General features: G+C 35.8%; 2 long non-coding RNA genes across 2 annotated transcripts; both read right to left on the bottom strand.

Moving 5' to 3' along the window:
- Positions 1-6831: 6831 nt before the first annotated feature.
- On the bottom strand, positions 6832-91883 carry LOC311602597. Its single transcript, XR_014780799.1, has 3 exons — positions 91789-91883; positions 90781-90840; positions 6832-6848 (listed from the first exon to the last, which is right to left on the bottom strand). It is a non-coding gene; the product is annotated as an uncharacterized lncRNA (long non-coding RNA).
- On the bottom strand, positions 83572-89934 carry LOC311602596. The gene is made up of 5 exons (XR_014780798.1): positions 89863-89934; positions 89205-89357; positions 88901-89003; positions 84493-84569; positions 83572-84064 (listed from the first exon to the last, which is right to left on the bottom strand). It is a non-coding gene; the product is annotated as an uncharacterized lncRNA (long non-coding RNA).
- Positions 91884-115811: the final 23928 nt, after the last annotated feature.

Raw genomic sequence — 115811 nt, 5'->3', positions numbered from 1 at the left:
CCCTCAGCTTACAGGTGCCCATCCTTTTACCCCAGCTACATTCACAGGAGACGTCAACTATTGGTTAAGACCCAGGATTCTTAGGTTTTTCATCCTTGTATCTCCAGATAATTCTTTGCCTTACAGTACTTTGCAGAATTTCCTCTTCCCACCACACATGCAACTCTCTAGAGAACATCCCTCTAGGTGTGAACACGATCTCCTTGGCTCTTTCCTGAAGCATCTCTCGGCCTCTATTCCTTGCCTACTTCTATCCCTCTTGGCCAGCCACTGACCTTCAGAAGCACTTTCTACCAGGCAAGCAATAGCCAGTACACTACACTAAGATTCAGAGAGGTCAACAGAAAGTAAGGGAACACTCATTCAAAAAAAAGACAATATCAACACACAGAATCACCTCAATAATCCTAAGACCAGATGCCTAGACACCAGAAAAATAACACAAACATCACACAAAACAAGAATATCAAAAATATGACTATGTTCAAGGACCTAAAAGAAGATATGAATAAATCTCTTAATAAAAACACTATAAATAAATAATAAAAACAATTTAAAATATGAGAGTAGAAACAGATCACTAAAAAAAAAACAAATTAGAGATGAAAACTTTAGGAAGTCAAACAAAAACCCGAGGCAAGCCTCACCAACACAGTATGAGACATTGAAGAGAGAATCTCAAGAATTGAAGACAAGGCAGAAGAAATGAATACTTCAGCCAAAAATGTTAAATCTAAAATAATCTGTGCATAAAACATTGCAGAAATCCGAGACAATATGAAATAAATTCTTAAGACTATATCTACGAATAATAGGAATAGAGAAAGGAAATGAAACTCAAGTCAAAGGCACAAAAATGTTTTCAAAATCATAGAAGAAACTTAAATGCCTAACAAAACACCAAACAAAAAGGACAAGAAAAGAAATTCCCATGACATGGAGGAAACAAATAAAGAATATTTAAAAGCTGTAAGGCAAAAAGACTATCCTACAAAAGCAGACACATTAAAATATCAATTGACATCTAAATGGGTATTCTAAAAGGCAGAATGGCCTAGATGTATGTTCTATGACCACAAATGTCAGTCTAGCATACTGTAGCCACAAAACTATCAATCACAATAGACAATGAATGAAAAACATTTCATGATAAAATAAAATGTAAGTAGTATCGATCTAAAAATTGGTTTCTACTGAAGGTGGTAGAAAGAAAACTTCAACCTGAAGAAGTTAGGCATACATAAAAAAACACAATAAATAAATAATCCCATAATAGCCAATCAAAAGTAACAAGAATCAATAAACACTGCTCATTGAAAACTCCCAGCATCAATGTTCTCAATTCAGAAAAAAGAGACACACTAACAGATATTATAAAACAAGATCTGTTTCTGCTGTATTCAAGAAATATACCTTATTGTCAAGTATAGATACTACCTTAACATGAAAAGATGGAAAAAATATTCCAAATAAATGGAAAAATAAATATAAAAAAACAAGCCAGCATAGCCATTTTGATATATGACAATTCAAACCCAAAATTAATCAGAAGAAATAGGGAAAGATACTATATACTCAAAGAAAAAATTCCAAGAGGCTGTTGCAATTCTAAATGCAGCAAACACAAGGGCAAATTTCACAGAAGCACAACTATAGCTAAAATCCAATTTAGTGTTCTTATGTCCTTATCCGTATCTGTGTGTGTCCATGTATGTCTTGGACATTTTTAAATTATTCTGAATTTATTTATTTATTTATTTATTTAGCTACTTTTTAAAATAAAGACAGAGAAAGAAATTTAGAAGTGGAGCTGGAGATCTCAGAGATGTAGGAAGTGGAAATTGTGATCAGAATATCTTATGATTTTCAGTAACAGAGAAACAAATGTTGAAGTGCTGACTATATCAACTCTCTAACTTCCAACAATATTCATCACTTTTCCAAGTGATGACATCAAGAAGAATGCCTGAACCCTGAACATAAGGAATGCAAAATTCATTGTGCATCACCTTGCAAATGTAATTCAGCATCTTCTTTAAGAAGACGAATAACTCTGAGTACCAGTAAATACATCATTCTTCTCAAGTTTAATATACTTTTCTTCATTCTTGCCAAGTTGTGTCAAACTCAGGGCCTTAACCATGCAATCTCATAATTCTAAAGACTCTACTTTAGGTTCTTGAAGGTTGATTTTTTTAACATAGAAATCATTTAAATTTCTTTCTATGGCTTACCTGACCTATGTGATTTTTGTAAGAAAAGAATAGAACAAACCTCAAATGTGTCATAGGCCCTGGAAACATCTAAAGAAACTATAATCAGGCATGTTGATGCTTGGATATTTGCAGTTACACAAAAATCACTAAGTAACAGGTGATGAGACAACTGGTTAGGACTTACTCTGCTCATATAGATGAACTGGTCACAGTCTAACCAAATCACTATCAATGGAGTTATGGCTCTGCACAGACCCTTAACCTAAAGGGTAAGCCCTAATTATGTCCTCAGTGTCCCATTTTAACAATCTGCATTAATGGGCATGAAACCTGAACATAGACCATATTTATTCCTGCTTTAGGAAATATTCCTTGTACTTACAACATACTATGTCTTGATCCCTATGAACATGGTTGGTTGCCAAAAACCAAAAGGAATAAAGTGCTCATTTCATTACTTCATATTAATAATGAGCTTAATTTCTTTTTATACTAATTCTCCAATCTATATGTGGCTATAAAGTGAACACTGATCATCTAAAATTATGTTTAGGTAACAGATCAGTACTGGAGTCATAAATGTACAACTAACATCAGGTGTTTACAACTGGTGTAACTCTATTTAAAATACCCTGACCACATTAAGACCATTCATAATGAAGAACACAATGAGCCAAAATCTGCTCAGCTTGGTGTCCTTTGTTCATATATAACATGGCAGGCACCAGTCTGAACAGACAAGAGCTTTAATGTGGAAGGTCTACCCCAGATCCTTCACCTAGGAGTAAAACTAATCATTCTGTCTCATTCAATGAGAAAACTCTCTCCTTTTCATGTTCACATCTTAGAAACCATTCCCACAGTAGGCACTGTCTTTCTAGCTCCTCATAGAATACTCTATCATGGTCTTTATTTACAGCATTGATTCTCAAAAATCACATAGATAAAAGATGTCCATAATAGTGGATTCAGTTTCTTCTATGTATTTTTTGTTTAACCTACATGTCATAATGAGGTAAAAGTTGAACATCTAAAACTATACTCAAAAGACATATTAATTCTGAAGTTACATATGACTAATTACAATGAGGAATCCATATCAAGTGTAACTGCACTGCACCACTTTGACTATTCAAGACACAATGAACGAAGAATACCATGAGCCTTACTCTATTCAGCATAGTGTCTCTCACAAATATTTTACGTGATGGACACCAGTCTGAACACAGCACTGCACACAATACAATTAATACGATTCAAATGGATTCATAGACTTTCACTCTTCATTGTAGCATCAATAACGCAGAAAACTTGAAGTTTTTGATAAAAACTATCTACCATTGTGCATCATACATTCTACATATACACTGTCCTCTCCCACTCCTGTTTCTCTGACCTATAGAGTATGACTGAAGCTTATTCTGCATCACCTTTATCGCCCTACCCTTTAGTAATTAAAGTATTTGAGGATCCTCCTCTAAATACATCTTGAGGACTTATTCTGTGAAGATGGCTACAATACAAACTGATTTTCCAAGGCTTTTCTCAAACTTGTAAAACCACTTTGGAAATCAATCTGGTGCTTTCTCAGAAAACTGGGTGAAGTTTTACCTCAAGACCCAGCTATACCATTTCTGGGCATATACCTGAAAGATGCTCCACCATACAACAAGATTTGTTCAACTATGTTCATAGCAGCTTTGTTTGTAATAGTTAGAATTTGGAAACAACTTAGATGTGCCTTACCTGAAGAATGGATAAAGACACTGTGGTATATTTACACAATAGAATATTACTCAGCTATCAAAAAGAAGGAAAATTTGAAATTTGCAGGCAAATGGATGAAACTAGAAAAGATCATCCTGAGTAAAGTAACCCAGACCCAGAAAGACACATATGCTATGTACTCACTTGTAAGTGGATTTTAGCCATATAGTAGAGGACAGCCATTGTACAACTCACAGACCCAAAAAAGATAAAAGGAGGATCCAAAGGAGGATGCTTAAATGTCATTCAGAAGGAGATATAGATTAGGCTGAGGTAGCAGTGGAAGAGAGGTAACAAAGTAGTAGGAGAGGTGACAAGAGCCCCACAAAAGACCAACAGGAATAACTACCAGGGCCTAGATGGGCCTGAGGAGATTAAAGCACCAACCAAGGACCATGTATGGACTTGATCTAGGTCCTCTACACAGATGTATCCAGTGGGCAGCTCAGGCTATATGTGGGTTCACTAGTGAGGAGAGTGGGGCTATCTCTGACATGGATTCTGTTGCTTGCTTTTTGATCACTTCCTCCTGACTGAACAGACCAGAGAAGAGAACAAACTCAGTCCTGATACAACTTGATGAAGTGAGGTGGGTGGGTAGGGGGCTCTCCTTTTCTGGGGAATAGGGGAGGGGGATAGGAGAGAGAGGGTAGGCCTGGGGGAAAGAGAAGGGGATACAACCAGGATATAAAATGAATAAATTAAAAAAGATCAGTATGCATGTATCTACCTAAAATGACATATGTATATATATATATACACATATATACACATTCATACATACATAAACATATATCTATATATACACACACATACATACATGCATACATGTATACATAAAGTTGAAATGAAAATATTTCCCATGTGATTTGACAATGTTTCCCTCCAAGAGCAATAGGTTTTCTAAAAAAAAAAACAAAAACAAAAAAACAAAAAACAACAACAACATCATGCATCAAAAAATTTCTTTTGAGTTACTGGTCAGAGCTAAGTCTAAACCGCTGAAGACATCATCCTGATTCATGATCTAGAGTATCTGAGCTGGATATGACCTGAAAACCTCTTCTCTAAGGACTACCTTTTATTGTACCAGAAAGTACCACAAAAGTTTCTGAGAGAAGATACTCTGATGCTTATGAACTACAATAATGACCAGAATGACAACAGATACCTAAAGGTGCAACAGTGGGGCACAATCCATGGGGGAAATCAATAGCTCTCTAGTTGGACTTACAGTCTACTCAACAAGAAAAATATCATGCTTGGTATTAGAAACTAATCCAGTTATCCTGGGGTTAAGTAAGGGATATTAGACAACTTATAATGGCCTGTTAACTGAAAGATGGTCATTTCCAACTATAATATAAATGTCCTTAAACTCACAGATAAGTAGAAGTCTAATCCCTCATCAAAGAAAAGCTCTAACAGACTAAAGCCATACAGGAATAATTCATAAAACTGCAGATGAAAAGTGACCATGTGGTATCCAGCCCCAGTTTTGTAGTTCATAGACATCTATAAGACAGCTCTTATACCTCAGGCATAAGGATCATAACCAGAAGAGGTGCCTGGAAGATTTTAAGTGCCAAAGGAACAAGAAGTTTGCTGTGAAATATTATCTCCTAGAAAGCCAACAGAGGCTACATACATGAAGTCTCAATAACATGGCTGCCTAAACAAGACCAACACAAGGATGAACACCAATAGCCATGATAATATAAAAGAGGGCAAGCTCATGGAGCACCAGCCGTAGAGAAAGAACTATATGCAACCTAGGAATGTTAAGAGCAGGATAAATCATGTTTAGCAAAGAGGGGACCACCAACTGGTTATCAAGTTGGCCAGCTCTGAAATTGCATACATACAATTTATATAATATGGACTGAGCAGGGCATGAATGTAAGAGAGCAAGGGTGTTACTTGATTAGAGTGGATGAAGGGAGGAAAGGGAAGAAAGAATTACAATATTTTAATTTCACAAAGTATTTTATAATAGTTAAAAACTCAAATGAAAATAAACTGATTATCAATTTTATTTTTCATAGTGTCATGTTCTCAAGAGTTCTTAGTATTTCTCATCTTTGACAAGTAGGAAATAGATGTAAGGTTCCTCCTCCATCTCCATCTAAAGGATGTCCTATGAAGGTAGCTACAATACATCTTAGGATCAGAAAAGAATTTCTGTGTGTGCATCTATGTTCTTACATTTACAATGACAGTATTTTATCAGCCTCAGCATAATGAGAGGTTGTAGTTATTCATAGTAGAAGGTGACTGGTACCTGTTTATGCACCACATTGCACACACCATATTGAATCCTTGTATTGCCAAGAACTTTCAGAAATCTTCCTAAATACATGATATATGAACAATAAATTTCCTCATTCAACTCCTAGGGAACAAATATACTGTCCTTCATTTTCCATCTCTACTAATTCTGGATCCAATGAAATAAAAGTCCTTTAAGTATTAAATCTAACCACTAGGACGAAAATTACTCTTTTCCTTTTTTACATTATCTTTAACTTGTGAGCTAAAACATGGACAACCTATAACATCTTAAGAAAGCCAAGACATGAGTCAAAAAAGGCTAATACATATATAAGACTCAAACCATTTGCCCCATTTAATCTTTTATGCAGAAGACAACACTGTGTACTTCACTGCCTTTTTCTGAAAGCATCAATCTTATTTTAACATCTCATCCTCCTTGTCCTAAAACATATGCATGAATACTGTCACATGAAAACGATAAAAAATGAATAGTACATACAATTATATGACAAAGCTTTGTATTCATAAGTACTCACACTTAATACTTTACCTTGAAGAAAGATCTGTAGTTGGTCCAATTGTCTAACAACTCTGTGAATGAGACATTACAGAAAGCTTTAAGATATGGAGATATTCATGTAGCCTAATCATCCCAAGCAGTTTTCATCACTTCAATTTGAGCATGACATATTAGCACTGATATATTTATTCTTAACTGTAAGGAAATGAAAAATGCATTTTTAAACCTTACATGACAAATGAAGCATTCTCAACCTATACCCAGATAGCTAAGGCAGGGAGGGAGTGTGGGACTGGGAAGAAATGAGGGAGGGGGTTATAATTGGGATGCAAAGTGAACAAATTAAAAATATAAAAAAACTGATTAATTTTGCAAATTACCTGTTACATAAGTTATGTGTTTAATCCCTTTCATTCTTGTTACACAAACTACGTCAGCTATGAACAATAATGAAAATATTCTAAAAGAATCAGAATATGGAAAGCATGGTATGAGAATATAAATGTATGTCACCATCCAAATACTAGTGAAACTTAACAGAATATTAAGGTGTTAACTTGCTCTATTTAATTCAAATAATTAGGACAATCATAATATAGTATTACAAAAAAGAACTATTCTAGTTATATCCTAGCTAGTATATCACATTGCAGTTTTTATCATTTATACCAAAAGGTATGAAACCTGAACCTTTATTGAGTTTATCTATACTTTCTAGTAAATACAACCACAACTGTCATTTAACTTACATTTTCTATCCCCACACTGTAATGTGTTGTTTATATTATTGTTAATACTATAGAAAATCATGGAATACTTTTTTATTTATATAAAGGATAAATTTTTCTCTTACTTATATATTCCTATATCTCTATGTGTTCCTGAAGTGAATGCTGGAGAAAATAAATTTTCCTGAGAGACCATGGTTTATTCAGATATGAGCAAGCAGATTGATTGTAGTTTCTTCAACTTTACTTTCCAAGGCCACAAGTGAGGAACCTGATGAGCTTTACTCTACTCAACATGGAGGCTTTCACTTGTATTTCACGTGATTAGCCCCCAGTTGAGTAAAGCACAGCCCAGACACTCCAGAAACTGGAACATTGTGCTAAATTCTTAAGAAGTCCTAGAAAATAACTAATTCCCATTAACACAGCCTCCTCTCAACAGGCTTTATATTTTCTTTTGGAGTGTGCTTCTAAAGGCTCTCCAACTTTTTCTTGAAGCCATCTTGAAGAAGTCAGATATGAAGACGGATGAAGTATATTCTGGAATATGGAAATTCATCTTCTGTACGGAGGCATACTATGACGATTCCCACGTGGCTACCACCCGTGCATTTGTTGAACATTACAATACTGAGAGAGGTTGCAGTTACTCTAAGTACAAAGTAACAGCAACGGCTCTCAGCATTATACTGCACACAAATTATTAGATGTGGGCTTTCTCAGTTGACTCTAAAAAAAAACAGATTTGATAATTCCTTGCAGTATAACATGATACAATGCATAATTTCTGAGGAAAGATAGCCATATTTTCTACTACTTTCCACTTCCATTTCAAAGTATCAGATTTGCTGCTTCTTTCTTTATACTCTACAATCAGTATGTATTCACAAGGTAAATAATTAATAAGCCAAATTTCCTTATGAGAATGTAAGTCAAGTGACACCAAAGATTAACAAATGAGCAAGGCAAGAACTCAAGATACCTGTAATGATTTAATAATCATCAATGTCCAGAAGAATTTATTGTTTTAATTTACACTATGAGATAGTATAGATCGATCCCTTACATTTGATATTATCAGCAACAATTTCATTCAGAATTGCTATCTAACAACTTTTCTGGATGCATGGTATCATATCTTCACTAAACTATGTCCGCAAATATATGGTTTTACAATGAAGATCATGATATTAAACTACGGATGTGCATTGCATACAATGTTTCCACCTTGACTTAAATGGACTATTAGTCACAATGAAGAAAAATTCATTTTAACATACCTGATTATAAATATGACCAAAATATACTGTATATTTTTTAAAGCATTAATAAAAACATTACTAAAAAATAGAAAGAAAAATAATCCACGATAAAAAACAAATTTAAGCATTATTTAACTACTAGCCAATCTCTACAGAAAGTGCTAGAATGAAAACTACAACTGGAAGACTATCTTCAGAAGTGAGAGTTATAGTATCCTTCAACCTTGCATACCTGCTTCCTATTTGCCCATTGTGCTGGTCCATCCTGACCATCCAATGCAACAATAAATGAAGACTATGTAGAGCCTAATCTATCCAGCATGACATCTTACACTTGTAGTTCATGTGAAGCATGCCATTCTGAATAGATTATTTTCTACAAGATATATACTTGTGTTCTGCTGGATCCTCAGTTTCCATAACATCTTTAGTACTTATTTCAGTATCAGGAAGGAAGACTTGCACTATAATTTGGTTAGTTCTTACTGTCACCTTGACATAACACAGAATTACAGAAGAAAAGAGCTTCAATGAGGGAATTTCTACATTGGGTTGGACTACAGGAAAGCCTGTGTGGGATTGTCTCAATTGTCAATTGAGGTAGGAAGATCTACCCTGAACATGGGTGGCACCATTAGTCGGGCTGGAGAAAGAGCTTAATGGACAAGAGCACCTGCTTTTCTTGAAGAAGACCCAGGTTTAGTTCCTAGCACCTATACCTGACAGCTCACTATTGCCTGTAGCTTAAAGATTTAGGGGATTCACCATCTTTTCTGGCCTCTGAAGGCACCATCATGCATGTGGTACATACAAATATATACATAAACACACATATTCATAAAATAAAAGCAAATGAAGTCATTTTTAAAAAGAATAAATAACCTGACTATTAAGCAATCAAGTATATATTTATTCTATATTCTCGACAGTGGACGTGATGTGACAAATTGCTTGAGTTCATGCCTTAAAGTCTCCACTACGCTGAACTAGAACCTAGAATCATGAGCTAAGACAAATACTTTGCCTGCTAAATTTCTTTTTGTCAGGATATTTTATCATAACAAAATTCAACTAAAACACACTTTAATCTTATTTCCTAAGTCTTAGACAAGAACTATTTATTGTCTTTCATAACACATTCCTCTCATAGGATACCACCTCATATTCCCTTTTAACTTTGAAAATAGTATTCATTAACAAGACTGTAAGTTTATTACTATTTTTCTTTTTCATATTAATGTTCCTTTTAAGATGTTTCATATTATTCTAACACATTGGAATTAAAATTATGAATGCTGCACCAAGTCTATCATGGGAATGTTATTTGTTTTAAAGTGACTGCAAAGTGTTTTGAAATCAAGAAACTCATCACTTGTGTGAAGACCATGTCCATATTGTTACCACTCTTGCATTTGTTGAACCTTACAATACCGAGAGATGTTGCAGTTACTTATAGTACAAATAAGCTGCTACCTCTCTCAGTACTGCAGAGCACACAGATTATTAAGAGAGGACATTCTGTCTCCAAGCATTAAACAACAGCTTTTACAAATTCTTTTGGTGTATCACCATACATACGCATCAAATTTCTTTCTTCTTAATTCCTAGGTAAGAGCAATTACACTGTTCTTTACCTTCCATTATCTCGCTGAAGTACATGTTTACAATCCACTCACATGACTTTACATTTCATTACATTGTTACTATCTCTTATATTTTGTTTCCACTGTTCATTATACTCTTATACTGTGAACAAATGAAAACCCAAATCACAGATTGTCTCTATCACCGGACACAAAACACTAACCTATGGAAAAGTTAGGATCTCAACATTACCTAGAGAGGTGTAATCATCATCATCCCAGAGACAGATAAAGGTGAAGAATGTGTTTTTCTTGACTCTAAAGTGATATTGGTTAAATGTACTTAATCTCACTAGCAACAATTTATTATAATACCTGCAAGTTATAAAGATCCTAAGAGTTAACCACTCCACTTTCTTTCTCTAAGCGTTTTTTCTTAAGATGGCAATTATTACTTACCCTTTGTTAAATGGAACAATTGCCACAACCAAGACAATAGGATTCTTACCATACATGTCTGTATTAAATCCTTAATGTCCTAAATATTCTACTTATCTCATTTAAGAATTCTTACAAAGTATATGTAAATATAATGATTTGTCTTGTTGCATGTACCATCTAAACAGTACTGGCATCACTTTTTATATCTTGATCAATTTGACTACAGCTATACCAGTATCAGTAAAGTTACCTCAACAAGCAGGTGACTTCTCTCTACAGAAACATTTATACCAGTACAATCTACAAAGTCTGAAATCTGATCTTATTTATACATCATCTTGAGACAACTGGCCTGCATCTTTTATCCTGTATTTCTATTGTAAAAATTAATCTAAATAATCTGCTGTTACTCTGACTTTTTGTCAAAACCAGGTAAGATTGATTTCATTTTATTTTTTCACATTAAATATACATATCTTATACTCAATGATTAGTGCACCTCTCAGCTCTCATGAAAAAGTTCTGGTAGCAGATAACTTGTCAAAGTATAAGTAATAAGTAACTGTGGAGTACCCAATCACAAAAGGGACACCTAGAAATAAAAACTTGGTATCTAAGCCTTTGGTAACATTGTGTGAGAAAGAGGAAATATTTTAAGAGCAAGAGGGCCAGAAGACAGCTGTGAAATACTGTCTCTTGTATATAATAAGACTGTTTTACCAACACACTTTCAACACTTAACAGTTCCTTGTACAATACTTGCAAAAGACTGATGGGAAATAGCTCAGAAGTCCACCCCTACATAGTTCAGGAGGAGCAGGCTATTGATGGCTGTTGAGGGAGAGTTAGTGTTTTTCAAGGACAAGCCCCTTGATCAGTTACTTGGCTATGCTCAAGTAGTAGATATGGTCAAAATTATTTGGACACAGCCACCTGCAAACACACACACACACACACACACACACACACACACACACACACACGACATCAATATAAGAATGGGCTTGGGGAAAGATAGATATGATCAAAATGACAGACAGACAGATAAGCTTGGTCTACTACTCAAACAGATGGTAGATTCTGAAGTTACATGATATGCAAAAATGCCAATGGTACTCAGTTTAGATGTCATATAAAAAGATGCCTACCCTGAGTACTCCAGTACCTGCTCATGATTTTGAAAGCAGTTTTGAGCTCAGAGGGAGCATAAACTTCACCTTGCCCATTAGTGCCTCAGTACTCATGCACACCAAGGCTCCTGAAGTCAGAGACTGCATTAAATCTCACTACTTGCTACTGGGCATCTACACAGATTCTCACTCTAGACTTTGGAACATAAAACCCGAATATCATGGTGCTCATAGTACTATGCTAACCATGAACCCTGAATTTAGGGATCACCAGGAAGAGAGACATCTGGTGCTCACTGCTCATGTGGATGATGCTGAGGTTAGAGGCATGAGAAACTACATGCCAAGCAGCTGACACTGTACCACTGACACACTCTATTGACCTTGTTTCTTAAAGTGAAATGCCACATGAAACTACCTGCCCAGCTATTGGAGTCCATGAACCAATTCTTCCTGAGATCAGAGGCTGATATTGACAAAGCATGACTTAGCTCATGGAGCTTGGCACTAAGCTACCCGACTGCCTCAGCCATCTCACCTAAGAATCAGTAAAAAGTATCTTTATGACTAAATTTCACACGGTCTCTAGCTGAAACAAAATAAGCTTAACTGAGAGAACACTAAATACAATCCAAATGCCCAGTTAATGAAGAGAATTTAAAAATATTCTATTTATCCGAAAGAGAAATACCAGATGGAGACGTCTCAATGGAAGAACACAAGCAATATGAAAAACCAAGACAGCATGGCTACACTTATGCACATTTTATTTCCTTTAAGTCCACTAATTATGAAAAGAATAAAGTAAAATATCTTGATCAAGCATGCATATATATTAGAAGCACTCAAAGCATAACTCCAAGAATTACATCTTTAAATGCAAGAAGTTACACTACATAGGAATGTGGTGTGCTGTTCTTCATCTAGAGAAGTAGCACTCACATATATTTCACATGAAGTACTCCAAGACAGATGGAATGCCAATGTTAAATAGCAGAAATCTCATTTTTTATCATAGACTTCAGAATCCATGTCATTATTTATAAAATAAGATTTTTCAACCTTGATGTGATTTAATTTTAACTTCTAGAGAAAATCAATCTACATTCCTTAACTATTCCTGTTTCTGACAGGAGGACTTTTCACCTGCCCAATCTTCAGAAGAATGTTTGTCAATACCAAGAATAAAAGTTTGATCACATTTTCTCTTCTGGAATTAGAAATATGATTATGTCATTTGCATTGTTTTCCCACTGCCAGGATACCCCTTTCTCTGAGGACTTGGGGAGGGGTTGAGGGAGTGAGAAGAGGGAAGCAGAGTGGGACTAGAAGGAAATGAGGGAGGAGGCTATGATTGAGATTACAGTGAATGCATTTTTAAAAATAAATTTAAATTAAAAATTAAAATTAAAATTAAATTAAATTAAAATTAATTTAAATTTAAATTTAAATTAAAAATTTAACATTAACATTAACAGACCAATATAGACTACTGAATTTTTTTTCCCAAGGCTTGAAGTAAAACCGCATTCTAGAAAAAACCATAATAAAGTACAATAAAAAAAAGAAATGTCAAATTCTTAACCATTGAGCCATCTCTTCAGGCCAGTGGTAGCCTAGAGAATGGAAAAAAATATTTTTAACAAGTCCACATCTGATAAAGGACTAACATGCAAAATATATAAATAAAGAAGCTAAATATAAAAACAAATAATCCAATTAAAAATGAGGTACAGATCTAAAGAAAGTTCATGATAAAGGAAACTCAAATGGCCTTGACACACTTAAAGAAATGTTCAATATCTTTGCCCATAAGTGAAAAACACATCAAAAGTATTTTGAGATTCCACCTTACAACACCTGTCAGAATGGCTAAGATCAGTAACACAAGTGACAGAACATGCTGGTGAAGATGTAGAGAAAGAAAAACAATCCTCCATTGGTGGTGGAGTGCAAATTTGTGCAACCACTGTGAAAATCAACCTGTTTGTTTTTCAGAAAATTGGGAATAGTGATATCTCAAGACCCAGTTATATAACTCCTGGACATATACCTAAAAGATAATCTACCATCTCACAAGGACACTTGCTTAATCATATTCATTGCTATTCTAGTCGTGATAGGCGAAATTTGGCTATCAAGATGTCCTTCAAGAAATGAATAGATAAAGAAGAAATTGTGGTATATTTACACAAAATGAGTTTTATTACTCAGCTGCTTAAAAAATGACATCATAAAATTTGTAGGCAAATGAATGGAACTGGAAAAAAAAAGTCATCCTAAGTGGGGTAACTCAGACCCAGAAAGAAAAATATGGTATAAATGAATATTATTAGCCTTTATGCAAATGATAACCAAGCTAGACTCTGTTTACCATGATAGTTTATATATAAAGGAAGAGACTAGGGAATGACACATGGATCTCCCTAGGAGGGGGAAATAGAATAGATTTTACTGGTGGACAGAAGGTAGGTTGGGATGTGAGTAGGAGGATCAGGAGGGGAAAAGTGGAGGGCAGAAATGTTCAATGAGGAAATTCTGGGAGGAGGTGAGATGGAAAGAACTGATAAGCACTTGAGCAATGGTATGGAAACCTAGTGTAGTAGAAATTTCCTGAAATAAATAAAGGCGATCCTAATGAGGTCTAATAATGGGGTTAATGGGGTCCTAACTGGCCATCTCTTGTTGCCAAGTAAGTCTTCCAGTCCCAGAACTGGGACGCTTTTAATTTAGTTGTTAGCCAAGGGGGTTCCATGAAAATCCCCAAACATCCCAGGCTGTTGTTGCTCTCTACAAACAGACTACAGGGCCCCATAGCATAGAACAGCACCTCTACAACTTATTGAACATAAAGAACTTGAGGTGGGGCCTTCATGGAACCTTTACCCTTAGTGTCTTTGGTATGGGAATGTATTCTGTAAGCCACCAAAACAGAAATGTAAGCACCAACCTAGGCACAAAATCTTCGACCTAGAATATGTTCTGCCTGCAAGATATACTAGGACAATGGTGGCACAGAACTTGTGGGAATAGCCAACCAACATCTGACTTGTTTGTGTGACTAAGTACCAGGGAACTAGGGGGTAAAGAAAATATTACTGGTCTAAAAAACGAAAAGTAACAATAAAATGACTCCAGTTGACATTCTGCTATACTCAAAGATCAGTGCCTTATCCTCCTACAAAAGATGGGAACAAATACACAGACCCATAGCTATATACTATGTAGAGTGAGAGACCTAGAAATACACAGCTCTCTTCAGAACTCAGAGCATCCCATGGAAAAGGAGACAGAAAGAATGTAATAGCCAGAGGGGATGGAGTATACCACAGAAACTCAGAATCAACTAAGTAAGGCACTTATGAGCTCACAGAAACTGAAGCAGCAAGCACAGGGCCTACAGGAGCTAGCAACAGGTGTAATAGTTTCCAGCTTATTTTTTGGGACTAATGACTGTGTGAATGATGGGTCTCTGATTCTTGTGCCTACTCTTGGAAGATTGTTGAAGGATGAAAAAAATAAAAGAACAAAAAGAAAGGACACTTTTTTCCTAAGGCAAAAGAATCCCAAAATTCAGGGTCTTTTGTCCTATGTATGGCATAGTGTGCTTTTTTAACATAATCTACCCCATATTGTTATTCTCTAACTTTATTGTGACTTGAATAATTGTCAAACACAATTAATCTAAAGTAAACACTTCCTAGATGCATTAAACACTCACTCAGGATCTTAAGAACACTGAAAGCATTAATCTGGATATACAATCGTCATGTTTATAAGGAGACAGCAAGTAAGGAATATGGTAAACCTCCCTCTACCTAAAGATACCACTATATTTATTGTACTTCAATAACATCTACTCAGAATACTATTCATGAGGAATTTCATATTGGTATGAAATACCATTCTCAATCTTCACCTTTTCCTCTTATCAAAAATACACCTGTAAAATGATGCTTATAAATATTGTTATTTGTAACAAATTCACTTCTTGGCAGAATAACCAGATTCACTAGTAAATTTTACAGAATAACCACTACAACCTTTCTTCATAGTCATTTCTTATGTGTCTACTTTTTGGAAGAATATTTATTGAATTTTCAGCTTTTCCAGCTTTGGAACTGTCTTTTCCTCTTTATTCTAATCAAAGATATATTTACAAAGAATAAAGTAAACTAAATATACGAAATGAAAATAGCACATACATGTGATGGATTGTTATTCAGCTACTAATGAAAATGAGATTATACCATTTTTAGGAAGATTAGGTGGGTTCCAAACATAGATTGAGGTAAAGAATGAAAAATACAACATGTTCTCTCCTAATTGCAGATAATGAATTTAACATTAATATTTGAAAATGGTATAATAACGTATAACACACTGTATGTTAACTAAAACTGAAAATAAAATACTAAAAAAAAGATAACAGGAACAAAAAAGAATCATCATGAAAGTTATCATAAGCTAAAACACTGAACATTATTTGAAAATTAATGATAATGTCATAGAAACTACATGTACAACAGGTACAGGTACAGTCAGGTTCTCTAGAGAAACAGAACCAACAGAGTATTAATAAGAATTAATATTAGTGACTTACATGATACGGTAGGGGAAGTCCCACAGTGGTTGTCACACTGGCGAGGATGAGAGTCCAGTAGTTGTTGAGTTCATGAGGCTAGAAGCCTTAACATTCCTAGTGTGATACAGGCCCAGAAAATTGTAAGAACGACAATTGTCTTTAGCTGTTAAAGCACAAGGCTGGGTCCTAAGACCAGTGAAACAATGCAACAGCAGCAGCAATATCATAGTTGAACTTATCAGCTATGTGAAGGCAAACATATAAACAGAAAAAAATATACATATAGACATACTCAAACATGTTTGTAACAACTATTAATAAAAACTATAAATTTGGAAAAAACAAGAATGGGTGTATGGAAAGGTTTGTAGGAAAGAACAAGATGTAATTATATAATAATTTTAAAACTTAAAAAATATTTCTTCTATTTATCTAGGCTGCCATCGAAAGGTGCTGCCCATATTTAGGATCATCACACCTCCACTACCCAGAAGTGATCAAAATCACTGGGCTTCTTGAGCCTTTTACCCCTAGACAAAAAATGTAAGGAAAAATACTAAACTACAACAGGCAGCTAAGCAATGTTGAGTGTAAAAAGCAGCTTTGCTCAGGGCTGAGGTTGCAAATTAGTTATTCAGAACCAAGTAGTCAGCCATGAAATTGTGTGTGTGTGTGTGTGTGTGTGTGTGTGTGTGTGTGTAACACTAATCAGACTGAATAGGTTGAACTTACATATTTGTGTGTGTGTGTGTGTGTGTGTGTGTGTGCGCGCGCGCATGCGTGCGTATAAAACAACAGCTAAGGATAAAAAAATTTAAAAATGAGAGGAGGGTTATATAAGTGATTGGTGGGTGGTAAAGAAAAGAAATAATACTGTAATTATATTTTAATTCAAAACATTAAAATAAAAAAGCAAGACTACAAATGCTAACATTATATCTTCTGTAATAATTTAAGGAACAGGTAATCTTATGGAAGACCACACAAGAGCATCTATAATGAACAAAAGCATGACCATCCAAAGGCTAATGAGATACATGTTGAAATTTACCATACATGTAGAACTGTAACTGCTCCCATTTAATTCAAGCCACCATCATCATCAAAGCACAAGAACCACACAAGAACCTTATGCAGCATCTTCTCCTGCAAGATGTCATGTCCTTCTGCTTATCTTTAAGTTTGGTAAAAACCAAATATACAAGACTATATTAATTTTGGTTGATCATATTAAAAATGAAATTATATTACCACATCTAAATGTGTTCCTAAAAGTTAAAATGACGTCCTTACAGAACATAGTTTATGAAGCCACAAAGCTTCAATAAGTTCAGGAAGCATGTCAGATATAACTGTACTTACAGCAACATGACATTCTGAAGCCACAAAAAAAATGAGGAATGTGATGCGCCTTTATCAACACAGTAAAGCATCTTTCACACATATTTTACATGATAGTTACCAATCTGTGTAAATCAATGCGCAAGATATAAAAAGCCAGTATCTTTCACAATTTCACTCTTCATTAGAAATCGTAATTGCAGGACTCTTGCATACTTAACCTCCTTTAGCCATAAATCTTATAGAATACCTACCAGTTTTATTTTAACATGAATACTTTTCATATAATATCCTTTAACATTCAACATTTCTGAAAACAGTTTCCTCTATCAACAGAAAAGTCTACAAAAATATGACAGACTCATTACATTTCATTATTTCTCCTCTAAATTGGTAGGAATTACAAAGAAAGATTCTCTACTGATTCCATCTGGAGGCTGTTTGTGGTGAAGGAAACTACAATGCATATTGGAATTAGGAAACATTCCTGTGTTGTTATGTCTATAAAAACTTGTACAAGTTACCACCACAGCAATGCATGAAACACATACTATTTGTAAAACACTAAGGATAATAAAAACCACAGACTTTTACCTTACACATCTTATTCCCTAGCCTACATCCTATTTTATGATTAACACGATGGTGGGAAAGATCTGCATTCAAAAATTACTTAGGTTTATTTTTATTATTAAATATGTTAATAGCCTCCATTCACATATTCTTTAAGCTCAGTGTTTGTGAACTACATAGTAGTAAAATGTCTTGTAAAAGGTTAATATTTAATATTCCCTAGAAGCATCTGATGCCCATCTACTATCCTGGAAGCACAAAAATCTTTAAGTTTAGGAACAATATTTTCATATGCATGAGGTCACAATGAGCCATATGGTAAGCTTTCTTCCACCTAGAGGTGAAACTCACATTTATTTTCAATGAAATTATATACCAGTTATAAATATTAAAAACTTTGTAAGAATGAATCTAGATTAACTTAAGGTTAAAAATAAAACCAAAAATGTGAAAGACTGTTTAAAACTATCACTCAGAATTTATCAATCCACCGTAGAACATGATATGTATTTATGTATACTTACTATAAAATATATCTACAATACTATTTGGCACATATTTCCATCTAAAAATTTTAAGCAGTTGTTTGCATAGATGATTGTAAAAACTAAGATGACATAAATTAACAATTAAGATCAGACAAGGAAAACCACATGATGCCCCAAACATACCAAAGAACTATAGGTAATTAATTGGGGAAAAGATGGGAGGAGGAAATTTCTATCCAATTTCAACTAATGGAAGAGCACAACAACTGGTTGTCTAGTGCCAAATAGTTGTCCCTGAAGACTCACAAAAAAGTGACACTAAACAGACTCATCAGTATATATTTAGGAATATCTATTTATACATACATATATAGATTCAATAACGATTATTGAAAGAAGTCAAATATTGTGTTTTAAAAATTTTTACTACATATACATTTATATTATTACATAAATATACAATAAACTACCTATACCAAGAAGAACCACGAAACAGTCAGGAATTATATAAATGTTACATTCGTAATGTTTTGGCTATTTGTATTTGGCAACCTTGAAGAAAACATCTTTCCTCTCTTGGTGCATCTAAAATTCTGAATATAAATCAGTACTATCATATATGATCTTCATCAACTATCTATCTAGACCTAAAAACATTTTAACGACTAAATAACTAAGCTTAATTGTAAAACTAAACTACATGATCTTCAACCCCATCAGAGACTTGAGAAGGAATAAAATTATCTGAGTAGACAGAAAGTACAGCCTAATGGTCCAATATATTTAACAAATATTTGAGAGGCAGGAACTAAGGAGGACTTGCTTACCCTGTCTTGGCAGAGTTTTGCCATCGACTCTGCTTGCATCCAAGCTTGCCTATTTTTAGATAGAATTCTGTCTGTGGTAGAAATGAGGACATTTTGCCCAGTGGCTGCTTTGTTGAATGTAAAGCCATCTCCATAAGGAGGTTCTTGGATGCTCATCATCTTCTTTGAGGTAGGCTGGGTGTTGCTAGGAGTTAACCTGTCTTATTGTCAAAGAATATTTAAAACGATAAAAACATCTTTAAATGCCCTAATCTGAATGTTTTTGAAGACTGTATCTAATTATTTTACCTTACCTATAGAATCATATCTATATGATAAACCTAGGGTGCATATTTTTGAGAGAAAAATAAAGTATACCAATGTATCAAAGTTAAATTTATTTTACATCAATACACAAAATTATGTACCAGAGAATTAAAAGTAACCTTATTTGCGAGTAACAATTAAGGCCTTAAGTTGAGGAGTAGATTCAATAATTTATTTTTTGTCTCACCATCTCTATATATTTCTTCATTTCCCTTTCTTTCTTTTCAACTCCTATCTCCAAATCTAAGAAAGAAAGATATAGGAAAAGACATAGACATTCCTGAGTCCAGCCTTATTTTCATTCTGAATAATCACTTATGACCAATTCCCAGTGAAAATAATCATCTATAGCCCAAGAAAAAAATAAAAATCCTACCCAACCCCTCTTGAGAGAGATAGGGTGTTGTTCTCTTAGGGATTCTTCTGGTTGAGTTGGGATGAATAATACCTTTATAGGGGCACAAATAAAATTAGGGAAAATGGCTAAAAATCTAGGAAAAGCATGTGTGGTCCAGTTTCTAAATGTTGAGAAATTTCAGGCTTTGAAGCCCTTTGTGTGACAGTCTAAAATGCTGGACCAATTTGAATTGGAAGCTGTCCTGTTTTGATGAGGAACAGCAACTTAAGCACTTGGTGCTGGAATATGAAGGATGCAGGATGTCAAAGTGCCTAACATACTTAGAGGAATGAACCCTGTCAGGTCTGATCCAACATCAGCATCCAGTTCTTTTCTTCTGAAAACATACAATTTCTCACAAGCATTATACAATCCTAAAATTATAAATGTATGAGGTGTGCATGATGCACAGAACATTTAAGGCTGGTTCTCTGCTCTTTGTATGAACAGAAGAAAGATATCTGTAAAACTTTATTCATGCCATACCAAGAATGGCATCTAATAATAAATCACAGTGATTCAGTAATCAACAAGAAGCACTGTCTATGCATAGAAATTCATGTTTCAGCCAGTCTCAGATAGATGTCTATTCATATTTCATCCAGTTTCAGAGGTATTCCCATGTAGTGGGATTAGTAATATAAGTTACCTGCTTGTTCTGCAGTTTGAATTCTTCACATCCCAACTGTAGCTGCCTCCCTCATCACCTCCCAATTCCACCTCCCCCCTTCCCCTAGTGAGGTCATATATTTGAAAGACAGCAGAAGGGGAATTTGTAAAGGAGTTCGGAGGGAGAAAATAGAAGGGATAAATGTTATAATTAAATTAAAAATTTAAAAATAAACTAACTGTAATCTATAAGACCAAGAACAAATAAAGTTTTGTGCATCTGCATATTTATAATTCTGTATGTGTCTGTAAGTTAAACACTTAAATATTCACCTTTCAAAAATGTGGTCCTTTAAATACATATCCAAATTAAAACCATCAAGACCTATCAAGGGTAAAGGCTCCTATAACACAATGAAGTTCTAAATGATAAACATAGTGAGCCTTCCTCTACCCAATATGGCATCATCACTTATATTTCACATGATGGACAACAAATTAAGTAAAGCAGGGTACACCATTTATTTAATATGGAAATAAAAGGTAGCTTCTACAACCCTCTTTGTTGGGTTTGACCCTCTTTGTTTGACAAAAGATAACTTTTGTCAAAGTAACAATTATACATGATAATCCAATCCTGGCCTACTTTGTATGCCATACAGATTGAATATTCACAATTCTTTATCATAAATCCCTCCAAAAGCACATACTCTTGTGTCTTTTGCTTCAAAAATGGTCTTTTCTACCAAGACAATAAGACGGACTGTATTTTACTTATGTAGGTTAGATTTTCTCATCACAGTTAATTTTTTTCCTCCTGTAACATATAAGAATCAAAAAGAATTATCTTGAGGTTATCTGTTAAAAAGTTAGTTACAATGAAGCAATAAATTGAAAAATATATCTAAAATATGTGTATATACATCACCATGTTCATACATGAAATACATATGGCTAGCAAAACAAAGTGATGTTTAGTGAACCTTACTCTACTCAGAGAGGATGTAGTAACAAGTAATACAAAGTGACTCATACCAATCTGAGTATTGCAGGGCACACAGCATGTTAAATGGTGTCCTGTATTTGTGATAGATTCCTTATTAAATGGAATCACTCATCTCATTATCACATGACACATGAGCAATGAATTTATGAATTTAACTAGGTGAAGACCAACTATATTGTATTTATGTTTGCATTTATACACATTTTCTTTTGCATATATTACTGGGTGATTTTAAAGGAACTCATTTTTCCTTTTCTTTGCATTCTTTAACCTATACCACCTTCTATGAGGCAAAGAGTGAATAAATCAAAATATTTTTGTGTGGCAGAGTAATTCTTTGCAGCCATGGCTGTCGTGGAACTCTCTATATAGACCAGGCTGACCTTAAGCTCACAGAGATACATCTGCCTCTGCCTCTGGAGTGCCTGGATGGTCTTCCTGAGAATGTTGGAAAAGCTTGTCTTATTTCACTATTGTTCCCATTGTATAAGGGTAAGTGACAGGAAATGTTTGATGAGAAATGCCTGGAGAACTTCAATGTACTTGATATTTTCAAGATTCTTAGCCTGAATTATATGAAGTGCAAACTTATTTTTTCTCCTGGGTATGATAAAGTATGCAGGGCATGTGGAAAGCTTCAGTAGCAGTATCTTTATAAAAGAGATCATGTGTTAGGACTTCCTTAAATTAGGGCTGGTAAGATGATCTCATAAAGTAATGTGCAACAAGAAGGTCCAGCTTAAAACTAAATAATTTTTAAATGTCTAAGTCATAAGAAACCAACAGGTCCTGTAAGAATTGGAACCTCAAGTGGATGGACCTTAGGTACATCATCACTACCACGGAAAGTCAATATCACAAGCCTTTCCAAAATTTTCAGGAAGAGCATTAATGGCCATTATGTTTTTTTCCTAACACAAACATAATAACATGAACTATTACTTAGAAACTATCCTTAGACTAATTCTAAGAATCCAATAGTTTATTGAACCTGCATCTAGACCGTGAATGAGATATATCTGACAATATATTTTAGTTTATAAATTATTACTCTTGCTAAAGAACCCATCTGAATTGCACCCATTTGATTAGAATATGTATAACATACTAAATGTAGATATTTCACCTTAGTGTACTCTGTTCAGTCCTGTATCTTTCATTACTCTCTTGCTTGCCACAGGATGGAAGGGATGGTGTCAGCTCTCCTGTGCTCATGCTCTCAGGGATGTCTCTCCCAAGCCCTTCCCTCTAGGGACAACTCTAATGTGCTACCATGAATAAACACCTTAATTTCCTTCATAATGACTACCACTGTTAACTGAAATAAATGATTTATTCCCCAGTCTGTTTTTGGTCATGGTGTTTTATCATAGCAATGGAAATATAACCAAGACACTATGAGTTTGATAGAGTAAGAAAAGAAATGTGCCCCAACAGAAAATTGCCCAGTGCCAGACAGACTCACTACAGAATTATACCAGACCTTCAAAGAACTAAAATCAATACTACTCATTTTACTTTGTGATATAGAAAAGGAAGAAATGCTTTCAAACTTTTCATACAGCCAGTATTACCATAATAAACTCAGAGATTCCTGGATTCTCAAAGTGCTAAGAACAAGGGACTATTGATCCCTAAATGGGATATGAACATCGTTTACTCATTCCAAGTGTCTGGCAACATAGTGAAAGAGGAGTACGATGAAGACCATTAGATGCTATTTTTATGAGCATGGTATGAACATTATAGTCATGAACTCACAGTACTAGTGGCTGCCTATATACTGAATGTATAAGACTAACCCCATAAAGATTCAGTCATAAACTTGGGAGGGTTTCATGGGCCAGAAGACCACTCATAGAGTAAAAGGTTATAGAAGAACACAAAATCACTGTCTTCAGTAACATACCCGTGGATGAATTACTCATATTCTAGTACATAACTCCACATACAGATGGTTACAAATAAAGCAAAAAGTTATGAAGCTGAAATGGGGACGTGATGGTGACAAGGAGAAAAGCACTAGTAGGGAGATACATGTGCCTAGAATAGACAAGATATGTGAGTAATTCAGAGGGAAAGGGAAAGGAGAATGACATGAGTCAAATAACAAAAACAATATTTTAAAAAGTAATAGGGTAAATGTGTCTTACTTTAAAAAAAAAAATATATATATATATATATATATATATATATATATATATATATATATATATATATATAGTTTTATGTGTCTATTTTCAATGGGGTTACATTATATGGGATAATAATGTTTCCTATAAGAGTCCCAGACTCACCACATCTAAAAAAAAAAAAACCCCCAGTGCCAGGCAAGGGCCAGCTCCCTTTGAAGTATTCTTCAGGGATTAAAGAGACCCACAACCAAAACAGTGCAAGTTGCCTAATGTGGTAATTATTTAGATATGCTCATCATTCTTTTTCAATTATCCTTTTCAGGTCAGGTTTCATCACATTTATGAAACAAGGTACATGCACTCCAACTTAATTTAATCTGAGAAAAATAAAATAGAATATGTAGCCCAGTATCATTAAGTATCCATTTATCTTAAAAGGATATTCTCTCACTGCTCCCTTCCATATGGATGGCTACCAATATAAAGAAAGAATTCAGTCTTGGTCTTGACAATAAGAGCCTATGTCTGCAGAAACCACATACTTGCGTCACGAGAAATCAAGTTAGTCTTTATCCAGAAGCTTCAATCCTACTGGCTATCCTTCATAGTTCTCTAAGGTGCGATGCATGGTAAAAATGCAGCTCTGAAGCCCAAGAGCTGAAATAATGAGTAGCCTTGCTACTGGTGCAACACCGCCATAAATATTATATAAATAACCATATAATTTCTGTTGAATTTATTGCCCACTAACCTGTAGTAACTGTCAAAAACCCCCACCTTTTCTTTCTTGACTATACTCAATGTACAATGAACTCCTAGAAATACAGAACATATATCCTATTGAATAAGCAACTACTATTTGTCATGAATACATGGATGCCAATAAAACAAAATATTTGTTATTTGTCTGAATAAGACAGTGCACACAGCATGATGTTATTTAAAATGACTCTATTGTATTCTTCAGCCTTTATCAAAATTGCCCATATAATATGACATACAATTGTTGCACTAATTTATTCTTAAATTCTGGGCAACCATAGTTATAAAGAACTTCACCCTGCATTTTTTACTATAGATTCTCCAAATTTCTTTCCATTTCCCTAGTTTTATTGTTTTTTAAAGGGAAGGAGTATAATCTCCCTTATGTTTACCTATAAAGACTCATGGAGAACCAAAATCCTTTTTAAAAAAGTCTAGGTCTTGGAAACATCACCAAAATACCTAAGGCTAGAGAAAATGCTTCATGGACATTTGTCACTACACTATCAACATCCAGATCCCTTATCTTATGAAAATTATGCAAGTATCTCACCAGCACCAATATGAGAAGGGCACTGCCCAGGACATCTTTAATGATGAGGTCATTTCCCAGACTTCTCTAAGATATCCAATAACAATGCATGGTATATCTGATTCTTATTATAATTTATTTTCTTTCTGGATGCTCTGGACTCCTGTTTATCTGTCTAGTTGTCAAAAGCAAATGTATGAAGTTGTGCTCAATTTGTTTTTACCTATAAGGATGGTACTTTAGTGTCTTCCAATTTTATCTTCTACGTTCTGTAAGTGCTCCTGAGGTATGATTTCTAGAAAAGAAATCATCTTATTTAATTATAGATTCTACAGGCTCAAATGACAAACTGAAATCAGGAAAGGCATGTAACATGGACCTTCACTTACACTTCCATGAACATCCAGAGCTAAATCAAATGAAGAATATAGTGAGCATTACACTATCCAGCATGGTACCAGTCATATGTGTTTCATGTGACAGGCATCAATCTGAATAGGGCACTGCACACAACTCATAGAAGACAGGATTATTGAAACCCCAGCCTTATTCATATTTTCCCATTTCTTTAACTTAGTAATAATCTCCATGCTATTTTACTGAGAGCCATACACAAGAACCCCACAGTCTCTCACCTTGAGTTCTCAGTGAATTCTCTCATGGATCCTATTTTTTCTTTGAAGATTTGATAAAGTCACAAAGGTAAGCATGTTGTAGCTTTCCATTTTTTGTACTAGAATGAATAATTTGATTCTTTGCACATTAATTTCTGGGCCATAGAGCCTGTTTTTTAAAAGAATACTACTAAGCTAATGGTAAATAAGAATAACCAAAAATTTAAACATATAAGAGTAAACAAGAAAAGACTTAAATTTGAGGAGCTAAGGTTAGGTTTTTTAAGGCTATAAGTATAAAGACGGAAGAAGAGATAACAAGACCAAAACTAATCTAAGACATTATAGTTCTCATTTTCTTTGAAAAAATTTGTTTCATTTGTTTCTCATAAAATAAATCTTGACCCCAGGCTATTGTTATGCCACTCCTCGCAGTCCCTTCCTTCATTCACTCTCCCCCAAATCCATTGTTACTTCATTTAATTTCAGGAAATAACAGCTGAATCTGTATGCTGTGTTTTGCTGTCCTCCACTCCTCTGGCTCCTACAATCCTTCCTCCCATTTTCCTTGGGCATTCTCTGAGCTTCTTCTAGTTTCTGGCTGTGGGTCTCTGTTCCCATAAACTGCTGCAAAGGACCCTGTCAAGAGAACAAAGCAACAGCCTACAGATTAGGAAAAGAGCTTCACTAACCCTACATCCGACAAAGGGCTAATATCCAAAATATATAAAGAGCTCAATAAATTAAACACCACCAAGCCAAGTATCCCAATTTATAAATGTGGTATAGAGATAAACAAAGAACTCTGATTAGAGGAATATCGAATGGATGAAAAACACTTAAAGAAATGGTCAGGGGAAAAAAAAAGAAGTGGTCAGCATCCCTAGTCATCAGGAAAATGCAAATCAAAATTACTCTGAGTTCTACCTCACACTTATCCGGATGGCTAGCACATGCTAGTGAGGTTGTGGAGAAAGGATGAATACTCCTCCATTGCTGGCAGGAGTGCAAACTTGTACATCCACTTTGGAAATCAACTTGGCACTATCTCAGGAAATTGGGAATAAGCCTACTTGAAGACCCAACCATACCACTCCTGGGCATATGCCCTAAAGATGTTTCAACATACAACAAGGACATTTGCTCAACCATGTTAATAGCAGCCTTATTCATAAAAGCTAGAATCTGGAAACAACCTAGATGTCCCTCAGTCACAGAATGGATAAAGGAACTATGGGACACAACAAAATACTATTCAGGTATCAAAAACAAGGAAATCTTGAAACTTGCAGGCAAATGGATAGAACTAGAGAAAATCATCCTGAGTGAAGTAACCCAGACCCAGAAAGACTAACAGGGTATATACTCACTCATGAGCTCATATTAGCCATGCAACACAGGATAACCATATTACATTCAGAATTATAAACTCATCAAGATACAAAAGATGTTTTCTTCAAGGTTGCCAAATACAAATAACCAAAACACTGTAAATGTAACATTTATGTAATTCCTGCTTCATGGTTCTTTCTTACTTTATATAGTGTATTGTCTTTATGTGTAAAAATAAAAAAGCTGTAAAAAATAAAAATAAATACCTCATTTACTATATATTGTATATGCTCAAACGTTCTTCTTGTGCATGATTGCTTCACAAAGTTTCTCCTCCCATCACTGTATGAATTGTGTGTTTTATATATCTTTATCTATCTTCATGAACATAGTTCTATATATGGGCATGGCAGGATTTATATTGTACAGACTTGCAAAAAGATTAAAGGATATTAATTGAATCAAATTCCGCTTAGCTATAATGCAAATACATCTGATAACTGTTAACAAAACACAAATACGTTATGACATGTCAATAATATCAAAGTAACTTTGACTTATGGTTGTGAGAGTTTTTCTCATATAATCCCTTAGCAATACCATAAAAATTTTGAAAATAGAAGCATCACTGTGTGGAAAGGGATAGGGGGCTCAGCTCTCACTAATGTAGCTTTACTGTAACTGAGATAGGAGGAAACAGAAAATGCAAAATATACCCCTACAGACAACTTTGACCTTTTCAAATATTATTTCTAAGCACCTATTTTCACGGCATCAAAATGCATTTTTTCTCACTTTTATTAGTTCACACATATGAATGCACAACAGTCACAAGATCTGCACAGGCTCAATCAAGACAAATTCTAGCATAAAAAGGAAAGACGGGAACTAATTCCCACTTTCTAGTTAAGTAGTTTATAGCTTCTGGAAAAGGAGAGTCATTTTTTTTTTACAGGTATGGCCCCTAATGGGATCACCCTCTAGTGAAGACCATACATCCAAGAGTATATAGACAACACAAATTGTATATAATGGATTTAAAATAAAGAGGATAGAAAGACAGGTTCACAGAGAACAGGGATTGGATATTGTAGAAGTTGGGGAAGAGGAAGAATATGTCAAACTGCATTATAGCATGTCTTTTTAACATTATTAATTATTTTCTCTTTTAACAAGTGGAAATTATAGTAAGAATCCTCATGTGATTCCCTTTCACTTGTATATTGTCAAGGTTGCTTATATTGTGCTATCAGAATTCAGAAAATTATTTCTAGTATATATCAAGTTTTTGAAATATGCCTGTCATTACTACCAAAAATGTTATATTTAGAGTACCCAGCTATGCATAGTAACAAAATATAGTACCTGTATAAGGACAGTTTATACAACAAGAAAAATGTAAATTAAGTCCCAGATGACTCTCCGCCACTTTCATTAGTTATCCTCACACACCATAATTCATGGGTAATAAGTGTTTAATACAATAGTCTTAAGTATTACCAAACTCTATTTTCTTTCATTTTAAAATTCGCCCTTTGGATTCTATGGCCTATATTCCACTTATAATATTTTATAATTTTTCTATCGATTGGGAACAAAATTTCTTCCATATGTATTCTCTGTTAACTTATAAGGATGAATGAAATGAAAAATGAAATCTTATGGAACCTTAGGTTAGAGATGACTTATCATTCTACTAACACTTACGGTAAGGGAATCAAAGCTACCTGTGACTATACTGTCACAAGTATCCAGAGGAAATACCAATTAAACAACAAAGTGGGAAGGCATGGTCTACCTAGAGAGGTCCAGGTCACATGTATTTAATCTAAACAGAACTTAGCTGAGAAAAGCACTGCCCATGGTATCCTTAAGGAAGAGGTCCTTTCACTGAAGTCTCCCACCATGCCTTTTGGTTTTCCTTATACCTAAATAACACATATTTCTATTCTGAAATAATTTATTATAAAGGCCACAAGAAAAAAACACATCATGGTCTCTCATTATGCATTTTTATACTTTCACTTTATGTATTAAATATGCAATTGTCACTAACTTGAAAGTAAAATTTTGTCCTTTTCTCTTTTTTTATCTAGGAAGTACTTTACTATCTTTCATGTATTACTCACGTCTTCAAGATATTCATGTTAAGAATAAGCCACATAGGTGATTTTCTAAGAATTCTAATTTACAAATGTCTAACAAAGCCTTCTTGGGATGAGAGAGTACAAACCTAATGCATTGTAGCCATACTAACACTAACCATCTATATTTCTCTAAAACATAAAACATAAAGTTCAGTCGCATGTGGTAAAAACAACTTGAACCTAGCTGAATTGTGTCATGTTACACATATGACACATAGCCATGGAGGTGCTGACCCAGATCAGATGCTTTACACTGAAGCTCTTACTGGTCCTTTCAGTAAATCATGACATTTGATTTCTGAAATAATTTCTTCCACAGTATTATGTAAAGCCAACATCTTGTTCTTTACCTTGCAGGCTAAATCCGATTTTCTGACCTATACTCCAGATATAATCTAATCGTTTAAAAATTTAAAATAATAAAAGGTATATAATCTCACCTTTATATCTTAAAACATGCAATTTACAAAAGAGAACATAAGCACTGAAATGAAAATGAGAAAGTCTACATTCTAGAAGCATCAACAGTGAATACAAGATGAGAGAAACAACTCCAAGTTATTTTCACCTACACAAATACACAATCTAGATGCAAGAAGTAATGTAACACATAAGGACCCTTACTATCAATATAGAGGGAAAATGTATATTTAATTCATGTCCTTAGCACTATTAAAATAAATACTAAAAACAAAAAACCCTATTCATTTATATCAACTTGTAGCTTTTACTAAACCTTCCAGCACCTGAGTACTGATCACACTCACTCATTAATCCTAGATAATATGCCTAAATTGACTTTACCTTGCACTACCTATTTCTATACTGTGACCCACTTTTCTCTTTACATGAATGGTTGCCTAATTCTCACAGATATATCTATGCATATTTAAATTTTTCATCTTAAGAAGGGACTTCGAATCTGCCATCCTTATGTATTTTAGCTTTTGTGTGTTGACTAAAATATTAAACAAACTAAATCATTCTTAGGAAACAATTCTTTCGGAGGTCATAAATCCTAGCTAAAATAATAAGAGCTAGAAACCCTAAAAAATCTATACAAGCAATTACATCAAAACAAATTAAAATGCTGTGATAAATAGCATGGAGGAAAGCATTTATTTCAGGTTACAGGTTACAGTCTATCATTAAGCAAAGCCAATACAAGAGTCTTAAGCAGATAACACAGAAAATCTGTGGCTTTATCCAACACTCACATTCATCTATGATTTGGTTACAAATTGGGAATACCAACCCAGTGGGCAAGGCCTCTTACCCATCAATTGACAATCAAGAAAACACCACTCAACACAACTACAGGCCAAACTGATGGGAGACATTTCTCAATTTAGACTTCCTCAGGTAACTGACAGTTGAAATTCACTAGAATTCCCAACCAAAAAGAGTTCAAGCTGAGATGGTTTTACCATAGAATTGTAGTAGACATTTAAAAATGAATTGAAAGCAACACTTTTCATAATCTGGGAACCTCACCAAAAGAAGAATATAATGAGCATTACTCTACTCAGAATGGCACTGGTTGTATGTAGTTTAACTCACCAGGGCCAGTCCAAGAACAGCACTGCACACCACAGGCTATTTCAATATAGAGTCACTACTCCAGCATTTTCCATCATGATGTCCAGGTTTTGCAACACTCTAAATAGAGGATGGCAATAATATTGGAGTTATAGGTGGTTGGAAGATACAATGTGGAATAGATTTTGAATGAAATTCACACTAAAACAAAATTTATTTTTATTATAAGGTGATAATATAGATAAATGACCCCAAATACTCTACCAGGGAAAACATGCAGCTGATAAATACCTTCACAAATAATATATTTATATAAATACGAATATAAAATATCTCACAACAACTCCATCCAAGCAAGAGAAAGTCTTATATGATAAATACCTTCACAAATAATATATTTATATAAATATAATATCTAAAATATCTCAGAATAACTCCAATCAAGCAAGAGAAAGTCTTGTATGATAAAAAGTTCTCAGAGAAGTCTCAACATAGGAATCTCTAATGGTCAAGAAGCACTTAAAAGGGGTTAAGATGTTTTTAGGTCTAGATAGATGTTTGAAATTGATAATAGATACTGATTTTCATTCAGAATTTTAGACTCACTAAGATAGGAAAGATGTTTTCTTCAAGGTTGCCAAATACAAATAGCCAAAACACTATGAATGTAACATTTATGTAATTCCTAATCATGTTATGGTTCTTCTTGCTGTAGGTAGTTTATTATATGTATGTGTAATATAAATGTATATGTAAAAATTTTAAATCCCCCCAAAATGTTCAACAATATCCTTAGCCATCAGGGAAATGCAAATCAAAACTACTTTGAGATCACATCTTATATCTGACAAAATGGCTAATATCAGAAACACAAATTACAGCTCCTGCTGCTAAGGGTGTAGATCAATGGGAAGACTCATGCATTCTTGATGGAAGTATAAACTTGTACAACGACTTTAGGATTCAATATGGCAGCTACTCAGAAAAAATGGGAATCATTCCATTCATCTACCTCAAACCAAGCATATAGCCAAAGGGTGTTCTATCTTACAAGGGCACATGTTCAACTATGTTCACAGCAGCTTTTTTCATAATAGACAGAAATGGGAAACAACCTAGATGCTCCTCAACTGAAGAATGGATAAATGAAATGTGGTGCACTTACCTAATAGTTAACAAGTTAATTACTTGTTAAAAAATCATGAAATTTGCAGGCAAATGCTTGGAACTAGCAAGAACTAAGGTTACCAACTTAGTCAGGTAACTGAGACCCAGGAAGGCAAACATGGTGTGGAACCTGAACTAGCCATCTCCTCTATCCAGGCAAGAATTCCAATGAACAGACTTGGATAACAACCTAGACATATAAGCTTTGACCTACAATTTGTCCTGCCAAAAAGATGTGTTTAGGTAAAGATGGAGCAGAAATGTTGGGAATTAAAATTAAGTATGTTCCATTGAAGTTGTCCTGGTATCTATATAGAGGTCACTGACATAGCACTTCTGGTCTAAGGGATCATCTCTAGGATTAACTATAGGTACACTAATATCAGTTTTGACACGTTTTCACAAATATTTTATTATCATAGTCTTATCTCAATATAGAAATCAAATATATTTAGTTCAATGAATCACTGTGTGATGGTATTAATGAAAATAGGCCAAAACCTCTTGAATATAAGGCTTCAACATACCCAGCTCATCATTGCCTGAAATGTTCATCATTTCTGAAAGGACAGTATGACCCTAAACAACTCAGAACACACACACACACACACACACACACACACACACACACACACACACACACACACACACACTCACTCTCTCTCTCTCTCTCTCTTTCTCTCTCTCTCTCTCTCTCATGTATGTGTGTGTGTTTACACTTGTGTACATGTGCATACGTAATCAGGCACAAACTAGACTTAAATGTAGTCCACAGAGTTTATCATTGGCCTGCAAATCACCAATTAGATGATATCCAGACACCCACCTTTTGGTCTACACACTGTTGGAATTACAAGTTTACCTGAGTACTAGGTAAGGATCAATCTGAGACCCACATGCTTGCATGGCAAATACTTTTATCCACCAAACCATCTCTATAGGGCACTGTATTTACACTTTATACATCCTACAGAATATCAGCTACAATGGTTTTCACGTAGCAAACCTGCTTACAGATCAGAAGACCTACATTGTTTACCTAGATGACTTTCTAACTTATGAGGTAGTGAACAGTACTAAAATACAGTATCAAAGGCCCATGTAAATTAGTGTGTAATTTAAAACTATGTGTAGTCACATAACCATTACAATGAAGAGATCAATTAATGAGCAACTTTGTGATCTTTATTTCACACAGAGTGGTTCTAGTCACATAGTTCGCATTATGATCACAAGCTGAACATAATGCATAAGAACTTAGTATTGGAAGCGTCAAAACATCACTCTTTGTAACTCCTAAATCACATGCAACATGACTCAAACTGGAGGTTTCTTAGATGGTATATAAGAGCATGGACACTAAGTTACATGTCTACCTTGGTTTACTTTTTCTTTTGAAAAAGTCTGCACACATTGTTAATGGTGTCTTTAAATTTGCTTTCTAGGCCAGGCTCTCTTGACACAGTGTCCCAAGAAGTTGGGATGCCATCACTGTGCTATCAGGCCTGTACTTAACTTTCTAACTCAAGTCTTGGTCTGCTCTTCAATCTGTTTGTCTGAACTATATAAACCTCAGATGGACTGCATTATAGATTTTCAGTTTATATCATTTGGAAAGTTAGCCTCTTCTATTTCACCTGCAACTGTACATGACATAAAGGTTTCACAACAGAATTATCAACAAAGAAACAGATCCTGTATATAGTAGTGCACAAAATAACCACAGAAAGCTGTCAAGGTTGACTGCATCAATAGCATCCAGAGGTCTTATCAAATTGGGAATATGGTGAACCTTATTCTAGTTAGAGGAGTGCCATACACATTTATTTATTGGAGTGACACTAATCTGAGTTAAGCACCACACACAAAATATGTAATACAAATTTTCTGGAATAAAAGTCTTCACCACACATTACCTTTTCATCTCAGTATTGAAAATGCATGACCTTTGTTAAGTGACATAACTTATACTTAGTGATCTTAGATGGTAACTTGTATTCTTTCAGACCAAGACCTTTCACCTGACTTCTATTCCATTTCAAATCTGATTTTATTAATTTATGTCATATATTGAGTCAAGAATGTTGTCCTAAATGATGCTTTGTTAATTCACTAACATCCTGGCAAGTTCTTCACACATCCATTTCAAGACACCCAGCTATAATACCAGACCTTGTTTCACATTTGAAATGGTCTCCATGAAAATTTTAAGGATATATTTGAACTTTCTTGTGGCCAAAGCTGGCCTTGAAAATGTGATACACTTGCTGGTTCCCAATAACTGGAATTACCACCCTGTGCTACCATATCCTGCCTATCCTTCAGCCTAATAACTCACTCTGTCTGCTGTAAATTGTCCTGAAGAATTATAAAAGCAAAACATAGAGTTTTATTACAATTAATTAATATGAAATAGAAAGTTATTTTTTGTGTTGTTTCACCTGTCATAAGATAAAGATTTCAAAAAAGAAATCACAAGGAATCATAAGTCCTAAATGCACCAAATGCACAAAAGAATCAGAAAAGGCCTCTCAAGGAATGTATGCCAATAGTCACATCAAACTGAGAACATGGTGCTCCTTATTCTACTGAGGAGTGCCATACATATTTATTTACCAAAGTGACATTAATCTGAGTAATGCACGACACACAACACATTTGATATTAATTCTCTGGAAAACAAGTCTTCATCATACATTTACTTTCCATCTCACCATTAAAAGTGCCTGAATACTAGCATTATGGTTTAGAAGGTAAAGGCTCTTATCACCAATCTTTTTTTAAGCTTTTAAAGACTTTTTATTTATTTTTTAGTATGTGCATTACAGGAAACAAAACACAAGAATCCAAGAACTAAGTCACCCAGTCACAAGCAGCTCAGCTGGTGTGTCCTTCTAGATTCTGCAACTTGTACATGCACTTGGGTAATTGAGATTATACAGCATGTACCATGCTTTCCTCCACATCATGAATATCCACCAACTAAAAACTCCACACAACATGAGTATTTTGATTCCCAAGAATAAACCATGCCATCTCAATCTGTCAGACAAAATTGCAATCCTGTCTTCCTTGGCAAAAATTTCATAGAAGACAAAATCTTGATGACCAAGTTTGATCCCCAGAAACCTTCCAGTAGAAAAACTAAAACTGACTCAAATCAAGCAAGTTGTCCTCTCACACACATACATGCATAATGGGATGTACACACATGCATGTATACATTCATTCCATACAATGATATGCAAAAATATAGACTTAGCTATATCAACCTTAAATGCATCTGTTACAATGGGGCTTACAGTGAATTTTAGCTTTAGTGGCATACCCACTGTAACTTTACTTAAAACAAAATGCTGAGATGTATGCTACAAAAAATATTATAGTGAGCATTTTTCTCTATATAGAGTAACTCTGGTCACATGCACTTCATCTTACCAGCATGTTGATGCAGAGAGCTTGGTAGACCCTTAGTAAAGCACCCTTAGAAAAGAGGTGCTGTCTTTGTATCCTCTATTAGAGATGTAAACTTTCATGACAGCCACAATAGGTGATGCAACTCCTTCATATAATTTATCCAAAAGACCAGAAAAATAACATACTGATTTTTCTCATCATTTGATTCTTTCACTTGTACTGTTTAAACTAATGATTACCACCACACAGCTAGCATTTTGCTATATTTTCAAGTTATCAAGAAGTATATCTCTTTGCTTTTGCTGTGACAGCCTAATAGTTTCTATATTGAAAGTATACCTTTCTCATGATTTTTGAGGGTATATTATTGACAGATTCCTAACAAGTCCTGCTAGGTTCAAAGAACACATGTCAAAAGTACATGTAGCCATATCACAATTGCTATCACAAGTATTTTACCTTTGGAAACTTAAATCTCCCAGAGAAGACTGAGAAACAGTTACAAAATACTTGAAATTATATGAGTAGTAGATTATAGATAGCATGTTCAAAGTGATTTTGCTCTCACTGGCAACATAATATTCTCTACAATTAATCATTCCTTCTAAAAATTTATGGCACCTAAACTATGAGTTTGTTGATAAATTCTGGAAAATGTCAACTACAGTATACCTTAGCTTCCATCTTCTACACCTCTATTAATATATGTTAAAGTGTTTTATTGCCTTATTCTCTTGCAATGAAAACATGTACCTTTGTGATTAATAAAATAAACAAAATTACTAATCTCGTGAACTCCTTAAACTTAGAAGATTTTGAAAACCTCTTCAGAAAGCAATTTAAGCAGTAGCAATGACTGGGAAGAGGAAATTATCTGACCTTCCAGCTATCTCCAATCATGTAGGGAGATCCAAGATAAAGTTCTCGTGAGTCTTCATGCATGCTTAGGAGGAACTTTCAGTGACACCGCTGCCTTTGAGCCACCCATTAATGTGTAAATATTTCCTAACCCTTATTTCTGTAAGTCCTAGCAGGAACTCACTGTTTTGCTAAGCAAAACTTGGTTACAATCGTTTCTTGGTTTGCTGTGTGCTCCCTGTATGGGGTGATTAGACATATTCTCATGTATCACCAGGAAAAGCTATGTAATATGCAGACAAAACCTATACTACAATCAGGTTCTTATTTATTTCCCCAAAACAAATTAATGGAACCAGCAAAAATGTTCAACAAAATGAACAGATAATGAAAAGATGGCAGCTACATACAAGCTAATTTTATTGAACTGTAAAAAATGAAAATAGAAGGAAAATGTATAGGTATAGAAATTACACTATTAAGTGACAGATTTGAAAAAAAGGTCAAAAGCTTTATGTTCTCTCATAGATAGACGCTTCATAAATTGTATATATCTGACTAAGTGGGCAGACATGCATCTAATTTTAGTAAGGCCTAAAAATTTAAAACAGAAACAAAAGAGGACAAAAAAGATAATGAGGAAGGAAGGACAGGGTTTTAAAAAATGAACATATGTTATAAAAGATGAAAAACTACATTAATAGTAGGGTGATGAGAGAAACCCACTTTATTCAGAATGACATGATATGTAATATCTGTATGTCAATTTAAATATACAATAAACTGAGATTACTTAAGGCCTGTGAGTGGTATCTGCACCTGTATCATACTGACAATCTTGATGCTGAAACTTCGTCGAACAAGGTGAACCTTAATCTACTCAAAGAGACGCCTTATACATACAGATCACATGCTTGACGCCACTTTGGGCAGAGCACTGCACACCACTTACTTAGCTGGGAACTGATGCAGGTGTAGCCTTTACCTTCCTGTCCAACATTAGTCATTACACTAAAATTGATGCATGCACTCTGACCTAATTCCTTCCTATGAACTAACTGATAGCCTTTTACCAGAAATTTCCGTCAGTGGAGATCCTATTCGGTGGCCTGTTTCTCTGTGGATGGTTGAAGTGGTGATAAAAATAACTTTGTATTTTCTCTTTTCTTCTGTAGTAGGAGGTATCTTAACATTGTTGAACCCTTTTCTAACCTGTAGGATTACAATTAAAATTTCTCTTCACCCCCTCCCCAAAGCAGCTTATTTTGTAGCACAGCGAGATCATTTCAGAAATCCCCACCTGGGCAAAATGTAGAGAACAAATGGCTATGGGATATTCAGCATCAGGAAAAATCATTAAGGAAGTGGGGAAAATGACTGTGAGAACCAAAGGACCAGGGGATTTGCAGGGTATTAGTGATATGACAGGAAGCTGCTTACATAAAATCTCAACAATATAGTTGCCTTTAAATAGGCATGCATAATAAAAACATTAGTTAACATGACAACATGGCTGGGGGAATTTCACAGGGGCCTTTAGATAAATAAAGTGATAAAGGAAGAAAGGTACTGAATTTTTTTTCCTAGAAAATCCACTGATAAGTCATCCTATCCCATGTAATGAGTAATATACACATGTATATCTAAGTAGCACTAAATGAACTCATTAGGTGATAATGTTTGTGAATAAATGAAACAATAACTAAAGCTATTTCATGAATTAGAGAGGAGAAAGGCGGGATATAAATGGTGTAAACACAGTACTTATGTATATCATTGAAGAAAAAATTTTAAATTAATAAAAAGTAATTATCTAAAGAGATCATCTTTGTGTGTATGGAATTTTATGAGAATGACCAATCGTGGAGATGTTTACTCTTCCCAGATAGAACCGTTAATGTAGCAGGGTGTGTACTCCATCTGACTAAGAAGTTAAGAGTACACATATTTGAAAATGTGGAGTTGCTGCCCCTATCTTCTCATTTCATCTCCTACAGCTTTAATCATCCTCCAAGGGCACTATGATAGCAAAGTTCTAAAACTGTTTCATCCTATCTTTGAGAGCTAACAGCAACACTGAACTGTGCCTTGCATGACTCCCTCAAGATACTATGAACTACATGGTTTACCTTTTATATGATTTCCTCAGATGCGGGTCACTTAAATCTCTTTAAATACATATAGATGAAATGAAGAAGAGACAACATAAATCACTATATAAATGACTTTACCAGCCTCAACAGCACATAATAATAATGGAAAGCATCTCATTGTTAACCTAAGCTGTACAATTATCACCATTTGAAGGCCACGTCAAACAAGAATCTCAGGAGATATACTCTATCAAGAAGACCCTAGTCACATATACTAACTTAGATCGTTTCTGATTTGAGTGTATCACTGGCCACAACAATGTTAATGTGAATGCTGTACATGCTAGCCCCAGTGACAATTTCATCTTTTATCATTCTTCTACATACAATGAAAAAAAGCTTAAGGACACAAATTTAATTTATTTCTAAAATTTAAGAGAATTCTGCTATGCTGTCTTCCACCCAATTACTTCTTGTGGATTTTATTGTTATGTTTCTGTTTCTTTGAATAATTGTTAAAATACACTGGAAAAGAAGACATTCGTTTATTTACTATTATATAAAACTTTACTATCCTTCTTTAATGCCTCTGACTTATACTTGTTTGTGAGGTAGAGAAAGGATAATATCATCCTTAGGAAGCCTAAGTAACCATAGGTCATCAAATTCAGGAAAACAACCACTATCACCACCCAGAGACAGATAAATGAAGAATTTGGTGAGCATTATTCTACACATACTACCCTAGTCACAGATATTTCATGTCACTAGAATTAGTATGAGCAGAGCACTGCACACCATCACTGTAATGAGAAAAATCCCACCTCACCACCTCCATTATTTCCAATTTTGAACATACAGCAAAACTATCACAACTGCTTCTTGAATAAGTTATTAGAAAATCATGAAAATAATCGTATCACTGTCCATTATACTTTTATTCAGTTTTACTCAAAGAATTTCTATTGGCATTATCTTTTAATGATTGACCAAGATGACAACAACCTTTTGCAGTTTTGCTTTCTTGGATTACCTTGATGTTTCCTTTGTATTTTTTTTTATTTTTGAGATTAAAATATAATCATGTAATTTTTCTCTTTCATTTCCTATTAGCCCTCCAACGTGCCTTCAAATGTATATACTTTAAGCATAGAATTTAAAGATTTCTATATTCATAGCATAACAATGAAGGATATGTAGATCCAAAGAACATGGCCAAGTTCTCCTGGAACATACTAAGTAACATATAAAGACAGACCTATCAGAATTACACCTACTTTTTTAGCATACTCTAAAAGTTAGAAGGGCCTGTTGTAGGTGTCTTGCAGCCTTTAAGAGACCACAGATGTCAGCCTAGACTATTATATCCAGAAAAACACTCAGTCATAGATGGAGAAAACAATGTATTCCAAAACGAAACCGATTTTAAACAATATCTATCGATATACCCAGCCCTACATAAAATAGTACAAGGAGAACTCCTACCCAAGAAGTTTAACTATGACCAAGAAGTCACTGGAAATAAATAATTCCTCACCATCAAAAACAAAAGAAGAGAAACACACACACACAGTCTGTCTCTCTCTCTCTCTATATATATATCAATCAACATCAATAGACTCAACTCCCAATTAAAAAAAAAAATAGGTTAACAGAAGAGATGCATAAACAGGATCCATCATTCTGCTGCAAACAAGAAACACACCTCAGCAAACAAAACAAAACAAACAAACAACAACAACAAAAACATTGCCTCAGGGTGAAGGGCTGGAAAAATCATTTCCAAGTAAACAGACAAAAGCAGCAAACTGTAATAGCCATTCTCTTATGTAACAGACTTTCAATCAAAACTAATCAAAAGAGAAGGGGAAGGACACTTCATACTCAAAGGAAAAATTCACCAAGATGATATTCCAATTCTAAACATATGTGACCCCAAATCAAGGACAACATTCTTAAAAGAAAGATTACTAAAGCTTAAATCACATGTTGAAGCCCACAAAAATATTAATGGGAGACTTCAATACCACACTCTCACCAATGGACAAATCAAGACAGACAATAAACAGAAATGGTGAAACTAACATATGTCATGAATCAAATGAGCCTAACAATATTTCACCCAAACACAAAAGAATGAAACCTTTTCCCAAACTGTCCATATACTCAGAAGCAAAGCAAAACTCAATGGATACAAGAAAACTGAAATAACCCTCTATATCTTAATATACAACCATGGACTAAAACTGGACCTCAGCAACAAGAGAAACAACTCAAAGCATGGAAAAATGCAAATTCATGGAAATAGAACAACTCTCAACTCAATATCCACTGGATCAAAGAGGAAATAAAAATCCATGAAAATGAAAGCAAAATATACTTAGTTATAAGACACAATGGAAGTAGGGCAGAGGTAAAGTTTCTACCACTAAGTGGCTTCATAAAGAAATTGGAGACATTTCATACTACAAACTTAGCAATACACCTTAAAGATCTAAATAAAAAAGAGGTAAACACACTCAAGAGGAATAAAAAGACAGGAAATAATGAACTCAGGGATAAAAATCAATAAATTAAAACAAGAAGAACAATTATACTAGGCTCTTTTCTGCAACATTAGAATAGTATCATTAGTAATGAGAGGGTTTGGCTGTTTCTCATGGGGTAGATCTCAAGTTGGGACAGTTATTTGCCATTCCCTCAATCTATTCTCATATGCAAGAAAAAGTTTGAATAGTAGGTTTTATGAGTAGGTTGGTGTCCTCCTCTTTCTACTGGAAGTCCCAAGATCTACAGGAGAAAGGAAATTTCAGCCTTCTCAACAGTCACCCCTATAGATTCCCAGGAGCCTACTATGTCAAAAAGATGCCCCTACCCGAGTGATTTCTATCCTCTCCCAGTCCTCATGCCCCTACCTCCCAATCTCTCCACAGCCAATCTCTACGTAACCATAGGTCATCAAATCCAGGAAAACAACTACTATCACTACCCAAAGACAGATAAATGAAGAATTTCGTAAGCATTATTCTACACATACTACCCTAGTCACACATACTGCATGTCACCAGAATTAGTATGAGCAGAGCACTGCACACCACTGCTTTAATGAGAAAAATTCCACCTCAACATTTCCATTATTTCCAATTTTGAACATACAGCAAAACTCCACCCCTTTCCTACCTAGTTTCCTTCTTCCATCTACTTCAGAAGTTATTTTATTTCCTGTTCTGGATGAAATTCAAGAATTTTCCCTTGGGCCTTCCTTGGCTTCTTTGGGTCAGTAGGATGATTATCCTGCCCTTTATGTCTAATATCCACCTATAAATGAGTGCATAACATGTATGTCTTTCTCAGTATAGGTTACCACAAGCGGAATGATCTTTCTAGTTCCATTGAGTTGCTTGCTAATTGTATGATGTTTTCGTTTTTAATAGCTGAGAAGTACTCCAATGTATAAATGTACCATATGCTTTTTATCAATTCTTCATGGACATTTAGGTTGTTTCCAGTTTCTGCCTATTACAAATAAAGATACTCTGAACATGGTTGAGCAAGTGTCCCTGTGGTATGGTAGAGCAGTAACACAACTAAAAAAGGAGGACAAAAATTGGAAAGGAAGAAGTCAAAGTATAGTTATGCAGATCATATATATCCCTAAAAATGTTACAAGAGAACTCCTATACCTGAAAATCACCTTCAGCAAAGTGGCTGGATACAAAATTAACTAAAAATTCAGTAGGCCTCTTTATGCAAACAATAAAATAGGCTGTGCAAGAAATTATGGAAACAGATTTCACAATAGCCATAAATAATAAAGAAAAAACCCTGGTGTTAATCTAGCCAAGCAAGTGAAAGTATTGAATGAAAAGAAATTCAAGTCTTTGAAGAAATATATCAGAAGATGGAAATATCTCCCATGCTTATGGAAAGTTAGAATTAACATATTAAAAATGACGACCTATCCAAAAGCAATTTACAGATTCAATGTAATTCCCAACAAAATTCCAATACAATTAATTATAGACCTTGAAAGAACAATCATTATTAATGATACGAGTCTAATGTTGCAGAAAAGAGACTAGTATAATTGTTCTGTAGCTGATGTGCTGCTTTGTCCTCATGTGGGCCTATAACAATGGAAGTGGCAGCTGTGTCTGACTCCATTACTTGCCGCTGGATCTCTTTCCCATAGCTGGACTGCCTTGTCTGGCCTCAGTAAGTGATAATGCGTTTAGTCCTGGGGCAACTTGAGGTACCACGGAGGGTTGGTAACCCTTAGTGGCCTCTTCTTCTCTGAAAAGAACAGGAGATGGGGAAGACGAGGATATGAGGGCGAGAATAAGAGGAGTTGGGGAAGAGCTATAAAGTCATTAAATAAATAAATTAATAAACAAGTATATGAAAAAAGAAGTTCACTTAATCATCTTCATCTGTATGCTCTCTAAAATGAAACAAGACAACTGAAACCAAGTAAAGAAAACTAAATCACGAAAGCAAAGTATTTCACTTAAACTAGGGAAAGCATTTCCGGGGTTATCAACAACTATATCACCATCACCATTCACTTACCAGATTGTAGAAATCTCATGAGCCTCACTCTCTCTACAGAGGACTAGTCACATGTTCATCCCCATGTTAGCAACAACCAAAGAACATACTACCTTCTTAAGAGGTCAAACCTCAGTAGTCACTGACTGCTCCCACACCTTACCAAATCAGCTTCTTTTTTGCAACACATGGTCAAAATGTAACTGACTGTGAGATATCAAGACTCAATTGACATAACTGAAATGCAATCCTTACGCTTAAGGCTCAGGAAAAAATAAATCAGCAGTGGATAATTTTAAGAGAAGACCAGAATTCTGGTGCTATAAAGTATCTTTCAGACATGGCAGGGAAATTGCACCCATGAAATATCAAAAATATGGTTTCCTAAGGAAGAAAGGAATAATGGTAATAGTGGATATGCCATTGTGGATTGGAGAAGACTTCACAAGGTCCCATACTTAGATCAAGTGGTATGTGCAAATCAATATGGTGAAGAAAGAGGGAGAATCAGATTTTTTTAAAGGGACAAGCCTCCTTATAGGTTATCTTACATTATATTGTCAGTCCTAAAACAAATGGGAACACAAGCAAATCTAAATAGATTCAATAGATTGTATTCACACATACACGTATGTACATATATTAAAGATGATTCATGAACTTGAGAAAATATGAGGGACACAGAGTTGAAGGGTATAGGGTGGAGTTTAGAAATGATTTAATTATAAAATTCTCAAAAAATTCAGTGTAAAATTCTTAAAAACATAAAAATAAATTTTAAAAATTCAACACTGTTTAAAAATCAGATAATTGAAATAAATTACTTAGTATACATTTTAGGACCTTGGAAAAACAAGAAAAAGCCAAATTGAAGATCAGTATATGAGATCAAGACATATATTCATGAAGTTTGAAAGAAATACAAGAATCAGTATCAATGAAATTTACATGGTCCTATGACAAGACAAAGAGTATTCAGAAAACTTTAATCAAACTAACCAAAAAGTTCAAACTTATCAAATTAAGATATGAAAAGGGAGCCATTACAAGAGGTATTATTGCTTAAATTGGAAATCTCAGGAAATGAATTGATTTCTAGATGAATATGGTCTTCCTAAGTAAAGCACAAACAATAAAGTCTGTTCCTTTTCTGAAGGGAAATGGAGAAGTGCATGTGGAGGAGATGGGAGGTGAGGAGGTGGTACTGGGAGGAGTGTAGGGATGGGGAAACAAACTCTAGGTAACTGAGGATATACTGGCTTTTCATAGTTTCTAGGAGAGGGGATAGAGATGGTCAGTTATTTTTAATAGGACACACTAGAGAGAAGGGCCCTTCTCCAAAGAGTAGTGAGACAAAACAAACTGGATTCTATGGAGGAAAAAAGAAAAAAGTTTGGTATATGTAAGGCTATACCATGCAACCTGCGGAGCCAGTGCAGACCAAGAGTGAGGTCAGGCCATACGCTCTGGGCATACCTGAGCATATTCCAGCACAGGTATTTTTGTGGCACCCTCTTCTGCCACCATTCAGGTAGTCATACAGCCTGGTGGCCAGATTTCAGGTTAAACTTCCTCTTCTTTCCTTATAAAGACATGTCCAGCAAGCATCTGGAATTCCTCTTCATGCAAATGAAGCATTCTCAGTACCTCAGGCCCAGCCAGTGAGGTACACCTACCTCCAAAACCCATACCCACTTTACAAAGATTATCTAGCCCTATCACTCCCAATACAGAGGACTGTTTCACTGAAAACAGTATCTAGAGAAGGCTGTTTCTCCCACATTTAAAGCTGAGAAAGATGCAGACAAACCCACCTGCCCACCTAAGCTTTATTCCCTCAAGTCAGTACCCATGTGCAAAGGTTCCTGCATACCACAAAGGGACAAGTAGACCGTGGTGGCAGCTTTCTGACCCCATAGGTGATTATAGAGGTGAGGATGGAAAGGATGGATGAAGTGGGGGAGGTAGGGGAATCACTGCAATCAGAATATATTGTAAGCAGTTCTCAAAAAAGAAAAAAAGATTAAAGTTGGAGGTTATAAGAAGAGGTTATTAGGGCTAGTAGGAAGATAGAAGGATAAGTAAAGAGAATCTACTAAAATACACTATATCTAAAATTCAATAATGATATGTAATAATGTTTATGCTGTTTTGGAAAATATAAGAGATTTAAAAAGTAAAAAACCAGGAACGTGGATATGTGAAAGTTCATCTATGATTACAGAAGGCACTTCTGTGGTACCTACCTACAGCAACTAATCCATCCACAAGTCTAATTAAATGTAGAAGGTGGTAAGCTTTACTCTACTCAGAACAGCACTGATCAAAATGATGCCCAAATCATCAGCACCATTCTAAATAGGGCACTGCATCAGCATGCTTGTCTCCAGATGTCTTCTCTACCTTTTTATATCACCTCTAATCATGTCTTCCCTAATATAATTTATGCAAAAGAATTTATAGGTATGAAAAATGGGTGTGAGCTAGAGGATTAAACAGTGAGGGGAGAAAAGAGGGGAGGGGAACTACAGGGAATGACAACATTACTGGCCAATTAAGGGGTCATATGTAAATCCACTACTGTTCTTAAAATACCTATACACATAAGAAATAAATCTAAATGAATGTCGCAACTAGGTGTTTTTCATCCCCAAGTGAAACATCCAGTGTCAGGAATGATTTACATCTATTTGAGTCACTGACCAACTGAAGGGCTCACCCAAATAACTTACGCTATTGCAAAGGCTTATTAGTTGCAGAAACTATTGAAGACAACACTTACATATTTCATTCAACAAGGAAAAGTCAGACTAGTACCCACCTACAGCCTTGACCCGTACTTACTAGCACTCATGGTACTGTTATTCTGCATAATATCAGAGGAGAAAGGTAACCATCAACTCAATTAAAAACTACGTATTTTCAAAATGGATCCAAGATGGCAGCGAGCATCGCGGATCGTGTTCAGAAGCTCCAGTAAACGATTCAGGGAATTGGCACGGAATTCTACCAGGAACACCAAGCTCCCCACCCCACTACAGCAGGAGTACTGCACAGTTCGAAAGGACCAAAATACAGAAAACATGTGTGCTTCTGCACACGGGAGGAGTGCGGATTTTCTTGGACCAGAGTGGCAGCGACGGCAGCTACAGTTTGCAGCGGGGAGCCCTCCAGCAGAGGCGACTGGCGTGGTGACCAGTAGGAATTGCTGCAGGAGAGGGGGCTCAGTGCAAGATTTGGGCCCTATGACCCTAGCTGAATTCACTGTATGGTTTGGGCCCAAGCTCAATTTGGCACGCGGATCGTGCCCTGAGACCCAAACTGGACTGAGCGCCCGGTTCGGCCCCTGAGACCCTAGCTGGACTTGGTGGGCAGAGTCTCTGGAGACTCTAGCTAAGCTTGGTGCCAGGCCTGGTCCTGAGACTTTGGCTGGACTTGGCCCGCACTTGGGTCCAGAGACTCTAGCTGAGCTTGGTGCCGGGTCTGGTCCTGAGACTTTAGCTGGACTTGGTGCACAGATTGGGCCTAGCATCCTTAGCTAAACTCGGCGCACAGATTGGGCCCAGAGTCCCTGGCTGAACTTGGGGGGGTAGTCCCAGCCCTGAGACTCTGATGAATTCGACAGACATTTTGGGTCCAGAGACTCTAGCTGAGTTCGGCATGTAGTCCGGGCACGAGATTATGGCTTAATTTGGCAAGCTCAGTGTGTGGCTTGGGCCCAAGTCCCTGGCTGGACCCAGTGCTAACTGGATTAAGTGCATGGATTAGGCCCAGAGACTCGTTTGGGTCCAGAGATGTGAACTGGACTCAGTATGTGTGTGCAGTTTGGGCCCTGTGACACTAACCTGGACTCTGCAAGCAGTCTGGATGCCAAAACGCTACAGAGAACCACAGACCAGCAGAGCATCAAATCTCCGGGACTAAGGAAATCTTGGGGAGACAGTGAGTAGAGTGGCCACAAGAGCCCCTATGCATGTCCTGCTTCAGTCCCTGGAGAGATCCAGTGCTACAAGGGGACCCAAAAGGCTGTGGACACTTTGGTCTGAACCAACTCACACCCAGAGACCCAGTATGATTACAGAACCCACAGTACAGGGGAGCTGGGGATCACTGGCTGTGAGAGACCCAAACTACAGGGCTAGCCTCCTGCCATCCAGACAGTGAAGCCAAACAGGTGGAAGACATAAACGAGGCCTATAGAGAGGCACTGGAAAGAACTCAAGAAAATACAAACAACCAGATGAAGAAAATCAATAAAACTGTTCAAGCTCTGAAGGTCTATAAAGAGGCAATGGAAGAAACTTAGGAATATGCAATCAGATGAAAGAAATCAATAAAACAGTTCAAGATCTGAAGAAAATGGATTCAATGATAAACACAGAGACAGAAGAAAAAGGGGAACGTTAAAGCTCAGAGAGGCAAGCCTGTCTAATAGAATCCAAGAGACGGAGGAACTAATGTCAGGTGTAGAAGATACAATCATAGATCTTGAAGCAACCATTAAAGAAAATGGTAAATCTGGAAAAATCCTGACACAAAATATCCAAGAAATCAAGGACACCATTAAAAGAAGAAATCTGAAGATAATAGGCATTGAGGAGAGAGAAGATACAAAACTCCAAGGCCCAGAAAATATTATCAACAAAATCATAGAAGAAAACTTCTCCAATTTAAAGAAAGAGATGCCTATAAACATACAAGAGGCCTGCAGAATACCAAATAGAATAGACCATAAAAGAAAAACTTCTCGTCACATAATAATCAAAACACAAAATATACAGAACAAAGAAAAAAATATTAAAAGCTGCAAGGGAAAAGGACCAAATAACATTTAATGGCAAACCTATCAGAATTACACCTGACTTCTCAGCAGAGACCATAAAAGCCATAAGGGCCTGGACAGAGATTCTGCAAACCCTAAGAGATCACAGATGCCAGGCCAGACTACTTTACCCAGCAAAACTATCAATAACCATTGATGGAGAAAACAAAATATTCCATGACAAAACCAAATTCAAACAGTATCTATCCACCAATTCAGCTTTACAGAAGGTACTAGAAGGAAAACTCCATCCCAAAGGGAAAAGCTACAACCAAAACAACATAGGAAATAGATAATGGCACTGTTGCAAAAACACAACCACATAAACACTCTACTGGAACCAACATCAAAATTAAGACTTAACAGTCACTGGTCATTAGTATCTCTCAACATCAATGGTCTCAATTCTCCAATAAAAAGACACAGACTAACTTAATTAGCACATAAACAAGATCCAACATTCTTCTGCATTCAAGAATGTACCTTGACAATCTTTACCTTTTTCTCTTTGATTTTTCTATTAAAAACATACTATTGAAATTATTGAAGGGTGTCTGATTTACAGGTTCCTAGAAAGATATTTCTGAGTTCTGAGAACACATATACAGGATATTAGTAGTTATACTACCAGCACCATTTGTTCTTCACCACAAACATTGCATTTTTTGAACATTACTATCCCAAAGAGGATGCAAAGAGAGTGGTAGTAATAAATGACCTACAGTTGTTTAAGTAGAAGAATAGATAACTTGGGAATGTACAAGTCCTTTTCTATGATGATATGATAAGCCTCTTAAATTTTCAAAATGCCAACTATAATGTTCTTTGCTTACCTCTTTCCTTCTTTTCCCTAGTTTCTGTTAATTTGAACAATGGTTTGAACCTACAGCATAAGCTTTCTCTCATTCCTTTTTTTCCTGGATCAAGAACTTAATCTCCATTTTCATTTTGTCTTTAATAGTAATTAAAAAATGCATATCTTAAGAAGGTAACCTAGGGATTTCAAATGTGCAGAAACCTATTCAAGGGAAACTTCAAGTATACTGGCATTGATCACCCAGAGCTCACTAAAATGAAGAAAGAAAATGTGACTTATTCAGAGAGGTCTGAGATATATGGTGTTTAAATGATAGGCCACAAACTAGTTACCTACAGAAGATAGGTAAATGCTTGCAAATTTTTAAATTTTTGTTTTTCCATCTCCCACCTCGGTTAAATAACATGAATAATTTAAAAAATGCTACTGTCATGAACAAATTAAAAAGTAAGTCATTCAGAATAACAAATTGATTCTATTCTATCATATATTTACCAAAGAAGAAACTCTCAATTGAATTCTCTTTAGATAAATGCTTGTCAATATTATCAATACTAAGAGAGCAACATGTTGATAATATTTTTGATATTAGAATGTTAATATTAAGAGTGCCTGGTAACAACCGGTTGTAGTGGCATAGGCTTTTAATTCCAGCACTCAGGGAGGCAAGGCCAGCTTGATCTACAAAGCAAGTCCAGGTCATCCATGGCTACACAAAGATATCCTATCTCAAAATAGAGAGAAGAGAGTATGGGAGGGGGATAGGGAGGGAGGGAGGGGAAGGGGAGGAGGGAAGGGAGGGAGGGAGGGAGGGAGGGAGAGAGAGAGAGAGAGAGAGAGAGAGAGAGAACAGAGAGAGAGAGAGAGAGAGTGAGAGAGCGAGAGAGCGGAAGAGCGAGAGAGCGAGAGAGAGAGAGAGAGAGAGAAAGAGAGAGAGAGAGAGAGAGAGCGAGAGCGAGAGCGAGCGCCCCTCACCAGGGAAACAGAGGCAAGCAGATCTCTGTGAGTTTGAGGCCAGCCTGGTCTACAAACTAATTTCCAGGACAGAGATACACAAACAAATACTGTCTCAAAAAAAAAGTGTGTGATAAATAAATGTTGCACAGGACAGGACTGACGGCTATTAAGTAATACATCCACAAATGTTCTTTTCATACATTACCCTCACAATCTAGTTGGTACCATATATATTGCACTTTCTGCATCATATATACACAGAAAGAAACCAATTGAATACAGTTCAACTTGCTGTCACCTGACTAAAGTAGGGCACTGCACACAGACTGAATATAGAGGTGCTGACTCTGCTGATTATAACTATATCATCCCCTAGAGCTCTTACCATTCTTCATAGTACAGTATGATACATAAACTCTGAGCTTATTTTTCAGAACTCCTTGGGAGTGCCAGATAAAATAACCTTCACATGGAATTTATAACTCTGTATCCTGAGCCACATACTATTTATCTATTCACTTTCAGAACCAATAGGATGAACATGTTAAGCTGTTCTTTTCTTCTATTAGAAAGAACTTTGATCTCATCTATATCTATAAACTATGTGAGTTGCTGAGATTCAAAATTAAACTCATAACCATGGAAAAAAAGGTCTACATAAGATCAAAGAAAACTTCTCCAATACCTACAGCTGGAAATATGGCACCATTCCAATGTTAGAAGAAATGAGGAATTCACCAAGTCTTGTACAATACAGAGAAGAGGCTCCTTGAATCCATTATTTGTTACGTTGATAAGGAACTCCACATAACAGCCTTCCTTGTTGAGTGTTACTATAGTCACCCACATTACCACTAACACAAAACCATGTATTCTTTCTCATATGCTTGCATATAATGAATCCGTGCATATAAGCACATGCGTGTGCCCATGCATGTGGGGGGGTGTAGGGAGGAGACAAAGACTATAGTAATCACGCTTTAAAAACTAAAAATGAGACCAAAAGAAACTAAAAATAAATGATGAGGGAGGATAGGGTGGACAGAAGAACACAAAGGACGTGAAGGAGGAGAAAAGACTGAAGGGGAGGTTAGAAAACAGAATCAGGAGTAGCAGGAAGGTAGGAAAGTTGAAGGGTAAACAGAACCTACTTAAACCAAATTCAAAATTAGTACTTATATATACAATTTCCAAAAAGAATAAAAGTCCTACAATTATATTTGTTTTTTTAGATTATAATAAGCAATGTCAAACTGAGATCAGATATTACACTGAAACTTCGTCGAACAAGGTGAACCTTAATCTACTCAAAGAGACGCCTTACACATACAGATCACATGCTTGACGCCACTTTGGGCAGAGCACTGCACACCACTTACTTAGCTGGGAACTGGTGCAGGTATAGCCTTTACCTTCCTGTCCAACATTAGTCATTACACTAAAATTGATGCATGCACTCTGACTTAATTCCTTCCTATGAACTAACTGATAGCCCTTTACCAGAAATTTCCGTCAGTGGAGATCCTATTCGGTGGCCTGTTTCTCTGTGGATGGTTGAAGTGGTGATAAAAATAACTTTGTATTTTCTCTTTTCTTCTGTAGTAGGAGGTATCTTAACATTGTTGAACCCTTTTCTAACCTGTAGGATTACAATTAAAATTACTCTTAATCCCTCTTCCCCTCTACTTCCCCCCCTTCTTCTCTCCTGTCTCTTTTAGTCTCTTTCTCTTTCTCCTCATTTTCAGTACCCCTCCCATTTTCCATCTCTCTCATTATCCTAAAATAAACTTCTCCATATCATAAAAAAGAATTCTCCTCACAAAACCCATGAAAACATACATATATGCAACATTATATAGACTGGACAGGTTATATTTATGTACTCGGGAACTTATATGTATATATACATATTTACAACTATATATGTATTTGTACTTATATACATTTGTATATACATATGTACACGAGTGTCCATGCATGCGCGTGCACACACACACACGCACACACACACACAAATTATAAATGAAAAAGAAGAGCACATGAATTGAAAGACAGGAGAGTTGTATAAGATGGTTTGTAGGAAACAAAATGAAGAGAGAAATGATGCAATAAAATATGAAAATTTCATGTTAGTTCTCTTAACCACCTTCTCAAAAAGGTGTTAGAAAAATCTACAATTGGTCAAAATGTTAACAATCATCTGTCGGATATTCAACCTCAATTGATATATCTATATTATATACTACACATAAGGTTAGAAGAAAAAGTGGGGAAGAGCCTGGAAAACATTGGCACAGGAACAACTTCCTGAACAGAACAACAGCCCAGGCCTTAATGCCAACAATTAATAAATGGGACCTCATGAGGCAGAGAATCTTCTGTAAGGCAGGAGACACTGTCAACAGAACGAAGTGACAGCCTACAGACTGGGAAAAGATCTTCACCAATCCTACATCTGACAAAATATATAAAGAACTCAAGAAATTAAACACCACCAAACCAAATAACCCAACTGAGAAATGTGGCTCAGAATTAAACAGAGAACTCTCAACAGAGGAATATCAAATGGCTGAGAAATACTTAAAGAAATGCTCATCCTCCTTAGTCATCAGGGAAATGCAAATCAAAACAAGTCTGAGATTCCATCTTACACCCATCAGAATGGCTAAGATCAAAAATTCAAGTGACACCACATGCTGGCGAGGATGTGGAGAAAGAGGAACACTCCTTCATTGCTGGTGGGAATGCAAACTGGTACAACTATTTTGGAAATCTATCTGGTGCTATCTCAGAAAACTGGGAATAGGGCTTCCTCAAGACCCAGCTATACCACTCCTTGGAATATACCCAGAAGATGGTCCAGCATACAAGGACATATGCTCAACCATGTTTAGTGTGTCCTTATTCATAACAGCCAGAACATGGAAACGACCTAAATGTCTCTCAGTTGAAGAATGGACAAAAAAACTGTGGTACAATTACACTATGAAATACTACTCAGCTATTAAAAACAAGGAATTCCCGAAATTTGTGGACAAATGGATTGAACTAGAAATGATCATAATGAGTAAGAAGATTGTCTTAAGAGTTGAGCTGCCAGAGTCATGTCAAATTCAGTCCCCACTCTCTACTCAACTGTGGAGAATGTCCTGTCCATTGGCTATATCTGGGTAGGGGTTCCATGGCATTCAGAGGAAGGATAGTAAGCTACTAAGAAGAGACCTGATACCCTATGAGCATATACATGGGGAGGAGGTCCCCCTCAGTCACAGTCATAGGGAAGGGGAGTAGGGGGAAAGCAAGAGGGAGGGAGGAACGGGAGGATACAAGGGATGGGATAACAATTGAGATGTAATATGAGTAAATTAATAAAATAGGAAAAAAGAGAAGAGCTGCAAATAAGGCTCTTAGAGAAGAGCTGCAAACAAGACTTTGAAACAAGACCAGATTCCTGGGAGAAGCAGAAACCAGCTGATCTGTCTGGGGGAGTTTTAGACCAGCTGAGTCACTTGGAAAGGAAGTTAACCAACCAGCGGAGCTGCCTGCAGGCTATGCAGTGTGCTGCAAGTTCCCAGCTTTTATAAGCTGTCACCCATGCTGGGGTGAGCTTTGGTAAGACAAATGTCTTTGAGTTATATCTGATCCTATAAGTACTCCCTCACCCTTAGTCATGTAATCAACCCCAATAAAACTCATTGGTTCACCAAGCTGGATGTTGGTAGTATCTGTATTTTGCTCTGTTGAAGGTTCCCTATCTGGGACGAGTAGACATGTGCTGTTTCTACCCAAAGGAGGTCTTGTCACACAACAGAATCACATCTCCAGTTTGCTTACCACAACAACACGACAACAATTATCTGGATACTAGCACAGCAAGGAAAGAGTATGTAGCAAAATATCTTGTAAGTACTAAAAAAAAAAAAATGCTGTCAGCTGAAAATAAAGCAAAGCTATGCTTCTGAACCAAAGGAAAGACAAAGGCATAAGCAAGGAAATAAAACATGAGATTACAATCAAGATGCTATAATAAAAAAATGTATAAAAAAGAAATAAGATGCATCAACATACAAAAGTCTGTATGATATTTTGGATAGATGCAAAACAGGAGCTCAATACAATTAAACATCTCTTCTTGCCAACAATGACAAAATAATCTGGAATAAAAAAAAAGTATCTCACTACTATAAGCCAAAATATAACATCAAACTAAATGAGGTGAAGCTAAAATGTTTCTCTCTGAGGAACAAGGAAGGAAGTGGTGTGGACATTCATACTTATTGTACATAGTATATAGTAATGGATATTCCAAATTCAGTAATCTGGAAAAAGAATGGAACGAAAGGCATTACAATGGGAAGAAAGTTGTACTGGCACTTTATAAGTAATATAAACAGAAAGCCTGAACCACTGGAACAAAAATCTATGGGAACTAGTTGATTAATTAGGAATACTAAAAAGAGAAAATTATCAAGAAAAAACAATAGATGAATCATCTAACACAGAAATAAAAAAATAATTTATCATTAAGTATAAAAGTATAAAGGAATACATTTAACCAGTGAAATAAAAGATTGTTACAGTGAAAAATATTAAAAATTCTTTGAAAAAATTCAAGGAGAAAAAGGGAAAAATTGATGTTGATGAACCAGATCAATTTTATTATGCTGCTTATATTAGTCAAAGTTATCCAGAGATTTAATTTACTGTCAATACTATAAACCATTGCTAAACTTTAAGAAATGAAAATCATTAATAAAATTTATATTAAATCACAGAAATAAATGAATGGGCAAATGATTACTTATTCACCAATTAATTCAGTGAACAAAAACATTCTAGGAGATATATTATTCAACTTAAAATATAGATCTAGTAATACAAACAACATAGTAATGGAATAAAAAACATACAGACCAATAGAACACAGTGTACACATATCTGCAGCTGAATTTTAGTGAAAGTAGCATATACTGGTAAAAGGACAATCTTTTTTCAATAAGTTAGTACCAGAAAAATGATCGTCCATATGCAGAAAATACCAGTTACAAAAATTAGCAAAAATAACTAAACATTTAAATGTTTGTAATAAACCTGTGAAAATACTAAATGAAAACATGGGTTAATTGTTTAGAAGCACAGAAAATGACAGTGATTTGTGTTTTGATAACCAAATGAGTGTTAGTCCATTTCATCCTCTTTGTATATTCATCTCCATTCCTAAACCCTTTAGGAGACACCACCCCATTATGCATTAAGCCACTTCTCTCAATACCTTATTTATATAGTATTTAAATTGTATAGTATATTATGGGAAGAACATCATAAGCCTAAATAAATGAAATGTAAAGGAATTTTTCTTCTTCAATCACATTTTTCTCAACCACATCCTTTCCTCTACAATAGATAAATGACACCCAGAATCTCATTATGAGGAGGTATTCATTTTCTTTTGTGTCCCTTGAGAGGAAACAATTTTTTACTCCTATCAGTGGATTCCATAAGAGAAGTAAACTTAGATCAAAAGGCTATCCTCTACCTTCTATCAGCTTTGGATTTCCTTAGCCCTTTTGAAGTAAAATTTTTATTTCACTTTATGAAATACGGACAGATTTTTGTGCTTTGTTTTTCACTGAACACATCTGAACTTTAAAGAATGTGTAAGAGATTATGTCATGAGATTTCCAATTCTCAACCTGCTTTATCCATAAGTATTGCCTGTTTCCCACTTCTTCCAAAAATATTTCACCTATAATCCCTGTACAAATCTTGACCTAATGATAATCAACAACCTTTTTTTCCTTAAAACAAAACTGAAAATTAGCACAGAAAACAAATATTTATTATTTGAAACTTGTAGGTATATACAAATTGAGAGAACATTTGGAAAACATTCCATATACTGGAGCAATACTCCATATACTAGAATAGTTTTCCTACTATTTAAGCATGTCACTATCCTAATGCTATTTATTTAATTTATCTGAAAGAAATAGATATCACTATGACACTAATTGAAATGAAGCATGTTACCACCTAACAACAGATAAACAGAAATGAGAGCAAACAGAATTTATACTTCTGAATTGTTACTTACATGATGACAGTACACTTGGAGCCCTTATGCAGATTTCCTCATACTCACAACCAGTGTCCTGGTTACTTTTCCAAATTCACACATAGGTGCCAGGAAGAATGTTGGAGAAGACATGTCAGTATCCTGAATGAAACAAAAGAAACAACTTTAAAAAATCTAAGGCACTATTATAAGCTGACATTAACTTATATTATAGAACATTTAATGTTGACAAGGCCAAAGTTACAGACTTCTCCACATATAGATTGTAGTTTTGATCTCAATTCTACAAATCTTTTAAACTAGCTAGTAATCTTGAAATTTTTCTACTTATTTTTTAAGTAGATATTTAAAGCAATTTTATTTATAAAACAAAAATCAATGATAAAGTGATTTCCTATGCACTCGGTATCCTCATATAACCACAGAGCTTTTATTGTAATTTGATTTATATGCATTTGCCATATACTGCTAAATTAATTCTTACTTGTATCAATATTAACATTTATACTATTGTTTTCCTTATTACATGGTGAGCACCTGGACGAGAGACCAGGTACAAAAGTAATCCTAAAATGCTTGAGTTTCATACTTGTAAACCAAGTGACTACATTATTGGTAGAATATCACAAATTTTTATATGACTTCCTTTGTTTTGATACATAATTATGTGAATAAATGTATATAACCTACCTGCTCCAATAAAAAGTACGTCACATGTGGCTTCACTATGATATCCATCAATATTTTGACTAACTGCATGGACAAAAATCAAGACATTTTATGAAAAGCACATTATAACTTCTTTTAATGTGCCTACAGTTTGAGCTAAATTTTCAGATAAAAAGTCACCCATCATACCCTAAGTTTCAATGAAATACTCTAGCAAAAAGCACAGTAATGTTTCAATATGCAAAAGCAAAATAAAACACTATCATAAGGGAGCAAAACCTTAACATGTTCTTATGTTACTACTAAAATAGTGATGGAACACTAAAATTTACAGCAGTGGTCACAATAAGAAAAAGAACTAAATTTTACAAAATAAACTACAAACTTAGCCAAGAAGGTAGCTGAAACATTCAAATACTTTTCATATTTGACACAACTATACACAAAATAAAAATTTCTATTCATAAGATATGGAAGGAGAATTAAGTGAAGAAACACTAGAAAAGTGTACTTATAAAATAATTATGCTTTATGTAGTACTCATACTCATGTCATTCTTAAGTAGGAATAATTGGCCCTTGATAGGTGTGGTGTGTAGGAATTTGCCCAGAGTGCCTAATTATTGGAGCTGAAAATACATGTTCAGATGTGTCAGGCTTTCTCTAAACAAATAACCCTTAGAAGGGTTAACACTGATTTATGGTGCACATCTGTTTTTGCTTTGTTCATCTCATATTGATTAGTTAACTCAGTTGTACTATTATTGCATATCTAAGTGACTGAACCCCAATAAAACCTTGTACAGTTTTGTTCAAGTAGGACTCTCTTACCCTTAATATTCATAGATGTTGTCACACACTCACTGGAAGAACTTAGTATATTCTAGGTGATTCCACCTAGAGAGAACATATTATAATTTAGGCTTGTTTTCTACCAGAACTTACTTTATGCCTTTTCTCTATCTATAGTGTATCTTTTTCACTGCAATGTACTACAACAGTGGACAGCTTCTGAGTACCTTTAATGAACTATATAAGCCTAAAATAGTCTTGATGAAGCTGGAATAAAAATATTTGTATTTCAGGGGACATGGTCAAATATGAGGCACCAGAGTATGTGTGAAAGTCAGACTCGACTCTCCACTCAGTTGTGGAAAATTTCCTGTCCATTGGCTAGATCGGGGTAGGGGTTTGAAGTTTACGGCCTGTAGGAGGAATTAAGTATTTCTTGTTTTGAAACCAATTCATAGATTAAATATAAGGAATAAGACAGTGTATTTGAAACCAGTTTTACATGTTGTGAAATTTTCAATACTACCGCTCATCTTCTATGATTTTCTAGGATACGTATGATTACTTCAGCAAAATCCCAAGATAGAGTCAAAACTTACCTAAAGGTTTCTATCAATCAGCTTTTCATATGCAGATACTTCTTACTTAACATTTTTTCAATTAATAATATATTCGTTCAGAAGAGGAAATGAATATGAAACAAACATTTTATTAAAAACATTCATAGCCCTGTGTCACATCGCAACATATGCAATACATGGGAATAACTTAAACAAAGAGAAATCATAAATTAAGACAAAAAGTTATTTTAGGCTTCCCACTGAACAAATGGAAAATCAATTATAACATGTCAAATAGAACCTTTAAAAAAAAAGCTCAACTTCTAGAGTAAATAGCCATGTTTGGTATATCTCTATTAATGTCATTAATGGATTATTTCTTTCTCTCTGACATATTCAGCTAATGTAGTAGAGACTGCCAATGCCACAAAACGCTACTTCTGAGTCACTAGATCTATTTTCAGCCTGACAGCTGAATGCCAGAGTATATATAAACACACACACACACACATGCACATACCCACACACATACACACACACACAATTTAAAGACTAAGAAATTTCCTTCAAGACACACAAAACCCTACAGAATGAGCATTATTATTTTGTCCTCATATGTTTCAGTTGAGACTAAACAAGTATTGGTCCTATTACAAATGCACTTTTAATATTCAGAGTATTCTATTAAAAGCCACTGTTATTCCTCCAACTATCATCACCAATGATGTCACCATATCCAAATCCTATCATTTTTCCCATTCTAGATTAATTAATTGCATGGTATTTCTAAACTATACTTTTTTCTTTTGTATAAAGTTCCATTACTGATCAGGATGTAGAAGTCACTGATACCTTCTCATTTCTTTATAAATAAATTTTATCATCTCCAAAATCCATCAGCTTTATCAACTGACCTCAAAATGTAATAATCATCAAAGTTATACATGAAGTTCTCTGCATTATTTTTCTCCACACTCTAGGTAAAAGATATCAGTGTACATAGATAATACTAGGCCACTTCCTAACATTTGTTATTATATGTGCACTGATCATCAAACTCAGGGGATCCAACATTAAATGAGATTTCAGTGTGAAAATGTTCTTTTACTAGCATTTTTCATATCTCCAACAGGCTTGTCCTGATCATCTGAGCTCAAAAATTCACTTAGTTTAGATCCCCTCAATCCAAACAGTTATCCCTACCTTGATTATTTAAGTAACTTATATTCCTCCCCACCTCCCTTGTAATTCTTACCGGCTCCTTCAAAATAAATATAAACCATGAATACCACAGAAACTGTTTTTAGCCTCCTTCCAGTCTCATCTCATTGACATACTGCTGCCAAATGAATTTGTCCTAAACACTTACTTCCATTAACTTATTTTAGACCTAATTCTTTCATAGAGAGTGTAGTAATAAGTGGTGTTTTTCACAATAAAATAGGTGTAGTTCATATATTTTACTACTGGAATGGCAAAGCTTTCCAATAGTAGAAACAGATATAAAAATAATGATGATACTAACACTTATTGAGCCAGTGTGAGGTAGTGTCTCATCACTGGAACTATTACAAGCCTTAAAAGCAGGCATCATGATTGTCTACACTGTTCAGATAAAGAAGTGGAGGCTCAGAGTTAAGACAGTGTTTAAAGGTTGATTCCAGGGCCTTGCAATAATTCACAAGCTACACAGACTTACCACAGCTTTCTAACTACATATTTAGAACTAGAAAGTCATATGCATATAAACCTAAAGCAAGAAAGTGATTCACTAATATAATGGATATTAGAGAAAGAGAAATTTGCCAATACCTGAGCTATTCTCATGGAATAATCAAAAGTGGAAAATACTAAGCATGGCTATGCTAGACATAATAATGGCTATCAATTGTAATACTCAACACCTTGCTCAAGAGCAGCATAAAACAGCAAAACCAATCAGAAGGCACTGACCCAGACAGCTCCGCACCAAGGTGGAACCTGGACATTCGTACAGAAGGAGATAGATAAATAATTTCAATTCAATGCATCATGAGAAGACCAGAGAAAAAAGAGAAAATTAGCTTTGAACAAACAAAGGGACAAAAAAAGCATAAAGTTACGTAAGTGCGTGGTAGAGGGAAAATAACCTATTTACTCGACTGGCTACAGAGAAAAGCTGTGTGTGTGTGTGTGTGTGTGTGTGTGTGTGTGTGTGTGTGTCTGTGTGTGTGTGTGTGTGTGTGTGTGTGTCTATCCAACTAGACATTTGATATTTGTTGATTATTTGCTTGTTTTCAAAATCCTGGTGATCCAATCCAGGGTCTTAAACACGATAAGCAAGTAGTCTACCACTAATCTATATTATTCCCTTAACCAATACTGAAGATAATTAAAAGTTGTTTTAGGAAGTATTTTCTCATAATACTTTAGCAAATACAGTGATTAAACAACCCAGCTCCACAGCTGCTTCTTCTAAGGAACCAAAGTGACACAGAAAGGGAATAAATTGTGCTGTTTTATAGAGAGATAACAGCTGGTGTCAATTACCCAGGAGAGTCGAGATCAGAAAACTTCAGTGACGCCATTACTCCATTAAAGAATTGCTTAGAATGTCAGAATATGTTATGAGAAGTAAAGTTTATGCTATGTAGAACCATGGATGAATACTCAATTTAAAAACAGATACAAAGACTCCAACTTTGAAAATCTATATTCAAAAGCACAAAAGTCCCAGACCATTTGTATTAGGTATGCAAACAGACTACCAGCCAGCACAGAGAAGCAGTCTTTCAGATGGCATGCATATAACAAAGAAGATAAGATTGACTTCTCCATTTTGAATTTTTCTACATGAAATAAAAATTCAAAAATATCACACACACATACACACACACACACACACACACACACACACACACACACACACACATCCCACAGATTTAATTCATGTGGTCCACTCCTCACTTTAATTCACGTGGCCTACAGACAAGTTATCCTGAATGTCTTAGTATCATCTTGCCTGTACTGAAAAATCAGTGCATTTTTATGCTTTAAAGGCTTTTTTTTTTTTTTCGTAGATTGTGGAAACACTAGTAAACAGAAGTAGAGAAAGAGAAGTAAGGATTGCAAGCAAAATGTACGGTTTTGGTTTTCTGTAAGCTGGGGAAAAGAAAGTACTTATTATAAGGCATCATACTAGCTTGGGTCAGGTGTGGTTAGGCTAAATTGAACTTTCAATTACTCCCAACAGAGGGGAATCTGCTTGCTAAGGAGGAATGTGCTTATATTAAACTCCATGTGTCCTGCTTTTTCTGACGAAGATTACATGTTATGAAACAAGTATGTAAGCTCCTGTATATTTTTAGCTTTTCTGAAAAATATTATAAATGGCAGTTTTGCTATCAATTCTGTTACTTGCATCAAATTTAACATGACTGGATGGCTTGACACTCTAGATGTTTCTAGTTACTGGTAGACCACTAAGACTGAAGCGCAGCTCATCAATTAAAACCCAAATATTTTACATTAAACTATTAAATGGTCAAAAATTGTCCTAACTCTGACCCAATGAGAATAAGAGGCTAGAAAATTCATATACAGGAATTAGGCAAAGGAATTAAATTTCTAATATTTTGTATTGGAAGTAAGTGTCATTTTTTAGCATAATAACTAACAAATACTGTCTGGAGATAGTTAAAACTGTCTTCATCAGCTGCAGTAGTCATTACAGCAAAGGAAATCTCAGCATTCCTTTGCATCTAAATCAAAACCACTATGTTTTGTTTCAATCTGTATCATTTCACTTGCCTTAGTAGGAACTCAACTACAGCTTCACAGTCATATAATACATAAGGATATCTGTTAAATAAAACGCCACCAACTTTTAGGTGTGCCATAACATTCTATCACCTGGTTACATCATAACCATATAAATTTGTATTGGGTATGCTTTATGATGTCCCTAGTTGACAGAATCAATTAACAATACATTTCTCAAAATATATCCTCCTTTCTAATTACATGTACCATTCTTGTGAGGGGCATTTTGGGGGCAAAGTAGAAACTTGGTGCAGTGAAAACTCACAGAATCTATGATGGTGATCTTATCTAAAATCCCTCTCTGGTAATGAGGATACAGAAGCCTGAGTTGTCCAACTTTTCTAACAAAGAAAGACTTCCAGTGGAGAGATTGGGACATCAACCTAGCCACAAAACCTTCAACCTATAATTTATCCTGCCTGAAAAATGTTCTTGGGTAAAGGTGGCACAGAAAAATGACTGGTCCAGCTTGAGAACCCATGTCTAGAAAGGGAGGCTGCTCCTAACACTGCCTGGAGGGCCAAGAATCAGAGGTTGGACATTCCAGAAACCTAGGATAAAAGCAAACATGGTTAGAAAAAAGTCAATGAAATTATTCCTAATGGTACTGTGTTACATTCTCACAGATAGTAACCTACCATAATCATCATAAGTGAGGCTACTTCTAGCAACTGAAGGAACAGATAGAGACCCACAGCCAAACATTAGGTGGAGCTTGAGAAATCCTATTGAAGAGGAGGAAGAAGGATTGTAGGAGCAAGAGAAGTCAAGGACACTTCAAGAAAACCCGGGCCTATAGGGGCTCACAGAGACTGAACTGCCAACCAGAGATATACATGCAATGGACCTAGGCTCTCTTCACATTATGTTACAGTTGTGCAGCTTGGTCTTCTTGTGGAACTCCTAACATTGGGAACAGACCCTGTCTCTGACTCTTTTGCCTGCTTTCGGGACCCTTTTCCTCCTACTGAGTTGTCTTGTCCAGCCTTAATATGAGAGGAGGTACCTTGCTTTTTTACAGCTTGATATACCATGTTTGGTTGATGTCCCTGGGAGACCTGCTCTTTCCCAGAGAGAAATGGAGAAGGAATACATCTGGCAGACAGGAGAGGTAGGAAGGGAGGGACTAGGAGGAGAGGAGGGATGGGAAACTGTGATCAGGATGTAACATATGGGAGAAGAATAAAAAAATAAAAAATACAAACAAAAAATCTTGAGGAAAAAAACATTTTAAAGTAGAAAACTTCATTTATGATCATGTTTCATTGTCCTTAGTCTACGATGGTTTGGGGATAGTTGCTTACAGCCCTGCAATGAGGCAGTGTATCATGGCAGAAAATATGAACCAGGGTGAAACTGTTCTTATTGTGGTAACTAGAATATACACAATCAAAAGAGGAAGGGCAAGGGACCCAGTATTTTCCTCAGAGCCATGTCCCCTCTTACTTGATAACCTCACTTCCTTCTAAATAGAGGCTTCATCCAATAACACCTTCATCTGACGACAGAATCTTTAATATAACACTTTGAAAGACATGAAAAATCCCAACCATGGCCACGTCTTTGTCCTTAAACTCTAGTTAGGGTTTCTGGCAGGCTCTTTATAGTCCTCCTTTACTAAGAATTCAGAAAGTGATTCTGTCTAGAATAATTCATGTAGAGACTCTAAAAATTGCACCAGACATGATACTGGCACTCTAGAAGTGTCAGTCTTATTACTTTCTCCATTCTGTTTCTTGGTGACATTTGGGGTACCAGAAACAAAGAGTGTTGAGCTGAAAAGCCTGTTTTCCTATTAAAACCTGCATGGTTATGTGTTTCTAACTGGCTGTTACTAGAGGAAACAATGCCACTAACCAGTAAGCCATTTTTTTTTATCAGTCAGGCTTTCTGAGACCTATTTTTTGGTGACCAAACCATAGCAAAACTCTTATTTATCTATATAAATAATGTCCCACACGGAGAATAGCTATTAAAGACTAATGTTTAGGACTTACTGGATGCTTATTAAATACCATTTGCTATTTTGAATAGTTAGTTATCTTTTATACATTATCTTTATATGCCTTACAAACACCCCTTGATTTAAGTACTGAATTTATCAAATTTCTTAAAGATTATAAAAATGAGTCCAAGAACAGTGAAGATACTAATTCAGTGTCCCACAGTTTATATAATGAGAATCATATAGCAGCTTAGGCTATTGTCAAACTTGAATGCGTTCCAGGTAATGTATTTTTTAGTATAATGAAAACATTCTGATAGACATAGTCATACACCAGAGGATCAAAATACTTGCAAGAAAGTTGGACAAATTTCCATGTCTGATGGATAGGGGGAAATCTCTTATTACAATCACTATTGTTTTCAGTTAGTAAAAAGAAATTAAATACATTAATCATCTCATATATCTAAAGTCCTGAGACATGTAGTTACACAACTCATTCATTTAGAATTTCTATATATCAAGGAACTAGGCTTTCTTCATTCAGTGGATGAAAGTGCCATCTAGAAACCTAAAAGAGCCCTCATTAGACAACTATACATTCTGGTATCTTCAATTTGAAATAGTCTCCTCCTGATTATAAAATATATATGTTAGTCTCAAGTATTTTGTCACTGACCAACAGGTGTTTCCTAAACAGATTTATGCTGAAAGGGAATACAATTCATCCCTTCAGAAAGAAGTAAGATTATTGCCTAAGTACCACATGGGGATTGAACCCAGGGCTTTGGGCATGCTAAAACATGTATTCTAACACTGAATTACATTTTCAAGTGCATGGCTTTATGAAACAAGATCTATGTACTAAAGGCTGGCTTCAATCCTGTGATTCTCATCTCAGCTACCAACTGGCACTGCTCACTTAAGTTACACAATTTAAGGAGACACGGCATTATGCACTTGTGAACAGCCCTTTAAATGACTCCCTTGTACAGTCTTGAAAATGAGGGCCTCTCTGTGTTTTATGTGCTAATTTTCATAGACTATCCTAGTTCTCCTCAAGATACTACCTACTCCCAATATCTGTACAAAAATCAGAACTTTTAGGGCAATATAAGGGGCAATATATAATGGCTTTTGAAGTAATTGATGGTTTACTATCAGCCAACCTTAACTCCTGTCTCTCATCAAGAATGGATATAAACCCCATTCAAACAGTATTTTTTATTAGACAATCTTTATGGCTACACCTTTTTTGAAAGTCTGGGGAATTTTGTTATAAACTTTTACATCAAATGACATTTATAGCCTGATCTGCTGTTAGAATGCACAAAAAGACACGGTTATTATTCTGAATCCACCAGAAAGAGAAGCCATTAAACCTGGAAGCAATCCTTCCTCCTCAATCCTTCCTTATCTCTACTATCATCTTTCCTACCCAGCCCACCCCTATGCCACACATGCCCAATCATAAACTTGTCAGTAATACACAGTCTGAAACAAAGGTGCCACACAGCTCACCCACATTTGGAACTGAAATTCACACTTTCTTAGAGGTTACACATGTTTGTAGCTGAACTTGTTAGCTGAGTCCATTTACACAGCTCACAGCTGAAAAGAGATGCCTCAACCCGAATCACATGCCCTTGGATAGAACAACCTTTGTTCAATGACTACAGAGCAAAAACAAATTGTGGGAGGAAGATTACAGGTCCTTTCTTCAATCTGGGACCATCCTGACAGGATTATTTCAAATCCCATTTTGGGGGGGCTTTATATGAGGATTTCAATGGATGTACCAAGTATAATTCCTTCCTCAATCTTGCTTTTTTCATTCTCCTTCAAGCAATGATCCTGAGAATGATTCCCAGTAAAAATCCCTGCATGCAGTTCTCTAGTTCAGAGCGCGTATTGCAGCTAACATAAGCTTTGACAAGAAACTCCCTTTCTTATAACTCTAGCAGTCTGCTTCCAATTCAAAGGAAGTTGCAGCCCAATGATCATGTGAAGTCCTCCTCATCACATACAACTCCAGATCTATGTTCTCTTTGAAAATTCTTTTTTCTCTTTCAAAAATTTAGGTCAGATTCTTATTAACCATATTTCAAATTACTCTATGTGCCAACATCATTTCTATTCATCTTTCCTAGGACCCGTCTCTATCTCTTCAAATTTACTTTGAGTACACTGAATGTATAGTTGTCAATGAAATATCCTTTATTTCTTTATTCTGACCCTTTTAATGTAAATTAAGTGTGTCATATACTATCAGAACCATTACTCTAAAGAGTTAATTTACTCATAGTTCCTAATAATGAGTATGGGAATTACACCCTTAATATTTCAGCACCCTTAGTATTTCAGCAATACATAAAGATAAGATTGTATCTTTTGTGTGTGCACAAAACTGACATAAAGTAAGCTTTATAGCTCAAAGACTTCTTGATCTTATTTATACTGCTTAAATTTGTTCTGAATTCCTAGCCTTGTAGGTTCATAATTTTGAGACTCAATTATTCCATTTTCACTCATATTTGAAAGCTAGATAATTCCCTTATCTACACTCAGGTCTTTTAGTAATAATTTGATAAATGCAAAGTTAGCAACACATACTATTAATATCCCATTTTCTACATCTTTGCCTAAAACCCATATGCTTATTTTACGCATGGTCTGCCTCTCAGGTGATTACAGATCATAATTTAATTGATGGTTTCTCTATCACTTGACATCTCTCACCAATTCTGCAGCTTTTATCCGTTTCCTTAATCCCCATGACACAATCTTTATGAACCAGCTCCTACATTCTTTTTATTTTTTGTTTGAGTCAAGAGATATTAAGTTAAACTAATCTTCAGATTTTTTTATGTCTCCCCACAACACACTGAAATTTAATCTCCTTTACAGAAATATTAAAATGGAGACATCTGAAAAATTATTGCATCATGAGGGCAGATTATTAGAAATTGAGTTAATTCCCTTATAAATGAGGCCACAGGCTTTTATAACCTTTCTATCATCCAATAATCTAGCAATAGAATGTTGGTTATGAGGAACAGAGACATCTCTAGATCCAAATCTCTTCACTCTTTGATCTTTGACTTAGCCTCTGGAACCTTGATTGCTAAGATTTCTGATGTTTGTAAAAGTCTTAGTCTGTGGTATCATTAAAGTAGTGTAAATACCATGTGACAAGCCCTTCCATTTCAGTTGTTTAAAATAAAGTTTATTCTCATTCCGCTGCTCTTCTTAGGGTTGATAGGCTCAGCAATTACTAGAATACTGCTGGTTGCTTTGTAAGAATATAAATAGAACATGCTTAATCCTATGAGCATATACAAGGGGAGGTAGTCCCCCTCAGGAACAGTCATAGGGGAGGGGAGTAAGGGGAAAAATGGGAGGGAGGGAGGAATGGGAGGATACAAGGGATGGGATAATCATTGAGATGTAACAAGAATAAATTAATTTTAAAAATCCCTAAAGAAAACTGAAACAACCTGGTGTCAGCATTTTCTGAGTTCCTGTAGATGTTGGGTTTTTATAGATTCCTGTTTAATGCCATCTAGGATACGGATAACTATATTATTCTATAACTGAATGTCCCGTGAAAGTCCTCACTTACCAGGAAACTGGTACAGAGGGGAGGACATCCTATTGGGACTCTAGATGAGAGAAGCATGGGAGAATAGCAAAGTAGAAGGATCCAGAGGGTCCTAGAAACCTACAAGAAGAACATTATGATAAGCAGATTTGGGCCCATGCGTCCCACTCAAACTAAGGCACCAGCCAAGGAAAATACAGGCTGTAAACTTCAAACCCCTACCCAGATCTACCCAGAATGGACAGGACATTCTACACAGTTGAATGGAGAGTAGGGTCTGACTTTCACATGTACTCTGGTGCCCCATATTTGACCATGTCCCCTGGATGGGGAGACCTGGTGGCACTCAGAGGAAGAATAGCAGGTTACCAAGAAGAGACTTGATACCCTATGAGCATATACAGGGGGAGGTAATCCCCCTCAGGAACAGTCATAGGGGAGGGGAATAAGGGGAAAATGGGAGGGAAGAATGGGAGGATACAAGGGATGGGATAACCACTGAGATGTAATATGAATAAATTAATTAAAAAAAAGTCAAAAGGCAAGTTCCAAAGTGAATGTGTCCAACCTGCATCCTACAAACCACAAGTGTTTTAGGGTATCTATGAATACAGCCCAATACATTTGTTTATCACATTGTACTGCAATATCAAAAGATTGGACACATCTGTCTTAAAGCTTTTATCTATAAATTACACCCTTCATAGATACAAATGATACAGCAATGTCTAAGCTCTCTACTGAGGCAAAGCCTAATTCTCTTAATAGAGGAAGATAACAGATAATGGTGAACACAGTATGCTACAGTCATTTACCCTCTTTTTTTCCATTGGTTTCTCCATTGTTGTTAATGTATAGACTAGGAATATTAATCCTTTGATTCATACTTTTGGTCATCTTGCCTATATTGCCTTATAACTTTACTTACGACAAATTACAATAATTCCTTTTGTAAAAATTAAAATTTTGATATAAATAATATCAGATTATTGTTTCCATCCTTTCTTCTTTCATTCTACCTTTATAGCTTCTGAATTTCACATATTCCTTGGGGAAAAAAGATATAAAAATTAAGTGATTGTTCTTAATAATTTCTTGCCTATTATTTTATACCTTTAAGGTTTTGGATCTTAAACTGCAATTTTCATCCCTATATATTGTGTTAAGAAAGACCCAAAAATCATTATTTATACCAATTAGTCATTTGAAAAGCAGCATATTAATTCTATTTTTTGAAGAATTACTCCAAAAACCAATGTAGATAATGAAGAGATGACAGGAAGGCAGGGCCCAGATGTCCAGGTGCTTTGAAAGCCACATGTATTACTTTTATGACCATGCCAGCAGCTACTCATCTTAATGTATACTCATTTCAAACACAAAAGTGAGAAATGGCTGCACTTTTGTAGAGCTCCTTCCCTGTGGCTACTACCTTGTTCCATTTCATTTGTTAACAACATGCCACTTTTCTATCTTCTGTAAATGAGTCAAACTATCTGATGTTCTAAAAATGGTCATTCTTATTTTCTATAACTAAAGGCTTGATCTTCCATCTTTCATTAATTCTTTCCATCAATTCCTTTCATAAAGCACATATATACATGCTTAAATAAAAAAAATGAATATGAATTAACAGAAGGTTACATATACCTCGAAGACCTTCTACTCTATCACAGTTAGAATTTCAATCTATCTCTACAATTCAACCTGACAAAGTACCTGGACCTGAATATAATAATGGAAAAGGAGGTATTTAGTCTGCATTTTTGTCTAAAAGCAGAAAGATGATAGTAACAATGGACATACAGGTTGAGACACCCAGTAACAGTAGAGGACTGGGAAAAGTGAAACAGGAAAAGGTGACTAAAAACAACCCACGATTTGGGAGGGGGTAATACTATAGAGCTCAAAGTGACTTCAGACTCAATATGCAGCCCAGGCTGTTTCTGAACTCCCAATTCTCTTACCTCAAAATTCTATGTTTATTGCTGTGTATGCCCAAACTCACCTTCTAACTAGGCTTTCTAAACAGGTTAAGTCATAGCCATGGAAAAACCAGTGCTTAGTCCTTTGTGGGATGGAGTCTTCTAAGGAGCCATATAGGATTTATCATAGAATCACCCACCTAACTAGGAAAGGAGCTGAACTGATAAAGTGCTTGCCTAGCATGCATGAAAACTTGGGCTTCTTTTTCTTTTTTTAAAATATATTTTATTAATTTATTCATATTACATCTCAATTGTTATTCCATCCCTTGTATCCTCCCATTCCTCCCTCCCTCCCATTTCCCCTTACTCCCCTCCCCTATGACTGTGACTGAGGAGGATCTCCTCCTCCTGTATATGCTCATAGGGTATCAAGTGAAAACTTGGGTTTCATCCCCAGCATCACAGAAAGAGAACTATCCACCTGAGTGTTTAAAACAGCAGTCAGTTTGTCTAATGGATCATTGCCTCCAGTGGCCAGAGGTTGTATCTGCTGAATATTAATTCAAACGAACAGCTTTTCAATTAAGGGTGCCCAAATTTAAAAAGTAGAAATAGAAGGTACCCAGTTAAATTTGAATTTGACACAAACCACATATTTATTTAGCATTAAGTGCATACCATACAGATGTTTAAAAAAAAACTTATTTGAAATATAAATCTTATTGGACAACAAGTCACTTGTCAGAAAGCAGAGGTATGTGGTGCAAGTGAAGTGAGTTGCCCTGAGGCCGGCAGCTAGTTGCCATAGCAACAACTAACATTGAGAAGGTAGGCCAAGAAGAAGTAAAGCAGTATACAAATGGTATCTGTGCCATTTAAAAAGAGGGTCCAAACTATAACTACACTAGATACTATACAACTGAAAAAGTCTTCCTCAACTTATGAAACTTCATGATCAGTCTTGGTCAAATGTTATGCTAAGGTTTGGAAAAAGTTAAAGATGAAAACAAAGAGTTTTCTAAAGTGATAATAGTATCAGGAAGACAATAAGAATATTAAGTAGGGACATCTTTTCTATGAGCCACCTGAGTTCAGGAACTATACCTGAATCATCTTTGTATTTTCACAATTTGTAGAATATGCCTGTCACAGAGAAGGCCAACAAACATTTACCAGAAATACAATGTGAAAGGAAATATATTTTGATATAAGAAAAATTAATAAAATATACACTAAGAGAAGAACTAAATTCTTAATTCAGATTTTTGTGTGAAAACATTTGTAAAAGTATGAGATAATACAGTGTTAAATAAGGCCTTTTAACCAGAACCTTTGCAATAACTGATATTTGATTTATCGCCACACTAAGAAGTTTTAAAGGTTAGTCATTTCTAACTAACTATAATGCTTATTCTTATCTCCAGAAATTTAATGGGAAATTATATGTAGTCAGGGATAACTGGGAATATCTTTTAGAATTGAGCCTTGAGTTACTTATAACATTGGTATCTTACAAATTTATTCAGGATTAATCAACTCAATATTTACAAAGTGCTAAAATTTCAAGAAAACTGTGATCACACAGAGGTCTAGTCTGTAACAGCTTTTACAAAAGAGAGTTTGCAAGTATTATATGGAAAAAGGAGATTATTTTCCTGTCAAAGGGTATACCCAGTTTAGACACTGTTTACTGTTTATGTCATCTTGTATGTTATCATGAGTTACATTTTGTCCCTTACTATGCATCTTCAGAGGATCTATAGGAAATGAATCTCAGCTAACCAAAGAAATAACCCAATCAAGAAACAAAATAAGAAACAGAATGGGGATCATCGTAGAGAAAAAGGAGGTCCTAGAGGAACTTTGAAGATGAGACAAAAAAGGGTAACAAATTGTGAGGGGCTTCCAGGAAATAAGAGCAGGTATGACAGAAGGGAAAGAAAGATATTCAACAAAAATAAAGTATTTATGAGGATATCACGGTAAAAATCTACTTTGTAAGCTAAAAAGGAAAATAATGACAACAAAAGAACAATGGATGAGCTTTGCTCTTTTTTTCTGGTTTCTTTCATTTCTAGCCCATTACTTCTATCCTCTCACATTACTTCCAAAATTCGTATCAGCCTTGCTTCTGATGCTGAATGCTAAACAAAACTCAGGTTAAGAGAATTATTATAAAATTGATTGTTTATTATGGAAAATTTTGAAAGACACACAATAGAGGAAACTCCCTAATCCTGTAGTCAGAAAAACAAACCGTTAACACATGAGTCTGGATTGTTTATGAGTCATTAATGATCTAAACTCCCATATTGTAGTGCTTATCTTAGTAAGTAACACGGAATCCCAGTGCTTGAGTTCATTAGCTAACCAATGTATCAAATGTAATCAGCATTCCTGAACACAAAGGGATATGGAAAGAACACCTACACATTTACAACTGTTAAGACCCACTGTATGAGTTTTTAGGTAACTTTCTCATTTAATTTTATTGTTGTATTTCTCCCATAAACTAGTCCTAGTAAGTGTTTCATTCAAAAATAAAATAATTTTCGAACATAGGATTCCAATAGCATTTTCATTACTTTCCCTACGTGCTTTATACAACAGCAAATCTGAAGTGACATATATATAACGTTGCAATTCAAAAGTGTAGATACAACTCCTGTGACTGTGCTGACATGAGGAACATATAGGGAAATAGATTCCCTGGATTAATATGCAATTAAACCACTAATATTGAAGACAGCAGAAACCTTTGATTAAACAAAATAAAAGTTAAGAAAACAGACTGAAAATATAGGGAAAGTAAAGAATTTCTTGGGGGTGGGGGTGGAAACAAAAAATATATGCATTTTGCCTTTCTGGAAGTCTTCCATGTTAAACAAAAAGCTATTTTCAGAGGATTTTCCCTGGGTGCATGTCACTGAATGCAAAAGCAGACTGAGGCTGGCACAGAGTCCAAGGCCTAGCACTGGCTGGTAAATGAGGACCTGCTGGAAAGTCAGTATTTCAAATCCCCAGATACTCAACCCTGCTTTGTTGAACTCAGGGAGCTTTCTCTGTTTCTACTGAAAAGGAAGTGCAAGACATTCACAATCTGCTTCATGAGAATTTGTGGCAGGAAAATGAAGCACCTTTCCAGGGCAAGAGGGATGGAATGGAGCTGCGGCTAGAGAACTATGTTTTCTTTGCACACCAGAGCCACTATATGCCTAACATTTTAACATATGTCTAAGGTATTGCATAGTTATTAAAATTAAAATATGAAACTCATTCTAAAATTTGAAATTATCCACTTCATGGGATTTGTGAAAAAAATAGCATTGATGTGAAACCGGTAATTTATTCATGTATCATTTCAGTATGCTTCTTGCCTATTTAGTGTGTGTGTGTGTGTGTGTGTGTTTTACTATTCTTGAAGTTTCTTTTAATGTTCTTAGCTATGTTTTTGTCTCATAAAAGTGGTTCTGTTGCTTGTCCTATTAACACACTAATTCATAGTGTGAACAGTTTCCATTTCATTTTTCTTTTCTTACTCATTTTATGGTCCACATGAGCAACTGCATAGGGAAAATAATCATACATGCCTCTTCATACTTTTTATCTAAGGGGAATTCAGTGGAAGTCTCTGGTCCACTACTCTTTTAAGGTTTGTCCCATCACACTATACTCAATCACAGTTCCTCTTTGAACACACATAGCATGCAAACTGTTCAGTTTCAATTGCATCACCCTATGTGGTAGCAAAATGTATGCCAGGAAAGCACTTCATAAAGGACATGGTGCCCATGCAATTCTGAAAAGCCAATCCACAGTAGTTTCCTTTCACTCAATATCTACACACAGACAAATAGGGCTTTATAGCTAGGCAGAAAAAAATGTGATGCAGTAGTTATATAAATTACCCAAGCTTATTGATTGATACTGACTTGTATTGTGTTCATTTCAAGCCTTAAAACTAATGGGGAAAACAATGAAATAAATGAGCCTTACAGAAAGAACAGAGCATGCAGGAAGAATGAACTGATGGGCGTGAAAGATGATGGCATAGACAGGAAGATGAAATTTGGGAGGGATAACATAAGTCAAAAAAAAAGACCAATGAGAAAGGGAGAGAGATAAGCAGAGGCTAGTTTTAAAAGGACATTAGAAGGCTTTTATAGTTGTATGTCAAAAGGAAAATACCAAAGAAACAAGCTCCTTCAATAGGAGAAAAGCATAAATCATGTATCATTTAAGTTGGTAATATCTAGTATATGAAAATTTTCTATCATGTAATAACAAAAACAACCTAATTAAAAATTGATAAATGTCTTGAACAGACATTTTGCTAGAGGAGCACTACAAATAGCTAATGAGGATATTCTTAACATCACTCATTATTAGAAATGTTAAAACTGCCGGGCGAGGAGGTGCATGCCTTTAATCCCAGCACTTGGGAGGCAGAGGCAGATGGATTACTGTGAGTTGGAGGCCAGCCTGGTCTATAAAGTGAGTCCAGGATAGTCAAAGCTACACAGAGAAACCCTGTCATGAAAAACCAAACAAAAAATCCCAAAGAAATGTTAAAGTAAATGCAAAACAGAGGCTAGCAAAATATCTAGTTCAGTAAGTAACAGCACTTCATATCCACTATGAAAACATGAGTTTGATACCAAGGACCCCCATACTGGAGGAGAAGAGATTCTTGTAAGCTGTCTTCTGATCTATATACACATACCACAGCATTTGCCACCCACAAAACAGAAAAACAGGTTAAAAATGCAGTAGTTTAAGCAAACATGAGGGCTGGGGTTATAGATCAGTGGTAGAGTGCTTCCCTGTCATGTACAAATCCTTTGATCCCCAGAACCAGGAATCAGATTAGAAACTGAAAGAATATCTTGCTCTGTTTTAGTAGCTATCCCATTTGCGGAAACTACTCTACTAGGCCAGATGGTGAATTTACCTTAAGCATTATCTTGAAAGTACTGCAAAACTAAACAACCAAACACGAAATTGAACATTCTTGCATTTGTTGCTAAGATGATGAATCCTAATTTCCTCTTCTCACAGTGCCAAATATTATTCTTCTAAATATCTTCACTACAATTAGAACACATATAATGTCTCAGTTCTGCTCCATGTACATGAAAACCTACCTAGCCAAACACTAAAGTTTGTTTATATTAGCAATATTTCTTCCCTTTTATCAAAATAGGAAATTACATGAAGAACTATTTTGAGACTTAAAAGAAGACACCTATATGTCTAACTACTTGTGCACCTGTGCATTTTAGTAATAGAATTCTATGTATTTAATTATAAAACTCGTATATACTATCTATAAACTAAAGATCTTTCCACCTTGACTTCAAAACAATTTCACCACCACGTAGCTACCTATAGCAAATTCATTCTGTAAGAAACTGAGGACCAGAAGCCCATTAACCAATAGAAGAGAAAGGAATAGAAAATTTCTGATGTTGGGCAAGAGAACATATTGCTCTAAACACCTGAGCTTCCTGTAGACACAGATGACATAAAAGGAACCATGAGAACTGAGTTTTAGAATTTAGGATACTTGCAGTAATTTTAGTGATAGATTTACATGGTTTATCCAGAGTCTCAAAGGAGTTAGGCAAAAAGGCCACTGAATATCTTGCCTAATCTTTCTCATGAAACATGTGGTTTAAATTGCAAAACTATGGAAAAAATACACAAATTGGCATAATAAAAACAATCATTTCCTGACTCCACAAAAAAGAAACTCCTATGTTTTAAAAATACTAATGTTCTTATTTGTTACTTGTTTTATGTCTGCTGCAAGACTTCCTACTCTTGTTTATAAGGTCAATTTATAAATAACTATCTACTATTAATGGACATTTAAATATCAATAGCAACTCTGATAATTCCTTCTTAATTTGAACTAAGGATGAGGATATTTTATCTACTGGACGATTTGGTCCTTTCAGTCACTGGGTGTACAATTCCAGGTGTCAGATTCCCATGCCAGATCACCACTATTTAATATCAGATGACAAAATAGTAAAATGTTTATTTAAGCTTATTCTACCATTTTCAAAAAAGGTGAAGGAAAATTTAAATGTACAGGAAATTATTTAGTTGCTATCAATATTACTTTAAAATCTATACCTATTGCTCAGATTAGGATAAATATGACTGTAAACATTTAACTAATATAATGTAGTCATCTTTGGAAAAACATTACATTATTGAATTGCAAGACTTATTGAATTCAAGTATTTCCAGAAGCATTTTTTCTCAGAAATTAAAAATGAAAAAAATCCTATTTTATACCAAGTGTAATATCCCATCTAACAAGGACTAAAGATGAGACTAAACATGGATCAGCAATATATTCTCTATGTGTATACCAGAGAATCCTCAGCTATCTGGTCTATGATGTAAAGATTCTAAGAACCTAACCTGGAGAACTGACTTCAAAGTAGATGGGGAAAAAAAGGGTCAATTACAGGGTTAAATCAATTGCACTCTATCTCACTGCATGTAAAATTCATTTGGGTAGATTTGAGAAAATGCCATAGCTCAGGGTCTTCATATAAATCAAATTAGAATCTCTGAAATGGAACCTAGATATCCATATTTCTTATACATTGCCCATATGATTTTAAACTGATGCCATAGTTGAAAGTTACTGTTCTGGATGGTGCCCAGAAGCCTTATTAGGGGGAATAAAGCATACATCTATAACCTGATTCTTAAAGGTTGCCCAGAGAGACCAACAGTTAAAGGTGCATTAAAAGTATAGGATATATAGAGAAGCAGAACGTTTTTCTATGGTTATTTTTTAAAGCAAGGCATGCTTCCAACTAAAAGCAGCCAAATTTAAAATCTTAAGGCTGACTTTCCTTTGACCTTTATAAACTGGTCTACATTTTTTTATATAGCTTTCTACAGAATTTCTAACCTACACCATTAAAAACATTATTTTCTTCCTGTGTTCTTCATCTTGGGATTTATTTTAAGACATTTAGCATTTGCCTCAGTTTTCCAAACTAAGTAAACAAATAATAATAATAAAGACAAAATCTAAGGGAGAGTTTTCAAGTTCTCATCGACTTCCTCCTACTGAAATAGCCTGTCCTTTGGCTCCAGAATGATCACTTGGCTCCTGAACAAAGTCCCGGCAAAGGCACTCTGCCTTTGGCAGTGACAACTTTGTTACATGGATAAAGCAGTATGTGTCATAATAAAGACTTCTAGTACTGAGGTTTCTTTTGACATATTAACACTAACTGACTGCAGTGTTCTTAGAAAGATTCTGAGTATGAGAAAAGCCTTGTTGAAGATTGACCTATTAGGTGACATAATGCACAATAACAAGTGATAGTTTTAGTGCTGGAGACCTTTGAGACTTAAAAGTAAGTGATCAGGTGAAGAACATAGTTCCAGGCAGACACGAAAGAGTTGATTAATTCTAAGCTACCATGATCAAGGCAAAAATAAGAAATAAAAATAGCATGTTCAGACAAGGGGGGGGGACATAAAAACAATGTGCAAAGAAGATGGGAAGGCAATAGAGAAAAGGCTGGAAAAGAGGTTGGAGGCTATAAAGAACTCAAGTTTGAGAACCATGGAGACCACTGAGAATACTACTACAAAAAATCCAGGCAAATACTCTTTAGGGCTAAACCTAGAATGGTAGCATTAACAACTGAAGGGAGATAATAATGGAAGGGTGCCAAAAGGGAAGTGTGGTCTTTAACATGCCTTTTAAATATCTGGCTTTAGGAAATGCTGGCTGTAAGAGAGGGGACATGCTTTTTGTGACGGCAAGAAATGAGAACTTAGCAAGCATTGTGTTTCTTTTAGGTTTTCCAGATAAAATACAGGACCCACTCCACCTTAAATTAAATTCTAAGATAAATAATAAATGTAGTTTTGAATTTGTGGCAAGTACAGTAAAGAAATCTCATCATTGTGGTATCTTATTCATGGGACAGAAGACAAGAAGGTAGTAGTACTGAGCCAAAAATCAAGACTGCTACAAATAATCAACAAAAGATCTTTTTTCTGATGCACTTATACTGTTATCTTTGCTTACTATATCACATATATGCTAGAATTTTTCTATTTCAGGATGATGTGAGATAATTTATTTCATGTTGCCATAGTGAAATATTCAACTTGGGCTTAAGAAACAGTGCAGTGTAAGTGAGAAGAAAATAGATCTTAGTGACAGCACATTTTTGTACCAATTTGTTTTTCAAGAAAGTGTGTTCATATTTAGAGCTAGGAAACTGATTTCTTTAGAAATATGTTCAATTGGATTGATGTTCTTAATATTTAATTCTTAAAATGTTAAGTGTGTGATTTGTTCAATCTGCTCATTAAAATGACATTTTTCTTCTTAGCAATTCTTACCTAAGCATGGACTGGGGAAATAATTTTTTTTATAGCTGCAGAAGGAAGTTGCTAGGCTGACACACAAAAAAAAGCCTTTCTCACAATGTGTTCTACTTTTCTTAAAAAAAAAAAAAAAAAACTCACCTACCTAACTGTTATAACTGAAGTATCTCCAAATAAAAATAGACATATTTTTCTTCTATTTGTTTAGGGCATTAATCATTAATAGTACATTTTTATCAAAATAAAATACGTAAATGTAAATAACAGGAGAATGAAACATAAACAAAACACTGTTGATTGGCATCTATATGGCGAGTAGAAACCATATGCCAAGAGAATGATCCTCTGTATTGGGAGATTTTTGTACAGTGAGTTGCTAAGGGAAATCGTACAGTCTCAGAGAATAAGCAAGCCAGCTATCCCTGGTGGCTGTAATCTACACAGGAATCTAAACAAGTGACAGCACATGCTGGCGAGGATATAGAAAAAGGGAACACTCCTCCATTGTTGGTAGGAGTGCAAACTTGTACAACTACTTTGGAAATCAATCTGGTGCTTTCTCAGAAAATTGGGAATATTGCTACCTCAAGACTCAGCTATACCACTCCTAGGCATATACCTGAAAGATGCTATACCATACAATAAGCACATTTGCTCAACTATGTTCATAGAAGTTTTATTAATAGCCAGAATCTGAACAGAACCTAGATGTCCCTCAACCAAGGAGTGGAGAAAGAAACTGTGGTATATCTACACAATGGACTACTACTCAATTATTAAAAACAAGGAAATCTTGAAATTTTTGGCAAATGGATGAAACTAGAAAACATATCCTGAGTGAGGTGAACCCAGACCCAAAATGACAGGCATGGTATATATGCATGTGTAAGTGGATATTAGCCACATAATACAGGATAACCACACTACAATACTCAGACCTAAAGAAACTAAGTAACAAGGAAGACCCTAGAGAGAATGCTTAATTCTAATTCAGAAGGACACAGAATAGATACTGGAAGCAATTGAAGAGAAGGAAGGAAAGGAGCCTACCATAATAAAGGTCCTCTGAAAGATTCCACCCAGCAGGGGATCCAAGCAGATGCTGAGACTCACAGCCAAAGTTAGGGTTGGAGCTTTGGGAATATTGAAGGGTTGGTGGATAGAAGGACCTGGAGGGGTCAGGAGCTCCACAAGAAGACAAATGGAGCCAACAATCGGGGCAGACATTAGCCTTAAAATGTAACCATACTATAATCCACAGACTTAAAGAAGCCAAGTAACAAGGACAACACTAGGGGGGATGCTTAATTCTCATTCAGAAGGGCAACTAGAGTATATGCCAGAAGCTGAAGTGGTTAAAGAGAGGGAACAGGACAGGAGCCTACCATAGATGGCCTCTGAAAGACTCCACCTGGAAGAGGATTGAAGCAGATGCTAAGAATCACAGCCAAACTTTCATCACATCTCTGGGAGTCTTATGGAAGAGTGGAGGAATAGAAGGTCCTGGAGGGGATAGGAGCTCCACAAGGAGACCGATAAAACAAATGAATCTGGGTCCAGGGATACTGCAGAGGCTTATGTACCAAACAAGGACCATGCATGGAGAGGACCTAGACTCCCTACTCAGATAAGCAGCTGCGTCTCCGTGTGAGTGCCCTACTATGGGGAACACGGTCTGTCTCTGACATAGACTGTTTTCTGTTCATTGATCATTTCTCCCTGGTGGGGCAGCCTTGCCAAACCACGGAAGAGGATACAAGCAGTTCTGATAAGACTTGATAAGCTAGAGTCAGATGGTAGTGGAGGAGGGCTCCCACTACTGAAGCCTAGAGGAGGAGGGGTGGAGGGCCGAGGGAGGGACAGTAGGACCAGGAGGAGACAAGAGAAGAGGCTGCAATCAGGATATAAAGTGAATAGATTAAAAATACATACAAAAAAATTAGATCCCAAGTTTAAAGCCAGCCTGAGCTACAGGGTGTGTTCAAGGCTGAGCAACTCATATAGAATTTCTCAAATTCTAGAGAAAGCTAGAATGTCTCCAACTTTATAGGAAGTAAGAAAAGTAATTGGAGATACAGTTCAGTGGTAGACCATCTGCCTGTTGTACACAAAGCCACAAAAAGAGGAAAAGAATGCAAGCAAACACAGAGTTGGAGAAGGGATGAGAGATAGGGAAAGGAGAAAGAAAGGGCGAAGAATGTTTAAAAGCATATCATCTACACCTTTCTAGCCCAATATATCTGACAGACACAATGGTGAGGCAAGAACTACTGAGGGAGGACTTGCTTACCCTGTCGACTCTGCCTGCATCCAAGCTTGCCCATTTTTAGGCAGAATTCTATCTGTGGCAGCAATGAGGACATTTTGCGCAGTGGCTGCTTTGCCACATTTGAATGCTCCAACGCTATAAAGAATTTTGAGTGACCAGGCAGCCAACTATCTCTCTCTTCTTTGGGAAGCTGCTAACCTGCACTCCCTGTATACTCAGGTAATTAATTTTATTCCTTCTCAAGTCTCTGATGGGGTTGAAGGCCAGATAGTTTAGTTTTACAATTAAGCTTAGTTGTTTAGGTGTTAAGATATTTTTAGGTCTAGATAGATGTTTTAAGTTGATAATGATGAGATGATATATATTGAGTTTCATTCAGAATTTTAGACTCACCAAGATAGGAAAAATGTTTTCTTCAAGGCTACCAAATACAAATAGCCAAAACACTATGCATGTAACATATAATTCCTGATTGTTTCACGGTTCTTCTTGCTGTAGGTAGTTTATTGTATATATGTGTAATTATATAAATGTACATGCAAAATATTTAATAAAAAAATTTAAAAATTTTCAAAAAGTACATCATCTAGAAAACAAGAACTTTCTGAGAGGAAATGCAGCTTGGTCAGAAGCAGGACCTCACTATAATACCCTCTGATTACTAACTGTTCCTGCACAAGAACCTTGTGTTAGGGAAAGAGTCAATTTTGATAGATACATGATAATAGTTATTGAAAGCCAAAAAGTATAGTATTGGAAAAAAACAAATGTCATTAATAGCATTTTCATAAGGTTCTTCTGTGATAGAGATAATAGATTACAAGCAAGAAACAAAGGAAGTATAGGAAAAATATCTTGATGAAAACAGCTATCTGTCTCGATTAGGCTACACAGAAGGAGTCCACTGATAAAAAAATTACTAGGTTATTGATTGTTTTGATTTTTCTATAGAGTATAGGGATTAGCAAACTAATTCTAAAGAGCCAGAGAGTATTTTAGGCTTCTGAAATCTACAAAGAAGTCTTTGTTCCTATTCCTCAACCCTGTCTTTATAGCAAAAAAAGCAGTGAGAGATAACGCAAAAAACAAATGGACTTTGTTCTTTCAGTAAAATGTTATTTACAAAACCAGACAACATGGGAGGATTTGTCTTGTGAACAGCTTGCTTGTCCTGTGTTAGGTCATTATAGAATTCCAAGTTTATGAAATTCTTAAACAATTGGAATGGGAGATGCAATTTTGTTAATTTGTTTGCCTGATTTCCTTATTAATCTGCCAAAAAAATTTCCTATGAACATCACATGTGGGAAGAGAAAATTTTTCTTGGATTCATCACCTTTGAAATAAAACTATTATTACTAATATATTTAACTCATATATCTCATGTTGTAACTCCTATCACTGTAATTTAGGAAATTAATGGAATGATGTTAACAAAACAGAAGCAGAGACAACTTTGGGTATATGGTGAGAACCACTCTACATTATATTAAAAACTTAGAAATTTTCAAAAGTAGGACTATTATGCAGTTTGATAGTAACTTTTTCTATGTATCTGTTAAGTATATAGATACATGCGTTAGAGAACTGTACTCTTCAACAACTTCTGCCCAGGAAAATGGATTACACATAATTGGTTAGCATAACTAATGAATAGATATGAGGAAAAAGTAAATGAAAGAAAAAGGTGAAAAAGCTAATGGGATAAAAGTTATAGAAAACAGAGAGGAAATGGAAGGTAAGTGAGCAATCAGTTCATTTGCTCAATGCTGTAATGCAATTCATGTATTTGTTTATAAAAAATGATCCTAAGAACATGCAGCAGAACTGATATCAGTATTATGAACGGAGAACTTCTATTCATGTCATACTACTACTACTATGTAGCTGTTACAAGATCTATAGTACGAAAAGGTACATACAAAGATAGCTGCTATGAGCTAGCAGCTTATAGGCTTTTATAAGGATGTAAGTCAGTCAGTAAATTATATAATACATAGTAAACATGGAAAATTCATCTCTAACCCTCAAGAAGCTCTAATTATTAATATATGAGTGAAAAATAATTTCCTGACTTGATTGCCAGATATAATACCATGTATGTGGAAAAACACCCACACATGCTAAATAATACTGTGTTTATGTTAAGATTTCTACTTTACTTCCCAAAGGTATCTTAATACTGCTTTTAATTTTAGTAATTCTTAATTTTCAGAATTTAACACTGCCCTAATTTTACTGTAAAAGTAATTTTATTTTCCCGGTTCAATTGTCTGGGAGGATTACTGCTTCTCTCTGCTATCCTAGGCCTAATCCTGGAAGCTTCTCCATACAATATAACCTAGACTTACAATGTTTTCAGCCTCTGAGATTTACGGCTTAATGAGCTCACCCTTTCTTCTTTCTGAGCTCTGACCTGGCTAATTCAACTCAGCTGTTCTGGCTCAAACTCTTCTCCCAGCTGACTTACGTAAACTGGCTTCTCTCTCAGCCTAGAATTTGTACGCTTGGCCTCAGTGTCACTGAGTAATCTGCTCTAATCTGGCTTCTCATTTTCTGGTTCATTCCATCTTCACCTGAGTTCTCCTTCTGCAACCCATTCCTCTATTACTGTCCTGGTAAAACTGCCTCCTCTCTGAAAAGCTGCCTATTTTCCCTTTCCACTCTCTTCTATCAAATCTTCTCTGATTTGTCACCTTTTCTGCCACTCAACTAGACGCCACTTTGAAAGATGGGTGCTTCCTTCTACAAACTAATTTTACCTTTCTTTGGGATTAAAGACATGTATCACCACACCTGGATCTAAGCTTTTCTTTACCTGATACTTGTGCTACACCAGGCTTGAACTCAGAACTGTTTGCCTGTGTCTCCTGGATTAAAGTTATGTTTGTATTCCAGCCAGATCACACAGACCTAGAATTTGCCTGTGTCTCCTGAATTAAAGTTATGTTTGTATTCCAGCCAGATCACACAGACCTAGCTAGGCTTTTGGATATGATCTCTTACCAGAACAGTGATGCTCTGAATTAGCATTCTTCTACTAATTTTAATATAGTTTTATAAGACTATCCTGTAAATTCCTCAGGACATGGGAAATGTTCTTGAGAGATTAAACATTTAACAATGATCTATTTAGGTACAGAAATGAGCAAGTAGTCATATATTTTTACAAGGGGAATACGTATGCTGTTTATGGAATTAAAATAACTATAAAAGAAGAAAAAAGCTCTAGGAAGAATATAGAAATGTAAAAGGTTTTCTGCAACAAATAACAGTAAAGTCAGAGGGGATTGTGCTGCCATAGAAGGTACAATTAAACAATGGATTACACAGGCTTGTCTCCAAAGACTGGCATTCATATATAACCCATGAAAACATAATTTTTCTCATTCTCAGTTTCTTCATTTGTGGACAGTGAATACTAAGCCATTTCTTATAGAGCTGATACCCTACTATCACTTAATTCAGTTTTATCTTCTTTGTGACATTTATCTTTATCAAAAATAAACATCTGGGTTAGAAATGACTTTGTTGTTAAAGAGTGCCTGTTATGCAATCTTAAGAATCAGAGTTTGGATCCCAGCACTCATGAGTTTCTCTATATAATATCAGTGTTCCTATGCAGAGAAGGGAGCAAAACAATCAACAAAGAATCCATATATAAGCAAGGTAGAAGGAAAAAAACCAACACCAGAAGTTGTTTTCTGACTTCTACACGTACTGCGGCATGCACATTCCCACATACAGATGTACACACATACACACATGGACATGTACAAACAAATTAAAAATGTAAAATCGTATAGCTATATGCTACACTTAATATCGTAGACTACATCCATACTCTGCATCAATCTTTGTATTCATGTAATCATTTGTTACTGTATTTATGGCACAACATATTTTATTTTTCTTTTACTGAATAACAGCACAGCTATGTCTTAAGTTAGGTATTATGGATGCCAAGACAAATTATAGTAACAATTCTCTATTCCAGAAAACCTTCTCTACATGTCTACTCATCAAGACTTCTAATTGACTTTTGCACCTCATTTGCCACTCTACTACACTTGTGCATCACTCAAACCTACTTGATCAACACTTCTGAATCAGTCTCTACAATTCTGTAAAAGAGTTGTTGCCTTGAATATTATTTTACAAAGCCTTACATTCAGAGTGTCTCCATTTTTGAGTGCATTTAAGGTAGCTTAAGCCAATCAGAATTATGTAGGACTCCATTTCTCAATGTACCCTATAAAAAACACAGAATAACAATAAGTTAGAAGTAAGCTTTGACAAAATCAAATCAGTACGAAAAAAATGTGAAAAGGCTTAATCTAAAGGTACTATGGAAAGCCCATATACCTAATTTAGACTAAAAATATACTTCAGGAAAAACCATCTTGAAAAAATAAGACATAATTAAATGAGAAAAAAAGTGATCCTTCTAAAAGGCAGAAACACCTTGCTTACAAGTGTAACAATGATAATACTAGAAGGAAAAGGTTTTATTACAACAGAATAACCAAATAAAGATGGAAAAAAACAATATTGCAAAAGCAACAAAATGATGTAACACATAACTTGACGTAATTCTGACTCTTAATGGTCTCACATTCCAATTAAAAGAACATGGACTGACAGCTTAGATTACATAAAAGAGATCAAGCATTGTGTTACCTGAAACAAATTCACTTCAATGACCAAAAACAAGCTGAAATTTTTATGTGGAAATATCTCACGAGTTACACATTAAACTGAAATTAGTAAAAGAGACAAAGGTCATTTACTTATTGATAAAGTGAATAATCCAACAAGAGGCCATATAAGCATGTACTCATGTGACATTGGTGTACCAAATTTTTAAAACAAATACTACAAACATAAGATTGATAGATTATATTGGATGACTTCAATACATAAGTATCACTAGTAGGCAGGTCATCACAACAAAAGTAAAACAAAGAAATGAACCATATATAAATCAACGGACTGAACTAACATCTACAGAACATTCCAAAGGAACAGCAGAAAACATTTGTTCTCAACAGTTTAAAAGATTTCTGAGACTTGATAGCCTATGACCATATAGTGGGGGAAGAGGTTCCCCTCAGTCATAGACCTAGGGGAAGGGAATAGGATGAAAGTAAGAGGGAGGGGCCCTGCAAACAGAGACTGTAAAGGCTTCATGACTATGCTTGGTCTGAGCGCAGCACACCATGAATATTTATTCTTCCGTATCCTTATTCATATACATACATGTATAACTGTGCAATACAGCAAACCACCCATAGCACCCATAGTAGCCAAAATGAATTTGCTAAGTAAGTGTTTTTGAGGGTACGTGTTTTGAGAGTAAACCAGAGGGCATTCTCTGCTAAAATTACAACAGTCTGTCCTTTTGAAATGATAATTGCTAACGTGATAATAAAGTTAAATACAGCTTAAAAAAGAAGAAAGTAAGAGGGAGGGAAGAATGGAGGATACAAGCAAGGGGATAACAATTGAGTTGTAATCTGAATAAAGTAATAAGATAATAAAAAAATAAATATTTTAAAAATTTCTGTTTTCAAAATAGGTCACATTTTGTACAAAGTAAGTCATAGCAAACACAAGATAACTGAAATAACTTATCAGATTGCAATATTTAAAAAGTACAAGCCAAAACAAAAACAAACTACACAAAATGTACAAATACAATGGAGATTAGCAAAATAAACCCTTTGATCGTTAGCTGGGCATGGTGGCGCATGCTTTTAATCCCAGAACTTGGGAGACAGAGGCAGGTGGATTGTTGTGAGTTTGAGGCCAGCCTGGTCTACAAAGTGAGTCCAGGACAGGCAGGACTACACAGAGAAACCCTATCTCAAAAAACCAAAAAACGAAACAAAACAAAAAACCAACCAAACAAGCAAACAAACAAAAAAACCATTTTGATCAGTGAGTCACTAGAGATATTGGGAGTGGGTTCACAATTTTTTGAAATATGTTTTATTTATTCATATTATATCTCAATGGTTATCCCATCCCTTGTACCTTCCCATTCCTCCCTCCCTCCCACTTTCCCCTTACTCCCCTCCCCTATGACTGTGACTGAGGGGGACCTCCTCCCCCTGTATATGCTCATAGGGTATCAAGTCTCTTCTTGGTAGCCTGCTCTTAGACCCAAATATTGGTAGGAATTAAACTCAACATACTTGAAGTTTATGAAAGCATAATATAACAGAACATTAGGAAATACCATGGAACTTGTTACAAGAGGAAACTCTGTTGATAAAATGAATGCCTACATTTAAATATTAGGGACTGGTAGATGGCTCAACAGGTAAAGGTGCTTGATTACAAGTCTGAATTCCATTCCTGGGAAACATAGCAGAAAAGACAATGAACACCAGTAAGCTATCCTCATTTACCATCCACACCTTAGTTACTGAATGTGTACACCTGAGTGTATGCTATGTGCATGAGTGCACACACAAATAAAGAAATGTTGAAGAAAATTTTGTAACACCTCCTGGTCTTAGAAAAAAATGCTAGGCCCTAAATCATTAGTCAGAAAGAAAGAACAAAGAATGAGTTTTAAATCATAACCACTACAGCACCAGAGAATACTGAGATGATACTGAGAGAATCAAACCTGAACAATACAAAAGGACCTATAAAACACTCACTTATAAAAGGATAACCATGATTTTCAAATCCCTCTACCCACCTCTCCTTTTCCACTACTCCCCCTCTTCCTTCCTCTTCTAACACTATCCTGTTTCATCTTCCTACACAGCCCTTTTGTTTTCCTTTTCTTTTCTCTTTACCTTTCTACTTCTCTTCATCTCTACTCACTCATCTCTACTCTCTTCATCCTTTTCCCTTTCCTTCCAACTCGTAGTCTTTACTCTCTCTCCTCCATTTGCTATCCTGTCCCTGTTCCTCTTTTCCCGTTTTTAATTTCCATCTTCTGAGTACTCTTACCTTCCCCCTCTCCTATTCCATGAACCATTCTACTTCTCTGTCTCTTCTCCGTCTTTCTCTCCTTTCCCCTTCACCTCTCTTCATATCCAATCCTTCTACCTCTCACTTCCCTTCCCACCTACTGTTCTTGCCTTTCTCCATTCTTTCCTCACCACTCTTCATCTCCTTACTGTCCTCTCCCTTCCTTTTCCTTATCGTGTTCTCATCTTTTCTCCCCCTCCTTCATTCTCTCTTCGCTTTCCCAGTCTCCTTTAGCTGCCCCCTTTTTCCTATCACTTTCCTCTTCCTTTCTTTCCTCACTCTTTATTCTCTACTTCCTTGTACCCATAACTCTTTATTTCTTCTGAATTCTCTCCTCAGTCTGCTGTCATTCTTCCTGCTCTCCTACTTCTACTCTCATTGTCTCTATTTTTACTTCTCTCCATTAATTATCTCCTTGCCCTCCCACCCACTCTCATCCTTGGCCTGTTTCCCCTGCCCTCCCATCCTTGTCCTATCTTTTCTCAACTTTTTCCTCCATTCCTTCTCATCACCCTCATTTATCTTTTCTGCCTCCCTCTGCTGCCTTCTCCTTTTCCTTTCCATATCCACCATTCTGCTCTTCCTTTCCCTCCCTCTCCATTTCCCTTCATCTTCTATTTTCTTCCTCACTGTTTCCTCCTCTTCTACTTCTGCTCTCCATTTCCCTTCAATCTCCCCTCTGTTTCTTCCTCACTTTGCTCCTGCCCCTTCCTCTTTTTCTCTTTTTTCTCTACCCCTTCTCCCTTTTTTTCTTTCCTTCCTTTCCTATTCCTTTACCTTTTCCTCCACATATCAGTTTATTCTGGTACTATTATTTTAGTGTGCCTTTTCTAGCTAGTTTGGTTAGATTGGCTAGAGATTTGAGACAGAAGGAAGGTGACAGCTGAGGAGGGTTCTGAAGCATGTACAGATTTTAAGGGCAAGGGAGGTGCAGAGGAAGATGAAAGGAGAGAGAGAAAATAAGGACACAGAAAGAGAGAGGGAACCAATAGAGAAGTGAGAAAGGGGAGAGGAGTTGGAAGGAGAGGAAGAACAGAGAGAAAGGAGTAAAAAAATGAAAGGGAGGAAAATGGAAGGAAAAGGAAAAAAGTTGGAGGATGGAGAGGGAGAATTGAAATATAAGATACAACAGGGGAAAACAAAGAGAAAATGGGGGAGGGAGAAGAGAGTTAGGTAAGTAAAGGCTTAGGAAGAATAGACAGAAGTACTATAAGGGAGAAAAATAAGAGGAATAAGAGAAGATGCTGGAAGAGATATATAAAACTACATGAAAAACTTTAGCAAAGGGCCTAATGGTTAAAAAGTAGGCAGGGAAGGAACAAGGTATGAATATGGATAGGTAAATAAAAATATGGAATATAAATATTTAAAAACCAAACATCTAGGAACACAAAAAGGATAAACAAATCTGGAGAAACTGCTATAGTTCTTTTAGAATCTTTTAGAATTTTGTGGTGTATACTGGGAAACCCTTATAAAGAAATGACTCACGTAAGCCTTTAATGTCAGCACGCAGGAGGTAGATGCAGGCAGATCTCTATGAGTGAGAAGACAATAGATCAAAGTTAAATAACAAAAAATAATACCTTAAAATTGAATGTAGGTAGATGGATCAGTGGTTGAGAATGAGTACTCCTTTTAGAATGGATCAGAGTTTGGTTTCTATGTCAGATTGCTCACAGATGTCTATTCCTCAATCTCCAGGGTATCTGATGCCCTCTGATGACTCTGAAGGCACCCGTGTTCAACTGCATATATTTACACACCGATACAGCTAACTTTACATTTTTAAGAAAAGAAAAAACCATAAATAAAAGGCACAAATTTATAAATTAAACTGAATTTGGAGTTTCCTACAACACAAAGCTCTAGGCATGTCCATAAAGGCATTTTCACAGAAACCAAGTAAGGAGGATCTATTCTAATGTAAATGGCCCCATTCTAGGGCCTTGAGGTCCCAATGTGAATTTTAAAAAGTAGAAAGCATGGGAATGAGAAGATGGTTCAGTGGGAATACACACTTGGTGCTCTCGCATTAAGACATTATCAGTTCAAATCCATACCACCCACATAAAATACAAGGCATGACTGTACATACCTGTAATCTCGTAATGGGAACAGAGATAGGTAGATGCCAGGAGTTTGTTCATCAGCCAGCCTAGCTAGAGCAGTGGCCTTCTACTCTATTTCAATGAGAACCCCTATATGAAGGAAAAGGGAAAGTTCAGAGTGATAAATGAAGGTACTTCCACTGACCTCTGCATGTGTATACATGGGCTCATGTACCCATGCAATAAATGCACTACCGTATACACATGCATCACATGCTCGAAGACACCAAAACTAAAACTAAAGAACCAGAAAACAATATAATAGACACAATATGACCTTTCTATGCTTACTGATTCCAGTTGCAATATGACTCTTCATGTTGTGAATGCTCCTGCTGCCATGTTTTCTCTGCCAGGTAGAACTATATTTTTCCCAACAATTCAATATCTATTTCCTTATTTTGATTTTTGTCAGGTATTTGGTTGCAGCAATGAAAGAAGTAACTAATATTTATGAAAACACAAAAGAGTATTATTATTTACAGTGGCACAAATACAAAGTATTAAAATTTTAAAAAGCAAACTTTTCTGTTTGTGCATGGGTGTGTGTATGTGTAAGGAATGGAGACTATACAACTTACAGATATATAAAGCAAATATAACATAATATAGGCATGAAAGACTAAGACAGCACTGAAAACATAAGCTTTATATAAACTAAAGGAAATGGGGCTGATCTTATATAAAATACTTTCAAAATTTATTCACAGAACAAAACCCAATTCTTTTTAATATTAAAAAAATCACAAAAAGGAATTTTATTCAACAATGCTCCAAAATTTTATAAGTACAAAGGAAGGAAGAAAGTTTTACAAGGCAAACAAAAGTAAGGAGAGTGGAAAAAAAATTGCAATCAGAAGACAGACAGCATAGTATCCTCAGATCAGCATAGAAAAATCCAAGCTCCAAGACACACAAAGACAAAAGAACAATTTTAGTGTTAACTCACCAAATGAAGAATGATTTTGTAACACTCAGGAAATTTTATTATCATACTGGGTAGATAGTTCAGTTTGTAAAGTTCAATCCTCAAAACCCACATAAAAAATCCAGGGAATGTTGGTGAAAATTTGCTAGCCCAAAAACCCTGGGGAGACAGAAATAGGAGAATCCCTGTTTTTTGAGTGCTAGATAGCCTAGCTTACTCAGTGAGAGCTAGGTCTCAGTAAAAGGCCGTGTCACAAAAAAACATAGTGCTAAGTTCCTATGGAACCACACTTGAGGTTTAATTCTGGCCTATGGATGTGTACAAGTGAACCTGTACCTGCACACATGTAAACAAACACACAAGAATGTTTATTACCTAATAGTAACTATTATGAACTAAAAACTACAGAGATAGAAAGAAACAAAACCAGAAAATTGGCAAAATTAGGTCTTTACTGTCCATATCTCACTAGCAATATAATCAGCAGTGTAAAATTCTTTTTCTAAAAAATATTTAACACATTAAACTTTAAACTGAAACTGAGAACAGAGTTTTATCTTCCATTGCAAATTTACAAAGATTATAGATTAAATTATAATAATTCAAAAGGGAGGTGTTTTTAAGCAAAACTTCTTTGGTCAATAAGTAAATGAGAAATGGTTAACAAAATCAAAATGGCCAGGTGGTGGTGATGCACACCTTTAATCCCAACACTTGGGAGGCAGAGGTAGGCGGATCACTGTGAGTTCATGGCCAGCCTGATCTCCAAATCGAGTCCAGGACAGCCAAGGCTACAGAGAAATCCTGTCTCACCAAACAAACAATAAATAAATAAATAAAATAAAACGAAAATGGATTCTATTTGTCAGGCAAAGATTAGTAAATGCAATCCTTCCACAATTGGCTGATGGTATATTTAACAAAAATGAGTATACCTACCATGTACTTGGCACAGGGTGTCAGAAATTATATTTGATCCTCTCTCAAAAACCAAGAAATCTAGAAAATAAAAAGAAATAAAATATTTTCTCAGTGAGGTTTACATGTGTTAACTACACATTATAATGCTGGGACTGGACTCACTTTGTAGACCGGCTGGCCTTGAACTCACAGCGATCCGCCTGCCTCTGCCTCCTGAGTGCTGAGAGTCACTGTTTACTTTGGGGGAGGCAGGAACAAAGTGTCTCTACATATCTCAGGCTGGACTCAAACTCACTATCTCCCTAATGGTGTGTCTTCAAGCCCCTCCCTTCTGCCTCCTTCAGTCTTTCCCTCCCCTACCCCTCCCTCCCTCTCCCGTTCTAATAATACAATCAAGTATGCCAACCAACTAACTGCTCACCATATTGCCAAACACCATGCCAGATTTTCTTTCTTGTTTCTCTCCTCCTGCGTCCCTTCTATTCTTCCTTCCCCCTCCCTTCCTCCCTCTTTACCTCTTCGCTCATCACTTCCCCCTCACTCTCCCCCCCCACCTCCGTCTGAGTCCCAGACTGGGCTCAGACTTACCTCAAAACCTCGTGCCTTCTCTAGTTCGCAATACTGACATTACATGACTGTGACACCAAATAAACTGCCAGCCATGCCACTATGCCAGACACTTAGGGTTTTTTTGTTTGTCTGTTTGTTTTAAAGAGGGAGGGGGAAGAGGGAGGCGGGAAGGGGACGGGGGGGGGACGACGAGGGAGAGGGAAGGAGGGAGGGAGGGAAAGAGAGAGAGAGACACAGAGAGAGAGAGAAAGAGACAGACAGACAGCGGGTTTCTCTATCTTACCCAGATTGGGTAAACTAAAGTTGATAAGCCTCGGACTCTCCTCAGACCTCTTTATCTCACGGCCACCATTACAATCCTGCCCCAACCACACAGACGCCCACCAAAGCCCGCTTTTGCTTTTAAGTATTTTTGAGACAAGGTCTCTCTACATATGTCAAGAAAAGCAAACTCACAGTTCTCATCTCCTCGAGCTTCAACTTCGTAAGGCTGGAACTACGGGAAAACTGCCAACAAGCCCCGCACCTCCTCACTCCTCCACCGGCCGGCTTTTCTGAGAAAACGCTAGAAAGAGCTTCTCTATATATAGCCCGGGAACAACCCTCAATCTCGCGATACTTGTGATGTCGTGTCTCCACCAATCAGTGTTAGGCTGCCGCCATCTTAGGACGGGGTTTACCGCTTTTTTTTCCTTTTAAGGAATTTTCTCTCTCCAGCCGAGATAAGACTCAAATCTCGCGATATTTGCTCCCTCCACCTATTTCCGTCTCGCTAGGCTAGGATTACAGTCCCGTGCCAACACCGTTCCCACTAAGGCGCCGTACTATTTTTTTAAGGCAACATCACTTTATTTGTCCTAAGCCGTACTTAAACTTGCCATCTGAAAACCTTTCCTTTCTCTCCCTCAGAATATTGATATTGTGCATGTATACACCTCCACACTGTCTGCCCTTGTGACCGGTTTATTTTTAAATGTTTAAAACAAGACAAAATTTCTCTTCAGCGCAGGTTAAAATTGAACATCTAATTCTGATGCTCTAAACATCTCAATATAGGAATTACAGTCATAAACTTACCCACCATAACACCATGCGCAGTTTCTTTTGGGGCGGGGGGGGGGGGGTTGCTGTTGTTGATTTTAGTGTAGTTTGGTTTGGTTTTCCTTAAACAAGATTTCCCTGTGTAGCTCAGGGATCAAACTTGGATCCGTCTCTATCCCTCTGTATTCTGCCTCCGTTTGTAAGTCCTCTGCTGTGCCAGAACACACACACAAAAAAATCTATATCTGATAGAAAACTTCAAAACGTGAAAAGTACAAGTTGTGTGGGGGTTTGTTTGTTTTTGTTTTCTTATTAAACTGTGAGTTCGTGAATAGCTTAGCATTTAGGTAGTAGGAGAACTGAATATAAAGTATAGGGGGAGTATAAAACAATGTTTCTAAATATATTAGTCATGAAATTACATAAAATTAGAGAACTCTGCTCTGAGGGACAATCGAGAATTCAGATAATAAGGGCATTAAAAAAAGACCAAATTGAACAAGTGTTTGAAAAATACATAGCAGGCTTACAAACAAAGCTATGTAGCTCCACTCACAGAACCCCCTTTTTCCCACTCACCAAGACAAACTTCTTCCCATAGGTGGTGTCATGGCTATCCAAGGCACTGAAGTCTTCCATGTATAATATTCAGAAGCAGAATTTTTTCAAGATGAGTCTGAAGACCTCCTCTCCCAAATAATGGCTCCTAATGTGACAAATGATCTCATCATGAAAACTGTCTTCCCAGGGGTGAGAGGTCCCAGTTCTTCTCAGCAAGAATATGTGTTGGCTGTCCTGGATTCACAGAAAAAGCTATGTATCCCCGCCTGCTCCTGACCTTCAATTGACTGAAATAGCCAGTGAAATGGGGAGAAGAAGACCGTCCAGATATAAGCTGCTTACTTTGTTTCAAAAGTAGGGAACACATTCTGCCTTGTGTCTTAAAGAGCACTACTTTATGAGAGGGCTATTATTTGACTTTTTTCTCTCTTTTTGTTGGCAAATAAAATGCAAAGTACCCAGATTCTGAGATCTAAGACATTGATATAGCCACAGGGACATACTGCACCCTAAACTGTGCTATCAGCCTGTCTTTATTTGGGACTTTTTCTTTTGGCTTTCTTTTGTTGTTGTTTTGAAAACTTGGGATTTAATTTAGGATTTCAGGGTGCTAAATAGGTGATTTACCTACAGAGATATACCCCCAGTTTTCCAATCATATGTTTACATTTCTTCTAACTTATTAAGTCTAATAGCAGACAGATTTTAGATTGCTTTCTGATTCCTAAGGTCAGAGGACCTGAATCTAGAAGTAGATTCTGAAGTTTTTTTCCCCTTTGATGACAGATAACTGTTTTAATCATTAATTCCACAAGAAGATGTGGATTTGAATGTGTTTCCAAGGACAAGACTGTATATATAAAAATTAGAGTATATCATAATACATAATTTATAACCTATATAATAACTTATATGCCTTATACCAGATAATACTATATGAGTGCTATTAAGCATGTGTAGGTATTTATTTGTGTGAAGATTTATAACACATATATTTATATCACATATCGATAACTGGCTTTTTTGTAATAATATAAAATAATATAATATAAAATAAAACTAACATCAGAATTTGACAAAACAAACAGAAGGAAAAGAGCCCAAAAGAAGGCCTAAGAAAGAGACCCCCACTCCTTTACTCACTAAATAACCTCATAAAAACACTAAACTGGAAGCCATAAAGCACATGCGTCCCCTTCCTGAGCCCTTCAAGAGGAATTTGATGGAGATATCCTTTTCACAGGTGAGGGTTCCAAGGTCTCCCACTCTCTTAATAATGTCTGTCTGTGGATCTCTGTACTTATTCTCATCTGTTGCAGGAGGAATCCTCTTTAATGATGACTGGGAAAAATCATGATCTATGAGTATAGCATTCTATTGCTGCATTTTTTTGTTTTTATTTTTGTTTTCGAAAAGTTGTATTTGATTTTGACATAGGAACATGGGCTATCTAGTCTCATGTTCTTGGCCACTCAAACAGTATCAGGTATGGATTCCATCCTGTGGAATTGGGCCTTCAGTTAAATAAGATATTTCTTGGTTACTCCCACTAGCTTTGTGTACCATTTCCCTAGCATATTGTGCAGGCAGGACATCATTGTAGATAAAAGGTTTTGTTGTTTGGTGCTTAGGTTTTTTGTTGTTGTTGGTTTGTTTGTTTTTTTGTGTGTGGTGTGCAGAGTACCTTCCTGTACCAAAGATGCTAAAACACAGTGCTGAATGCTCTATATAAGCACCATATCAGCTTCTTCATGTTCATTGAGTTATGTAGGTGTTGTCTTCAGCTATGGAGCCATGATATCAGTTGAGGAAAAGCAACTTTTGCTATTGGCAACAGTCTGGGTTGTTCGGATATAACCATGGGAACTCATTGGCCAAAAACTCAATTAGATGTGACCCATTTCTTTTACTGGAAAGCGCATTTGATAACAACAGATGTCCCATTGGGGCTGTGTCTCACACATTATTTAGCAATATTATTTAGATTTCACACACACACACACACACACACGCACACACACGGAAGCTTTTACTGTATTATGTTTTTATACTAGCCTTCAAATGTTCCTTAATTTTAGCTCCCTCTTTCCATATTCCTTCAATTATGCCCCTCTTCCCTTCCACTCTTCATTTGATCTCATGCATCCCACCCATGCATATATAACTATCTATTCTATTTTACTTTCCTAAAAAGTTCCCCATTAGAAACTTACTCTATACCTTCCCTCTGTGGTTCTGCAGACTATATCTTGGTTATCATTGGCTTAACATATAATAACTACATATAGCAAATACATGCCACATTTATCTTTCTGGGTTATCTCACTCAGGATGAATTCTTTTCAGTTCCATCACTTACCTGCAGATTTCACCATTTTACTTTTTAATGGTTGAGTAATAATATTCTCCATGGTATAAAAGTATCACTTTTTTAATCCATTTTTCTATTGCAGGACAACTAGACTATTTCCATTTTCTAGCTATTATGAATAAAGCAGCAATGTACATGGTTGAACAAGTGTTTCTTTGCTAGGACAAAGCTTCCTTTGGTTATATACCCAAGAGTGGTATCGCTAGATCTTGAAGTAGATCAATTTCCACTTCCTAAGGAGCTGCCACACTGACTTCCATAGTAGCTGTACAAGTATGTACTCCCACCACCTTCCTTTGATTCATATCTTCACCAGCATGAGTTGTCACTTGCTTTATTGAACTTATCTCTTCTCACAGCTATAAAAGGAAGTCTCCACATTTTGATTTGCATTTCTCTGACAGGAAATGATGTTCAACATTTCTTTAAGTGTTTCTCAGACATTTAAGTTTCCTCTTTGAGAATTATTTATTGATCTGTACCACATTTTTTAATTGGGCTATTTGATTTCATTTTCTTTTTAAGACAGGGTTTCTTTGTGTGGCCTTGGCTGTCCTGGAACTTACTCTGTAGACCAGGCTGGCCTCAAACTCACAGAGATCTACCTTCCTCTGTCTCTCTGAGTGCTGAGATTAACATAATAGAGCTGGACCTGTCAGTAGAGGTACAGGTGAGCTGGTCTCTCCCCTCATCTGCCCTATGGTGGTGTGAGGAAGGGAGACATTCCCTCCCCTATCGTCCTTAACTGCCTGTAGCAAGCATGAGAGCTGATCACAAGGTCGTGAAAGGAGGAGAGCTGGGCCTGTTCCTTACAAGCTGAAGCACTCAGGAGAACAGGCTCTGCACCTTGCTTGGGCAGCACTGTAGAGCTGGCCCTGGTGATAAAAGCAGGGGTGAACCAGCCCCAAGGGCATGAGAGTGGGAGAACTGGCTCAGCCTCTTGCAGGCTGTACCATTGAGTGAACTAGCCAGGGAAGTGTTGGTAGGATTGTGGGCTGACCATCTCAGATACCATCCAGACCCAGATCTAGGACCTTAAGCTGGCCCACCCCAACATTTAAATTATCCATGGACTGCTGGAGCATGTGAAGGGGTCAGTCCTGCATATCCAAAGTTACAGGATCTCCATGACACAAAGTGACAACAGGATATTCAAGATGGGTTCATGTGAGGTTACAGTATAGTATAGCAGAAGACAGAGCCCTAGAACTAGATCAGTGACTCATTGCAGTGAACATTTTCAAGTAAAGATGTGTGGACACAAGGGTACACTATGTGACATACTGTGACACACAATAGTTTCCACAATGAGATGTTTGCTTGTTTGTACAGTTATTTTATTTTAATTTTTTGGAGGGGAAAGTTACAAGAACAGAGGGTAGATTAAAAGGGAAGGGGAGATTAGTGGGGCTAGGTGCATGATATGAAATTCATAAAGAATCAATAAAATGAAGAAAAAGGTATCCACTATAAAGCAGTACTTGCATATTTTTAGAAAGTATGGGGTAAGTCTCAAATTGGACCAATCATTTATTTGCCATCCCCTCACATTTTGTTCCATCTAAATCCCTACACTACTTAGAAGCAAGGCAAATTTTGGATCAAAGATGTTATGGGTAGGTTGGTGTCTCCCTTCTGCCATTGGAAGTCACACCTGGCTACAGGAGATGGCAGCTTCAGGCTCCTTAGCCCCCACTGATAAGAGTTTCAGCTAAAGCCATCCCCATAGACTTTTGGGAACCTCCCCTGTCCCAGAGGATGCCCCCAACCGACTGCTGTTTTCCTCCCTCTCCCCATGCCTGATCCCCACCCCATTACCTTCCCCAACCCTCTCTGATCTAGTTCCTTCCCTCCATCTACTTCAGATATCTATTTTAATTCCTCTGTGAGATTCAAGCATCCTCCCTTGGGTCCTCCTTGGCTTCTTTGTAACATGGCTATTCTGTACTTTATGGTTACTATCCATTTATACCATGCACAGTTTTCTGAGTCAGGGTTACTACACTCAGGATGATCTTTTCGAGTTCCATCCATTTGCCTTCAAATTTCATCGTTTTTTAAAATAGCTGAGTAGTATTCCATTGTGTAAATGTAACATATTTCTTTATCCATTTTTCAGTTGAGAGACATCTACGTTGTTTCCAGATTCTGGATATAATGAATAAAGCTGCTATGAACATAGCTGAGCAAACATTCTATGGTAGAGCATATTTCAGGTACATGCTCAAGAATGGTATAACTGGGTCTTGAGGTAGCGCTATTCTCAATTTTCTGAGAAACTTCCAGGTTGATTTCCACAGTAGTACAAATTTACACTTCCACTAGCAATGGTAGAGTGTTCCCTTTGTTCTACATCCTTATCAGCATGTGCTATCATTTGAGTTTTTTATTTAAGCCATTCTAATGGGTGTAAAATGGAATCTCAGAGTCATTTTGATTTGCATTTCGCTGATAACTAATGATGTTGAACTTTTCTTTAAGTGTTTTTTTGAAAGGTGAAGGAAATGTTTTATTAATAATTTTGGCAATCATAAATTTCATAATATTAAGAGTACAATTTTGAGGCTTAGAATTACTACCCACTATATACACTATACCCTTTGCTAATCCCCAATTATCAAGAGCTTGTCTATGGTTCTATAGCACAGCAATGTTATGACTTTCCATTTTTATCTCATTTACTTTGATTTGTTATACATTTTTAACCATTAGAGAATCCTTTGTTGAGAGCTGTCTATTTAGCTCTGTACTCCATTTTTATTTGGTTATTTTGTCCGTGTTTAAAGTTTTGAGTTCTTTATATATTTTAGATATTAGCCCTCTGTCAGATGTAGAGCTGGTAAAGCCACCCAATGGGAGAGAACTAACTTCTGTGACAATTAATAATACACTACTATGCTTGCAGATAGAAACCTAGCATAACTTTCTTCTGAGAGGCTTTATCCATCAGCTGATGGAAACAGATGCAGAGACACACAGGCAAAAAATAGGTGAGCTTGGAGAGTTTGAGAAAGTATGGAAGAATAGAGGGAGCTGGAAGGATCAAGGACAGCACAAAAAGACCTACAAAAATAACTTGGACCCATGGGGACATACTAAGACTGAACTACCAACCAAAGAACATGCGTATGTGAGACCTAGACCTCCTACACATAGGTAGCAGATGTGCAGCTTGGTCAACATATGGGTCTCCTAAAGGTGAGAGTAGAGACTGTCTCTGACTCGATTGCCTGCCTCTGGAACCCTTTCCCCTAGCTGGGATGCCTTCTCAGGTCTCAGTGGGAGAGGATTCTCTTAGTCCTGCTGTGACCTGAGGTGCTAAGGTGAGTTTGTATCTCTTAGAGGTCTTCCCTTCTCGAAGAAGGAGAGAGGTGAGTAGGGGTAGCAGGGTATAAGGGTAGAACTGGGAGAAGAGAAGAGAGGAGGCTGGGAGCAGGCTGTAAAGTGATTAAATAAATCATAAAAATAAAAAATATGTGAAATACAGGTTGATGAAAAAAGAGAAAAGAAAAGAAAATTTGTGGTTGAAAACTTCCTTTTGGAAATCTTGCCTGGTTACCAGAGGTGAGAGGGAGGAACTAGAAAAAGAAGAAAAAGGGCGAAGCTGTGATGGGAATTTAAAATAAATAAATTAATTAATGGAAAATTAATTTAAAAAATGAAAAAAGAAAAGAAAAACTAGACAAGAGTCACTTCATCCAGAGAAATCAAATCAATATTTTGTTATATTCTTTCTGGCCTTTTACCCTATTTCTATTTGCATAAAGTAAAGATCAACAAATAAATAATGTACATGGTGAGATATTTTGAACTCAACAAAATATTTCAAAAGTGCCCACCCCATAGACTGAGAAAGACATTAAGTTCTTCCAATATGAAAATTTAAAATCATATATGAATGGTATCTATTAGAGAAGTTCATTATTGACTTAGGGTTCAAGATTTCTGTTAGGTTTGGCACTTCGGCATCCTTTGCCACACATCTACTAGAATTTCAAAACAACCATTCAGAATAAATCACACTGTTTGTCCAAAGCTGTGCACAGTGATTCAGTGTTCTTACAATGGGAGTAATAGAAGCCCTTGAAAAGTATAAATTCCAAATTGTAGCTAATAACTAACTCTAGAATAGGTAGAGTGTGGATGAAAATCAATTTAAGTTCTCCCCTTCTTTCTTTCTCTCTTTCTCTATTTGTCTATTTATTTATTATTTAATCCTCTCTTTTTGCCTGTATTTCTTTTTTAGTATTAATTTATTTATTTACTCTACGTCCTGGTCATAAGCCCATCCCCCTTCTTAAAGTCAGTAAAAATACAGCACCATATTGAGAACTAAGTTATTATTTTATTATTATTATTATTATTATTATTATTATTATTATTATTATTATTATTATTATTACTATCATTATTATTATCATTATCATTGTTGTTTTGCCTGCATGTATGTGTAAGCGTGCCATATCGTCTGGATCTTCCATGTGAGTGCTGGGAATTGAACCTGGGTCCTTTGAAAGAAGAGCCAATTCTCTTAACTGCTGAGCCATCTCTCCTGGCCTGAGAACTGTTTTAAATAATACATCTACTTCCTCAAAATCCCAATCAAAGAAAAACTCTAGATTCATTATATGCACTATACTTAGGGTTAAGATATTTGTTCAGAAATTCACAGAAAAGTCTGAACTACTATTTTCACACCCCTGCCTCTCCTGCACATGCTGACTATTTCCTGAAGGAGGGGGCAGGGAAGAGAAATAATTACCCCTTCCTTTGCTCTCAGTTTTCTGGAGATTTTGGCTGGTTTAACATGCAGTTGACTTACAAATATGCATTGCTGTGTCTCTCAAAGGAGCTTTTAAATCTTGAGACATCTAAAAGATATGGGACATACAAAGTAATATTCCCCCATTCAATAATTGTTTTTTCCTGACATTAAGATTTATCTTAAGAGAAGGAGGTATGTACTAGTTAATAGAGCCTTTTATGAACCAATAAAAGCCACCCCTCCTGTGTTCATGCAGCCCAAGGGAAACTTTGCTTTTTTGAATGTCCTTGAGCACACTGGCAAAGAAATATGTCCTGTGAGAGATGCCACTATTCCATTGTGCAGAGCAGAGTTATGGCTGGATTTCTATCCATGCTTGTTACTTCTGCTGGAGCCCTTTGTAGTAGTACAGTTCACTACACTATAGCTATGGTTTATCTGTAGGTTTATGTGCTGTCATATGGCACCATTTTCATTATCTGCTCTTTTAAGAACCAAAAGTCATTGCCGTGCTCACCTGCAGTAAAATCAACAAGTTCTTAACTAAGCTAAGTCAATACTCAAAACTGGAATCACAAGGAAGGGCATGTTTGGCACAGGGAATTAGTCTGAATCCTCCATTTATTTTATCATGGAGTATGTATACAGTCCATTGAATCCTTGTATTTGAGGGTTCTTGAAAGTACTTTCAAAGAAGATGCTAAGTTAATTTGAATATTGAGACAAAGAATAAGTTGTTAATGTTACAAAACAGACACTTTAAAATGTTTTGCACAATTTAATTCCCCACAAGCTTTCATTTTTTTCATTTGTAAAATGAAAGTTAAAAATAATCCTCAACTGAGATTGTTTTATAGAATAAATGAGTTAGCAAAGTAGTCAATAAATGTCAATTTCTTTCATTTCTGTAATTGTACATATTTTCATAATATTGAAAACACAAAGTACTTTTATATCCAAGATCTTCTAATGTTTAAAATTGTCTTTAATGGAAGGAAAACTGAGATAAACGAAGGCCCCCCAACTTTCAGCAGGCCTAATTATATTTTAATATGATTGAATATCAGTTTCAGATCAAAATTTCCATTTTTTCTGTTATTTTTCTCTATATTATTATGTGTGACTGAACGAGAGCTTGTTAGAAATACTACCATATATAAAATATCCCTCTTCTATCTGGAGAACTGCTCATCAAGTGGCAATTGGGTATTATTTCAATAGAGTAATTACATGGGAAAGAGGAGATATCATCTGGTTGAATCTAGCCTACTCAGTTGAATTTTACACAAAATGCAGTCTTTAAGATACGACTAAATCTTACTTGTCTTAATATCTTATGATTGTTAAACTTCTGAACATTAAGTTCAAACATATAATAAGTATCTAAACATATAGTACACAGTACAAGCAGAAAAATGTCCAAGGTGCTTTAAATCTTATTACTTAATATTTTAATATTCTGTGAACTAAATCATATTTTTCTCATAGCTTATCAAGGTCAGAATGTACTTCTGTGAGTGAAAAAAGTATTAAATGCAGAGTAGGCTTGTACATTGAAAATATGCTTCTGTAAAGTCATTGTCCACATTATTCTTTTGGTCACAAGGGAAATTATTTTGTTTGGAGCTAACTCAAACTAAAATGTCCACTTAATATACAACAAACCCCAAACTAGGAATTTATTATTAAGCTATCTGAGGTATCTTACAGAATACAAGAAGAGAGTACCCAAAAGTAGAGTCTCAAAAGACCTTTAGAGACCTTGTTTTAATTTATTTTAATGTCACTTTCTTTTGTGGCTGCCTCCTCCTCTCCCTACTTCTTCTTTTTTATTTATTTATTTATTTATTCATATTACATCTCCGTTGTTAGCCCATCCCTTGTATCCTCCCATTCCTCCCTTCCTCCCACTTGCCCCCCTACTCCCCTCCCCTCCCCTATGTCTGTGACTGAGGAGGACCTCCTCCCCCTGTATATGCTCATAGGGTATCAAGTCTCTCCTTGGTGACCTATTATCCTTCCTCTGAGTGTCACCAGGCATCTCCATCCAAGGGACATGGTCAAATATGGGGCACCAGAGTTTGTGTGAAAGTCAGATCTCCTTCTCCACTTAACGGTGGAGAATGTCTTGTCCATCGGCTAGTCTGGGTAGGGGTTCAAAGTTTACTGCCTATATTTTCCTTGGGTGTCCTCCCCTCTGACCCACTTTCCTGGAAGGTACAGTTTTTCATGGGGACGTACACCTTGGACTAGTGTCTCGATATAAGTGAGTATATACCATTTAGCTCTTTTTGCTTCTGTGTGAACTCACTCATTATGATAATTTCTAGTTCAATCCATTTGTCCACAAATTTCGGAAATTCCTTGTTTTCTTCTTCTTCTGTGCTTTTCTCCTCTCCTTAGGACTTTCTCCTGACCCACATTGTCCAAGCTCTTTCATTTTCCTGGCATCCAACGTGTTGAAAATCTTTGAGAACAAATGGTTGTGGATAAGAAAACTGAGATCAAAGAAATGTTTCAGTGGATTAGAAAACTTCCCACTCAAGAATGAAACTAGTACCTACATAAAAGCTTACATGAGCCAGTAATCCCAGTGCTGTGAGGCACAGAGAAAACTTACTAGTGTGTGGTGGATGCCAGCTGAGCCTCAGGTTCCAAGAGAAAATTTTTCTCAGAGCAATAAGGTGGAAAGTGATAAAGCATATCACCTAACCTCACCCTCTGGCTGGCCTCTACGCTCTCACATGCACACACATGCACACACATGCACACAGACATGCACACATCATTAGCACATATACATGTAAACACACACAAACATACACACATGAAGCTGGATTTTGCTATTGTAAGTTGGAACACGTGACTAATCTTGGCCCAATAAGCTGATTAGAAGGGATGGCATTAGATATATAGACCTTATATAGAGAGTGCCAACAAAACAAGCTAAGAGTTCCATCTATAGGTGCTTGAACTGACACCATAGAAATCTGGACGAAAAACTTGGCAATGGCTATTTAATCAATCTTTCTTCTTTTATCTATCTTGTTCATGCTATCTCTTTATCTTTGCTTCTCTTTGCATACCATTTCTGACATTTTCAGTTTCCATTTGTCTACATATCTGCCACATCCCACATTGGCCTTTCTGAGGGTTTGGGTGTGCCTACTTTAATCTGACTGATTCATGGTCTTTTAATTTATGAGTCTTTACACTAGTAGCAGAAGCTAAGGGGTTTCTCAGAGTCCCACTTCTGATTGGGTTTAAGTGGGTTAATATGAACTAACATCAAGCACACAATAAACACTGTATAGGAGTGGTAGCTATTATATTATTGTTCAGAACCTGCTTGAGCATTGTTATTCCAGACATTGGCCTCACCTACAATTAATTATTTGTTTTTATCCTTGTTGATGAATCCTATGTTTAATTACCTTTGCAATGTCCCCTCTGTTATATTGTAGTTACTTTTGGTATATGTCTCATCCTAAAGTCAGGATCCTTAGAAGTAAGGGGCACAAGCTTCTGACAGTGAATCCATTGTTATGGATGAGGTTTCCTACAATGCCTTACATATGGTAAGTGCTCCAGAGATGCATATTGAGCAGAATAGAACACAGGTATTTTGAACAGTAACTCAGTGTTTTATTTAGAAGAAAATTGCTTCTCCTCTCTGCAGTAGAAACTTGAGAATAAGATCTTTTTTTCTCTGTGATCCAGGTGTCATCTTGCATATTGCAATGAATAGATAACTTTTTATTTTCAAATTAGAGGTTAGAGTTGAACAATTGATAAATGTGGGACAAATGTCTCCTGGGCCATTTTAGTAGCTTTACTAAAGGGAATATTAATCAAAATTAACTTCATAGGAAGAAAGTATTCTTTCTTTCTTCTTCCTTTTTTTCTTTTATTTTGTGGCTAATACCAAAGGTGTTGCATGTGCTAGGCAAACCATATATCTCTAAGCTACATCCAAAGCCCTGACAAGTATTATTTTGAATTAAGTACCTTTGACCATCAGAAGATTTTTTTGGAATAATTATGTTAGTTTCAAGTGTCTATTCTTTATATAGAAAATGGTGTATACAGGTTAAGCTCCAAAATTATGTGAATTCAACTGTTTTTTAACAAAAGGATTGGTTAAATCCTAGCATCAATTCCTATTTCTGGCTTATTTTCCTAAATCTCCATTTCCTTTGATAATATGACACAGAGATATAATTTGAAATCTGTATCTTTTACTTCCCAGTCAAACAATTTTCTGTATCACTTAGATGTGTCTCAAATACCATCCTCCTGAGCTTAAGCAAAATACAGACTGCAGACCAAGTCCACCCTGACACTTTTTTCTTTTTCTTTTTAAAGTTTTTCCATTTATTTATTTGTTTATTTGTTGATTTAATCACTTTATATCCAGATACCAACTCCCTTCTCCTTCTCCCATCTCCTTTCAGTCCCACCCACAATCCCCTTCCTCCCATTCTCCTCTTCTTCCTCCCAGAGAAGGGGAGGCCCCCAACTGGTGCCAATCCACCCTGATATCTTAAGTCATAGCTGGACTAAGCACATCCTCTCATACTGGGGACTGAAAAGGCAGCCTAGATAGGGGGAAGTGACCCAGTGGTAGGTAACAGATTCAGAAACAGCCCCTACTCCTATTGTTAGGGACCTCACATGAAGAACAAGCTGCATATTTGCTACTTATGGGTAGAAAGTCTGGGATCTGTCCTTGCAAGTAGGGGCAAAGATGGAAAAGAGATTGAGGGAATGGCAAACCAATGACTGTCCCAGCTTGAGACCCATGCCATGGGAGAGAGCAGACTACTGTCACTATTAATGATACTCTGCTATGCTTGCAGACAGGAGCCTAGCATAACTGTCTTCTGAGAGGCTTCATGTGGCAGCTGATAGATACAGATGCAGAAACCCAAGGCCAAGCAATGGGCTGAGCTTGGGGAGTGCTGTGGAAGAGTGGGAGGAAGAATTGAGGGAGCTGGAGGGGTCAAAGACACAACAAGAAGACTTAAAGAGTAATCTAACCTGGGCCCTGTGGGCTCACTGAGACCGAACCACCAACCAAATAGCTTGCATGAAATGGACCACAAGCCCCATTTTTCAAACATTTTTAATTCGTAAAATATTTGAACAAAGAACAGTATTTTGTGACATGTTAAATACAAAATTTTAAATTTAGTACATATAAATAATTGTATTTACTGAACCATGTCCATTTTTGCACTGCCTAGGGCAATTATCAGACTAAAATGGCAAAGCTGAACAGCAGCTTGCATATAGATACTGCTTGACTCTCAAAGCTGAAATTCTCCAGTATAAGAGCCTTTTCTGAGTGTTGATTTAGATCCCTGAGACTTGCAGTGCAGTCCATACAGCAGCAGTCTCAGAGTCACCTGAGAACATATGTGGAATTTCAGCTGCCTTCCAGACCTAGGACTCAGCAGCTGCATTGTAATAAGAGCCTCTGGTGGTTGGTGTGCATTTTAAGTATGTGACACTCACTCAGAAGATAACTTATAGGAATTTTCTCTTAGACAAGCTGTGTGGAGTTTTGGAGAGGGAACAACATTGGGATCAAATAGGTATATTCAAAATTCTGTTTGAACATAGTGTTTTGGCTTCAGTTTCCTTACCAGTAATGTGAGGATACACCTGTGCTTACTTAATAAATGTATTTTGCATTGAATACTACACTGATTTCCTAGTGCTGCCCTATCAAATTACCACAAAATTGATATTTTAAACAACAAAAATGCTTTCTTTTGCAGTATTGGCTGCCAGAAGCCTGGCATCAGATTTGCAGAACTCTCTCACTGAAGAGTCTAGTATAAAATTATTCCCTACATCATCAGGTTCTTATGGTCCTTAGTGTTCCTTGCCTGCTCTTTCATTATTTCAATCTCTGCTTCATCCTCAAATGGCTTTTCTCAGTGTCTCTGTGTATCCTCTCCACTTTTTATAAGGAAAATAGTCATTGGATTTAGATATTTCCTAAAGATAACAATGTATGTTCTTTAAAATGTTTATATATTTCTTCTTTTTTACTGTTAAGGGTTAGCTTTATATTTTTATATTTATTTAAGATACAAAATGTATTTACTTATGGCATTTTCACAATACTTATTATTGTACTTCATTCATACTTAAAACCTTTAACTATACCTTTAAAGACCCTGTTTCCAAATAAGATCATATTCAAGGTCACATTCTGGGATTCTAGGTAGACTTTTGAAGAGGGGATACAATTTAACCCTCACATGGTATACCAATATAGGTAAAATGTTTAGAAAAATGTATACACTTAGAATCTGATTTTTAACATTACCTTTCCTTTCTTGCTGTATTTGGGATTGAACTCATGGTCTTACATATGCTAAGTGAATGCTCAACTGCTGAATTACATCAAATGTCCTTCTGCATTTTTATTTTGAGACAGAGTCTGGCTAAGTTGTCTAGGCTGGTCCTGAACTCAGTTCATAGCCTACTGGGGACTGGAACTTGTGATATTTCTGCATATAACTACCAACTCATTGAGGTTACAGACAGGCCTGTTCCAATAGAGCTAGTGATTTCTGTACTGTCTTTGGGCTGAGAGTAGAATGAGGAATTATTACAACAGTCTCAAAGGGTCACCTCACAATTTGGGTTAAGAACTTTCTATTTTACAAAGACACATACAACAAATATTTAATGATATGCATCCTGGTGCTTACCTAGCTCTTTTTTACTTCTCTGTGTTTTGGAGCAAAACTTCCTTTCGAGTAAAGTAACAGATGCATATAAAGAAATAAGCCATAGGCAAGAAAAGCAATACAGTGCAGTGGTTGTACTCAGAGATCTCATCATTTTTCTTCTGCTCTTGTTGTACTTGCCTGGGGAAGAGATTAATATTTTCAATAACATTTCTATAGGCTATGACTTTCTGTTGTACCCCTGAAGATTTAGCTTGTCTTTACTGTGAAATGCATTTATATCTCAAGAGAAAGTAAGAGAAGTACAAATTTTGAATTTTCTTTGGAGTAAATCTTGACAGATACTAGTTTTAGGGTGAATTACATTTGGGAGTATCCTATAAGATACCATGGCTCTCAAATTTCAGTTTGACCAGGTAAAGTGGCAAACTCATTTCCCATTGCTTTTGTATCTATAATAGCAATATTTCTTTTCTAAAGAAGCTCTGGGTTGCATCGTCCTCTTGTATTGTACTCCTACTATACAAATCTGCCCTATTCTACATTAATCACCCAATTATCCATGAGTGGTGCACATTGCAATTTTGAATTTCCAGTAAATAGCCTCTCTTGTAGGAGAGATGGGAAATCGCCTCAGTACCCACAAAGCGAGTGCTGTAATTCTCAGCACAGCACCTGTCTTGGAGATGAAATAAATCAATAGCTAAATGTGACTGAGACTAGATTACTAACTCAATTTTCTATTCTCCAAGGGGGGAAGTTGCAACCTTTAATAATGAGTACCCTGCTGAATAAGTGTGGGAGGTATCTTACTGGCAGGAAGAAATCTGCCAAGAAGGGGAAATCTTGGTCTTGGGGAGTGATTTTGGTTTTTTTTTTCCAAAAAATTTTTTAGTTAGAATTATTTTCTATTTATTTCCTGATCCTGTGTTAGAAATTGATGTTATATAGAGCTTACATAATTTTTTTCTTTCATGTACCATTGTAAAAAGAATAAACTTGATTTTGCTATAGAATATTGAGGATCAGGATATAGTCTCTCTGAATTATGTAGCACTGTTGGCATGATGGTTTGAATGAAAAATATCTTCCATACGCTTTTGTATTGAACATTTGGTCTTCAGTTGGTGGTGGTATTTGGGTAGGTTTTTTTTTTTTTTTTTTTTTTTTTAGCATCTTTAGGGTATTCAGCCTTCCTAGAGGAAGTATGACACTGGAGGAGAGGTTTGAGGGCTTATAACCTCACCCCACTATTAGTTATTTCTCTGTATTTCCTGTGTGTGTTTGAGATGTGATCTATCAAGCTTTTTCCCTGCCATAATGGACTCTTGTCCCTCTGGAACTGTAAGCCAAAACATGCTCCTTTATAGATTTGGTTTTGATAATAATGTTTTGGCACAGGGGACACTAAAAGAAAAAAGAAACTAATAGTGTTGCCTTTGAGGAATCCAACAGATTCCAGTGCTATCTGGTTCAACAGATACTGAATTTCAGCAAAGTCATCATGGAGTGGTAAGGTGACTCTGAATCTTGATCATACATTAGAATCATCTGGAGACCTTGTTAAAACTACTGATTTTTGCCCCAGGCCCATCAACAGAATTTTATTTAATTGGACCAGGGGAAGAAGCAATTTTTTAAATAAAAGATCCTGCTGCATGGTTGAAACACATTGCCTTAAAGAGATAAAATAGCTAGAAGGTTGAGGACCAAAGAAAGCGCCTTTCAAAGGAGGGGAAGAGTGGCTAAAATTAAGAAGGCTTTGGAGAAAAGCATGCCTTTGAGCACTTTTTTTTTTTTGATCATCCATTTAAAATTCTCTTCCTCATTGCTTAATTTTTGTATTCTTTCTTTGTTCTCTTTCTATCCATCCTGTTTTCTATCTATAATATGATACCATGAGACTAGATTTTTTAAAAATTGAATCTTCAAATGTCAATATGCATAGGAATCATCCAGGGATCTTGTTAAACTGTAGATTCTGACTTTGTATGGGCACACATTTTGTTTGAATTTTTAACATACTCCCTTATGGATATCAACTTGAGTAGCAAAGCTACCTTAATTTTCAATTTCTTTTTTGTTTATATGTATGGATAATATTTATATGTACATGCAAATACATGCAGATTTTCATGAAAGCCAGAAGACAGCATCAGATCACCTGGAATTGGGTTAGCAGTGGTCATGAGCTGCCCAATATAGATGCCCAGAACAGAACTCTGAGGATGATCTTCAAGAACAGCAAGCAGTCTTAAGCCCTGAATCATTTCTCCAGGCCCTCAACTGAACTTTCTACAGTAAAGAAGTATTCTAAAATCTGCATATGCTCAATATGGTAGCCACTGGCTTCTATTGTCTGTTGAGCTCTAGAACATATGGCTAGTATGACTATGGAACTAAAATTTTAATTGAAATTAAATCAGTTTAAATTTTAATGGGCACATGTTTTCAGTGGCTGCTATATTGAGCAATGCAACTATAGACTAGTGATCAAGTAGTAAACATTTTATATAAATAGCCAAATAATAAATATTTTAGGTATTATGACTTACACACACTCTGTCACCAGTACTAAAATCGCATACATAATGTAAGGGGAAAAGCATAAATGATACATAAACAAATGAAAAAGGGCTGTATTCCACTCAAACAGTCTTCACAAAATCAAACAGGGAGTTGATTCTTTCCTTTTCATTGTGCTTGGCAGACATCTGATTTAGAGAACAATTTGATAATTCTTTTAAAAACCTAAAGCTTGTTTTTTAGACTAAAGCCCATACATTTATTGAACTTTGATATGTACTGCATATGACATTAGTTTTGCTTTCAAAGATTTTTTTTAATAATGTGTGCATGTGTGGGGAGTGTGCATATGTGCACATGATTGCAGGTGCCCACGAGGGCAGGAGACATCCAATTCCGAGAAGATTGTGTTACAGGCTGTTGTAAAGAACCAGATGTTGGTGCTAGGCACTGAACATGCATTTAAATGCTGAGCTATCACCTCAATCCCTACTTTTCCTTTAATCCAATAAATGTTTATTACAAAACTGTCTTTTAAAAACTGAAGCTTAATGTTTTGTGTTATTATATAGAATTAGTGCACATGACAGAGATTTGTTTTGTCATTCTAGTGGACAGATGTTTTACACACATACACACACACAAATATTTAACATGCTTTTTATTTGCACTAAAATTCATATCATACAACTAGTATCTGTAAGCTGCAATTCAGTAAATACTTTTGAAATAGAAACAGTTTAATTTGGTGAATGAGGTAGTCACATTATTTTATATTAGCATGTGTATTCTATCAACACATGGAAATATGTAAAATCATTCTCTATTGATTTATTTTTTATTGTTTTTCATAAATCCCACCTGAATTAATTTTATGTACATTTTATTAAGTTGGCAGTATTTCTCCTGTTATTTATCTTGAAATAATAGATGGCATGCTAGGGCATTATTAATTTGTATCATTAACCAATAGAAACAATAGGGACTTATATAATAATCCACATTGCACTAAGCACAAAGTGATTTTTCCTAAAAGGAGCAATGTTCAGATAATCACATTTTATGCATGTAAATGATTTCACATTCCTTGTGAATATAATCTGAGTACAAAAATCATTATTGTGTCATTTGAGCAATCCATCATTGTAAAATAGCTATAAATATGTTGATAAAGACGATAAACATTAATAGAACACTAGCCAAAAGCTAATACCTCCTGGTAAGGAACATTAGGGAACAGTGACACAGCCAAACTGGCTTTAGATAAGAAATATACCAAATCAGTTGCGATTATTGCATTCAAGGTACCCAATAGTTCCAGTAGTTATTTTCAAAGAGAACACAGTAAGCACAATGAACTTTTGCATTTTGGGGGAACTGATATTATCTTATACCTATCTCTAAAAATGATTAATTTATATTCTGATGGATGTGGCATGGGAAGGAAGAAAGTGCCTGGGCAAATGACATAACTTGTAGTCTTGAGAGCTGTATGGTCATGACTTATGATTAATTATATAGGAGGAAGATATTCAGTGTGGAAAAGGAAGTAACTAGTGATTTGCTGGTCCTTACCAAAGGAAGAGAGGCAGGCCCGTCTAAGAGTTCAAACCTTTGATGCATGCATACATACATACATCACACATACACTCACTTATATACACAAATACACATACACACACACACACACACACACACACAGAGACAGAGAGAGAGAGAGAGAGAGAGAGAGAGAGAGAGAGAGAGAGAGAGAGAGAGAGAGAGAGAGAGAGAGAAATATGATTTAAAAGGGAGCAGGGAGTGTTACATAGGAGAGTTTATAAGGACAAAGGGAAGGAAGGCGTAAACGATCTAATTTAATATAAAAACAAGGTTTAAAATGCTATTTTTACAAAAGAGACCCTAAACCAGGCATCTTAGGTCCTGATATTAGGATACATAACTACTATTCTAGTAGCAAATTTCTTGTTATAATGGAGCTTCAAATACCATATTAGAGTAGAAGTAAGGTGATAAGGTTGTCAAGTGTCGGTTTCAAAACCAAGATTAAGATTTTTGGTGGCCTTTTTGTTTGGAAGATATTGAACTTCTATTACTCATCATTGTTATCACTATTTTTGCTTCTTTTCACCTTCCTACCTCTGCTTTCCCATTGTATGTGGTATGCCTCTCTATTATCTCATCATAATGTACTTGTGCACATCTAATATTTATCATTGAACTGTGAATTTCTTCACATTAAGAGCTAACTTTCTTATTTCTGTATTTCTTTTTGCCTAGCCCAATTCCTAGCATAAGGTAGATGGCAACAAAGAGGCAAAATATGCTTAGATTAAATAGCCAAAGGCAAATTCAAATATTTGCACACACATTTGAAGGGGATTAGAAAAAAGAGTAGCAAAATAAGTTAATACGAGGAATAAATATGATCAAAATATATTATATACTTGTGTGAAAATGTAATAATAAGCCAGATCATTTTATATGATTAAGAACTGCTAAGGAAAGGTAAGAGTCATTTAATGTAATATATTTTCAAAATATATGAAGTGAATATATATGAGATTATTTTCTACACAGCAGCTCAGCTTATTTTTTCTTTTATGTGTAAATAAGTGTAAATATGTGCAAATAAGTAGGTAATAAGCTTTTATATCTGTTGAAATCAAGTTATTAAGCTTTCCAAGCATTTTACTGTATACATTTACCTGCCACATTCTTGTCAAGTAGTGTTTTACAAGTAATTCTTCCAATGAGCTTCAGCATCATGGACAAATACTTTTTTTTGCATATGAAAGAGCTGGCATGTGCCATCATTAACTTCACTCTTTTCTGCTGATAGGCAGTGAACAAGCACACTGCGGCAGAATTTTCATCAGCCTTTGTGTTTGTATGGCTATATGGAGGTAGGACTTCTGCCATTCCCTGTTTTACTGGGAGAGAAGGGGACAAACCAACCTTTTAGTAAACAATTACAATTTTGATGTAATTTTTATTTAGCTGTAAATTTTGCTACAGCTTTAGAAAGATAGCATCAATTTAGAGTCACATTAGATAGCACACACACACACACACACACACACACACACACACAAACAGTTTGACATGATCATGAAACTGGGTATTAGTTGTTCTGTAATGTGCTTGCAAATCTGGTAGTAAAACTACATTGGCTTAAAATATGATTCATTTTAGTAAAAAGATGAATTTAACAGTAACATTGCCAGCCAAGGACAATACAGGCCATAAACTTCAAACCCATACCCAGATCTAGCCAATGGACAGGGCATTCATTCTATTAATTTATTCATATTACATCTCAGTTGTTATCCCATCCCTTGTATCCTCCCATTCTTCCCTCCCTCCCACTGTCCCCTTACTCCCCTCCCCTATGACTGTGACTGAGGGGGACCTTCATCCCTGTATATGCTCATAGGGTATCAAGTCTCTTTTGTTAATATAAATGTTATCTCAGGGAGCTATGTAAGATCTACAGTAATAGGGTTGGAATATTATTTTTTTATATATGCTTTTGGTGTATCCAGACATTTCTTTACTGTGGGAAAACAATAATACTAGATAGATGATTTTCCTAAAATACATACCCCATTTGGAGAGCTCATTACTGTAGCCTCTGCTCATGAAAAATAACATGATTTCTGATTCTCTACCACATTCCACACAAGTGAGTCAAGGAATAGTATTCTTAGAATTGATGAAGCAAAGGGTTCATATATTTCCATTTAAAAGCTATGTTCCAAATGCCTAGATACACGTCAATTATTCCATGAGTGCATAGAAACAAATAAAAGATGAAGAAACAGTAAAAAGGAGGGTAAAAAGTAATATGATATGCATTTAGAAAAGTAAGGAACAGAAACATTAACCTATTAAACCTCTTTATTTTAAAATGAACTCACAGTAATAAAATAAGTATAATTAAGTAGGTACTATAAGGTTCCAAGCTCGGGAATATTAGTGTCTGTCCATTGCATTGATCACATTAAATATCCAGTTGTTAGTTTCTTCAGTCTAAGTAACTTTGAATGAGAATCATTCACTTAATAGTTACTAAGCATCTGCATGCAGGTTAGGAAGATGGGAAATGTTACAAAACCACTGGGATAGAACAATTCAGCAGGGAGACAGATGTGAAATCAAATAAGATCTTTGATAGAAACTCATTAAAGATTATGTCAGAAAAGATAAGGGAGACAACAAGCATTCCCACTGAGGCATTAGAAGAAGTTTCTTCCATGAACTGACTTTTATGTTACATTTCCAAAGATAAGTAAGATTTCAATAGCAACAGGAAGGGAAAAAAGAATATTTTTAGTTTCAGAATATGCTAAATATGAGCATTTGAAAACTCATGATAGCACATGAAAAACTAAATGCTGTCTTTTAAGGAGGTAGTTGTTCTCAATGGCTTTGAGGTGAATTTGAGCACTACCTATATTACTAACTAGTATTTTGACTCTATAATTTGACTAGATTAATTGTTCAAAAAAGTAATTTGATTTTTTATCAAGAAGACAAGTTATGATTTTAGACTGTAGACACATAATCTTTACATGGTTTTAGAAACATCTTTCAAAATTTTCTCCAAAAGGATTGTATTAAAATAATTCATGTAACATTCATGTAATTCCTGATTGTGTCATGGTTCTTCTTGCTATAGGTAGTTTATTGTATATATGTGTAATAATATAAATGTATGTGTAAAACTAAAAATGTTTTAAAAATCATTCATGGGAAATCCTGTTTTGTTGTTCTCATAGAAACAGTGTCAAAATCCATTATAGTTATAAGAATATTTTATATACTTAAGTAGTTATACAGTAACTGGAAAAAGAAAAACATACTAACCAGACTTGGTTATAAATAAGTACATATAATTTTTATTAAATAATTATTCTCTATTCTACATTTTTGTAAGATGTAGAAATATGGAGTATGGTAACTACTGGAGGACACACATCCTCCAGCAAGGTCATACCTCCTAATACTTTCAGTCCTCAGGGGCCAAATACTTACATACATGAGTCTAGGAGCCCCATACTATTCAAACCACCATAAACACATTAGCTATTTTAATGGATATTTACTTCATAACTAAACCATTTTGGCTTTTATCTTGAAACTTAGGCTCTCTCATCTTGACCTGTGTGTGAAAACTAGTTTAATGTCACAGTATTGAGAGTAAATGTGATGTAGTCATATGTGACGGTAATGCCATCATTACAGGAGGATATGGAACTTGAAAGCAGCTTGGTATACATAGTTAGACCTTATCTCAAAAACTAATCTGGAATAAAAGTATTATCATGACTTTTTTTTTTACTAATCCTTGGTAAGATTACAATACAGTATTAATGTCTTAGCCCTCTCAACATAGCACTCTGAGAAAGGGTATACCCATCTGTCTTATTATTTCTTATTTTAGCATGTAAACGTAAAATTATTTAAAAATAGAATTTGTATTCTCAAAATTCTATCCATTTTTTCCAGATGGTCATATTTAAAGACGATAGGAATGCTGACTATTTTCAGCAGTTTATCTAGGAATATCCTGCTTATAAAAGTATGTAATTTAATAGATGTGTCTAAAAGAAATATAGCTTTATATATAAATGGAACTACATTTGAAATGAGTACAAATGTCATGAAACTCATTTGCATGCACTTGATTGAAGTTATGAATTGGCTCCTTTTAATATTTATATTTAGTCTTGATCAAGGATCATCCATCTTTTTCTCTTTAATGATGGGCAAATATACTTTTGTTATGAAAGAAAATGTGTAGGAGGTTGAGTAAGGAGAAAAGTCTAAAAGTGAGAATGATCAAGAGATCTGGTTTTATTTATGCTTGATAATATTTTTATATTAAAAGAATTCCTTGAGAAGAGACCTAAAGGTTAAACACAGAACATAATGTTAGGACAATGTGATAAAATCTGTCTGATGATTTTGTGTGTGTGTGTGTGCACTGTGCGTTCCAATGCTGATGCTTTTACCCAGAGATGTGCTTTCCAGTCTGGACCTTGGCATTGTCATTATTATGACCTCCTTAACTACTGACACTTGATTTTTTTTTACAAAGAAGCCAAAACCATACATGGAAAAAAGAAAGCATCTTCAACAAATGGTGCTGATCTAACTAGATGCATTTTTATGACCCTTCAGAAAACTCAAATCCAGGTGAATCAAAGACCTCAACATAAAACCAGATACAGTAAATCTAATAGAAGAAAAAGTTGGAAATATCCTTAACTCATTGGTACAGGGGACAACTTCTTGAACAGAACACCAATAGCTCAGGCTCTAAGATCAACATTTAATAAATAGTAACTCATGAAACTGAAAAGCTGCTGTAAGGTAAAGGACACTGTCAGTAGAACAAAACAGAAGCCTACCAATCAGGAAAAGATCTTCACTAACCCTACATCCAACGGAGGGTTAATATTCAATATATATATATAAAGAACTCAAGAAATCAAACACCAAC

This window comes from Acomys minous, assembly GCF_964271855.1.
Source record: "Acomys minous genome assembly, chromosome: 7".
NCBI classification, from domain to species: Eukaryota; Metazoa; Chordata; class Mammalia; order Rodentia; family Muridae; genus Acomys; species Acomys minous.
Note: the sequence above shows the minus strand (reverse complement) of the source record. Positions and strands in the feature narration are given on the sequence as shown.